This window comes from Cuculus canorus, chromosome 3 (assembly GCF_017976375.1).
Source record: "Cuculus canorus isolate bCucCan1 chromosome 3, bCucCan1.pri, whole genome shotgun sequence".
In the NCBI taxonomy this organism is placed as follows: Eukaryota; Metazoa; Chordata; class Aves; order Cuculiformes; family Cuculidae; genus Cuculus; species Cuculus canorus.
The window spans coordinates 40,116,992-40,238,887 of NC_071403.1; the positions used below are offsets into that span (position 1 = coordinate 40,116,992).

Here is a 121,896-nt window from a genome sequence, read left to right on the forward strand (position 1 = left end):
AAGTTTCTAATTAATGCTGTCATTTTACATACTTCACATCAGCTAATCTGGGTTCTAGCATCTAGCTACAGATTTACTGCTTTGGATGTTTGTGCCTTTCTTTTAATGAATCTTTGCTATTATGCTGATTTTTTCCTAATTAGTTATTCCCACTTATTCTCATTTTCATCTAATTAAAATGCCATGCTAAAAATATAAGTGAAGATTCAGTTAATTTGTCTCATAAATGGCTGCATAATTAATGAAAGATTGAAATAAAGCCAACTCAAAATGTGATTTTGGTACTTTTTTCTGCAGTTTGCTTTTTCCCTAATGATATACAAACAGTCAAAAGTTTTCCTTGAATTTACAAGCAGATTTAGGGTTGTATTTGTGTAACTATCTCTGAGACAAACTACATTAGACAACTGTTTACAACCCTGATGCTCTCAGGAATCTATCTATCTATTTTGCTTTCACCATATCTTAAATGCATGGAGGTTGTGTGGTCTGCCTCAAATGAATGAATTCCATCATGTTATGAAAAGAAGGCTGATGTCTTTTGTGAAAATTGTTGTTGAAGAGGTGATGATAAAGACCATATTTCTGTAGGTGCTAAGTACTAAAGACACCTAACTCCATGATCAGTTTCACCTTCTAAGCTGAAGATAACAAAAAGTCCTGAAGGCTGTGGTGCCAGCTGAGCTAAGCTATAAGGTAAATACACTTCCATAATGTCATTGTGAAAATGAAAATAGAGGTTAATTCAAATTTTCATGTTTCAAGTCTGATGGAGGGGCTTGTTTGTTTATGTAGAATCGTAGACTCACAGAATCACCAGGTTGGAAAAGACCTCTTGGATCATCGAGTCCAACCATTCCTATCTGCCGCTAAACCATGTCCCTGAGCGCCTCGTCTACCTGTCTTTTAAATACCTCCAGGGATGGTGACTCAACCACCTCCCTGGGCAGCCTGTGCCAGTGCCTGATGACCCTTTCCGTGAAAAATACACACACACACACACACACACACACACCCCTTAACACTGGTCCTGCAAGCAAGCCTGCTCAGGAAATTTGAGTATTACTTCTCATAGAGTCATAGAATAACGAATATTGGAAAAGACCTCTAAGATCATTGAGTCCAACCATCAGCTCAATACTACCATGCCTACTAAACCACATCATGAAGTGCCACATAGAATCATAGAATCGTAGAATCACCAGGTTGGAAAGGACCCACCAGGTCATCGAGTCCAATGGTTCCTAACACTCCCTAAACCATACCCCTAAGCACTTCATCCACCCGTTCCTTAAACACCTCCAGGGAAGGCGACTCGACCACCTCCCTGGGCAGCCTGTTCCAGTGCCCAATGACTCTTTCTGTGAAGAATTTTTTTCTGATATCCAGCCTGAACCTCCCCTGCCGAAGCTTCAGGCCATTCCCCCTTGTCCTGTACCCTGTCACTTGGGAGAAGAGGCCAGCTCCCTCCACTCCGCGACCTCCTTTCAGGTAGTTGTAGACAGTAATGAGGTCTCCCCTCAGCCTCCTCTTCTCCAGGCTAAACAACCGCAGCTCTCTCAACCACTCCTCATAAGACTTGTTCTCCAGTCCCCTCACCAGCTTTGTTGCTCTTCTCTGGACACGATCCAGAGCCTCAACATCGTTCTTGTGGTGAGGGGCCCAGAACTGAACACAGTATTCAAGGTGTGGTCTCACCAATGCAGAGTACAGAGGGAGAATAACCTCCCTGGACCTGCTGGTCACGCAGTTTCTGATACAAGCCAAGACACCACTGGCCTTCTTGGCCACCTGGGCACACTGCTGGCTCATGTTCAGTCAGCTGTCAACCATTACTCCCAGGTCCTTCTCCTCCATGCAGCTTTCTAGCCACTCTTCCCCCAGTCTGTATCACTGCATAGGGTTGTGCCGCGATTAAGAGACGGGACGCAGCTTGATGCAAGCAAATGTCGTCTTTATTGTGCAGCTAACTTATATTTATACCAGTTACAGCTAATTTAGGCTCATACATATTACAAAAAGCGAGCTCAGTATTGGCTAATACAAAAGGGTCTTCTGCCTCACTTAACGACAATTTCCTGCCATTCAACAACGAGTACCTGCGATCAAGCCAGCAATCTTTGTTAAAGTTCTTGTCTCACTCCCTCCCAGGGCCTGTGGCCTACAGGCTCCAGCGCATCTGTCTTTATCAACTGATCTGTGCTGGGGGTTCTCCTGAAGCAACCCCCAGCTGTTGCAACATCTCCCCCTTCCTGTTGCACAACAAGAATCTTTTTCATAGATCGTGCTACCAACCTTTGCAAACATTGTAATAAACATGGCAATAAAAGTAATAACAAGACAAAAACACCTAAAGCATATACGACCATTTTTACAAGGCTTCTCAACCACCCTGGAAGTCCCCATCCTTCAAAGAGTTTATCTAACCAGTCCCAACTATCACTCTGTTGTAATTTGGAGACTCCAGTCTTAAGTTGTTGAATGCTCGCATGAATAGATTCCGATTGGTCGGAAAGATTCATGCAACACATACCTTTAAAATCTTCACAACCATGTCCCTGTGCTAAAAGCAAAAATCTCTTGCAACTCTATTTTGTAACGTAACATGCCTAACACTATTAACATCCGCTAACAAGCCAGTCAAAGCCATTGAAGAGGCTTTAGTCTGCTTACTCAACCAACATCCCAAATTTGTCAGCTTTGTCAAGGCTGCTGCAGTTGCTACCCCAGGAGCTAATGCTGAGGCAGCTACAATTTCTCCAGGTTCCCAGAAAGGTGACTGTACTCTCACAGTCAGCCCCAAATTGATGGATAGATCGTTTATTTTGTTTACTTCATTTCTTGTTATAAATCATAGCGAGATTGGGAGTTAGTAACGTAAGCCATCCAAGGCTACATAGCCTGCAATTAAATTTTGACAATATTCCTCTGCACACTTTAACTCCATTAATCAGACAAAAATTTTCTACATGCAAAGCAACTGGAAAAGAAAAAGAACGTGATACTTTAGGAAAGATATGACTATACAAGGCTGTTTCGTTTCTATGCACAGGTAAACTAGCATTTACATTCTGACCTTTTTGAGTGATTTTATAGGTACAATTATACATTACACAAGCATCCATTATTACTGACCTATTTCGCTGGAACCTATCTTGGACCGCTGTCTGTAATGACAAACAAAACATAACCTCTTCCTGTCATTTTTAGCTCAACAGGTCCTTTCCATTCGCCTGAGTCCCAGTCTTTGTATAGTACCTTGATATCTTCCTGGTCCTGGTTATTCAGTCCTGACTCTAGCGATCAGTGATGGATTACAATAGGAAGACTAGTTCTATTTCCAGTTAAATGTAAAAAGTTCAAAAGTTCAACACATAAGTCGCCTTTGCAATTCTTTCACTAGGAGGTAACATTTCTCCCCCTTTTTTTTTTTTTTCTTTTCAGTTTGAGGAGCTTTACTTTTAAAAGGTACTAATTGTGCTGTTAGACCAAATGCCTGACCATCAAGTCGTCTATGAGCTTTTCTCTGAGTAATGGCTTTTCCAATTTTGCTCAAAGTTTGTTGTGCATCACTCCTAAAAGTAAGAGGTGCTGTTAAAGCCATGTCCTCCCTTAAGAAGATAAAATAATGGACTTAGTTCTGCATTAGTTATACCCAAAGAAGGTTTAACTCGATTGATTGTTCCTTGGAGCTTTTGTAAATTGTTTTAACTACTATTTGTAATTTGCCTTGCAGGGGTTCAATTGTGGCATTCAAAACTTTCCACCCAAAACACTTCCAGGTTTGAATTCCCCCAGGTGCGACCTGAAGGCCTATTTTCTCTACCACAATCTTAGAAATGGTATTAATTGAGTAACACAACTGCTTTGGGTGATGTACACAGGTGGGAAAGGAATATATACCATAACTTGTATTTGTCCAGTAAAAGCAGAATTAATAACACCAGGCTACACAAAAAGACCCTGCAAAGCGACACTCGAATGACCCACTAACCAAGCACTCAAACCGTTACCAATAAGACCAAAAGCTTACAGCGAAACCTTCAATCCCTTATTATTGAAGAGGCTGTGGAGAAGATCCAAGCAGGAGCATTGACTGTTGTCACACGTCTCCGCTGCATGCTGGGTTGCTGGTTTCCTTGGTTCTTTAATGTTAACAGTTTACCCTCTGGCTTCTTTTATCTGTTTTTAGCTGTATGGGAATTCTCAAGGGTGCAAATGTATTAACTTTTCTATTCCTTTGCAGTTTTTTACTCTCAGAGCATACTCCTTTTGGACTCTTAAATCATGTCTTCATTAGTATCTGGCTAAAATTCCCTTTACAGTTGTCTGCACTAGGACCCAGCAGTTGCTGATCTGATAAGGGACACTGGAATGCAGAGTGTTCTTCATAAATTGTTACTCTCCTAGAGAGAGATAAGGACTCCCAAGCTGAAACTAAACAAAAAAACCTTGACTTTCAAACAAAATCAGGAGTATGGGGGGGGAGACTCACACACAGCTATGTATTTTAAAATCTTGTCCTCTGCAGCCTTTCACTTCAAAGGTCCCAGGTAAATCTACCTGTTTGCCGGCTTAGTGGACGTTTGAGATTGAAAGGTTTCAGAGTTGCATTTTTAAGATTAATCAAAACAGAGGCTCAATATAACCAAAACCAAATTTGCAAGTCTTACAAACGTTTAAAGCGCTTTAAACACACACACGCATACACACGCACAGAACCCCTCTTTTGAGAGCTGGCTTAATATACCCATACAATATTTTTTACGACCGGTCAATAAGAATAGCATGATGGTATGAATACTCAAACTACACACGGCACCGAACACACACAACACTTAAAACATGCAGATATATCACAAAATAAGGTATGTATCAATTGTTTAACAGGTAGTAGACTTTGGTTGTTAGAGCATTTTCGTGGCAGAGGACTATCCTATGACGGCTGTGAATTATTCATGTGTACGATGCAGCCGGTGGCTGTTTCGAGCGCTGGGGCGGTGGGCAGCTTGGTGACGAAACAGTCAATACTTTCTTTTTACAGCCTTTCAAATTTCTTTTATCACTTCATAACTAACTGATTTCCAGCGAAGATCTGGTGTTTCCTCTGCCACGCCATCTTCTACCTCCTCTGATTCCTCGCTATTATTTTGTGCAGCCCTGTTCCGTCTTTATCTCTCCAAAGGCTTATGATGTCGGGCGGCAGATTCCTTTTGGACGATCCAGGCCTTCGGAAAGGTCCTGGATCAAAGGGATCCTCCTCAGGAGGACAGCCAGCGGCGCACAGTTCTGGTACCACGGAGGGTCCATCCTTTACTAGTGATAATGGAGGGATAATTGGAAAGTCCTCCTCCCCTTTCACCTTGTCTCGGGGGCTTTTTTCTTGTACTTTTAAAGTCTCAAAAATACTCCTCCACCACGGAAGCATACGCTGTGCTTCAGCATTCCCTGTGGTTGCTGCATCCCACAGTTTTAACCTTACTTCATCCCAGAGTTCCCGCGTAAATATAGTAGATGCGGTTACGGTGGGTATCTTTTCCTGTACCCATTTAAGTATTACTTTAAGATCATGCCCAGAAATATTTTTACCTTGTTTCTTAAGAAGGGCTTTCATGAGTTCATATACGTCTCTTTCGGGGGAAGACATCCGATTCCCCATCTTTCCCACGGCTCACCTCAATTCTCCAGAGGGATTGTTCCTGGCCAGGATCCTGCTTCCTTTCAGCAGCTCATTCAAAGTTCCGAGGGACTCGCGGCATGCCACACAGATAGGTGGTTATCAGCCTGCCTCACACGGGGCACCAATTTGCCGCGATTAAGAGACGGGACGCAGCTTGATGCAAGCAAATGTCGTCTTTATTGTGCAGCTAACTTATATTTATACCAGTTACAGCTAATTTAGGCTCATACATATTACAAAAAGCGAGCTCAGTATTGGCTAATACAAAAGGGTCTTCTGCCTCACTTAACGACAATTTCCTGCCATTCAACAACGAGTACCTGCGATCAAGCCAGCAATCTTTGTTAAAGTTCTTGTCTCACTCCCTCCCAGGGCCTGTGGCCTACAGGCTCCAGCGCATCTGTCTTTATCAACTGATCTGTGCTGGGGGTTCTCCTGAAGCAACCCCCAGCTGTTGCAACAGGGTTGTTGTGCCCCAAGTGCAGGACCCGGCATATGGCTTTGTTAAACCTCATGCCATTGGCCTCAGCCCAGTGGTCCAGCCTGTTCAGATCCCTTTACAGAGCCTCTCTACTCTCCAGCAGATCCATGCTTCCACCCAGCTTAGTGTCATCCGCAAACTTGCTCAGGGTGCACTCAATGCCTTCATCCAGGTCATTGATAAAGACACTGAACAGAGCTGGACCCAGTACCGAGCCCTGGGGAACCCCACTTGTGACTGGCCTCCAGCTGGAGTTAACTCCATTTACCACCACTCTCTGGGCCCGGCCATCCAACCAGTTTTCAACCCAGGAGAGTGTGCGCCTGTCCAGGCCAGAGGCTGACAGTTTCTGAAGCAAAATGCTGTGAGAAGCTATGTCAAAGGCTTTACTGAAGTCCAAGAAGACTACATCCACAGCCTTTCCCTCCGGGGAACAAGACTCCAACACTTCCCTGAGCTGCCTGTTCCAATGCGTGAGCACTCTTTCGGTAAACCTCCCCCTGGCACAACTTGAGGCCATTTCCTCTTGTCCTATCACTTGTTACCTGGGAGAAGAGACCAGCACCCAGTTCACTGAAGCCTCCTTTCACATAGTTGTAGAGAGCAATAAGGTCTCCCCTGTCCTTCTCCTCGTTAGCATTCTGATCTGAAGGAGTACATATAGGACAGCATCAAATGCCCATTACACACCCTGTGCATAGGCTTGATCCCAAATCAATATTTTAATCTTGCTGGAAGTTCATTTTCTTTTAGTATTAGTAATTGGAACTCTGGAAACATTGGATTTACATTGTTTTCATAGCCATTTATCCAGCCAGTTGCTCACCCAACTACCCTCATGGAAAAATAACTGCTTTACCTGAGAAAGAAAAATTGTGTGTGGTGAATATACCACAGCTATGAATCTGGTACTTCGAAGTATAAGTGTTTGGATTTGATTTGGAATATTATTCATTATCAGTTCGCTTTCATTTAACATCAATATTTTTTGTGCTACTGTATGTGCCCAATTCAGTAAGTAGCTTCTAAAAAAAAAAGACAAAGTTAATATTTTATTATTACGATCATCCTTCGTCAATAGGAATTATCAGCACAATTTAAAGCCTGAATTGCTGGGATCTGCAGCTCAGCTTACTCCTTCTGGTGAGGGAAGATCAGCAGGTAACATGGGAAGACTTTTGCAGAGGGTAGAACAGAACTAATAGGCAACATAAGAATGATGTTTTACAAAGGAGAAATGTTAGATCCAGGGATGAATGGAGGAGCCACAATATGAGGATGCAGTGCTTCCACCACACATACAACATAACTTCCCCTTGGATTCCTGATAGTCTTACCACAACCTGTGTTATTGCATGGTGGAGTCTATTCATGTGTCCATGGGCTTTGGCTGATGACCTTTACTCATAACCACACCTAAGAGAAGTAGCAATTTAAAATCCCTTTCATAACCCTGTTATGAGGATTTGCTAGAGGACACCAGAGCCTGAGACATCCTCCCTGACAAATATCAAAGGCAATCACTGCAAACAATAGCAACAGAGATTGGCAAGCAACTTAAATACATTCCCTACTACAAGTTTATCCAGTAAAATACGGAACGACTCATAATCACTGGCAGCCTGAAAAAAGGGTGCAAGGTGACTGGGCAGCTCATCAAGACCAGTATCACATCTAAATGAAAACTCATTCTTCTTCTCTTTAGGACATTGCCCTAAATGAAAGTGAGTGAATCCTGCTTTTCAGTGCTGTCATGCATGACTGAAGGACAGTGACATCCCCAGGTTACCTGAAGGTTTTCTCACCTGTAAAGATCCACCTCAGTTCTGAGTTTGTTCCAGTGAAGATGCTGATGCCTTTTCTTCACCAGTTTGCCAGTTCCTTCTTCAGTGCATCCCATCAGAACTTACGAACATTATTTTTTGATAGCTTTGGGACAAACATGGACCACTATTTCATCTTATAGTCACCTCAACTAATCTGATTTAGTAGTGATGCTTATCAGCATTTCTACAGTTATCTTGAAGCAAACTCTTCAGTCCAGCTGAAGAAAACTACAGCATTTTCTCTTGAAACTTGACAACAATTATATATCAGACCTGAATTTATCATCTGTCACTATCCACAAGCTTTTCCAGGACTTGCTTTTGCTACAATGACAGCCATACTGAGTAACTAGTGGAGTACTTCCTAAGACAGTGATGAATAAAATAGTGATGATGATATTATTAGTAGTCTACCTTAATCTTTCACTTATTTAAAAAGCTGACATCCCTGAAGGAATGCTATGACTCAAGACTCAACACCACTCAAGTCCAGTTGATGTCACATCAATCCTTCCCTCAACCCACTCAGGGCAGCAGACTAACAGGACTGGATTCCAAGCTGGAAATGCCAGTGGAGAGATTTCTCAAAGGAAAGCTGCTGTCCTTAAAGTCATAAAAAATCTTTAGCAACTTATTTGCCCACACAGATAAGTGGGAAAACGGTGTAAGAGCTATAAATTTAATTATAATATTTTGCAGAAAGAATATATTTACTATATTAATTAATTTTTTTTGAGTCTTTAAGGATAAACTGACTTGTTGAAGTCCTTTCATTCCCATAATTTGCAATAGGGCTCCAACTTCAAGAAGTAAATGAATTCAGTGGAGTCTGTCTAGTAGGCATATTTCTTATTTTACATTCTTTACAATTCACTGTATAGAATAAAGTTTTTCTTATCAAATAGCTCAAAACTTGATATAAACTGGGCATTATGTCATTAAATTGTCTTAATTCCTTATTGTAAGTCTTTTGAGAAAGTATGGGTTTTCTTCATCCAGACTAGTAATTCATATTTGCATGCCTGCCCAGACTGGTATTAATAAGGTCTGCCTTTCTAGATGGCAGAGCTGGAGTTTACTGCATGACAAAGTTCCACACAAACATGGAACCAGTCAATTTGCTACATGTAAATCTGCCATCAGGATGTATGTATGTGGTATCGCCGTGAAAAAGGAAGGTGTTTATTCACACCTCTTTATCTTAGGCACCTAAACTGAAATCTCTCATGTAATATGAGTGACTGGTATCTCCCACTAGGAGAATTCAAACTTTCCTCCTTGACTTTAGAAAGGCAGAGAGAGTTCAGACTCCTAAATTAAGCATTTCATTCAGTGAGTGTAAAAATAACACCGTTACTCACTCCTTCATGTTCCCAACTAAAATCTCTGCCCTACTGTGATTATCATCTTTGTGTCTTTTATTTAATCAAATCATAGGTTTCCTACATCTACCTTGTGATAATGCCTCTCAGTATCCTTGATTTTCAGGTGAGCCTCACTGTCCGTTATCTCAGTTAGAGCCGTCTATACATATATAAAAGCAATACAGTTCTTGGCATGTATCCTCGGAACTATTTTATAGAACATATTGTTTCAGAAAAAAATCAAGTACATTTGAAAACATAGAGTAAGTAAAGACAATGATAATTTTATTTAGTCTAAAAGTATTTTTCTATGTCTGAAGCTAAACTTGTAGTTTTAACTCCCTCTACAGCCAATAAAGAGCAATACATTTTTCAATGGTGTATTTTAAATAAGTTACATACTGGATATCACAGAATCACAGAATCACAGAATCACAAGGTTGGAAAGGACCCATTGGATCATCGAGTCCAACCATTCCTAACACTCCCTAAACCATGTCCCTCAGCACTTCATCCACCCGTTCCTTAAACACCTCCAGGGAAGGCGACTCGACCACCTCCCTGGGCAGCCTGTTCCAGTACCCAATGACTCTTACTGTGAAGAATTTTTTTCTGATATCCAACCTGAACCTCCCCTGACGGAGCTTCAGGCCATTCCCTCTAGTCCTGTCCCCTGTCTGATATGCCTGATTCTCTGCTCTGGGTATAGAGCGACTCTACATAGCTGAGTTAATCTTTTAATATCCGCAGAAAGGTTAGATAAGTCCCACCCACAGAAACTAATGAAAGAGCAGTTTGATTATTGAAACCTCTGCAAGGCAGCATGATTACGAAAATATTCTCAGGTCTATGCTAATCTCTATTCTATTGAACACTAATTGTTTCTCAAAAACTTTTGGGTCTCTTTCTCATGAGTGGAGCCAAAAATAAAAAGTGAACATTGAAATGTCTACTATTTACCAGAAAATCTCCTTAATAGAGAAGATGGAGAAATTTTGAATTGAACTGTTACTTTCCTTTAGTTTTACTGTCAAAAGTTTGGAGCTGATTTTGAGTTGCTTGCGTTCAGTGTGTCACTTTAAGGTACTTTACACACACAAAGCCAAAACAAACCTTACAGAAATACTTCAAAGAAAATGGGCATTTGCAATTTTTCTCATGCAAAAGAAAGACTGCAGAGATAAGAAATGATGTGTTTGTTTGCTGAGTGCTCTTTTGTAACCTTTACTTATCTGACAAAAGGCAGCTGAAGGTTATATAGAAGTAGGTGAGGTGAAGGTAGCTGGGTAGTTACATTTTTGTTGGTGTGTAACTTCATCAGACACTGATTTTATCAGTGGAGAGGTGATTTTTATATTCCTCTTGGAGTCTACGAGATCACAGGGGTTTCATAGGAGAATAGGTCTTTGTAATCATTTTCATGCAAGACAGATACTAAAAATAGAGCTAGCCAGGTGTTGCATGGCCTGCAGTCAGGCTGGTTTGGCTACTTTCAGCACTTTTAAGATCTAAAGGTTGCAGGCAGTTGCCTCAAGGCCAAACGACAAAGGTGGCAAAGGCAGCACCTGCTGTGTGTCACTGCTGCTCCTTTGTTGGTGCCTGGAGCCCTCCTCAGTCATAACTTAACCCTGCCTTTGCCTATTTTGGGGTGAGCTCTGTGGCATTGTTGTCCCCTCTTTACTGATAGGAATGAGGCAGGGAAAGAGGAGGTGACAGCTAGTAAGAAATCCAGGAATAAAAAGATTGATGGCGCAACTATACAATCAGTTCTGTAGCACCTCAGCCTTTTGGGAGAGTTGTGGGCAGCACAGGTTTAGACATTTTTTGTTCAGACTGATCCCTTTTAAACATCTGCTGCTGCTACCCAGATCCCACAGTAAGGACCAAGCATTAATCACTACTTACTAATGTGGCAGCTCCAGGTCAGGGTCATTGGAAATAGGGAAGGGAGATGGATACCTCTGTGTCTGAGTCACCCTTTTCTGCCCAGCCCTCACCTTTCATGATAAAAGCCCTGCAGCCACAAACACCTGGGTCACAAACCTTCACAATGCAGCTCTACCTCAGCATACATGCTCTTCTAATAGTGACTGCTGCCCTGAGTCCAGTGACTGCCACAGCACAGAGTGAAAAAGATGCCACTAGAGAAGATGTCTATCCTCCTCTGTGGGACCTTGCCCCTGAAAACCTGCTGGATTTTCTAGTAAAGGACAACAAAATCGTCATCAATGCTTGGAACTATCAAGAGCGACTGGGAATGTATAAGAACTTGCTAAACTCTTCAGCCAAATATTTTACTGCCTTCGGATCCCAAAATCTAGGCAATATTCTCTGGGGATTACCATTGCAGCATGGGTGGCAATTTCATACAGGTATGAGTTATGTCTGTAAGCTACTGGAACAGCTAAGTGTTTACCAGACTCACTATGGACCATCCTTTCCAAGGTTTCTGCCTCACAAGCCCAAGACAGTGTAAATTTTAACATACTGAGTTAAGTTGCCGATTTGAAAGAGAAATGCTGAAATACCCTTGCCATGCGGAACAATAACTGCTAATAGGAAAAGGTATTGTTAAACACAGGACTGGTCAGAATTCTGTGGTTTAGATAGGCAATATTTCAGTTAGCTGAAAATCTTTGAAAAGATATTGCCCGTTGTTCCATTTTACAGTAGGTAGACTTTAGGTCCTCCACTCTTGCACTGCTGTTAAATTTTTAATTAATAGTCTTTTTTGTTTGTTAATAATATGGCCTTTTATTGGTGGTTTGAGTTTAATTTTTAATAGAGAGAGATGAAAGTCCACCTCTCCCTCTGAGAATTTGTCTCCATTTGTGATTTTTGATCAGTTTAGGAGTAGCCTCATTGTTTTCTAAGAATGTTTTTTACAAAAATCAAACTTTTTTCCATTTTCTGGGGGTTTTTTTTGCCATTGTTGAGGGGGTTGTTGGTGTTTTTGTTGTTTTGTTGGTTTTTTTTATTTTAATTATGTCCAAATTCTAATGGTTCTTCCTCCAAAAGCTGGTTGTTATCTGGGGCAGTCATTGCTTGTTGGCCACACCAGGGAAGCAGACACAGAAACATGTGCGAAAGGTCTTTTGAGGCTAAGGCTGCAATGTCTTATCAAGGGCTTTATCAGGTAACGTGTTCTCCCACAAAGAGCTTGCAGTGAATCTTTCCATTCAAAGCTTGCATTGACTTGCCTTGTTTTACCAACCAAGAGAGGTGCAAGAAAGGAATAATAACTAGTCAATGATGTTTCCAGGAATTTCTGCCTGGTGGTAAGCAGGTATAAGTAAATACGTCTGTCTGCCTGTTGCTTTTTTATTGGTTGTAATTTGTAGAATCGTCAGGCTATGGTTGGCTGAAGCTGTATGTTTGGAAGAAGCAGAGGTGCTGCACCTGATGGTGAAGGAAGGTTGCCAGCATTTAGTCACACCTAATGGAAAATTAAGTCAAAATGAGGAAAAGGAGGATAAGGAGGTAGAGTAAGTAAACTCCAAGCAGGCAACTAGCTGGCAAACAGAGAATAATGACAAGAATTTGCTTTGAGTTTAGAAAGCTTTTTCCTCTTTCCCTTCTTTATGTACAGGAAAAGAAAGAAAAAATGAAGAGGTTGGCTGGTGGAGCAAGAGAGTTGACCCAAAGTATGGCAGAGGCAGAGATGACTGTTCTGTTTCTCTGAGCAAAATTCTGCATCTGTACTCCTGTATTGTTTATTCATCTCAGTGGGATTTCTTGTATGAAAAACATTAAGAAGTATTTGGTGTATTATTTAATTTGATTCAGGCAGATTAGCAGATCCTTCCAGTGTGACTTCCTGTGGCTATGAAGATGGAGACCAACTGTGCATATCTGTAAGAAGCTGGTGGTCCTGTAAGTACACACTATTACACTGTTCATGTCCAAAATATGATTAGTTTCCCACAAAACAATTTAGAATCTTTCTTCCTCTGAAACTTCTATATTACAAAGTAATTTCAATGCTGCATAATTCTCTCAAAAACTTGCAGTAAGACATCTAAGTGTGACTAAGTAAATACAAATTTGCAGCCTTTAAAATGTTTACGTTACAAAAATACATGTAAAAGTGTGTGGGAAACACCATGACAAGTATCTGTTGTAGACATTTGTAGAAAATATGGTTTTCAATTACTCCAGAGCAGATTTTTCAGTTCAGATGGCAGTACTCTAAAACTAAAATTTAGTGTGAGAATATGAAACAGGAATCTTTGTAGATCTTGCATCACCCTTGGTAATACAAACCTGAGCACTTCTCTGCCTGCAGTTGCACCTCCACAACTTCACTGTGGTCAACAGGTTACAGAGAATGAAATAAAGGGGGACTTTTTGCCCATAATATCCAAATAACATCAATATCTTTTTTACACTGACAACAGTGATCCAACAGGCTTTCAATTATTCACCTAAAACTTAGTTAATGTTTTGACCTGGTGTACATGAGCTAAGAGGCAATTTCTGCTTGCTTTAATATTGGCTTTGGAGTTCTACTAGGCTGAAATTCTGTGTTTGTTTGGTTCTTTTCATTATTCTAATAACTAGCAACAAACTGAAGAGTGACAGAGAGAGAGAGAAGTGTAAAGATCTGAATTTCCAATGTCAATGCCAATGACGTTTTCAATGTTTTCCTTAATCAATGTCTCTAAAAATACAGATCCAGATAATTCAGTCTTACAAAAAAACAAGATATCAAAAATGCCTGGATACTTTTGATTTTTCAGGCCATTCAAAGGCCCGGTTGAACTGGAGGGATCAAATTACTACACTGTTTCTTTTAGCATGAGTCTCACAAGAATTTCATTTGTAAAGTGTATATCAGTTAGAATAATGAATCTATTCGTATTCAAGCAAATATCATGCATTGTAGGAGGCAGTGTGATCTTAAGGATGATGATATCAAACTTGGAACCACCATTAGGCAGTGCAGAGAAAAGGCAAAGTGACAAACTCTCCTGGAAGACCAACTGTGAGCTAACTCAGCCATATGTGCTGTTGTCATCACTCCTAGTAGATGTGACAGTGCACCTTATCCTCCCATGGGACATAAGGATAGGTCCACCATGTCCTTTGCCAAGATCACAGGACAAATAACAGCATGTAAGACAGGATACTATAACTAGATTTTTTTCAGACATAAATTAAAAATCAGTTATATCCTCTTCTAGCAAAGAGGTCTGCAGAAGAGGAAAGTAAGCAATCTGGAATGCTACGTGCAACTCAAGGGTATCCATTTATTGCTGCACAGGGCAGCACAATCAATAACACTTTCGACAACGGTAGAAAATGCACCCATACCTCAACGGTCTCTGCCTCAAAGAGCAAGAACACATGTATTTTGTTTCCTTCTGGCATTTTTTACAGCCAGTGTCTATATGGAAACAGATCCTTCAAATAATGATGTATAGACAGATTTCAACAGAGATCGTCTTACAAAGCATTTTTTTTCAGACACCATGAAAAAAAAATAAACAACTGTTAAATTTTCTCATTTGATTAATCAAAAATATTTAATGAATTAACATATACAAACCAAGTAGCTTATCCCAAACCAGTCCAAATAAAATTCCACAAACAGAATAACAGAATGACAAGATGGTTGGAGCTGGAAGGGAGCTCTGGAAATCATCTAGTCCAATGCCCCTGCTAAAGCAGGGTCACCTAAAGCAGGTCACACAGGACTGAGTCCAGAAGGAATCTGAATATCTCCAGACGAGGAGGTTCCTCAGCCTCTCTGGGTAGCCTATTCCAGTTCTGTGTCACACTCACAGTAAAGAAGTTTTTCCTCATGTTTATGTGGAACTTCCCATGGTCCTGTGTGTGCCCATTGCCCCTTGTCCTGTCAGAGGGCACCACTGAAAAGAGTCTGGCCCCACGCTCTTGATGTCCACCCTTTAGATATTTGTAAGTATTGATAAAATGCCTCTCAGTTTTAGGCTATAGAGACTCAAGTCTCTCAATCTCTCCTCACAAGAGATGCTTCAGTTCCCTTATCGTCTTTGTGGGCCTCCAGTAGTTCCATGTCTTTCTTGAGCTGGGGAGCCCAGAACTGGACACAATACTCCAGATTAGGCCTCACCAGAGCAGAGTAGGGGGGTGGCATAACGTCCCTCAACTCGCTAGCCACCCTCTTCTTGAGGTACCCCAAGAAACCATTGGCCTTCTTGGCCAAGAGGCCACTATGCTTGCTAATGGTCAGCTTGTTGTCCTTCTCTGCGGAGCTGCTTTCTACCAGATCAACCCCTAACCTATACTGGTGCAGGAGGTTATTTTTCCTGAGCTGCAGAACCCTACACTTGCCTTTGTTGAATTTCATTAGATTCCTCTCCACCCAACTTTCCAGCCTGTCCAGGTCTCGCTGAATGGCAGCACGGTCTTCTGGTGTATAAGCTGCACCTCCCAGTTTTGTATTTGCTGAGGGTACACCCTATTCTGTCATTCAGGTCCTTGGTCAATATATTGTATCAATCTGGGCCCAGGACCAGCTCCTGGGGAACACCACTGGCCACAGGCTTCCAAATAGATTCTACACTGCTGATCACAATCCTCTGAGCTCTGCCGTTCACCCAGTTCTCAATCAACCTCCCTGTCCACTCATCTAACCCATGCTTCCGAACCTTAGTTATAACGATGTCTTTTCTAAAAAGCACGGAGCCATCCATGACAGCATTCCAGTCATGTAAGCTATTCCACCACATCTCTGTAATTGCAATGAGATCATAGCCCTGTGACTGCACACAAATCTCTAGTTCTTCCTGTTTATTCCCCATGCTGCGTTTGTTGGTGTACAGGAATTTCAGAGAATTACTTGAGCTTTCAGGTTTTCCTGGAGGAGTGCAAGAGGATCCACTATAGTCATACATGCCCTTACATATATAGCTTGTATGTATACCGATGTTTAGGTCCATTTCCCAAAAGCTAAATGAACACATTATTAAAAAAAAAATCTCTTTTAATCTGATCTGCAGATAAAGGCAATATTTTTAGACTATTTCTTTTCTCAAATTGAAACTCTGCTCTTTTAGGAAGTCTGCCTTCTCTTTTTAAAGAAATGAAACTGACATGTTGAAGGGAAGAAAGACAAGACCAACTTATGGATTACAATCACCACTTACACCTAAAGGCAATAAAACGATGGATTTTTTTTTCTTTTTAAGGAAGTAAAAGGCCTTCTGAGTCCTCCAGTTTCAATTCTCCAGACTCACATTCTTTTTCCTCTACCACATTTTCCATCCATCACTTCCATCCCTCATTCCCTCAGCTTCCCTTCTGTCCTTTCACAAGTGCCCCTTTCCAACGGATCTGCTGGCAGGTGGTGGTGAGTGGCTCTGTCCCTTTCCTGCCACACAAGTGCTTGTTGTAGTGGATCTTTGAATAAAGCTCCTGGCTGTGAGCCAGCACTTACATGTATATTTCTTCAAGTGATCAAAGACATAAGCGTAGGGGAAAATTAAAATGTAAATTTAAAGTAAACTCAAAGCTCAATGTGATTCTCAGTCTAACTACAAAGTTCAGTTTCCCATCCCTGTGGGTGGCTAGAACTAGGTGCTTCATGGGAAGGTATCCGAAGCAGTACAAGTAACATCAGTCATTGTATAGCGCTGCACAAACAAGGGACCTTCTTGGAACAGAAGTCACCACGCTTACATTCTCAGTGTTTGCACTCCTGCACTTTACTCTTAGACACTGCAGGGTTGCATGTAACCAACTTTGTTGCTTCCAGAAAATGTATAAACTCAAACTTATTGCAGCAGGAACATGCAAAAAATCTTTCAGACTGCACATCTGTTATTGTTCTGAGGATGTTAAGTGGTTTTGGCTGGCCTTCCGGGCAGCCCTCTCTGGCATGAGTAGTTATATGAAGCCAGGAATGAGCTTAAACCAGAAACTCACATTTAGTATGCTCCAAGATGTATGAGACACTCCCTGCTTAAGAATTTCTGTACATTTGTGCCTAGTATTATATACAGTATGGTCCTTTTCTGTATTGTTTTCTGCCCTGTGAGTCCCCTAAGCAGGTACAAATATGTAGCCCGCTTAAAAGAATGTCCGTACTTTCTGATGTGAAATCTAGGTTTCAACATTTCTCGTGTAAAAGAGAGACCTAGCTTAGCAATCACTCCCAATGTGACACTGTCTTCTGGTTACTTGAGGCTTTTCCTTTGCTGCTCTGACTACTGGCCATACACTTCCTCCTGAATTTCCAGCCAAGCCCTCAAACAGGAGGCGAATCAATGGTTTCCCACAAGTAGGACTGGGATACATGGTAGGTAGTCATGTTTTAATGATTTTGGTCCTCACTGCTGAGACCGTATACAAATACCTATACAGTCCATGGCCTCGAGACCAAGCAGAAGCAAATGAATTCTCAGCACAACGGCTCAGGAAAACCCACCCAAGAGCTAGTCTCCAGGCTCTTTTTTGCTGAAAGTTATTAAACTTTATTTCTACAAAGAAGACACCATTCAGAGGAGTATTTAAAATCCTGCATTCAAATTAGGAACATCAAATAACCTCACAGGCACTCTCACTAGAGATGTTGTCCAGCACAGGTGAGAACTGAACCTGAGTTTCCTACATGCTGGATCTGACTTCCCCAACTTATAGATGAGCCCAGAGGAAGACTTTATCCTAAAATAAATCTGAACAAACAAACTGAGGTAATTTCCAAGAAGTTTTCAGTGGGCAAGACCTTTTTTAAAAGCAAAATTATTATTTTCCAGTAAAATATCACTTGTATTTGCCTTTTCCTCTCTTATATGACTAGGAGTGCAAAGAGTGTGTTTCTTTTAATGACTACAATATGCATGGACTACACCTTAGACTTTCTATACTTAGTTTGCAAGTAATATCTGAGAGACTTTTGATGTCCTGTCTGTGACAACCTATAAAGACATATTTTTTTTCAGTTGTTTGTCCTTTTCTGCAAATTGTAGGACACTCTCAGCTCATGCAAGGCTATAAAAGGACAATATATAAACGAAAATTAAAAATCATATCTAAACCAATACCGATATCTTCATTAGCGCATTCAGTACATGTGTCCCACTACTGAACACAGTTGTCAGTGGCAATTTTAAATGGTTGCATTTAGTATGGGAGAGCTTTCATTTCTCAATGCAATAATTTTTCATTTGCTTGTAGTTAATACTTCTACCTTTTTAATTATTGTTACAGGTATGAATTACTACCTGTCTGTCATACCGTTTCTGGGGGCAGTGGAGGCTGGCCTCTTTGGGCAGCTGCAGCACGAGATAGAAATACTGCCACCAGAGGAACGAAGAGCTGATTTCTGTTATAGTGTTGCTGACTGCTGGTCTCGCATTCCCAAGCTCATGGATGAGTGGAAGGCCTATTTTGAAGTAAATAATGTTATATTTTTTCATATTCTGTAGGAAATGATACCAGAATATTTATTTTTAAAATCACTAGTACTTTACTCGTAAGATTCAGAGATCTTGGCTTGCTTGATATAAAATATATATTTTATATATAAATATATAAAATATATAAAATAACAGTTTGATATAAAAGTAACAATCAGAAAAAATCATGTAAAGTGAGTCATCATGTAAAGCATCATGTAAAGTGAGTCAGAGATGAGAAGGTGAAGATTTTTACGGGTTATGGATTTTTGCCTTCCTTTAAGATAATTCTGTATTTTGGAGTCTGTCCCAAAAGGCTGTTTTGTTAAAAGTTATATTTGTATTCTTCCTATAATGCTTACTGTAGCAATGCAAGATAAGCATGTGAGATAGCGCATTACCCTTGAAAAATGGCCTTGCATTGCTTTTATAGGCTTCATTTATTCCTTTACACATCTAAAAAACTCAAAACACTGAAACTTCATTCAGAAGTACAGTTATTTATGCAAGTATTCTCTTTCCTCCTTATTCAGCTGTTCCCTACTCCCAAAGATGACAATATTTCTTACTTCATAGATTCAATAATTTTAATAGATAGACTGCTATATTCAACATTTTTGTTAGTAGTCAAAAAACTTACTATTTTGTGAGGTATGTGCACAAGTCTGAAAAGCGTGTTGAGTTTAAACCGCCCACCCCCCATTTATCTTTTCTCTTCCTGCAGTACCTGCTGGCTACAGAACACGAAACTGGGAAGTCTGCAACCTTTTCCTCCTTCAAACTGGATGATGCCCTCCAACTCATGTGGAAGGCACACGTTAGCTCCATTGCTTATGCACTGCCCAAATTCCAGGACAGGTACGGAGATGAGAGAGGTGGCCAAGGGGGCTTTTCCCACCTGCATGCTTCTTTGGAACGATAGTATCCCAGCAATGTCCACATGAGCTTTCTTCCTTCAGGCCTCTACACTTTAGGCTGTACTCTTCCTTATGCCCTCTCAGAGCACGAGATGACCAATGAGACATGGCTGCCCAGACTTCAAAGGGTGGGCAGTCTTAGCTTAACATGAGATGCTGATTCCTCTCTGAGAGCCAAAACCAGAGTCAAGAGCTGTGTTTGATCTGAGCACAGTGAGTTATACCAGGAAAAACGAGGTGTAATAGGATAAAGGACGCTTTAAGTCACTGTGGCACAGAGAACACTCAGGATTTTATACTGAATGAAACACATTCAGTATAAATGGTCAACTGATGTGTTTTACATGGAATTTCAATTATCTCTTACATTTTTATTTTGATCTCTTTCAGCTTAAAATATCTCTCTGATCCAGAAGCAAATTTTGGTGAAGACTGGGCTAACGCTGTAGATTTCATTGCAGCCACACACTTCTATACAGATTTACAGAACACAAACAACTTCCAGGTTTTCCTGCCTCAGAGGATGCTTGTTGAAGCCGATGTCCTTCCATCCATTAGTGACTTCAGTCCACAGCAAAATAAAGTCCTGGTTTCACTGAGAGCTCTTCACAAAGCAAATCAACTAACAGGTAGGAGCCCAACTAACAAATGTCTGTAGTCCCTAGATATTTAATCTTGTCCTCTCTTTCTATATTTTTCTCTAAATAAACACAGTGATATTTTTTAATATATGATAGTATAAACATTTCCCAGAGACCAACAATAAAACGGTACAGCTAAAAATGCAACCTTAAGTAAACAGCACACCAGAGAGCAAATGCAGTGATAGGATAACACTGATGACATGCAGTGAGGATTTCACGTGAGGCAAATGCATTGTTTGTTGGAATGATGATGATCTTACTTCTTTTTCTCCATTTTTCACAAGAACTTTAAAAACACAATTCCTTTTTTGTGTTTCACTAGTTACTGCTGAAATCATTCAAGATTTAAGCAAAGTTATCTAATCAGTTAAGATCCATACAAAAGAAACAATAGGCAAATGATAATGAACAGTCGGTGTGTCCACAAGTGCTCTGGTTTTGGTTTTTGCCTCAGTCTTTGGTCTAACAATGAACATTCAGACTGTTGCAGTAAAACATCATCTGCCCCAGCAAAACTCTATTCTTAACAATGCTGGACTTCTACTAAGTTGTGCATCACCATCCAGCGGTGAGACACAGAATTACAACCTTCTGAGGCTTCAGTTCCTTTGTAGGTATTGCTGAGTTGGATTACAGAAAGTTACTATAAATCTTTAAATGAAAATACAATATAAAATTACACTGTAAAACTAATATACAGAGCTATGGCATTTGTTTTGTGATCTTCTTCTTCTGTATATATGTTTCAGTGAAAATTCTCACACTAGTTGTATTTATAGCTGAAAAAAGGTATGTAACTAACCTATTCAGAAAGAGTGTTTTCAATACAGAGTCTTCTCTCACCCAACCTACTTACTACCAGAGGTGCCTCATAGCCTATGACATAGATCAGAGTTTCTTGACCTACCTCCAGGAGAGAAGAGAGGCACAGCAAGGAGAAGCAACCCCCAAGGTAGCAGGGAGGGAGCAGAGCACCAGGGCAATAAAGGAGATAAGAGCAGAGCTGGAAGGAGAGAGGAAAAGAAGCTTGGGAACTGAAGAAAGTAGGAGGAAGGAAATAGAGAGACGAAGAATTTTCATGCAAGTGCAACCATAATGAAGTCCGTAGCTGAAATCCCTTGTTTTGCAAGTGGGAGATTTCCCTGACTCTGCTTTGAAGGGACAGCTTTGCTGAGAGCTAAATACCTGGTAACTCAGCTGCTTTGCAGACCATAAAAGAAGCTTTAAACTAAATTTGACTTGGTTCTGGATCCACAGATTTGACAGTGATGTAAGACACTAGATCTTATTGCTACAAAACCCAGATGACATATACTGTTTTTGTAGAGTTGTATTCCTTAAACTTTTAAATACATCCTGTGACACGTAGAGTCGTCTTCTGCTGCTGCAACTTTTATCAGCAGACAGAGGGTCTCAGTACCTCTTAGGACAGGATCCTGTTCAACTCAGAGTGAGGTCTGATTTCTGGGTTCAGAGTTTGGTTATTCTTTATTTTCCTTTAGTTTGGTTATTCTTTATTTTCCTTTAGTTGCCTCTGCCAGTCCAGAAGTGATCTGCATTGAGAAAGTTCTGAGCTACCTCTGAAGCTTCTACACTCATGAACAGTCAGAAACTTTACTTTTTATGCTCTGCCACTCAACAACGTCTGAAGGCAGAACAGCAGATGCCTTGAGAACATTTCTGCTGTCCTTACCTTTTCTGCATTCCTCCTGCTGCCCTTCTAGGCAAGAGGACCATTTGCTTCCTTCACTTCTTAGCCTCTCATTTCCCTCATACAACACTGTGCAAATTCAATTCTTCACTGTTGCCAGTTTTATCAAAAAACCACAAACAAAACAACAAGTTTTGCAGGAGAATAAGCTCCTCTTGGTTTTCTAGTACACTTTTTTTGCCTTCAAATTTCTTCAGTGGACCCTTTACCCACTATAAAGATCAGAACTGAGAAGAGTGAGGAGCAGGCAATGATTATCCTGCAAACTGGTGCTTATGTTGGACTGGTTAAGCATGCTTCTTAGAGAGCCACTATTCATTGCTTGGATGAAAGTATTAGGGTTTGCTTCTTTTACTTGAGGCCTTAGCTGGCACAAGTACAAATTCTTGGTTGCTTTAGAGTGAAACCAATCACAGTTACCACGCCACTGCTTCATAAGCCATGAAACTATGTGCAACTGCAGAAAATACCTTAACATGCTGTTCAATCATTTTGACTTGCAACATTGGTGGCAAGGGAATAAGCCCAGCTGTCTGTCAATACAAAGGACCCTGAGCTGAATGAATAGCCTGTGTCTCCTCACCATTTGTAGGCAATTATTACCCTGTCGCTTGCTCCAGCTTTGTCTACATTTCACTGTTCACAGGAGAGTGGTGGGTGCTTGTTGCCAGACACGTGCTTCGTCTCTTGTGTGCCACAAGCTGCGCGTGTTCCACGTTAATTTGACAATGTCACATTGTCTTTCTTTCCAAGGAGGATTGCTGCTGAAGATCTGGCGAAAGGCTATGTCTACTGAAGCAGGAAGACAAATGGGCCGAAAACTGATTGAAGGCTTGGCTTCAAGCCAGATGCTTGACCCAGTGGGAGTATAAGGAAGGAGTGGATTTACCAGTGTCCAGTTTCTTGAGAAAATGCAGTTCCAACAATGATTGATTTAATCTTTTAGCAGATATGTCTGGCAATCCGGCCTTGGTAATTTCTTACTACAGGATTTCCTGAATATCCGTGTGTGTATCTCTCTCATACTGAATCAATATTTTTATCTTTTATTTTTCCAATTAGCTCATTTGTTTAATTCATTTCCTCATAAATAAAATGCCTCACAGAAAATCTTACTTATTAATTTTTTTGATTTTATAAATAATGTATCATTACTGGAGACAAAATTAAATAAAAGCAAATTATATTCTGATTCAGACTGGGTTTTTCCCTGTATACAGGGATCTCAATGGATATTTAATCACTCATGTCCTTGATGGTCTAACAGATGACCATCCAAAACTTTTCTTTGAAGTTCTGATCCAAAACATATTCCCCAACTGTTTCCCACCAAAGCTGTTATTTTGCCGACAAGCTGCAATCAAATTTGAAGTTTCCGGGCTTTTCAGATTAAATACTTCAGTACAGATGGATCTCCTTGATATTCTGCTTTGCAGCACTTGCTTTGTAGCAAGTACATTCCTTCCAGCAGTGTAGTACTGTGGAGCCAGTCCTTAGAAGTCCTGAAGCAAATGAGCTTATTCTGTAGCAGCTCTTACATGTCTGACAGGGATTTCTGAATTTGATTCATTTCACCTACCTCAAAAGAACATTGATCTGTCTATCCATTTATAGATAGACAGTAGTTTCTATAGCCACAAGTTGGTTTTTTTTACCTCTGTGTGTAACCCGTCTTGTTGCAAGGTGTCATAGGTTAGATTTGATTACTGAGGAAGAGATGTGTTCATACTGTGTCCTTCCAGCACCTGGCACACTCAGACCCAGGCATTAATCCTGATCCTCTGGGTGATAATGTATATTGGGAATTAATTATAATAACTCAACATCAGAAATTGTGGGGAAGTAGGACAGGGATCCTTCAGACAGCCAGGGCTTGAAGCTTCTTGGGAAATCTGATAACTTAGATCATCCATCTGTATGAAAACTTCCCTCAGAAAGTAGGCATGGCCAGAGCCACCTTTTCATGTAAGAGAGCAGAGAATGGCAATACAGCCACTGCCTGCTGCATCCTGTCAGATTACAGGTTGTGCTACGCCATAGTTAAACATGACACAAATCTTAGACTCATAAGTCAAAAAAGGGAAAGCAGCTTTCCTTTGCCACCGTTTTAGCTCTGCCCCATACCCCTTACTTGGAAGGAGTGATGTATGTGCTGCTCCCTCTTCTGCCAGAGCACAGGGTTTCACTCTGATGCACTCACAAACCATATTTCATTTGTAGCCGTTCCAGCGATAGCCTTCCTGACAACACCTACAGCAGTCAAAGATTTTCCACCCACGGACGTTACGGGTGAGATTGGGACTCCCAACTTTTCCCACAGCACCAGATTGACTGAAAGAAGTTGTGCAAGGGCCCTTCCATCAGGGAAAATCCAGCAGGCATCACAGCCTGAAAGGCAATGCTGTGCCTGGGAGCACTTTCCATAGGGAATGGCCAGCCACTGTGTGCGTACTGGGCACAAGCCCTCAATATCCCCTTGTGCTGATAGTCCAGCTCCTAGGCAGCAGGAGAAACATCAGCTCCTTGGAAATTTCCATGCCTCCTTAATGATCAGCCACATACCAGTAAATGGATGAAAAGAACATTATTTGCATCTTTCCATGCCACTTAATCCCAGTTTGATTTGTCTTTTCTCCCTGAATTTGCACGATATTTGCAGTGTAAATCAAGAGATAATTATCAAGACACGGAGTAGTTAAACACTATTCTGTCCTTTAATGTCCCAGGACAAAGGTTTTAATTATTCATTGTCATTTTATGGATAAACTCTTAATATACCATCATTAGCTAACAATTTTCAAAGGAAATACATTAATGAGGTCTAAGAAAATGTGGGAGTTTTTACCTTAATTACCTGGTTCATAGATCAGAGTAATTAGATTCCAACAGACTTTAGGTGTGATCTGAAAGTAATTACCGCAGCTGCCAGCTGTTAAAATATTAAGTTAATTGTGCTCCAAAAAAGTTTTTTGGAGAAAAAAAAGATGACCTTTTCTGTGGTAAACTTAGATTAAAGGTGTACTTTGAGGAAACAGAAAAAGCCTTTAATAGAAAAAGGGAAAACAAACTTACAAGTTGCAAACTGCTGCAGTTGAGGGGATATTTGTAACACATTTTAAAAAAAAATCAAATATCTCCTTTTGTGAATTTATGATAACATTAGGAAATACTTCAGTATTTTGAAAAATCTTTCTTAACACAGCATCAGGCATATATATATTTCAGACACATTTACCTAATCCAGCATGCCAACCAGTCAGGCAAAGGCTTTGGCAACTGCTCCAGCAATTGCGCTTTGGAGGTTGCTGCACGTATTAAAGTGTTGACAAAACATGGGATGATGAATTCTTACAACTAGAGCAGATCTGGATATCTTGGAATATAAAAGATACATGCTAGTAAGAAAATAGACAGGTATCAGAAACTAAACTGAGAGAAAAGTATCAAGAGAAGGCAGTACAAGTATCGCAAGATGTCTCTGGAGAGGGATGGGAGAGCACTGAAGGAGTCTTCTAGCTAGTTAAAGCTAGCAAAAGCTGACAACTACCAAAGCAAGGGTTTGCCCAGCAAAGTGCAAAAGGGTTTTTTTAGTCAACACTAGTCTGGATTTTTCAGCCTTGTTCTCATGCCTTTTACAGGTGTAATCTTTTTTTGCTGACGACTGCTTGACATTAAGTAGTTTCTGTTCAACAGAGATGCTGTTAGAAGAAAGCATAAACACTACCTTCTGCAGCACCAGAAAGTCAAGTTAAACTTCTGTACACATTTGCAAATAGCAGGCCTAAGGGGATTGAAACAAACAACATTAGTGAGAGGAGGAGGGAAGGTTAGCAAAGGATACAAGATAAAAAAAGAAACTGGGAGAGCAAAAATCCACCAGAAAAGAACCTGACCTTCCTCAGATCTTGGGCAGTAGTTCTGAGCCTTGCTCCCCTCCTGCAGCTCTGCAGAGCTGATGGGGAACTGCCACCTTCCTCTCTCGAGTCTACTTTACTTACATCCAAGGACATGCAGGCTCATTTTAGGGAGGTCAGCTCCTTGTTTCTGAGAGATGTGGAGTTTTCAGCGCCGTTCCCACAGGAGCAGGTTTTCTGAGGAACTGTCAGAAATTAGGTTCTAATTTTTGCACATGAGTTTGCAACTGGGAGCACAGCTGCTATGAAATGGATCTGTGCTTTACCAAACATTCTCCTGAACTGTTGCATAAACAGGTGCGTGTAAGGGCCGACCTCTTCAGCAATGTCCCTTTTTTTGTCCAGGAAGGGGAATGGCACTCCTCTGCTCTAGGAAAAGTACCTCTCTCTTCACAGAGCTGTAAGCAGGTATCAGCAGTCAATTCTTTAGCTTTCTTAGGTATTAAGACATAAAACTTAGAGGGACACAAAGGAGTTGTTAGCAAAAATGCAGAAACTCCTCCCCTTTTTCTTCTCCAAGTGGGAACTGGATTCTTGGGTTTCTTCTTCTTTATGATCCCTAATCTCTGCAGAATTACTTGGGCTCTCTTCCTTTGCAGCCTATGCCTCTAATGCATAAGTGCTTTTTGCTGGTGGGAAAAAGTACCGTCCTGTACACCTGCAAAGAACAGAAGGAGAGTAAAGACATTCTTGCCCAGGGCAGCCTTTAACCTGTCAGCTTGGAAATTCTGCAGGGAAGTGGAAGGTGTTGATTTGGACCCTCCCAGATAGAAAACAAAACTGAACCTGGCTGAAGTACTTTAACTGTTTGTGCACAACATTAAAAAAGGCCCACATTTCCCAAAAGCAAATTTCTCAGCTTTTTTTTCAGACCAAGGCATGTTGCCAGCTCCTCCTTGGCAGCGTGTTGTGAGCTGTGGGCCTCCAGTTCTCACTACTGAAGGCGGTGAGATTCAAAATGATACACCTCTACAACATTTCCCTCACTCTAACCTCGATGGCTCCAGAGGGAGCAGGTTCTCTTTTTTTCCTGATCCCACGCTGAGTCTTCATATATAAAGCGCAAAGAGCTGGCACCTGAAAAAGTTCTGATATTTACTTCGGTTTAATTTTTGACGAAAAATTCCAGCTTGAAAACCCCTCTCCCACTGCCATTCCGTTTTTGCAGTGATGCAAGACATCAGAACACTTGCTGGACTCTAAGTGAAATGCTTACAGCCTTTATCTACAGAAGCATTTGGGTTCCTAACACCCAAAAGGATATTTTCGATACAATTTAAGAATTTGAATATGCTTGAAGATCAAACCTAAACTCATTTTGGATCTAATTTTCTGTATTACAGATGGCACAAAATGGGCCATGAGGCATTTTAAGACCATCTTGTGCCATGTGAAGTGCAGTGCTAACCCAAGCAGGGACTGGTAAGGATCTCTAGGACAGCCCAGGGGCTGCAGACCTGTCAGATTGCACTGGCTGGAAGGGGCTGCTCTGGCTGGGAAGCACAGTCATGCAAAATTGGGTTTGGAGGATAAGGAATGGAGGCAGAATCACATAAAAATTTGTTACGAAGCATTTATACCTACTTAAGATATAACTCAATTTATATAATGTGTTTATCTAGAAAAAACCATAATATTTTTTAAAAGTTTTTTAACTGATTCATGCCCAACCAAACTCTCCAGAACTGCAAATGCAATTAAATGAAATCCTTAATGTCTCACTGCATTTTGCAAATTATTTGTAGATGTGGAAAAGAGCTGGATAAACTATTTGTGCTTACATTTGTAGGGAAGGAGTGCAGCAAATATGGCGGGACGGATAACTAGCATAAACCAGACTTGTGGACTGAAGAAAAGCTTAATTTTAGAAAGAAAGTCTATTTCCACTTCTTTTGTGTGATGTTGTACACCAAAATACTAAGAGGTGTGACTGCTGAACAGAAGAAGAACAGGCAGGAAAGAAGAAAAGAGTCTTTTTTTCTGGCAATGTTAACAGCAGCACCACATGGCGCAATGCCCTGAACCCTGCTCAGACCTTTCCTCTGTGCTGTGAAGACGAAGAAGCCAGTGTGTTTGCAGGAAAGAAAGACCATAACTCCTGAGGCTGCCCTAGGAAGAGCTAAGCCAGCTCTGCCACTTTTCAAGTCTGGCCTGAGCTGCCGGCTGCCAACACTGCTGTGCTCAGAGCCACATAGAGAGCACCACAGAAAGCACAGAGATAAGGCACTTGTAAGCACAGGCATATCTCAAATCTGGTGGGACCAGGTCCTCGAGACACCATGTAGCCATTTCCACATACTCTCAAGTCTCAATGCACATAAGGAAGTTAACATCACGAGACAATGTAAAAATGGCCAGACTGAGCCATCCAGTCCGGCACCCTCTCTCTGGCAGTTGCCACCAGCAGTGGACTGTGGGAAGAGCAGCAGAAGCGAGGCAGAGGCAGGGCAATCCCTCCTCCCACTGAGCCTGCCAGTGGCTGGCAGTCTGCTCTTAGACCAGACCCCACATGGTTTATCAGTCCTAGAGAAAGAGTCATAAAAGTTTATCCTAGAAAATACAAAAACCCAAGAAAAGAAGCAGAGGAAGCTCATCAAAGAGATGTGTTATTGCCAAGCATAAGAACACTCCCAGCACACAGGTGCATTAAAAAAGAAGAGAGAGGAAAATAAAAAAAAAAAACAAACCAGCAACAACCTGCCGCCAATACACAAAGTAGAAGCAAGAAAACTCTTTTCAGAGACTATCAGTTTCAATATGGTGTAAAGGAGTCGAAAGTTAACATGGTACAGACACATCAAAATGAAAAATGTTAGGAAAACACTTGAGCAGTCTTAGGAGAGGCAGGAAAAGTATCAAACGTTAAGTGAAGAGATAGCAAGAATAAACAGCAGCTTCTTATTGGGAAGTGTGGTAGATAAGCATTTGTTTGACACATTGTATGTGTACAAAAGAGCTTTTGGCATTTAAAGAGGAATGTGGGGAGAAGATTCTTCTTATCTTCCAGGCACAAAAGCTTTAGATATAAAAAATGTGCATGTTGATCATTGAAACAGAAAATGCCATTTCACTAAGGGCTTATGCACACATGGAGTGCTGTGGAAGCAGCTGCTCCTGAGCAGGTCTTCAGTGAGAACACACTGGAAATACTTCTTAGCATTAAAAGAGATAAGCCTTTAAGCTAACAGGTCTGTGCAAAAGTTTATGCCAATCTTCTTGCAAAGCAAATATCTTATTATTTAAACACACTTGTATTCTCTTCAGGCATAGCAATCATGGTCTGTGTTCAATTGAAAATGTCCTTCCCTTCTCAAATTCAGTTTTCTTTAGCACTAATGTCTGAGAATGATAACCAGGTCCCTCAAGGATCACAGTGACATTATAGTTTTGTCAAACAAGTACTAACAAACTGTACAAAATCACTGTGGTCATCTGTATGGCATAAGGGAATCACAATACTTAATTAAGTCTTAAACGTTGAACATGAGCCTTTTACTAGGATCTTACTTCATGCCTTCTTCCTCCCCTCTGCTTTCCCCAGCAAGACTAGATATCCTTTCCTCATGGCATAGAACCATGGCTTTCTTCTGAGCCAAGAACTAAATACAAATGCCACTGTCCCTCTGAGGCCGGCTCACATGCCTGAGTCAAAAATACCAGAGACAACTCTGCTAGTAATATATTTACAAGGTTCATAAAATCTGCCACCTTTACTCAGATGAATAAAACTAATTGAACTCAATGAACTCAATGAGGTTGAATATACAAGACACAGTAGTCCAGATGTGACCTCGCCAGAGCTGAGCAGAGGGGATGAGTCATCTTCCTCAACCTCCTCGCACCACCCTGCCACTGCAGCCCAGGAAGCTGTTGGCTTTCCTCTCCTCCTTTCCAATTGCACAATTCAGGCTTCTGGCGCTTCAGCAAAGGGATATATCTTTCAAACAGCCAGCAGAGGACATCACATTCAGCAGAAAAAGAAAAAAGTCAGTAAAACACACAACAAATTCCTTTTATTCAAATACCAGACTGTGTTTGCTGGCTTAACAAACCAGGTTTCTTTGAGTTGCAACAAAAAGAAATACACATTTCTGTGAAAAATGCTTAAAATATATTTCAAATACCCACAAGTGATGTGTCAGCCAGTTACAAGTTTTGTACACACCTGCAAGCCTCCGTATTAACTAATGATATGCAAAGTGCTGCATGCTACATATGCATGGAATCAAAGCACTCTGAGTGATATTCTTAATACTTCATTTGTAACTGATTTTAATGAGGACGAACATTTATCTTGAATAAATTAATGTGAGACAATATTGAGCAATTCTAAATTAATTTGCATTAGTTAAAATTAATCATTCAGTAGAATTTTAATAGGGAAGTCTAAAGATACTATACTGTTGGCTTGAAAATACTTTTTCTTTAAAGTGTATTAAGGCATTTTTGTAAGCATTTGCTTAACTCCTCAGTAGGACTGAAAATAGCCTAGGCTTTCCAAACAGGTTCCCTTTCTCCAACCTAAAACTGTCTGGGAAGTTTGACTAGTTTGTGGAGCTGTCTGAGATTTCTGCATATGCCACTCTGATCAAGCTGCTGTGAGTCTGGAAACTCTTGGCACATCAACACACCACTTCTCAATAGTTTTCCCTGAAAGTCAAAGCACTGCCAGTAAGATATGCAATTGCCCTCGATCTAACGCTTCTATAATAGCTATACGGCACTTGCTACACATGTGCTGTCCAGCTCTTTTTCTTAAATGCCATAAATGACGGGTATCAGACTTGCTCTGCTGGAACATGAGAACTAGGTCCAGTACCACTCAAAGACGTCAAGCACACTCTTCGTGTGCAGCTCGTGTGTGACTGCACACAGCAATCCCAGGCAAGAATACTGCAGCTCTAACCTGAGCACTGATTACATGCTCACTGCCAAGCCCACTGAGATGCTCGTCTGTAAGCAGAGGCTCTCCTTGCTGCTGCTCAGCACCCACAGGGTCAGGACTGGGTACAAAGGGAGGTCCCTCCTTCTGGGCCAAGGAGGTCTTAGATTCTTTCAGATGCCATTTGGCTTTCATTTTTCCATTTCAGAAGTATAAAGTAAAACAAAACACTTTAAAGCAAATACTTGTTTTGTTTGAAAAAGGAGAAGAGATTGTGCTTCTTGTGCCCACTGTGCAGTGAGGCAGTGTTGGCCATTCACGTGTGATGCAGAGAGGCACCTGGGACTCTCCCCTACATGCTTGTGTATGAATACAAAGTACTATAAGGTGTAGGTGAAGCTCTTCAGCACTGCTTTGTCACACCTCTTAAAGAGGGGACCATGTACCTACCTTTCTCTTAGTTGAAAGGACTTGCATGAACACTACTCTTTCAGCCCAAGCTTCTACCCTTCCTTCCAGGCTGTGTTTTCAGCAAATTGCTGAAACATACTAGCAAAATATACTACTCTAATGTGATTCTGGGTAGCTGTGCAAGGGGTTATGTACATGGCAATAGTATCTAACTTATGTGTCCCCAGTCCTTCTGCTCAGCTCTTCTCTCTAGGACGAGTGGCATTACTTTCCAGGGTGAATTACTTGTGGTGCAACAGTACCACTTGTGCAATAAAACATTGCTTGTTGTCTGAAAGAGTGGCAGAATCTGGCCATTTGCAATTTTGAACCTTCTGTCCTCCAAAATCCAAATGAAACATCTGCACAGCTGTTTCAGTAAGGGATGTTCTTTTTGCACTCGCCCTACCGTGGTTCGGAAAGTCAACTGGTATTTCAGGTGCAATAAGAATGAAGGATTTGACTTGGCATAATTGACTGAATTCATGAATAAATATGTACAGAGGAACTTTGTCCGTTTAAAGGGTCATGAGACATTAGCTGGTTTGACTTCTTGTTTAGGAAGAGTAAGCAGTTTAGTTTCTCAGGGGATTATTATAGTTAAATTACAGCCTCATACGTTCTTCATGAGATAAGAAGGACACTTTCATGAACAGCTTTTTCTTACAGTTGCAATTCATCCTCATAGGTGAAGGACACAGCTTCCTCTTTGTTTCCAGTTAACTTCAGAATTATTTTGCTTCAGATGTCTCTGAAAACAAACAAAACAAAATGACAGAGTGAAACAGAAAACCGTTACATTTGGATTTAAAAATTCCACAGAGAGTGCAGGTGAACCAGCTCAAGTTAAATTAATGGCTGTAAGTTAGGACTCATCTGTGCTCTAAAATGGTTTTCAGTACAATTATACTAGCAATCCCAAGACTACAGCAAAAATAAAACTAATATATGACTCCAGCACTGCTATGCCAGCAACTTTGCCTAAGTATGTAAAACTCGAATCTGTAAATTTTTCTTTTACTAGCATAGCTTATGCCGTTTAGGGAAATGTTCGGCCTATATAGGGCAAAAAAGCTCATTTAGTCAGTGTAAGCTATGACTCCAGCAGAAAGTTTTCCCGGTGTTTCTGCACTCTGACTATGCCCATGTCATGTTACTGTTTTGGCAGACATGGGAGAAAAGATACACCACTACCACCACCACCACCCTCCAAGAGAAGCTTCCAATGGGTGTGCCTTGGAGGCTGGGATAACGGAGATGCAGACTTGGAGGGAAGTTAATTAATAACTTAATATTTATTTGCAATACGCCAGCATGCTAAAACATCACCAGTAGGTTCTGCCACACTGCAAAACCACGTTTTAACCTGCCCTCTAGGGGAATGGAAAGACCTGTGCATGTAGGATGAACATCTAGTCATGGTAGCGTGGTAGTCCTCCCTGCTCTCGGCGTCTTTGAACCTATGACTGCTTTGAGACAGGCTGCTTGAAGTCCTGCCTGTGTCAAAGCAAATAACTTAATTGCACCTCTCAGAGCAGCATACTTTTTATTTGCTCCCTCTAAACTCTTCCTTCCTTTCATAATCACCATTGATTGTAATCTGGGAAAAAAAGCTCCAGTTCGCACATTAGGGAAAAGTGAAAACAGCAGGCAGTAGGAAAATTACCTAACAATGAAAATCAGCAAAGTAGGTGTTGCCCCCAAATCTACACTGACAACTACCTAAGAGGAGGGGGACTTTCAGAAATGTTGAGAACATACAACTCCAGTTATGGATTTGGGATCCTCCAATACTCCTGAGACTGCAAAGTGTGCCTCAGCCTTTCACTCAGAGGCAAGGGGGGTTACGAAAGAAACAGCTAGCCTAGGGAGCCAATGATATGAGAGTTCCAGAGAAATGTCTTAGAAAAGCAGTACAAAAGGATTAATGAAGTTGCAGTGGGGTCAAAAAGGTTGGCTTTCATTTGCAGTGCTGTCTATAGCTTTCAGTTAGGTAGGAACCTGCATCTCAGCACAGCCAAGGTAAAAAAACCCAAAGTTTCATGTCAATCTGTTTCAAAGAATTACTTCTAAAAAAAATGAGTACAAATTGAAAAGAAAGAACCCCACTTTATTCAAACAAAACCACCTCAGCCGTTGGGTTCATGACAAGAGGAAAACACAGTTTCTCATCCCCTAATGCGCTTCTCTTTCTTTCCTACTTCTCCCTTTTTGACTCCTATATAATAAGCATCAAGGCTTAGTCAGCTGATATCATGCCTTTTCCAGCACTTGTGTGAAATCCCAAAAGTAATATCCTGAAACAGCCTGAACTCAGCCTTTGGTTTATAGCTCTCCAGGTAGGTGGTCCATGTTGTTCCAGTCCTTTTCCAGCTGTCATATTACAAGCAGCTGTTAGCACTGGAGACAGAAGCTGTCTTTTCTAGTTTTGCTGTTGGGTTTTGTTGTTGTTGCTCCTGGATGCCTCCATCTCATTTTTGTTTGCAGGGACATGGGATGAGACATTACAACAGTACCAAAGCTATTCCAGCTTACTGCAACGAACTTGCCCTCTCCTCCTTTCTCTCTCACATGAGAAAAAACGTGATTGACGTCTTTAGTGCCTTCTAAAAGACTGTCAAGCTGAATCCAAAACCCAACTCATGGCAGTAAAAGGAAATGAACTTGTGTTGTTAAAAGGAAAGCCACGCATCTTATAAACTTTCAGAGTTTTTTCCTACTTTTTCTGGAATCCTTAATGAAAGGTTAAAAATATGTTAATGGTGGTTGTTGCTATAGCAAGCTCGGGCATCTGTAGTCAAGTCCCTTCTTTAATTGCTTATTGTTCTGAAGTACCAAGGTCATGTTAACATCGTTGACCCTCTGGGAACATTTATTCTATCAAAATTAACATAGCAATGACCAAAGGCAAGTCTCTGTTCTTTCTTTCTCCCTCCCCCTGAGTGAGGACTAGCTCTTACTGGTATCATCCTGGCAGCTTTGGCCGTGGAAAGATTTTTTTGAGGCACTGACGAAACCCTGCAAATAATAAGTACTGATTTTCTCAAATTACACCTAACTGTCGAGGTTTGCTAATGTATTTCATTAAAATATTTTTCCCCCCAATGACTCTTACTTTGAAGTAATTTGGATCAATGGATTTCATTTTGATAGATATATACCAAGTAATTAAAATTGGATATTAATAAATAACATAAATGTCCCAAGGCATGAGGAGACCATGGGTGGGAAATAGCCAGCTGATGAGTTCTTGAGGTAGAACATGATCAGATATTTGGCACAGATGCAAGACACCACTCATTTTTGTGCATTTTTTGCCTGTAAGTAAGCTGAAAACAGCTAATTTGGTTATTTTTAATAGATCCTTCAACCAGATGTGTAGCATACAGTCTCAAAAGCTGATTTTTTAAGCTCCATCAATCATTTTACCTGGGTAGATAGTTTACAGGGGTTTTGCCCACATTAAAGTTTAATTTCATAGGCCCACATCAAATCCATATTTCTCAAAACACAAGTGCAAGAGCAGAAACTTGATAGAAATTTTAAGTACTAGATAAAAGCCGTAATGGAGGATTTCTGACGGTCGAGTGGAGAGTAGCATGCTGGAGGAGCTATGCGTTCCTCAGCTAGCTAATGATTTCAGAGGGCGGATACTTCGGTCACCCACCAAGGATGGCAATTTAAGGATTTCTTCATAATCCGAGACAGACAGTGATCTCCTTCTAAGCAGCAAAGGTCTTTTCTTTCATGTTTTGCTAGAGCCCTCTATGACAACTAATAAAGTGAAACCTTGGCTCTCTTGGTAGAGTTTAAAGGGCAGGTGGATAAAGACTTAAAGAAGCCAATGCCATGACAGTAGGCAATATAATTAGAAGCTGATCCTCTAGGCTGTCATTGCTTCTTGAAACTGTGTTTTTCTATTAATGTCTATAGTCAAAAGGACTATTTCAGTTAAAAGTGAGTTTCATTCTCTCTTTCCTGATTTCTTTACACTACAGAAAATGTCCCTGTCCTCAGCGGCACGTGGACTGAGGAAATAATTGAATTATGTGAAGTGCCCTATTTTGTCTCATTTTTCATTCCTTCCTGTAACTTTGGAGTTTCTGTGGCTATGAGCAGGGGAAGATGCAGATACAATACACTGCCCTGGACATCATGTTTCTGATGGGTTTGAGAATTTCAGAAAAAAAAAAATCCAAAAAACCAGCTTATTACAGATTCAGTGCAACTCTTAAGTCAAATAGAAGAGAAACGCTGCATGTCATTTTAAAATAAATACCAAGTACATTTTGAAATAAAATGACACTTCATAATAAAATAATTTTCAAAATTTCTGGAACACGACATTTCAAGTTTTTTCTGGGTTTTCAGAGTTTCCTCTTAAGAAGAGAAGCAATTCAGCCAAATCAAGTAAAGTTCACGTAAGGTTCAGCCGTGAGTGAAAAGAGCTGGCATTACGCAGTTTCACTGGGATCTAGAAAAAACCTCTAATCTGTATTTAGCTGGAAATTATGCTTGGAGCTTTTTGGAAAAAGGCCCTCTTTGCCAGCACTTTAAGTTTTCTACAGACTGCCAGAGCAGAACCTCAAGGATTTAGTGAAAACACAGGAAATGCCTGAAAGCTTTTTAAGAGACAAACCATAGTCATGCGCAGCAAGACATCCACTTCTAAGTGCAATCCTTTACTTCTTTTTAGAGTACTATAATTTGTTACAGCAAGCTGGCATGAAACCGAAAAATTAGACAGGCTTTTAGATACAAAGCCTTTATTTGGCTTTCAGAGTCTTTATTTGGATTTCTGTGTGGTTTTGTAAGGATAACCATTGGTCAAATTAACATTTTGTCTTTACCTGGTCTTGCTTGTGCACTTTTATCACCAGAAAAATAGAGGTACTGCTTTGACAAAAGTGACATGTCTGGGAGTGACAGGCAGCAACCCAGGGGTGACCTTCCTGCATTGCTCACAGAACACTTGAGGCAACAGTGGCAGCTCCCAGGAAAAACTTTCCCTTATTCTGGGGGTGAATGTTACTGGTCAGTCTGAAAAAATCACTCTGCCCACACTTGTTTGCATCCATAAGTGATCACAGGTCACACTCACCTTCTTCCTTCAGAGACTGCATGCTTATTTCTAATGGTTGTATCTTGAAATATTTTTCTTATGTTTTCAATTATATTTTCATCCACATAGTCGTAGTCATGCTCTTCTTCCTCTTCCTTTTCTGCGTCACACTTCCCAAGTGCCTTCTTTGTTAGATCTGTGTAATCTTTGTAAGCAAAAACAAGTGGAACAAAGTGAAAGACTCTGCCCTTGCCCCCAAAAATATGCAATTCATACAGACAACTACAAAAGTAAAAAACAAAGGAAGGAACGTTCTCCTCACTTTTCTGATTTTCATAGAGACCTTAAATGACTTGCTTAAGCTCCTGGACAAAATTCGTGACAGATCAAGAATGAAACCCAGCGGAGTAGTTTTTATGAGTCTTTACTCTTAAGAATTCCTCTGTCAATTTTTGCATGCTTGTACTTCAAAGTCTGCAGACAAACCGCTCTGTTGTCCTGCTGGCTGTCCAGAGAGAGCTGTAAAGTTTTTTAAATTGTTTAAGAAGCGTGAACTCGAACAGTGCAAAAGCAGGCAGACAAAATTGTCTCTAACAAAACAAGAGCAATCCACCTGCCACATGTATAACCTACAATTCCTGTTGCAAATGTCCTCCCATGCTCTTGCATTTCATTGCCTGAAGAGACAAGCCTCTACAGCCAGGAAACTGTGGCATTATTCTGGGATTTACTAGACCCACCCCTCCCAGTTTCTTCTTATCCAGAAGGTTATGTAACAGAGATACAGGCTTGCAAGTGTCTTGAGGATAAAATGAAAAGTTCTGAGGTACATTTCTTCAATGTCCAGCTAGACCAACTTGAGCCAACACTGAGGACAAACATTCCAAAAAGCAGTAGTGTTTTCTCACAAGGGCAGAGACTCTCACCAGAATCCTCTTTGGAGCTCCAGCACTGAAGGAGGCTCTGCTTTGAATCTTGGCACAGCAACAGCTTCTTGTTACAGTTCACAGTAGTGAGCTATAGGCTTCTGCCAAAAGGCCCCAGGACCTCCTTTCCTGTCCAGGTGGACCTACGCACCCCTGGAGCTACAGGTAGCTCTGCAAGATGCATGGAACCACAGATCACATGGAGCAGGACCGCACAAGGATCAGTCACCAAGTGTCCCTCATGCCCCTCTCCAGAGCCACCAAATCCCTTGTTCCCATGCTGTGGTCAGAAAGAGCAAGTGGCAGCAGATCCAGCCAGGGCTGATACAACAGCACAAAGTTTCCCTTCCAGGAACAGCTCACCCTTGGCGTTTGTGAGGAAGTCTCACATTTAATGGAGCTGAGAGGATACTGTGTTTCTAAAGTAAGACCTTTTACCTGAAGCAGCAAAACACTTAAAATGCTGCTTCTGGTTCCGCTGGTCCTATTTGTTCAATTTGCTGTGACATAATATGAAACCTGAAAATGCACACAAGACCTCACAGCCAATCTGTCCTCCCAGCAGTGCCATGCTTGTCAAATCATAGAATCATAGAAGAGTTTGGGTTGGAAGGGACCTTAAAGACCATCTAGTTGCAATGCCCCTGCTATGGGCAGGGGCCTTCTTTATGAGCCTGAGCTCCTCAAACAAGAATCCTCCCAAGCTTACTTTTGCCCCCACAGCATGCCCCTTCACCAGGAAAATAGCTGTATATTCTCCCAGCTGTCTCCAAACCTGACTTGCGTTCCTCCTGAGACTCTCTGCAGCTGAAGAGTCTCTTCCTGAAAATACCAGGCAAGACTTATTTCTTTCTGGAGTTGTGACCCTTTCCTTTACTGATTTTTTAAAGCCAGAAATAACCATTAATTTAATCAAGCTGTTATCTGGCCACACCAGCACAGAGTTTATCATAGACTAATTTACCTACAAGCCCCCCTGCTGCTTTTTGGGAATGAGTAAATTAGAAAATCATCTCCAGACGTAGCATCAAAAGAGAAAAAAAAAAAAAATCCAATCCCCAAACCTGTGATGAGAAACTTAATGAAGATCTCACCCACATATGTGGCCACTGTCTTGATAATAAGCATTTCCAGGTTTGTAGTTCATTTGCAAGTTGGCCGTGTTTGATATCAGTAAAAGTAAACTAATGAATAAAACAGGCACTGAAAGAATAAGCTAATCCCTGTGATTCAGCAAGGGAAATATTGTTTTTGCACTTAGACTTGCTAATATGGATATAAAGTACAGATTGCTTATGGATGGCATAGCTAGACTTTCTTCTTTCCTGAACACACACAAACAAAATTATATGCTTCTAAGCAAGACAGCTCAAGGAGAAAGGAAATTAATGTCATCAGGCCAGACTAAATCACAGCTGTCCCCAGTCCCAAGCCTGTGTAGGATGCTTTCTGAAATGTATATATTTACACTTCAATAAAGCATTAAGCAATGAATGGGACAAGCTGAATGATCCCAGGGGAATTCTGAACAGTAAAATCAATGCAATTTGCTTCCCTGTCTGAAAAAAAAAATCTATTACCCTCAACACCGAATTACCGAATCAGATAAGCCATCTCAGCCTGCTAAGAAAACAAGACTTATGTCATCGTGCCGTCTATCCAGCCATCTGCCAATCTCTTCAGTACTTTTAAAAATTTTTTCCAATTTCAGTAAGATTTCAAAATAAGTCTCAACGTGGTTTCAAAAGTGAGTTTAGTATTAGTAGCTCTATCAAGAGACAAGCATGCAGAACACAGCTGTTACACTCCATTTGGCACCAGACAGCAGGATAAATCAGCATGTGCATATTGGATGGACGTTCAGCACACACATAGCTGCAGATCCACTCTTTTTCATTTGATAGGAGTGCCATAAGGAGAGTTTTGGTTATTATCAGGGACGGGGGAAAGGACCAGTAGGGGACAACATATCTCAACACTTATTACACCAAATTTCATTAATGCTGCTCTTCCTGGAACAATTTGTATAATTATGTTTGCCTTCATAGTGGAAGGGCAGTCCTCTGCAGACTAAAAGTCTCCATTTATTTCACTTGTATCCTTGAGAAGCTAGGAATCGGTCTGTTTTTCTCTCAGAATATACTTGTGGCTTTTTAACAAATTTCAAAGTCACAAACAGTTGTCATAATTCTCCATTCAGCCTTCCTTTAAAAGGCAGATGACAGAAGTAACGCAGCCCATCAGGACTCTTCCTTGAATGCAAACAGTGCTAGAAACGTCAAGTCATGTACCTACAAGACTGTACACCTACATGCCCCTGGCCATGGCCATAACACAGCCTTATAGCAAAGGTAAATATCTCAGTTCAGGATTTATGCTGCATAAATTAATATTCAGTGACATTAATAACATTTAGTGTTTCTATTTATGCCTAACTTGAGAACAATAGTTGTGAATTATTGCGTGCAATAACATTATGAACCAAACATGTTAGAACTACATCCTTATTTCTGAACATCACTCATGTGAAAATGCACAGAAACTAAGGCATATGCATAAGCCAAAGTGTTTTTATGAACAGTAGCATTTTATTTGTTGTGGACCTGGTTCTGACACTCCTCAGTGCTAATGAGTGCTAATACCTTAGGGGGTCTACTGACAGCTGTTGAGTGATAGCAGAGTCAGAGCCTCTAACAATAATGGACTCTTCCTTCAGCTGGTATCCATCAACCATTCCTTGATGTCATGATACAGCATATCTTTAAAAACTATTAAGTGCCACAATGCAAATATTTCATGTACACTTTAGGGTTCTGATTTGCGTATAGTTAATGTTTATCTCCCTCTGGAGTTCCTCATGGAACTCCTAAGTTTGGAAAAGTTCAATCATAGATTTAATTTCTTTAAAAATGTGAAGTGTTCTGAGAAGTGATATCTGTTGACCTTTTTAACTGTCCTTTTATTTTTTCTTTTTTATTCTTTTTTATTCTGTCTTTCTGGATTTATTGAATTCTTACAGACACCAATTTCTACTAACTCATATTACTTACCCCTATTCATCTAATTCAGAACACTGAGATTCACATCCCTGTGACATCACTGAAGAAAGAGCTTTTTTTAAAATAATTCAGAATTCTATGTTTTGCTTTCTGTTTTTAGGGATAAGATGTTTTATTTGTCTTAATATTAGGTTTATAGTAAAGCCCCATAACCAATTGTATTGCCTTAAGTGTTGGGACAGCAAGCTACAGCACGGGGGCAGAAATGTCTTAAATCATCTTTGTTGCCAAATTTAGCAGGCGTTATATGTGCATCCTAAATTGCAATCAGAAGGCTCCTTTCTTTCTTCCATTCTCCAGCCCACTGGCTTCCTAAATCAAGTGCCTAGAGTCAGAATATATAAATATCTTCCTTAAATAGTCCTGACATGAATAAACAAAATCAACAGAAACACTTTTTAGTTGCAGGCTGTAGCAATTCCAGAAACCTAAGCCATGAGCAAAAAGATTAAGTAATATTTTAGAAACTCCACTTACAAAAAATGTCAAGGTTAAAGAAAAACTGATACAGCAGATTTCTGGTGAGAGTTATTATCTTGCAGATATTGCTACTGTTTCTAATGAATTCAAACTCAGTCAAATATAAGGAAATAAGATAATATCGTTAGTGGCCAATTCAGGTTTAATTGTAACAGAAGAAAAAGATTCCGTTTCTTAGAAACAAAGATAATGAATCCTTCCTTTATTAGCATGAACTCTACAAGGAAAGACAATAGAGGCTTTAAAAGTGAAAGAAAAATGTGTTGCTTTTCTTTCTGGAACTATCTGGCCTGTGGTAAGAAATAATAATTGTCTCTGTAACTGGTTTTTTTTGAGAACACAGATTCAACATCCTTATTAGGAATTTGAAACAGGTTGGTGCTTTGGAGGGTTCTTAACATTCACCAGTAGAAGTTTAAAGATTAGTCAGTGAATGGCGCATTTCCTCCCACTCAAAACCCACAGGACTGTGTCTGCATTATTAGTCTTGACATATTTTCTAATCCATTATCTCGTGCATTAGCCTAGCAGAGTATACTCTCTGGAACAGGCAAGCTTGCTGCACACAACAGTAGACTCCTGGGGATCCCTTGGCTGGCCAGGAAGAACTACTATGCTATCTAATCCAATCTCCTGTATAATTCTGCAGTTATCTTTGAATTAAACACAATAACTTTGAGCTATACTAACACACATCTTTCAGAAAACCCTTTAGCTTTGATTTGAGTACGTCAGTGTACAATCTGTCACTGCTCTTTGGTCTAGAATGAATCTGCGTAATTCCAACTTTCAACTCACGTTACACTCAAATTCAGTCAAAGTTTGTACAGAGACATACTCTAAGGAATCTCAAGAAGTTCAGTAAGGGAAAGCACAAGATCCTGGACCCGGGGAAGAATAACCCTATGCACAAGTACAGGCTGCAACTGACTGACTGGAAAGCAGCTTTGCATAGTAAAAACATGGGGATCCTGGTAGACAAGCTGACCATGGGCCAGCAATCTGTCCTTGTGGCAAAGAAGTCCAACAAACTCCTGGGTTACATTAGGCAAGGAAGTAGCCAGCAGAGACCCTTACCCCCCTGTCAGCATTTGTTGAGAGCACACCTGTAGTCCTGGGACCAAATCTGTGTTCCCCAGTAAGAGGGACATGAACATTCTAGAGTGAGTCCAGCAAAGGGCCGTAAAGGTAATTAAGGGACTGAAGCATGTAAAATGGGAGGGGAAGGCTGAGACCATTCAGCATCGTGAAGGGAAGGCTCAAGGAGGATCTTAGCACTTGGTATAAATATTTGACGGGAAGATGTGAAGAAGATGAAGCCACATTCTTCTCAGTGGTGCTCAGTGACAAAAGAAACAAGAGCTAACAAATAATCTCACAGTAGGAAGATGTTTCCAAATGGAAATATCTGAGTGGAAAAGACATTTCTGAGTGGAAAGACTTGGCCACCTCCCAGTCCTGTTATTGAGCTGAAGCCTTAGTACTGGTAGCTCCAAACTTCTTTTCTCAGTCAAGGGATCTCAGTTTAGAAACTACTGCACAGTTCCTGTACGATGCACAGGACGTGACTGCATGACTCCACTTCTCGCTGCATGAACTGAGCTTCTGCATTCAGAAAACTTCTTGAAAAATGTTGATTATTAAACCATTATGTGACTTTAGTCTATGTGGCTTTCCCTGTCTGTGAGGAGTCTGAACCCATCAAGTAAAGCACCTACATGAGCCGTGACTCCTGTGCTCATGAATAAGCCAGTCCTCAGCACAAACTTTAAGCCTGGTTTATTTCAGTACTGATGCACGGGGCATGTTTTCTTGAGGTGCAGTCCCCTTCAGCTTCCCGTGGCTGCTTCACCCCACAGAGACTAACCCATGAAAGGAATCCAACTCATCCCTGTAGCATGGCAACAGTTTCCAAAGCCAGGCCTTGGTGATTTGCAAGGAGTTCTCTTGGCACAAAAGTGTACAGCCCATCTTGGTGTTTCTTTTCAGGAGATTAAACAGAGGATACCACCCTTTGTAGCTGCCAATATGGAATTTTCATCTCTATGAAATCTAATCAAATGATTGAACACTGACAAAATGGAGCCTGCAGGGAGAATTTTCAAAGCCCCAAAATACCAAATTTAAGGTTATCTTTCAAAGCAGTCAGATACAAAAATACCTTTCAAAAACCAGTCCCCAAATTATCAACTTCAACAGCAATAAGCATTAGTGAATATTCAACACGCCACAGCAATTCTTCACTATGAAAGTTGTTTATGTTGCATTTAGGAGTTTCAAAATGAGTAGTTTCAAATAGGCAGTACTTTTTAGGACACACTGAGTGAGACAAGACAACAAAGAGAAACTTTATAAGTTCTTGTATGGATATCATCGGTTAACAAATGTTGCAAAGATGAATATTTGCACTTTAGTCTTCCAGATGTTCCAGTGATGTAATTAGTGTGATTTGTTCATATTTCAGATGTAACACGTGACGGACAGATTACTGAAATAAATTAAAATTTTCATACTAACTGCAAAGTCTTTTGAATCTGTCCTCTTATCATCTAGCTTTTCAATTTCAGTATATTTCGTTTCTGAAAAAGGAAAAACTTGAAAGATGAGTAAAAAAACTAACCAGCCAACCAAAAATACTTGGGAAATCCAAGCAAATGATGACTTTAAAACCAATTACTGGTCAAGTAATTTGCTCAATAATATATTTTTCCTCAAAACACAAAAATGTGAGTTGAAGATATCTTCATATCTTTGATGTAAATTGCTTGCTCATATTTAATATCTGTTGGAATGAGCAGTTTTTATAACAGACGATGAGTAAACATCATCCTAAAGCAAAAAGAAAGTGTATCTTTTCCACACGTCTGTTCCTAAAAGCTACTGAATATTCATGCTGCAGTGTCAAACAGAGTTTAACACCATGCTGCTGTTGAGAGTGTGGATGAATTTGCCTTATGGCATTTATGGGGGAAGAACAGAAGTGTTCACTTTTCATCTCTTTTCACTAAGCCACAGCTTCCAAATGAAATCACGCAGGATAATCCTGCATGTAAATCCTGTATGTAAATCACGGCTGAGGTTAAGCTTTATTATATTAATAACTCAAACTATTAAGCTTAACTGACCTTTAATCACACTGGTTTCCACTAAGGTAGCTTTCCCAGCCATGTCCTTCTTATTCTCTCGATGCATCAAACTCTTTTGACAACTAACTTGTATTTCCAAAACTTCAGCAGCTTGGTTTGAGCACAACTTCTTGGTGGTGTCTACACAGAAAATCTGAAATTACATAGAAGAGCACATCAATTTTACATGTAAAATGTTACTCCAAACTGGATATTTTCAGAGATGTGACACATAAGACAACATTTTTTGGGTTACTTCTGTGAATTTTAACCATAAATCTTCTGTTTGTCAAAGTAAATCATCGATCAAGTTTACCATAATGCTTGTCTTTGAGGCATGTTCACCACAAAATAACATGACTACAAGGCATTCTAGCACCCTCGGCAAAGAAATTATTTTTCTTTTCTTTTCTTTTTTTTTTCTTTTTTTTTTTTTGGTATCTGGAGCCATGCAGACCTAAGAAGGGAGATTTATGTATCCCTTTTGATTGACAGAGTATTCTTTCTGATTAACTTTTTTTTTGTGTGTCAATTATTCATTTAATGAGTTTCGTTACATATTACATCACAAATTCATATAAAGTCTGACATTTTGATTATATTTATCCAGAAGTTTTCATAGCATAGTGAGTATAGTTGATGATAGGAACAGGCAATTATGCAGTAATTATTTATAGTTTTAGTGCATTGCAAAAAGTAAGTTATACGGCTTGTTACTTGCACCTCTTGAAATTCAGGCTTGAATATTTGCATTTCAATAATTCTCATTTTTTAAAAATTTTATTCTGAGCTATTTATGTCATAAACTCTTTCAGGCATATATGTGGTTTTCATCTGTGTAAATAGGAGTCAATAAGAAGTGTGAAAAAGTATATCTTCAGCAGACCTATACAGTAGCTGCAGTGTAGGTACAGTGCAATTGCAATCATTATACCACAGAGTAGATTTTTTTTAATTCAAAATCAAATATAGATTTTCATCCGCAATGAAACAGGCCATCCTATTCAGAGAGAGAAGCTCATGTTGGCAAAACTGACAGCAGCTACACAGTAATCATGTCTGATCCTTTCAGAATCAACCCTATATTTTACGACAATCTGCCCCTTTTGAAAACAGATATCAGCTAGAAACAAGAAGGTCAGTAGTAACTGAAACAGAAAATTTGAGAAAGTATATTAAGAAAAACAGATGAGGAGGAAATTTGTGAAACGTTTGGACAATTTTCCTTGGTGCTTGGATTATGGCATGACATAAGTGGAAGACCTCCATTTTTTACTTAGAGTAATCCACAGTAGTTTTCTCTATTTTCTAAAATAAACACTGCAAGCTCGACCTGCAGGGGTTGACTGAGTTACAATATTAAATGCAGGTCTGTGCAGTACGGGCTGTACAGTACTGGCTGGTGCTCTCCTTGATTGCAAAAGTGTCTCTGAGGTCAAGCAAACTTTAAACAGTGATGTAATTCACAAAAACTTCAGGGATTTGTACAAAAAGAAGTAGGGCTGAAAAATATTTTGCAAAGAGGACAGAAATGTCAGAAGTTCTTCACAGCAGAGAATTAAAATAAACCAGTGCAAAAAGGCACTGTTCAAACTAGGTCAATGCTCGGCTAGTGTACTGTGGAATAGTTTCATTGAGATTGTAGTTGTAGGACCCTTTCACCAACCACGTGTGGCTTTTCTTTGGTCTCCAGATCATTCCTCTTTCCTCTTTCTGGTCATCTGCATTTAAACATGCCTATATGTACCACTTGGTTTTTTTGCCAGTCTGGTCAGGCGATATGAACATGCACTTTGCAGGTAATTATTGAGAAATGTCCATCTTCTGCTTACTTAAACAGGAATTTTTTCAAAGATGCTGCTAAGCTTGTCCTGTCCTCAGAACCAGTCATAACATTTAATGATAAATGAAAAGTCTTGGAAAAGGCAAGAAAACATCATGATTCTTAGGCAGATTCTTCCTGTATTTAAGTTATTTGGCATACTTGGAACACTGAAAGCTTTCACTTGAAAGTCAGGTTTCAGACAACTAGGGAACCTTAATTTAAATAACACACATAAAAAAAATAATATGTTTAAAAAATCATGAATTCTTTTTTTTAGTCAGCTCCTTATTTAACATATTAATCCTAGCAATCAATATAACAAATTAATATGTTTGGATTATTTATTTTGCATTGCCTTAGCTAACTAAAACCAAGTCTTGGTACCAAAACAGAAAGATCCCCTCATTAAGAAAAACATGACTGAAGTTTGTGCTAATCTTATCAGATACCGTGATACAATGGTTACCTGGGGCATCCTGCAAACAAATTAAAATATGCAGAACTCAAACATTTTAAAACAAACAGGATTACAGAAACTGGGTTGTAACGTCACTATATGCTGAAGTCTTATATTGCTTTAACATTCTTAATATCACTGTAGATAACAATTATACTAGAGACCAACAGAGATAAGATGCTTTTTTAAACTCACGTTTATCTTTCAAATACAAGGCAGGCTTAACAGCAAAGGGTTTCCACCTATGTGGAGTCATTGTTCTGCTAATTTTAAAAAGTCAGGATGTCAGCTATGGTTTTCAGTACTGTTACTGCCAGATGAAACACTAAGTCAGTCAAAAACTTATTATCTGAGCCACATCATTTATTATAACAGCCCATTTGTGAGGAAACCCCAAATCTCAGGATTTGGAAAATCCAGCCAACAGCTACAGATGTCTTTTGCCCCAATGGGGAAACATTTTCTATTACAGCTCTAGGTCCATTCACTGTCCAGAAATGACTCCGAAGACAAAGCATAAAGCCAGAAAGGTAAGGTAGCGTAAGACTGTGCAATCCCTCTCAGGAAATAGGAGGTGTTATATCAAACAGACTACAAAAAAGTGTGAGAGTTAAGGTGAGAACTAAAGGGCTGGAGATGCATCACTTCAGTAAGAACAGAACTTTCAGCATTCTGCAGAAGTTGTAAGCGAGTTCAGAGTTTATGTAAGATGCGAGAACTGAAAACACGGCAGTAGCAATCTGGGTTTCAGAGTGAACAGTTTGAATAATTTCCTTTGATTACCTGAAGAGCTTAAAGCACTGCATTGTGATGGCGTGTGTGTGCGCGCATGAGCTCACTTCAACAAGCAAGCCTTCCATTTGCTTATCCTCCCTAGAAGCTGTGAAATCTGACAGCAGTTCTTATTCTTATGAATGGCACTGCACAGATAGTAACAGTTTGCCTACTACAGCCCCAGTCGCATGAAACCTGTTCCAAAAATGCCAATTTTCCCTTCAATTTGACTGTGTACTAGCATCCCATTCTCACAGCTCCGAGGTACATTCTCCTCTGTCTTAAAAAATTCAGGCTATTAACATTTGTCTTGCTGTGAATATTTCCTCCATTGCTATGACCAATTACTTTTTTAACTCATTTACATTTCTGATACCAACATCATGTGGCAATGAGTTCCAGAGTTTACATCTGCATTGTGTAAAATTTCCTTCCTTTTTTTAAAGTCTTACCTCATAATTTCACGCTGCTGCTGTCACCACCACCCCTTTCATTTTCTCCCTGCATTCAGATTTTTGCTTTTTTTTCCCTGAGTTATCTCTTCTTCACACTGAAGAGTTTCTAGTCTATTTAATCTTTCCTCTTGCAGTAGCCAAATTGTAATCCATGATGCATCCGCTCCTGACATTCCTGCTTCTTTGCATTGTGCAACCCAAAACTACTGAAAACAGTCCATAAACTGTACATACTTCAGAGAACACAGCAGTATTTGGGCACAAGTACTCAGTAAGCCAAGAAAATAGCAGAGGAGTTCTTACAATTAAACAAACAAACAAACAAACCCAACAAAAACCCCACCCCAACTTTGAAGGTGCTCAGCAGAACTAGTGTAACCTCTGAGATACAATAGCAGAAAGAGAAACAAAACGAGTCAGGAAAAAAAAGGGCTGCTAAATCTGTTTACAAAAAAAGAAAGAAAATAATACATGTGTTCATAATACACTTTATTGTTTTGTTGGCTTTTCTTCTGCTTTGTTTTTTTTTTTTTTTTTTTTAAAGGAAAGAAAGCCTCAACAGGATCTAGAACATTCCGAGTAAAGAAGAAGAAACAACATTTGTTTAAAGTAATGAAAAACATGGGAGTAAATATGAAACCAACAGCTGCCATAGTCTCTGAAACGGCTGTGAGAGATGTAGTGGCATAAACCAATCTGACAAAACTATGCTTTTGCAGACAGAAAGTCAAGCTGTTATATGATTACAAATGACTGTAGTGAAGAGGAGTGCTCATTTGTCAGAGCAATCAGTGCTGGACATGGCACTACACCTTTGGAGTACATTTATTATGAGTCACCCATGCTAGTAGACACAGATCATAAACCTTTTACTGCAATCTTTAAAGACAGCTTGGAGTGGCACTCTTTGCTGCCTTCAGAAACTGAAACCAAAGCTCTAGATACTTACCTTTGCTTTGGCATATATTGCACAGGTACATTTATCTGTATAATGCTTAATCACTGCATGCACCTATCCACCAGAAAAAAAAAAATGCTCTATATGTAGGATGAAAATGCGATGAATGATTTTGCAGTATAAACACAGTTCACTCTTCCCAGACAAAAAAGCCAATTTATCCCCGCAAGCTACAGTGAAGATGCTCTAAGAAAGTTGCACAGCGTTGTGTTCATGGGGAAGCCCAAACCAGGCTGAATAAAGTTTTAGCTTTTAATATTTCGGAGAATATTTTATGGAAATTATGAGAGAAGGGTATAGAGAGACATATCAGTCTAAGTGAGACAGGGAATTAATATTTACTGATGTATACAAAAAGACTTTATGAGCTTCAGAGCAACCTACAGAATGACAACCTACCTACACCATTTCACTCCAGCCTTCCTTTTATCTGCATGACTTCCTGCAGGAACAATCTGGAACTGCAGTAACTCACGTTTTTATTCCCATATTGTATCAATTTGGAACTATGGTAGGTGCTATCAGAATCAGAACCTTAGACTGTCCTGAAACACAGATCTGAATTATTTTCTGCTTTGCAAGAGCATAATGTGGAGTGACTACATTCTGGAATAACTACATCGAACAGATTTACGCCAATGTTAGTCAAAATAAAACTTCACCCACTCTGTGACTAGGAGTAGAAATGAATACTTCCACCTAACAGATACAAATTCAAATAATGGGAACGCACACATGGAAACTGCTGACATCTCTCAGGAAATTTACATTATTATGGCAGACAGTTAGGACTGATTTATTCCACTTGAAAGGAAACAATTACCTTTAGATTATTACTCATTTGTGTCCCAAGGTAGCCTTCTGTGTGATCTATTGGCAAGTCAACTTATCCTGCATATCAAGGTAATTTTTGCAAGGGCACAGTGTACCCATAGTTAAGGGTACTGACAAGGGTCTATGATTTTGTAGTAAAGAATTTTAACAGTCTTCCTCATCGCACTGATTCCAGTACATGATATCAAGCCTTCATTTTCCACAGTCCATTGGAGTGTGGAAAGGGAGGAGAGCTAGTTAGAAGATGCTTCAGAAAGGCCATGGGCCATAAAGAGGATCCTCATTTAGCCTCATTAACATAAAGGACGGGAGCACTTTGGAGAATTATTATTTGCCTGCAGAACTCATAAGATAATATAAACTACAGAAGAACTATTTTTGCCAAAGAAGGGGTCAAGGTTATACCATTTCAAAGACAGGAACAAAATTACATTGGGTCGAGAGGTCTTCTCTGCTTAAAAGGGACATGAAACATCTGATCAAATAATGTTTTGGTTTTTTTTTTGTCAGGGTTCAATCTGTTGACAGGTTTCTCACTCACGTGGTACTTTCTGTACATGTCAACAATATCACAATTAATTTAACTTCCATTATCAATAGGATGGGGGTTCCCAAGCATTAAAATAGGCAAGCTAAGTAATAAAGTCATGACAGGTTGTGGTCAGACACCACTGTAGGTTCATGCTTAGGGTTTAAACCGTGTATTTAAAGAACAGTATTTTCCTAAGAGTAGAGACGGAATTAGTTTATCCTTGTTCACAGCGTGGATAAAAATATTTAGATTGAAAAGACAAAACAAACCCAAAACAAAACAGAGCAGAAAGCCCAGTTTTAGCTATATCAATGTCTATAAAAACAAAAGCAAACGAGGTATCACACTGAACAGTCTTGGAGAAATCAACGGCACGTGGACCGCTCAGCATCTTCCCCTCCACGCGGTTTATCGGTGCGCTTGACCAAACGGCATACCGACTGAAAAGGAATCGAGGGCCGAGGAAACGACGCTTCTTCCAGCACATAGGAAGCCGCTGTGGTTTGGGGGAGTCTCTGTGTTTCGGGTCAGCCGGTCCCCGCTAGATGGCGGCGTTCCCTGCCGGATCCCCGTGCGCTGCCGCCGAGCCCGAAGGGCTCGCGGGGCAAAAAAAAAAACAGTTAAAAACCTCAAATGCAAACTCTCCCTCGCAAAGATTTCTCCTTCTGGTCCACCCCTTTCCATCCATTTGAAACCCCGAAATTCACAGTTGTGTCTAGGAGTAGGCAGAAAGAAAATAGTCTTGCTCGGATTTGAAGGTTTGTTGGGGCGATACGTGGTGCAGTGTTAAAATCCGATAATTAAACAGGCTGAGGTTTAATAATTTGGGAGAGCAGCAAATGGGAGGGGGGAGGGATCCAGCCAGCAGGATAATGTTTAAAGAAGAGCTGTTGTATGTGCATGGTACACGCTTTTCAAGGAAATTTCCTGAGGGCTTTAAGGAGGGAGTTAAATACTGACACTTTTCACAGACAGTTCCCACAGTTCATGTAAATATTGTATGGGTGATTGAGACAAAATAAGTTGTGTTATATTATCAATAATAATAATAATAATAATAATAAAAGGTGCAATAATGCACTGCTATTACATTTTACTAAAATTCTTTCCTTGCTCCAGAAGTTCAGAGCCCTGAGATTTTTGTTCTTAATCCAATGATTTTCATGTACTCATTCACTGCACACAGTACTCATTTAATCATTTATTGTTGAATGAGATCTTTTTCTTTCCCAAAATCTGTCCCTGTACAGAGTGCATCTCAAGAGACTTAAACCGGAGCTTTGCTACCAAAGGGGCTTTTATGTCAATGGGTAACTAGAGCTGTCAACATCTTCACAGACATTTTTCTCCTACTCTGTGTGTACAAGCAAAAGAGAACAGAAAATGATGTTAGGCACTCTTGAGTGGCCTGGGACAAACCAATGCTGTCTTGGCACAAAATCTCCAGGCTTACACCTTCAGCTATTAGTGCTACAAACCAAAGAGCATAATTTAAAATCTTTTTTATCAATAGTTCAAACTCAAGATGCAGAACTACATCGTTCCCTCCCAGCCCCATCTCTTCCTTCTCTTCTCCTGCTAAATACATAAAGGGAGAGCACTTGTTCCCCAGAGCCTCAGAGCAGAGAATAATTTTTTTTTTCATCTTTACTGTAGCATACATGATGTTAGCATTACATTTCTTTTTGAAGATATGTCTTTTTCTCAAGGACTGTTTTTTCTGAGTACTTAGTCTTAAACAGCACTTTATTCAACACGCTGCAGTGAAAGGTAAGCACTATTTTCTGCATTTTACGTACTGGCAAATTGAAATGTGCTCTTTTCCACATAGCTTCATAAAGTGAGTAGGAACCTGGGAAGTCTCCCCACCTGTCACCTTTCCGTACACCCTGCCTTCACTGCTAGGGGCACTGCCCACCAGCCCTGCCCAGTGATTGCAGCCACAGTCCTGAGTGCTCCACTACAGTAATTAGGGCTGGGCTGTCTCAGACTGGGCAAAGAAATGCAGTTAGTAGCCACCTGTGAAAATCCTGGTTTCCATGGCACTCACGGTGTGAGAAGGCAACCGTGAACTGAAATGACAAAAGGACCCTGTTGTTTGATCTGTTAACCTCAAGCCAGGCGTTGCACTTCTTCTGGGCTGCTCGCCAACTAAGCACTGAAGTTCTTGGGAGAAAAAAGTGTCCTTAAGATGAAAATTATTAAGATCTGCTTCTGTATTACAAATACATCTCACCTTGGCAAATGGAAGTGCTTGTTTGTTCAAAGACTACGAAATGTTGTATTTTGTGAAATCACCACTTAAGCAGAAGATGCGAATTCTTCTAATTTATCTTAATGGGACATTAACTGGAAATTTAATTGCAAGGGAGAGCTAATTATCTGCAGGTTTGCCAAACTGCGGATGGAATCTACTCAGCAGAATAAAATCTGAATGCCGAAGCCGATGCGAACCTGAGTGCAGTTTAGTGAGGGGAAAATTTGAACTGAAACCAAATTAAAACCCCCAAATTTTCCTGTAAGTCCTGACACAGAATTTCAAACAAGGCACCCTTTGCTGCACTGTTTCCCCAGCTGTCTTTCCCTCAGTTCTCAGATCTTCTGTGTCTCTAAAAAATTAAATAACAGCCACACTATTTCGGGTCAAAATAAGTCTCAACTCAGTTTCTTTGCCATTGTCCTGAGCAGACACCAAGGAAGAGTAAGGGCAGAGCAAGGTGATCTGCTGGGTTCAAATACCCTCTCAGCCTCTTAGTATTTTCAGCTCAGGGAATTTCCTGACTTCGACGTGGTTTGTCTATTAGTAACCCTCAAAGGGTCTCTCTTGCAAATATTTGTCCAGTCTCCCCTTGAACTCCTGATCCACTTCCAGCCTTGTTCTGTCTCCCCTTGGTCTGAATGCATCCTGACCCATTTCCTCTAATTGTGGCCCTGCAGAGAGTGGGGAGGGGGAGGAGAGGTGGGGCAAGGTTTTTAAAATAAATTGTTTTCAAGATCTTACTGCTGTGCTGCCCTTCCTAGCATGATTCCGCAAGTCCAGCTGCAGAGCTCATGCTGTGCTTCCTCTTACTATATGACAGAAAATGCTGTGTGTGGCAGACAGCAGCCTCAGGAAAGCAGCAGGACACCGCAATGGTAGGAATTAAATACTTCAGATCAGATTCAGATCTCAGAAACTGGGTGTAAATCTGGAGTCACACGATACAATTTCGAAGTGTTATTCTGGATTTACTCATTCACGGCTGAACTCAGCATTAGGCTTCTTGTTTTTTAAAATAATCTGGTTCTGGTTTCCAGGCCACAGTGGGGAATGTAACAGCAGGAGTGAAAGGAAAAATGGGTTATTTTATTAGTAGAATGCATTGCTATTCAAACAGGTATTTCTGCAACATTTGGATCCCTTCAATAATTTTGCCTTCTCACGCGTGTATACACATATAAATGTACACAGAGGTATGAGTAGATAAAAATTTCAGCTTGCCCACTAGAAGCTAGGCTGCTTTGGTAGAAGCAAACTATTTTGCCCCATTTTTCACTCCCCTCTTTGTTCTTTATTCTCTGACATAATTTTGAAGCCCTGACACTGAATTCACTCGCAGCTGTGTTAAGCTGCATACCGGTGGTTAGCAAACCTGGCCAAGTTGTAGGGTTTTAGGTTTGTTGTCAATAATGAAAAATGTCCTGGGGAGGAGCTGGATTCCTCCTCATCAGAAAGGATGTTTGCATACTGGAACTTCTGGCAAACCAGTAAGTGCCTACCTCCCAGAAGATATTCGCTAATTACAAGTACTTATCAAAACTATTAAAAGGGAATTTTTCAGTCTGCTTCAGTCTGTTGACATTTTATATTTTTAATTTCCTCAGTTCAGAGCAAGGAACAAAAAGTAAGGGGAGGGAAAGCTGGCAAGAGTGCCTGCTTCACAGTATCAAAATGGAACTGTGTAATATTATGCAGTTTCCTCAATTTTGCGTCCCACCCCCCACCTCTGAACCACCTTCCCTCCTGGGCACTGAAGCTGGCTGGAGCTACAGGAGTCCTGAGAGCTCTCCCTGGTTATCTCCATGGCAAATGGCAGGCTCTGGTCACCAGCCCACTTCAGATCCAGACTCTAGATTCAAACTCCAAGCTGTCTCAATACCAAGCTATGAGGATGAGATTAAACGTCCTCCTCTGCTCATAACTGTTTCCCATTGCTTTTGTTGTATCCACTCCATTTCTAGGTTCTCTCCAGAAAGGTGGGTTTGTAGGATAGACAACAGTCCAGTGGCCTTGAGAGCTTCTGTGGCATTTTTAAGGCCTTTTAAGCCGATTATAAAGAGACAGTGAGAAAAGAGGATCTGTACAAATCCCAACCTGTTATTTCTTGGATCAGTATTAAAAACTTGCTTGCAGAAAAACAACTGGAAAGTCATCCTAATAAGCAGCATGGAAAACAGTGATGGCGGTCCTTTGCTCATAACCTAAGAAATGTTGAATCGCAGAAGAAGGTTCATATTCAGCCATTTTACATTGTATTGTGGAAGTCAAGACCTGTAATGCACATGTTCATATTAATGCATAATGGATTAGTTAGTAGGAAACTGATGGATGTGCCTTACAACAGACCTCTTCCAACTAAGCACCACTGTGCTTTGCCTCTTCTATCTGCTTCCCAGTGGTTATGTGGCATTTATGTGTTTTTTCTCTTGACATTAATTTCTGTTCCTCCTAAAGGAACTGTTCTGGAGACAGTAGTTATTATTTTTCAGTGTATTCTGTTTATTTAGGATACTATTAAAAAGATGAGCATAAAAACGTACCCACCTTCTTTATTGCAGAACAGTGGCTTAAGTTATAGCTGAAGTAAAACACAGGTGAGCTAAAATTCTCCCAGTACTGCCTCTTAAAATTATACTGATTTTCACTAAAATAAGCTAAATCAGATGAGAAATGATTAAGCCAATTCTAAATCTGAATCTAAAATTGTTTCACAACTACAAAACATACGAAACAATGGAAAAACTATATATGAAAGAGAAGAAAGAGGAAGTAATTTAGGAAAGAGAATTTTTTTTCTTTTACACAATTAAAAAAAAAGTAACTAACTCCTCAAAGTTAGTTCTACTGTGAAATAAACCACACAGTATTTTTGTGTATGTGAATGCTTTTGTTTAAATCAAACACCCATATTATTCCATGTTTGGAACTGAACATTTCAGAAAGGGAGCAGAAAATGGACCTTCATACTGTTCACCACCTCCTCCTCCTCTTCCCTCCATCCCTTGCAAATGCTACATATTTGTATTGCATAGTCAGTGAACAACAGAATCTTGTCAGATACACCACACTCCTTCCTACAGCTTGTGGTGAAAAGCAAAGTTTGTGTTCGCTGTGAGGGACTGCCAACATGGGATCTCAGAGCAAACAAGATCTCTTCAGCAGGTCTGTAAGGACACATGCCGGGAACCCAGGTGGACTGGCTAAAGTGGTGTGTTGTAATTTTTTACCCTGTTACTCCAAGCCATTTTATCAGAACCAGAGTGTGGATACATCCTATCATGAATGTTAGGCAATGCCACCTTGGTATTTAATAGCTACTCCTACTGCTGAACCTCAGTTCAGACTCCCTCTGCAGAAGGTTGGAGGGGGTCAGTAACAGCACAATCCTTTGCAAGCAGGCAACAGACCCTCTGAGGGTTTTTCAGCTGTAAGCGGTGTTCAGCTTGGATCACTTGATTTTTCAAGACTGCCTGGCTCAGTACAGCATGCCCTATGTGAGACATGAGGGGGTACCCCTGAATGATGGGTTGAAACAGATCAGATCCTACCACCACCAAGGAAGTTAAGACAAACTTGAAGGTATAAGCAACGTGTCTTCATTGCTCTGATCTTTTGGATGTATCACACAGGGCAGGCAAGTATTTCAGTTGAGACAAAAGGCCTGGGTGAATCAGATGGTGAATAAAAGGTCTGCATTTGATGTTCTTGTTAACGTTCTTACACGGGCCTTGTGGAATATCAGTCTTCAAGCTTACAGAAAGGATGAAAAGATCTCTTTCATTCTCAGCCCCTGGGGTAATCTCTGGCTTATGTTCTCAGTGCACGGAATTATCAGGATCCACCTTGTCTCCTCGTAAGCTGCACTGGCACTGATGAAGAAGCTGACGAAACTGTGTTCAAATCAAACAGGTTTCAGCAGACTGGTTGCTACAGCCTGTTTTACATGGGCAGTCATGTTCCCAGTCAGCTGTCTTGGGCAGTTTCTTTGTAGTCCACCTACCAGTGACAATGTTCTTACTACAGCTATGGTAGATTGAATGTGAACAGTCCATTAAGTAAATATTGGTTCTTTGCAAATATAATTAAGAGAATCATGCTTTTACAGAAGCCGATACTTGCGGTTTATTTTTGCCAGACACAGAAATGTCTGTGATGAAATCTTTTAAGGTATTTAAATATTTAGTTAATTTTTCAGCCTTTAAGGCAGATTTTATTCTCAGTCAGACAGCATGCTTGAAAAATAGGTCTCCTTCACTGCTTATCTCTTTCTGATATGGGACAACATCTTCTTTATAGAATGATACGTCAACTATAATAATGGTTGGCTTGCTTGGGTTAAAAATAGGAGAACTGGGATTTCATTTATCTCCCTGAAGGTTTTTTCTCACAACTGTTCATTGAGTGAAGTAGCTCGTAAGTAGAGCATGACGTTTCAGCCATGTTAAGTATGTATTTATCTTAAAAACTAATGATACCTCTATAAAAGCTCAGTTGTTAGTTACACCATTCTGCAAATGACGCTAACAATTGTGCAATCTTGAAAGTGAATGTCGCTTCTCCCCAGTTCACATTAATTTGTGTTCAGAATATGTTGAGCCTTATGAAATCCTGTCTGGACTTTGCATATAGTCTCAATGTACTAAACCAGGCCTTTTAAATCATTTGTTTAATATTTTTCTGAAAGACCTTATGTGCAAAAGGCATTCTAGATGACAAGTATCTGCATTTCCTAACCAAAATAATGAAGAAATAATGCTCATACTATATTTACAAAGCCCAGGAAGATGCCCACATTGGTGGGTTTTTAAGCACTATTGCAGCTGACCAATGCACTAAACAGCTCTTGGCATGGATAGTGTGGCTATGTCCTATATCTAGGCACAGACACAGCCGTTAAATTCTGAGCTGTCAGGGCAACCACATACTTCTTTAGAGGGCTTTGCCACAGTGACCGCAGATATGCATAAGATAGCAGATTCCTTAAGCGAATAAAAAATTACTTGGCAAACAATGCTTCAAACTATTAATAAGAGCAGTTTTTAGTTTGCTCTGGGGATAAAGAGCTATGTAACTCTTGTGAGTTTGACCACCTAGGAGTGCTTTGGTTTCCTTGGTCCACTGAATTGCTTTGGGAATCTAGAAAAGATTCCCAAAAAGCAGCCTAAAATTTTCTCTAATTCAGTCTTTGAATCAAGCTTAACTGTTCATTTGCTTTTCAGGTCAGCAGCCAGCCTTTAAGAATAAAACACTGTCTTCTCCTAAGGCTTCATGCTCAACAACCAGATGGCCAATAAGGGCTTTTATTCTGGTGTGAATACTTTCTTCTCAGGGTATGAAAAGTGAGATGACCCCAAAGCAAGCTCACAGAAAGCTTTTAAGAAGAGATTATTATGACATCAATCTTGTATTAGTCTTGAGAGGTAATATTTGTAGTTTGTTACCTGCACAAGAAAGACAACTTTCTCACTCTTACCAACAGCAAGCAGTTCAAACATGCTGACTAGACCTCTCCTCAATGGTACGTGTCATACATCAGATTAATTGAGAGCTTTCATGCCCCACATCACAGAGGAACTTGAAAGCACCGATGCAGGCTTATCTGCCAGTTCTTCCAACTTAGCTCTTGTGCATCAGCTCCAGGAGCAAAAAGGAGAGTGTGTCTGATCAAACTGGCAGCATTGGCAGCAGCAGGACTTTTTCTCTCAGCTGAAATGACTGCCAATCTCTAAAATCCTCTCATTTCCTTCATCTGGCTTGCAAAATGGTGGAAGGCAGGAGAGGAAGAGTCTAGGCTCTTGGCTGAAGCGGCAGGAGTTAGCCGCTGCCTCAACCTAGCACAGCTAGCCAGAAGCATGGGGCTTGGGGAAGAAAGACTCACCACAGCCAGCTGTAAGAAGACATTTCTCTCTCTAGAGATGTTCTCAGTTGTGAAAGTACGGTGCTGTAGAGGAGCACGGCATTGAGCAGATGCAAAAATGTTCCAGCACCAGAGGGACTGGGCTGTCTCCCAGCTGTGCCTTTGGCCAGCTACCATGAGCAGGTAAGGACTGCTCTACATCCTGCAGACAGGGGCATGTGGCACAAGCGAAGCTGTCTGAGGTGAAACACAGTGGCAAACGTGAAATGACCCCAGTGAAGTCACAGAAAGATGAAGTGTCTAGTGTTTGTTTCAAGCTGGTTGAACAAAGGCTTGCTGAGAGTTTAGCGAAAGCAATACAAATTCTCAAAAGCATTTGGCTGGTTTTGGCTGTTATTGTCTTCTTGACCCAGTGAGAAACAGATTAATGTAAGAAAAATATCTCATCAGCTGGAGTAAATTAATCTATTCAAATCAGTGTGCATCCTTGCTTGAGTCCAGCTATGCACATGCGTAAGTGTTTACAGGAGCAGAGCCTTAGAGGCTTTGATCCTGCCAACACATTCACACATACTTAAATTTAATATGGTGAACAATCCCATTTGACAAATGGAAAATCTCACCGTGGTGTTGTACAAGCCTAACAGTTGGTGAGATCAGGACCTTGGTCTCAATGTTTTCTACAGCAAAGCATATTTTTGGCACCAAATAGACGATAATAAATAATAGAATGTAGCCCAACTGTCAGATACGCAAATACTGTGTGTCTTAAACCAAAAAGTATTCAGGGAGGGACCTATAATTTTTACACAGGTGAAGTCCTTATTCAACATTTTGTGGGTGCTACCAAAATTCAAATAATAAATAGAGAAAATAACTTGACATGATTTATTTATTTGCTTCTTTGTGGATTTATGAGAAGGGTAAGAAGAATAAAAGAAGAATTTACAGCTTATTATCATCAATTCTGTAGTTCAATAGTCTTTTATTTACTTAGGTGTAGAAAATTTCAAAACTAACAAATCCATCTATATATCCTGTTTGCCTGGTGACATTTGAAAGCTTATGTAAGTATTGCAGATGTCAGGTTAGTCTCATGCTCCAACACTTATTTCATCATCTTGGATAACTAATAAGAACAACAGCAGGTGACACTGCATGTGACAATAGCTCTCAGGAAAAAATTCTACCTGGAGCTGGACTAAAATCTCTCATTAATTTCACATGGATCATCAGAGAGCATCTGTGAGGTAGCAAGTTTGTGGATGACACAACCACGCTTGCCAGCAGAAGCCTTCCCTTCAGCACTACTCATTTCCTGAAACATACAGTCCCAAATTCTGCGTTGTTGACTGAAATAATGGAAACAAAACGCTGGGAATTAAAAAGCTGTGTCATAGGCAACCTGAAAATACCCCTTATGCCTTATTCCGAGCCAGAATTTATCAGGTCAGAAACTTTTGACTCCTCCTAGCCCATTTGGCCACCTCTATAACCAGCATGTTAGCAACAGGGAAACATACCCCTCTGTGACAGTAACTAGCTTCCATCTTTGAGGCCCCATTTTACATTGGGATAGTGAAAAGTGACTTCAGTGCAGGTGAAAGCTAGACAGAAGGAGGCATAAGAAGCCACAACTGCAGCACAGAGATCTTTGAAGCCAGTGAGTTTCATCATGATCTGTTTTTAAGCAAACCTTTACAGGAGGTGTTCTGTGTGGTTTTGTGAGCCAAAAATTACTTTTTAAGTTTGTGGGTTAGGTGAAAGGAGACATTTGGGAAGAAATCTGATGAAGGATTTACACGTATTTTTGTAAGCTTCAGGAGGTCTTTGCTGGACTGCTTGGTTTCTAGTTCGAAGTAGATTTACTATAGAATTTTCCAGCAAAATTTCCAGGAGCTTTAATTTTGATCCATCATATAAATGTTTGAGATTTAAAAAAGCAGATAATTTAGTAAATGTTGCATAAACATTTTTCAATATTTTAGAATGCAATATTAGTAAGACTGCAGTTACGAGGTTTCTTTTTTAAAAAACCCAAAATAGTTTGCAGCATTCATGTAGTGAGAGGAAGAAAGCAGAGGCTATAAAATACTCTGCTGATAAAAGCAGTATTACTGATAGAATTTTCTAGGTTTGAATAGTCCTCATCACATTTCTCTTACAAACTTAAGAATATTCTTTATAGCGATTTCATAATGCAGCTATCTAAAACTTCTATATTAAGCCCTGGATTTCAGCAGGTATTCATTTTTTTGTGACTTTACAGGTACAATTGGTACATTGCTCCTGGCAGACTGGCGAGATAGCACACAGGAATTATCTCATTTAACTGTAGATCAATGCCATGACTGCAACTATAAAATTGTAGGCAAATTGTACAGTAACTACAAGGTTATTATCAATCACTTTTACCTCTGCAGTGGCACAGGAGAGAGGACAGATACCGTAATAGGCTCTCTGCTGAGTTCATTTCATTAATACACTATGTTTTCTTCCAAAATCTTGCACATCTCTCACTCCTGATAGCTACTTTTGTCTTGCTAGGGATAAAAGTAGGGAAATCAACACAGGTTCAAGCATGTACATGAGGATCAGTGGTGCTTTCTTCTTATAAACAAGAAGGCTTATTTACTTATTTATTGTTTGTTAGAAATTTATCACACGGGTATTTAATAGCATTAAACAGTACCTTTCTACTTTCATTTGGTAAATATTAAGTCACAGCCCTAACTGGAAGATGAAGTAAAATCAAATGCCCACTGTGAATTCCCAGCATAGGCGAGTGTTACTTTACTGAACATGGTAGTATTAACACAGGCAGAAAAATTAAGAGGCTGGTCAAGCCCAAATACTGTTGCTACTCAACAACTGATCAGATTTTAACAGACAAAGGCAGGAATAATAGATAGAGGAAGATAACACATAGAGGCACGAGTGGAGCCATGTGCTTTGTTATTGTTTCTTTTTGTCAATGACTGCAAAGCCATTTAAAGATTTCCATAAACACAGAATCAGAGAATAGTTTAGGTTGGAAAAGACCTTTAAGATCATCAAATTCAACCATAAACCTAACACTGCCGTGTTAACCTTTAAACCATGTCCCTAAGCACCACATCTAAACATCTTTTAAATATCTCCAGGGGTAGTGACTCAAACACTTCCCTGACCAGCACGTTCCTATGCTTGACAACCATTTCAGTGATGTAATATTTCCTAGTATCTAGACTAAACTTTACCTGGCACAACTTGAGGCCATTTCCTTTTTTCCTGTCCCATGTTACTTGGGAGAAGAGACCAACATCCACCTCGCTACAACCCTCTTTCAGGTAGTTATAGAGAGCAGTTAAGGTCTCCCCTCAGCCTCCTTTTCTCCAGGCTGAACAGCCCCAGTTCCCTTAGCCACCCCTCATAAGATCTGTTCTCCAGACACTTTGCCAGCTTTGTTGCCCTTCTTTGCACACACTCCAGGACCTCAATGTCTTTCTTATAGTGACGGACCCAAAACAGTATTTAAGGTGCAGCCTCACCAGCTCAGAGTACAAGGGGAAAATCACTTTGTTAGTCCTGCCAGCTACACTGTTTCTGATACAAACCAGGATGCTATTTGCTCTCTTGGCTACCAAGGCACACTGTTGGCTCATGTTCAGCCTGCTCCCCGGTGCTTTGCTGCTGGGCAGTTTTCCAGCCATTGTATGGGATTATTGTGGCCCAAGTGCCGGATCTGACACTGAACCTTCTTGAAGTCCATAAAATTTGCCTCAGCCCATTGATCTAGCCTGTCCACATCCCTCTGTATTGCTTTCTTTCCCTCAAGAAGATCAACATTCCCTCCACTTGTACTCCGCTCAGTAGTACAAGAGGGTAGACTTTACTGTTAGCTTAAACAACCTTTTTCCCATCTCAAATATTGCCTTTTGAAATTACACTTTTAAAAACATTTATTTCATTCCTGACCAAAATCCTTCATTTCAGGTATTCAGCTGACTTCTGTCTTATGGACATGTTGGCTTTTAATGCTCTCAGTCAGGGAAATAGTTGTAACAGAGACTATCACAAAAGGGTCTCTTGAGGATTTTACTCCAAAGGTGAATTAGGTATAGTAGTCACTTGTTCCAGGATTTCTTCTTACCTGACTATATTTCATCTTTCCATGTCATACAGAGGAGGAGGGGCTTCCAGGATAGCAAGGAGGCAAACTGTTTCCTGTTTACAGTATGAAAAGGGGCATAATTCAAGAAAGCACTGTCTGATGATTATCTCTAACCAGTTCAGAATAATTTTGCAAAAATAATGCCTAACAGTATTTTGCAAGGCTAGTCTTGTCTAACACAGAACTTCTCGCTAGACTTTGATGTAAATGTATAGGGATACATTACACCCTTGTGACAAATGTGTCCTTCCAAGGACAGCATTACTTCAACCTGAACACCAAATTGTTGATTTAAAAAATGCTATCATTGCTGTGAATGCAATTTGTAGGCTGATGGTTCAACAAACTTTGTGTCTGGGTCTATTTTTCTCCCCGAACACTGCAGAGAAAAATATCCTGTCCAGAGATTTAGTTCAGGATAAAATCAGGTCTGCTAGCCAAGAAACCTTGCCACTAACCTGCTGAGTGATTGCAGGCCAGTCATCTGCCGTCTGTTCCCGCTGTCTTGTATTTTCCATCTATTTAGAGCATGAGGGTGTCTGCTGGGACTGCAGCTCACTGCATGTTTCTGCAAGGCTCAAAGACTCCAAGACCCTCCCCCCACATGAGCCTGTAGATATTACAATGACTGTCAATATCCATGCAAGGGGTCTTTACCATCAACTATTTCCCGGAGGAATTTCATTTCATCCAAATATCCTACTCTTATTCTGCAGTGATTGGCCAAAACAAGTCCCCAGCAGTGAGAAGCACTCCAGCTGCCTATAAACTAAAGCACAGACAGCTGCAATAATATTAGATACCTCCCCAGGATCCTGATAGCTAGCAGAAGTCTTTTGTTCTCTTCTTCTCTCTTTTCATATTATTCTTATAAGTCTTCTTGTATAACCAATGTGGAAGAAAAAGCTCCTTGACTTAGATCATTTGTCTTGATAAAATAGACACATGCATGCTCAAATATTTATATGCTTAGAAAATATATGTATTTTGAACACAGAATGATGGAAACCTTCTAAATGAAGCAGAGGTCTGAGGTCAGAAAACTTTCACTGAGTTATAGTTAAAGGTGCAAAAATGAGCTAATGTAAATAGACTGTGCCAATAAAGAAAACCCTTTTCATCTCTGTACATACTATTGAAAGAATCCTGCCTCCAACAACCAATTTGTCCATTGTCAAAAAATGTTCTCCTTGTGGAAGGGTGTTTATCAGAACACCAATATATGAAAATCTCTGAGAAAACATAAAACTGAGTCCTCAAGACAAAGAGTTACCTTTTGTGAACGTTCACTGTATATTCTGGTCACCATGACAATAATTACCAACTGGCTCATGGTGTTATCCTCTGAGACACTACAGGGACCTGACTTAAATGAAATTGAAAGCAGAATGCAGTACGTTGTATTCTCCTGGATTGTAAGGCAGGTGAGCATGGATGAATATTGAGATTAAATGACAGGCACAGAATCGAATACTAGTAAGCAATAGGATCAGTTCATAGCTTCCCCCACTGCCCATAACGTCTTTAGAGGACACATAAGCTTTCCATTTCAGTTACATCAACTATAATACCAGCCTTAACCTTGGAACAGCTTTTTTCTGCAGGGTTTTTCTTTTCAGATGGCAAGCTCTTCCAGCAAGGATCATCTCTTCTTTGCTGTTTGTAGATGAAGCAGTCTTTTTTTCATTTTTAGCAGCGCTTAGATATGTAGCTGGTTATCCAGATAACTCCAAATTAATACTGTCAGTAGGAAAGGCTAATGTGCAAGAATGGCAGCATCAGAGCTGGGCCAGGGCTACACAGAAGCATGCCTCAGGTACCACTAAGGCAAATACTCCAGTAACCAGTACTGAGGAAAAAACTGACAATCGAAAGCAGAATATAGCCTTTACAAAATTACTAATATGAGACCTGAAAAGCAGAAGCACATCAGTTGTCTTAGTTGCATGGTTCCTCTGAAATGAAGTGCCCCATTAATGGTTACATGTCCAGTGTGCAGATGAGACTTGTCAAATCCATCACTATTCAGTCAAAAACCCTAGGGTGAAATTCTGTGCTGTACAACAGGAAATATACAGCCGAGAAAGAAGGAGCTTTGATAGCTTAAAACAGTCTTCTTATCATCCAACTCTTAGCTGCCCCAGGAGCTATAGCTGACATTGACCACTTTTATGCCCTACTACCTCGTTTTTATCCTTTCAGAACAGAGGGAGCATTGCGGTGTAGTACACGAGCTACTGTCCAAGGATGTATTTATTTCAGTCAGATGTAATGAAGAAGGCATGCTTAGCAGAGGAGAGAGGGGAGATAGAAAAGAGAACAAATTTAAGGAAGTGAAGAGGAGCTGTTCAAATTAACTCATTGCATCTGCCTTAAATCACACAAAAAGATATAATTTCACCCAAGAGCAAGACTTCCAAACAGTAATTTATTTGCTAGAAATAATTTAATGACACACCACTACTTGAGTGTCTAGTACTTTACATACAAATAAAAATGGCAAGTTCCTGCACTTCAGCGTTGTCATCCAAATTATACTTTTGAGATCAAGTCCTCTGTGGATATAAATTAGCATAGCTCCGCTAATGCTGGAGGAATAATTTAGGCACCAGAAAGGGAAATAGTATGCTCAAAAGACATTTTTTGACTGTAAAGCAACAACCCAGTTTTGGTTGTTTTTATATAAAATGTTAATCCTCTGGGCATCTCTAGTGACTCAGTGATTTTATAACATTTGTAGATCTGGAGAACTGTTATATAGATTCATAAAGCAATAGGAAGAGACTTTTCAGCTCTCAACAAGAGGAAACACAAGGATGAGCCATGCAAAAGGGAATTCTATAATCAAGACTTCTAGGCTGCTTACATAAAACCCCTGCTATTTTGACTTTAAAGGCCACAAGTGCCAGCAGGGAAAATGGTCATAAAAATAGATATTAATTATTGTCAGAGCCAGTGTATTCTCTGAGCTTTCAGGTCCCTTATTGGAGAACATAAATCTTTCTAAAGAGAAGTAAAAGCAGTTGAGTAGGCATGAGCATGCTGCTCACGCCACTGATATGTGCTATTAGTATCCACAAATGGGATGTAATCTCCTGCCTAAATGGTATCAGTCACAAAAGAGTGGTAAAAAATTAATTTTGGTGTAATGGAATTTAAAGCCTCGTGCAAAAAAATTAAAGTAGTACAAATTACAGCCAGAAGGATCTGTGCCTCTAAACTCTTAAAGAAGAGAATTTGAGATGCTATCAATCAAGATCACTGGATTCAATGGCGTGGTTGCATTCAACATTGCCTTGGAGCTGAAGCATTTTTACTTTATTGCAACCAGTTATGATCCCTTCAAACAGATGGACTACAACTAGGCTACTCATCTTTCAATGAGACATTGATGGTCCTTCAAAGGTGGTACAATGTTTTTTTCCTTCTCAGGAGATATTAGGTAATGGCACTTTTACCTGCTGATGTGCATCAAGACAGTTCATTTGTGAAATGTTCCTTGGGAGTGTTGGAAAGCTAATCATTATGCTCCTATTTTCAGACTGATAATTCCATTTATTTCAAAATACTGCTAGTGAATTTTCTCTTCTCAAAATATATATCCAAATGGGCCCACAAAAAGCAAATTGAAACAGCAAGAAGTATGTGATGTTAAAAATATACACTTAATTATTTAAAGAGAAAAATACTTGTAATAGGAGGAGACTAGGTGGTGTTCTGAAAAGAGGCACTAACAAGAGCTTTGTCCACTAGACTTCTAGGGAATACACTTTACTAGGAACATTTTATTCATTAGTCATGTTCTCCAAGTTGAGTGATGGTGATGTTTTCCCAGACTGATCAGTTTACTAAATGTGGATTCTATCTCACTCCATTTATTCTAAAGTATGAAACACAAGCTAAGTGGCTAAAAAACATTTTTTACAGGTGAATATTGTATTTATTATTAGACTAGGCAGCAGTGAATCAAATCCTAATGTGAAAAAGCAGACTTTTTATGGGTTTAGTTTCTTTCTCCACAGAAGTGTTGTTTAAAACAGTAGAGACGGCATCTTCCCTTAATTGAGCAAGCTTTTAAATGTAATGTAATAATAGGTGCACAAAAAATGCTCTCAGTGGCTGCATATCAGTAGACAATCCTCTCAGATTTGAAAATGTCTTATCCAAGATTATCTACCTGTAAACTATGACTGTTTCACATAAATTAATAGGAAACTGTAACCTAGTAGTCTTTAGGCAAGGGTTCCCAATATGATGTGGTGTTTTGCAAATCATAATTCTCTATAAATTAAATCTATTCACATACATCTTCTAGATGAAAGAGAAATGTTAGTGAAATAGACATCAGAAAGCAACATGAAAGAGAAATACATTTACTTATCGCACCTATTAATGAAAATATAGACACTGTGTGATTAGTAGCTGGGGACACATTTATTAAATACTGAAGAAAAAAAGAATTTCATAACAAAATTATTCTGTGAATGATTTCTTTTATCTACCATTGAAAATTATCTAGGGCAGAAGTTCAATACAGTGACATGCTCGTGTAACAAGCATGAATGAAATGGATCAATAGTATTAAAATGAAAAGGAAAGATTAAAAATATTGTACTTCTGTCATGCTACGTTTGGCAATACCCCATGAGGAATGAAAGGGAGAAGGAGAGGGAGTGGGGAGGACTTATTCGGTTATACAATATTATTGGAATTATTTTTTAAATTCAAGCTGGTACTTTACAACTTCACCAGAAGTGAAGATAAAGGCTTCAGAATTCCCCATTATGCATCTTGTTAGAAATGCATGGGCCATGCTATAGGGTTAGGCTGTCAAAATGAACACTTTTCATCTTTTCTGACTTATGCAGTTGTGTGCACGTTTGCAGAGGGCAAAGGACATTCTTCAAGAATTTCAAGACTTCAAACAAAGATTCAACCACTAAGCAAACACAACATGTTTTAAATAAGAGTTTTGGGGAAAAGAAAGCCACAGCTGTCAATTCTGAATGGTCAGTGTTTCTGATGCCTTTGAAACATGCTTGCTTCTCATCTGTGCCCCTACTTTCTGTTACAAAAAATGGTATAAAAGCAAAGTGGTGGATGAAAACAAGAACCTGCTAGACATCCTACAATTCAGTATGCCCTTCAATTAGTGGCATTTCTGTGGAAAACAAAAGATGGCTACCTTACATTTGATTTCTTACTTTATATCTTTGTCCAGAGAGAATTGGCATGACAATATTTAGTTTTATTTAAGAAAAGCAAAACTAGAAACACAAAATTTTTGCAGCCATACTAAGTAATTCTGTTAAATGCTTACTTATACATTTTTGCTGAACACCACCCGCCTTCAGTAGGAATGAAATGTCCACAACAGGAAAGCACAGATCATCAAACTTTTAATTTGAGAATCTACTTGTAAATTAAATTATGTTTATGCCTGTTTCTACGCAGGAATGAACTTCATCCTCGATATGCATACGGTCAGACTTCCAGACCCCGTGAGACTCCTGAACAAGGCTGAGAGACTAAGACACATGCCAAATACCTGGGAGAGCCAAAAAGGGAAGACAATAGAGCAGTTGTAGGATGGGGATGGAAATAGTACACTGAGAATGTGATTTTGCCTCTACAGGTGGATGTTTCATAGGTTCCTGGATGACACAGGGACACCTAAGCTTCAGCCTTCCCTGCTGAAGCGCTCCCCCTCAATAAGGGTTTCCCCTCATTCCTCAGACGTTGTACACAACCCGCACCTTCCAGCTCAATAACGCCGTGGCATCAGAGCTTTGCTTGAACTGTTGACAGGACTGGTGCATACCAGCAGTCATAATGTGGTGACTTCTTCCCTATGCAAATGCACTTATCACAACTCTATCTTCTAAAAGAGACTTCTACAATTCAATATGGCCTAGTGACTACACCACGGGTGGAGTTCAGCTCTGGATCAAGGCATAAAAATGTACATAACTGCATGTATCTACCTACATGCTCCACGTGTCCTTGCTCTGACTACAGTCAGGAAACCTCATCAATACAGTGATTCAGCTAACCACAAATTGTCTACTTAGCTCTCTAGGTGCTGCTGACAGTACAGGCCATAATGGGGGCGTAGAAACAGAGCATGCACATGGCCACCCAAGCAAAGGTGCCATTGTCTAGAACTGAGATGTCCCAGCCCATTGGTCACTGCAGTGTGCCACCCCAGCTCTGAAAAAAAATGCTTGCCATTTTCCTCTCCCAAATTTGGACTTCCTGGAAGAAAGTTCAAGTGCACTGAAGTGAATGGAAATACATTTCCTTAAACCAAGTCTACACATATCCCAAAAGGTCCATCTATCTGAGCACAGACAGCCTAAGACAGAACATAGGTGTCAAAATGTAGTCACAGCTGAGTAACTAGTCAAACAGTATAGCAGTCAAAAGAGTGCTTGTAGCATGGGTTTTGGAACTGAAACCATTTGAACAACATCAGTTAGAGAAACCAAATGCTCTGACAGGCATTTTCTTATTTAAGCCGAGATTTCTTTGTGGTTGCACCTGAATGGCACTACATGCTGAGAGAAACCCAAGTGCAACATTTTGGTTAGAGGTGCATGCAGGTGCTCTTAAAACATTTGTAAAGGTTTTTTTAAATCAACAAATTAGTGTTGCAAACTGTCGTATTATTACAACTGTGCTATACCTGCAATCAGGGTCAAAAGTTGCATCTGTAAATTTGAAAACTATAAACACAGATTACATCTGTAAATTTGAAAACGTATTTACATTTGAAAAAGTTATGAAAAATATGATGACAGTGCTTGGCAATGTGTCTTTTGAAGTAAACTGGACGTTCCAATGAATTTGAAATTGTTAGCATAATGTTTTATGCCATCTGGTACCAAATCTCTTTTTGTAATTACCTAAGAGATCACAACCAACAAGTAATGAAAATGTGTTGAAGTGCTCAGGAAAAACAAATTAGTTCCATCTACAGTCCACAGAAATTTTGCAGTCAGATATTATTGTTGTTGTTTATTTTTGAAAGTTGCTATGATTTATTACTGTAAACATAGAGCCACAAATTAAAACCATGGATTAAAGTGTCTCCTACTTGACATTTTCACAGATATCCTATGAATATAAAGTTTATGGATTCAACAGCCGCTGATCAAGTTATATATTGTGAAAAGTTTTGTTTGAAATATTATTCTGCCATATGAATTACATAGTTCCATGGCAAATTTCCTGAATTTTTTTTATGCTAGTAGGCACTTTACAAAACATTGCATAACCTCCACAGATTTGCACTACATGAAGTGTATGACAAGTTCTGTTCTATGACTGGATGATCTTTGCACTTCATTGACACAAGAAAATCCTTCTGATATCAACATTACCCAAAGAAAATCTTGTCTTTTATTTGGAGAAATCAATGAGCTACTCATGCACAAAATTTTTAAAATGAATGCACAACAACAATACCAAAACAAGTACTTTCCACTTTCTCTTGGAATTTTATTCCTATTCACATTTGCAGCACTTTCACTCCTGGCCTTGTCCTTATTTCTCTCAGGCACTGCAATCTTAAGGAAGACTAAGTTGTCTCTGCTTGGCACAAAGCAAAGTAAAAGACAGCGCTGAACTACTATGATTGAAGACAAATAATAGAAGAAAGCATATTGTCTCAGTACGGCTACTAAATTCTGATATGGATTGCAGCTTATTCTCCATTCTGTACGTCATCTGGTTGAACCACTGAAGGAGAAAAGATTGCTTACTCTATTCTTCCCAGTGTGTATATCTGCCACAGGATCAAGCGCACAAACAGTAAGCCCTTATGCTCATGCAACGCATTCCATTGAACTGAACTTATACAAGCCTTACAGCGTACAGTTCATGTATACTCTGAAAAATAGATATCTCATCTATCACTGCACATGAAGTTTCAAGAGTGGCATATTAATTCAGGAAATATTAGATATTCCTAAACTTTGGCTACTCTTTTGATGAAAACAGAGAAATAAGTAGTTAAAATAATTCTATGATTTCTTTTTCACACCTAAAGCCTACTAGATGTTGACAGCATTATTTTATTAAATGTTTAGTTTATTATAAAATCATTCTCATCTTGCATCAGAATACTACTACTTCTCACCATGTTGTTTCTTAGGAAGTCCTTTCTCTGCACATATATTGAGGAGGATTGACTTTGTTGCAGTTAGGACTATTTGTCTCCTAGCCCCACTGGCCTTATAGATCATAGCATAGTTTCGGTTGGAAGGGACCTTAAAGATCATCCAGTTCCAACACCCCTGCCATGGGCAGGGACATCACACTAGATCAGGCTGCCCAAGGCCCCATCTAGCCTGGCCTTGAACACCTCCAGAGATAGAGCACCCGCAACTTCCCTTGGCAACCATGTCATGAATAAAAAGCTCTTAGGACATAATAAGAAGAAGTTCTCAGTCACTACTACAAATACTCAAACGGCTTTGATATCCCAGCATGTTTATGTCCCTAAACTGTGTGTTTTGAAGAAAGATTGGGGGCTTCTTGGAGTTAATATAAACTTGCTTGCCCGTCAGTTAATCAATCAAGCATATGTATTCCCAAAATGAGACCTGTAAAAGGACTTGCCAGACTCTTTACACCAGCTGCGACTACATCCCATTGGATATTTTAACTCTATTTATATTCTGCCAGAGCAGACCAGTGATTTTTTTCCAACTTCTATTTTCCACAAAATAAGTTGCATCAAAAATTACCTCTTCAGGTCCCCCTATGATTTCTTGTAGGGACTATTCAATTCTATAAATTACCAGTTTCTTTCCTAGTTTATAACAATTTTCCGATCTGTACATTGGCCCGATTTTATCAGATTGTTTGCTGCTTGTCCTGAAAATCAATGAAAACAACTTGGTGTCTCCACATTTGCTGGCATTTTACTACTCACTAGAAAGCTATTTTAAGTTCTGATTTATCATAACCACACTGTTTTACCAGTGAACAACAACATTTTCTGGGAACGATAATTTCAGCTGCCCTATAAAAGTGCTTTCTGTACAAACTTGATTTTTTAAGTTGAGTCTAAGTTAAACTGAGTCTAAACCCTGTGTCTTCTGTATCTTTAATGAACTGTGGTCTTCATGGAAATACCCACCTTTTTCTCCTCCATCCATGTAATTGGGGTCTCTAATCTGCAATTTATAGATTTTGCCCACAGAGCATCCTGTAAATTGCGTTTATTTGAGATGCTTTTCCAAGTACTTTCAATCTCAGCCGGAATGTTCATCTGCCTTTATAACGTTCTCAGCTACTTGTCCCTTTTCTTGACTTGTTTATAAAGATAGAGTGCAGTAAGTTAGGGTATGAACTTATGGTTTCTCACCACTAACTCTGTAAAGACTCCTACAGCACACTGAATTGCCTTGGTTTGAAGCAAATCAGTCTTCTCTCAATGCCATATGAAATATCTAACGCTTCCTGCACACTGAGTGACCACAAAAGAGGCCATGTAGAAAACCAAATTAACTGTCAATTCACAGCCTAGCATACTTCTACCTATGTAGATAAGCTATCTATTTCAGTTAATTGTTTGGAGCTAGGTCATAGTGATGATATACTAGCATCCCCAAGAAAAGGTTTAATTTACTCTTCCTGCATTCACTTAATTGTCATGACTCCAGAGCTGTTGTCTAGTCAGTGAGAGAATCTTATTATAGCAACATCCAAATGTGACACGTAGTGAGGACTGAAGTGTTATCCAACTTGTACATGCATAAGCAGGCTCCTAGGAAACAGAATTCAAACTGATGTTTTCATTTTCAAACCTGTATTTTCCTCCATCTAAGTAGTCAATGGAGCATCTTTCTTTCTAAGCGAGATCCAATTATAATGAGAGCTTGGATTGACAGGAAACATTATTATAACTGAATGAGCTGTCAAATCCACGATTAATCCGGTTTTTCATTCAGATTCAACAATAGTAGCATCAGACGAACGGCATATTGTTATTCAACGCTCATAACATCCATAAAGAAGGTTTACTTTCCATTTTGGAGGGTAGAGGAAGATCTCATATTCAGGTGTTTATATGGGGCAGGAGTGGTTTCAATATTTCACGAGAGGATTTTATATATTTTTGAAGAGGCAAACTAACGAAAAGCCTTATGCAAAATCTAAGGCTGCTGTTTAAGGACTTAGTTTCTGGATTCCTCCTAGCTTCCATATTTTTACACCCACGTTCTTATTGCTTGAACCATGAGAATAGAGAAGGAATAATGGTAGTGCAGGAGTTTCTTGGAGTGCTTGGGTGTTCACATTGTAAGATGTTGCTGGTATGGATCATAAGTAGAAGGCACACTGAGACCTCTACAGTCTGTCTCTGTTCAGCAAGATGCAAAGTAGCAGATAAAAAGCAGATACTTCATGCTTCATGTTTACCACCATGTATGTACACATTTCAAAATCACCGTGTGTTGTTCAAGCAGAACAGATTTTTTTTCTGCAGCATACTTCTTTTCATTTTTAAGAGAAAGACTGTGAGGGCAGAATAGTTATGAATTAAGATATTCACAAGGAGAAAATCACATATTTAGAAAGAAAAATCCTCCCCTTTAAAAAAGCCTTTTTAAAAAAAAATTCCAATTCCCTCCATCCTACATACAATCTGCTTTCCCAACCCATTTCACAGTTTGTTAGAAGGTATCTGGATATCCCATTTTTCTGTTTCACTAGTTCTCAGTTTTACCTTCCTAGCTTAACTCCTTAATCCGCTCTTCCATCCGAATGGTGGTGCTGCTCCATCACTGCAAGTGGTACAAATGATTTGGCTGTGAAAGCTGTGTGCTAGCGTCGACTTTGAAAAATGGCCTTTTAGCCCAGAACTCATTTATACATCATCAGTTACATCCCACTACTTTTTATCCAAATACGATCTATCAATATAAAAATATATATGTCTGTAGAAGTCTCTTCCCTCATTTTCTTCCTTTGCTGATACCTGGCATGCTTACACATAGTAACCTTTAACATGCAACTTTTAATGTTATCATTTGTCAAAGTCCCACAAACTGGGGAAATTTATGAAGGCATTCTGAGAAGCATCTCTGTTCCCCCAATAACCTTTCATGTCTTGAAACTAACTACCATCTTCTGTAAGCCACCAGGTCAAGACAAGGCTTAGGATGCAGGGTATACCACAGCGGATGCAGAAGACAAGCACAAAGGACAATGTATATTCTAAGAATAAGCTATGATATGGTTAACTAAAGACCAAGCTTCCAAAGATGTTAGTGAGCCTCAGGGTTAACACCTTGCAATGTTAAATGGGACAAATCTGTACATCTCTTCTTTCTTGTTTCTTCCTCTTTCAAATATCTGCACTTTTGAATCCAGATGTCCTAGCCAAGAGTCATCTGCTTTTTGCACCTATTCTGTAAAGCAACTTTCAATTGAAAACTTTAAAGCAATGTTAAAACATACTAGTGTCCAAGAATTTCATTTATGTTATTATGTTGATGTTTTTACTGTTGTTCTTATTGTGGTAGCCAATGCACAAAAAGCTGCATCCATGCAAAAAAAGCTGCTTGTCTCTATAAATATCTAAGATGAGAAAATGAAACATTGCTTCCCCTCATAGACAGAAGAGACAGCAACATGAACAAGTTGCCACCAAATAAATGAGCATGGATTTACAGCTCATTAACCACTCCATGGCAACTGTCTGTGTGGTTATTGCTCCAGAGTAAATGTGAGGTAGCTCTGACCCTTGCTGAAAGTGAAGCAATGTATCTTGCATTTACCTGAGATTTAAACATCCATATAAAGTAACTAATGAGCTGTAAATCCACACTGTTGCTTCACACGCAGTAATTTCTTCATGTATCTTGAGGCAATGAAATTTATGTGATTTGTCTGGTGTCACCGAAGCAGCATACGACAGAAGTGGGAATTCAAATAAGACCTACCGAGCCCCTGCGAACCCTACTCTGTATGGACAGAATTTTCTTGTAGGGCTGCTGTTCAATTGCTTGGCATATCTCCCTTCAAATGAGAGCAATTCACAGGCAAATTCAGTCACTCTTTTCCTCATTAATACTGCAGAACATGCATATACTGCAAATGCAAAACAGATGGATCTGTAAAAGTAGCTTCCAGACACAGTTACTTCATTTCGTACATAAAATATTATTTACTTTTCCAAAGACTCTTAAATTTAAAATTTAAAAGAAAGTGATGCTTTGGGAATAACTTTATCATGTTTTATTAATGAGATTTCAACTCTAGCTAATCTAGAGTCCAATTTAAGGCAGAGTCTAAGTGGTCTTCAGTCACCGTTTTATCCCTCAGGATGGTGCATGCCATGCCACAAGCTGCTGAAGAGGTTTCTTTCTTTTCTTTTTTTTTTTTTCCTCCTATCAAGGAATACTCTATCAAGTGATCCTCTACTAAGACTCCATTGCACTAGTTCAAGTGGACCATTACAATCCTCTCAGTGAAGTAATACTTTTCTAATGTCTAGCCTAAACCTCCTCTGGTGCAACTTGAGAGCATTTCCTCTCGTCCTATCGCCTGTGACTTGTGGGAAAAGACCAACACTCACCTCGCTACAACCTCCTTTCAGGTAGTTGCAGACAGTGATACATTCTCCCCTCAGCCTCCTCTTCTGTAGGCTAAACAATCCCAGTTCTCTCAGCTGCCTCTCGTAAGGCTTGTTCTCCAGCCCCTTCACCGGCTTTGTTGCCCTTCTCTGTACACGCTCCAGGACCTCAATGTCTTTCTTGTAGTGAGGCATGGCCTCACCAGCTCCAAATACAGAGGGACAATCACTTTCCTAGTCCTGCTGGCCACACTATTTCCAATATAATCAGGATGCTATTGGCCTTCTTGGCTACCAGGACACACTGCTGCCTCATGTTCAGCTGGCTACCAACCAACACTCCTGGGTCCTTTTCCGGCTATTTGTCCCCAGGCTTGTAGTGCTGCATGGGGTTGTTGTGGCCCATGCGATGGACTCGACACTGAGCCTTGTCGAACTTCATACAATTGGCCTCAGCCCACTGATCCAGCCTGTCTAGATCCTCTGCAGAGCTTTCCTTCCTTCAAGCAGATCAACACTCCTGCCCAATTTGGTGTCATCTGCAAACTTACTGAAGGTGCACTTGATCCCCTCATCCACTGACAAAGATATTGAACAAAACTGGCCCCAACATTGAGCCCTGGAGAACACCACTTTTAACTGGCTGCCAACTGATAAAACTCCTTTCACCACAATTCGCTGGGCCCGGCCATCCAGCCAGTTTTTATACCCACTGAAGAGTATGCTTGTCCAAGGCATGAGAAGCCAGTATTTGCAGGAGAATGCTGTAGGAAATGATGTCAAAGTCTTTACTAAAGTCTAGATAGAAAAAACCCACAGGCACTCCCTCATCCACTGAGTGGGTCACCTTGTCATGGAAGGAGACCAGGTTAGTCAAGCAGGACTTGCCTTTCCTAAATCTATGGTGAATGGACCTGATCACCTGATTATCCTGTCCGTGCCACGTGATGCAACTGGATACTACATAACCTTCCCCGGCACCAAGGTTAGGCTGACAGGCCTGTAGTTTCCTGTATCCTCTTTCTAACCCTTCTTGTACATGGGCATCACATTCTCTGATCTTGTCAAGTGGAACCTCCCTGGTTAGCCAGGACTGCTGATAATTTATGAAAGTGGCTCAGTGAGCACTTCTTCCAGTTCCTTCAGTGCTCTCGGGTGAATCTCATCTGGCCCCATAGACTTGTGTGCATCTAAGTGGTGTAGCAGGTCACTAACCATTTCCTCTTAGAATAGACGGGCTCCACTCTACTCCCTGTCCCCTTCTTCCAGTACTCTCAGGAAGCTGAGTACCCAGAGAACAACCAATCTTACTATTAAAGACTGGTAAAGAAGGCACTAAGAACCTCAGACATTTCCTCATTCTCTGTCATTATGTTTCCCCTCACATCCTATAAAGGATGAAGATTCTCCTTAGCCCTCCTTTTGTTGCTAATATATTTATAGAAAATTTTAATTGTCTTTTATAGCAGTAGGCAGACTGAGTTCTGGTTGGGATCTTCTAATTGCCTCCCTGCATAACCTCATGACACCCTCATAGTCTTCTTGAGTTGCCTGCCTCTTCTTCCAAAGGTCATGAACTCTCCTTTTTTTTCCTGAACATCAACCAAAGCTCTCCGCTCAGACAGCCCAGACTCCTTCTGTGCCAGCTTGTCTTTTGACAATGGGGGGTGGTCTGCTCCTGACCCTTTAAGACATTTTTCTTGAAGAGGTTTCAGCTTTCCTAGGCTCCTTTGCCCTTCAGTCCTGCTTCCCAAGGGACTCTGTTGACCAGACTCCTAAACAGGCCAAAGTCTGCCTTCCAGAAGTCCAAGGGGGCAGTTTTGCTGGCTCCACTTCTCACTTGTCCAGGACTGAAAAAATATATTATTTCATGATTGCTGTGCCCAAGATGGACTCCAACCATTACATCTCCCAGAAGTCCTTCTCTGTTTGTGATCAGCAGGATAAGAGGGCTGCCTTCCCTAATTGGCTCACTCGCTAGCTGTGTCAGGAAATTATCTTCCACACACAACAGAAACCTCTTGAACTGTTTCCTCTCCGCTGTATTATATTTCCAGCAGACATATGGTAGGTTGAACTCTCCCACAAGAACAAGGCATAGTGATCATTAAGGCTTCTCCTGACTACTTACAGAATACCTCTTCTCTTCCTCCTGATTGGGTGGTCTGTAACAGACTCTCACCATGGTATCTGTCATGTTTACTTTCCCCTTGATTCTTACCCGTAAACACCGAGACCTGTCATCAGCATCATTAAGCTCTAGACAATCCAAACGCTCCCTAACACACAGGAATAGCCTACCTGCTCTCCTTCCTTACCTATCCCTTCTGAAGAGTTTACAGTGATCTGTTGCAGCACTCCTGTTGTATGAGTCATCCCACCATGTTTCTATACAAATAGCAAAACATATTTGACGAGTCTTTCCACAGCGCTCTCTGTTTCCTGATAATCACTCAGTTCCTCACAGCAAGCTTTCTCTGGAAAATGGGAGTCATGCCACCAGGTCCTTCGTAATTTGACCCTGCTGTTACACTGACAGCAACTTTCTAATTTTATTTCAAGGGGCAATAAATTTCAAAGCATAGTCCCAACCTTCTGACATGCCTTCAGTTTTGGGATGCTCGGCTTGAATTCCACGAATGAAGGCGTAATATTAACAGGATATGTCAGTGCTTTATTTGACATTGACCACATACAACACTTTACTGACTCTAAGGAGTATCCTTTTCTTTTTTGTCTTTCAGCAGAGCCTACATCAACACCAGTTCATTACACAGGGCCATCCCTGGGCTCAGTTTCAGGCTGTGCCAACTAGCACTGTCCCAAACAGGTCCCAGATGTCATCTGGGGATAAGAATACCCCAAGGCCCATTCCCAGTGTGCAGTTTGCAAGTAGCCCCCCCAAAAAGTAGGCCAAAAGACTTAGTAGCAGAGACGTCGGCCACCTCATGCCAGTTAGGCTTCAGAGCCCAGAAAAGTCTCTAAATGTGTCTAAGTAAGGATGAAGTCAGCAACCCTGGCATCTGCCTGGAGTTCCAGCAGCTGGCTCTGCAGGATCCTCCAGGTCTTCCCAGCAGGTTGCAGTTGGTGCTGCCAATGGTCATCATAGGAGTATGGGGACTGTGGAAATTGATTGTGGTGTAGATAAGCTCTGGCCTGTTTAAACTGGAAAACTCTGTAGTGATTTCTGAACAGACTGAAATATATGCTATAACAGCTAGCACTTCAATAACCAGCTATCTATGAACAGTTTTCCGAACTTCTCACTATGATCAAAAGGGCAAATGATACAGTGCAGCCTGAAGAGTGACCTTGTGAGAAGTTGGGCTGCTCTGAACCCTAGCTGAAACAAATCCTGCTTCATATCTTCCCCATATAATTATGCGATTTTGTTATGTTATGTGTTTTATGTTCTTTCTACAAGAGAGAAAAAGAAAATTTGCCAGTCAATACTCCCCTTACTGATATCAATGGCTTTTGGCTCAAGCACTCAGGCTATTCCTTCTTATCAAGGGTTCCACATTTTTATGCAGTCCAACTTAATTTCTTCTGGGCATACTTTTTATTTTGATATTTCTTTTCTCTTGCTTCTCCAAGTAATTCATTTTTAGCTCTAAATTAAGCAATTTGCTTTTAACTAGTTGGCATTTTCATCATTCAGCATATCCAAATGTTCATCTGTACCTTCCTTAATTTCATGTACTATATCGGCATTTCCTGTAGCAGTAATGGCTTTCTGCAATGAGACTTACACCTTAGATTGCCTTGCTAGTTTTTCAAGTAATTATCTATTGCCTGTCCTTCTGGCAGGCATGTTGCTATCTTCCCCACTGTATTTTGATTTTGAGAGTAATGTGAACCCACAGCGTCTATTACAGATTTGATGTTTCTCTGTGGAAATATTAAGCTTTTACTATTGCTTAAAAGAGAAAGAGGCCTTAATACCAATTTTCCATGCAGGGGTGTTGGAACTAGATGATTTTTAAGATCCCTTCCAACCCAAATCATTCTATGATTAGCTGGGGCTTTAGGGTTTCATGCTCTCCTAAGTCCTTTCTGTTGGTTCATACAGGGTCTACAGGGCATCTGACAGTCCTCGACCCCCATCACTCAGACGAGACTGTTTCTCCAGCAAACATTGCTTAGTTTCTTTTGCAGAAAACCCCACGGCATGAGGTGGGATGGCACGCATGCAGGCTTCAGCCCAGCACGGTATCAGGATGCATATAGGGTTCCCAGAAAATGGTCATGACCCCCAAGTATGGACATAACTGTAGAGTGCAACAGAGCACCAATATAAAGGCGTTCATCTCAGACTGCTCAAAGTACGAAAAATTAAATGGCTTGCCATTTGTCAGCACCTACAGCCTCCTCTAGTTTTGCTCCTGAAAACCTAGCTGAAGACCAAACCTCTTGGAACAGGTGATGCTGGGGGAGGAGAGGAAAATCCATGTGTAAGTTGGGATGCCCCTGCAGCTCCTACTCGATAATGCCTGTGGCTCACTGCATGAGAGAAGAGCAAGTGAGAGAGACATGTTGGGAAGAAACAAGGAAGAGGAAAATACAAGTTGTCTGAAAGCAGTACAGAAGACTGGGGAACCAAGGTCATATAAGTTGATAGGGGCTGAAGGGCATATGACAAGTGCAGTGCTGGGGGTGCCGAGACAGATGGGGCTGGGTGAAATGAAGCGTGTGGCACAGGATGGGTGTTAGGAGGAAGCAGACCCTGTGGCATAGTTAGGATGTAGTGCTTAGAAAAGTGAGAAGCTGCAGCACAAGGACTTGGAGGGCTTTGGGGCCTGACTCATTGGGTGGGGACAGGATTTTGAGGCTTTTCAAGAATGTAGCTGCAACAGTCCTCCCATACTATTTAACAGGGACTTACAAAGTTATTGGAAAGTGATAGGGAGCAACTGTACATGGTATGTGGGGAAGAAGGGGAGGGAGAGGGTGAAGGGTGGACACCAGGGAGAAGGAAACCTCCTCGTCAGTGGGAAAAGAGAAAAAAAGAGAGGAACAGAAAGCAAAGCTGCAGCCTCAGCAACCACAATGCAGTACCTGTCAGAGAGAAACCCTTTTTCTTACATTGGCGTATGCATATTTTTGCATCTGCTAATGAACCACACTTTTGTCCCTCATTTCCAGTGCCAAAAGATTATTAATTCCTGAAGTCTGTTCTTACCTATGTATTTTATAATACCTATTTGTTAGGAAGGTGAATTTCTTGGTACATAGCAGAAATATTTGTGTTAAATCTATTCTAAAAAGGCCCCAAAACCATGGAGAATACTCTGGAAGCAGAAAAGTAGTTGGGAGGAAGGAAAGGAGGCACTACAGAAAAACTCATTTACTGAAAAATGCGGCTTATGTCTTATCAATTTAATTCCAGATAAGTCTTCATTTTACTGTGAAGACAGATGCGATAAATATGTTAATGGCAGATTTTGATAGTTCAGTTTGTAGAACTGCGAAGCCAGATGGAAGTGATAATTTTTCTTTCATTTTAATTTTGAAATAAAAAGCAAGAACGTTCCTGATATCATAACACTGTAAAGACTTTTTGAAGGATAATGAACCTTAGCACAGAATGATGATTAACTATCATGTCCTCACACTTACTATTTTATTAAATTCGAGTTTCCTTAGTTGGAATTCTCTGGTTTCTTGCCTGAGCCAAGCAGATTACTGCCTGTGTCAAATTTTTCCAGTTCCACATTCATAAAGATATTGAGCAGCAACCCTAATTTGAAGTTGGTGAGTATTTTACACTACTGTTGCTCAGGCTAGATACACGTCTAAGGGGATCACTGAAATAGCCTTGGATGAAACCAACCTCTCTTCCTCTTTATCAGGAGCTAAACACTGCCTTTCTAAACTTCTTTAGAAGCAGTGCACTTAATGACCTTGGGATATTAGCAGCATCAGGACTAAACTGTGGCCTTCCATGCCTTGATTATGGTTGCCCCAGTATTCATAGAGTCACCAGATGGTTTGGGTTGGAAGTGACCTTAAAGATCATCTAGTTCCAACACCCCTGCCGTGGACAGGGACACCTCCCACTAGATCGAGTTGCTCAAAGCCTCATCTAACCTGGCCTTGAACACCTCCAGGGATGGAGTTTTCATGACTTTTCTGAGCAACTTGTTCCAGTGCCTTACCACCCTCACAGTAAAAAATTTCTTCCTAATGTCTCATTTCAATCTCCACTCTTTCAGTTTAAAACTCTTTCCCTTCATCCTAACACTACAGTGCCTGATAAAGAGCCCCTCCCCATCTTTTCTATAGGCCCCCTTTAAATACTGGAAGGCTGCTCTAAGGTCTCCCCAGTGCCTTCTCTTCTCTAGGCTAAACAAGCTCAACTCTCTCAGCTTGTCTTTGAACGGGAGGTGCTCCTGCCCTCTTATCATCTTTGTGGCCTTCCTCTGGACTCAATCTAACATGATCTGCATCCTTCCTGTGCTGAGGACTCCAGAACGGAATGCAGTACTCTAGGTGAGGTCTCGATAAAGCAGAGTAGAGTGGCAGAATCACCTCCCTCAACCTGCTTGTCACACAGCCCAGGATACAGTTGACTTCCTGGGCTGCAAGCACATATTGCCAGCTCATGTTGAGCTTGTAATCCACCTGCACCCCCAAGCCCTTCTCTTCAGGGCTACTCTCAGTGTATTCTCCACCCAGCTTGTATTTGTGCTTGGGATTGTCCCAGTCCAGGTGCAGGACCTTGCACTTGGCCTTGTTTTACCCCATAAGGTTTGCACTGGCCACCTCTCAAGCCTGTCTGTGTCCCTCTGGATGACATCCCTTCCCTCCAGCACGTTGACCACGCCACACAGCTTGATATCATCAGCCGACTTGCAGAGGATGCACCCAATCTCACTGCCCATATTGCCAGCAAAGATGTTAAACAACACCTGTCCCAATACCAACCCCCGAGGAATGCCACTCATCACCTGTCTCTACATGGATATTGAGCCATTGACCACAACTCTTTGAATGTGACCATCTGGATAATTCTGCATCCACTGAGTGGTCCATCCATCAGATATGCTTCTCTCCAGTTTAGAGGTAAGAATATCATGCAGGACAGTGTCAAACGCTTTGCTCAAGTCCAGGTAGATGATGTCAATTACTCTTCCCTTATCCACCAATACTGTAGACCAATTGTAGAAGGCCACCAAATCCATCAGGCACAATTCACCCTTAGTGAAGTGTCACCAGTCACCTCTTATTTTCCACGTGCCTCAGCAGAATTTCCTGTGGGATTTGCTCCATGATCTTGCCAAGCACAGAGGTGAGACTGACCAGCCTGTCATTCCCCCGGTCATCTTTTTTTTTCATCCTCTTTTTAAAAATGGGAGTTATGTTTCCCCTTTTCCAGTCAGTGGGAACTTCACCAGACTGCCACAAGTTCTCAGATATGATGGGTGGTGGCTTAGCAACTTCATCCATCAGTTCCCTCAGGACCTGTGGATGCATCTCATCAAGTCCCATGAACTTGTGCACCTTCAAGTTCCTTAGATGGCCTCAAACCTGATCTTCTGCTACAGTGGGTGGTTATTCAATCTCCCAGTCCCTGCACTTGCCTTCACCTTCTGTGACTTGGGCAGTGTGGCTTGAGCCTTTGCCAGTGAAGACTGAGGCAAAAAAGTCTTCTCCATATCACGGGTAACCAGGTCTCCCACTTCCTTCTGGAGAGGGCCCACATTCTCCCCAGTTTTCCTTTAATCACTGATGTACCTAAAGAAGATTTTCCTGTTGCAATGGACATCCTTGGTCAGATTCAATTCTGTCTAACCTGGGTGCTTGTACAATTTCTCTGTACTTGTCCCAGGCTACCTTCTTTTGCTTCCACCCTCTGTAGTCTTGTTTTTTTGTGTTTAAGTTTGCCCAGGGGTTCCTTGTTCATCCATGCAGGCCTCTTGGTGTTTTTGCCTGACTTCCTCTTCACTGGTATGTGTCACTTCTGACCTTGGAAGAGGTGATCCTTGAATACTAACCAGCTCCCTTGGGCCTCTCTCCCCCTCCCAAAACTTTACTCTGGCAGAACTAAGTGAAAACTTGGTTTGCTACAGTCACTGTGGTGTTTCCAGCTGTGAAATGAACAAGAACATCTGACTCATTCTTTTTACATGAATTTTGGTTTCAAGGAGGTTAAGGTCCTGACTGGTTCCTCCCATGGGAACTTCTCTCCAGGAACAACTTGGCAAGAGATCAAGGTGCTCCACTCTCAAATCAGTAGCATTAACTTCTTGGGTTTTATTAGGTCATTCTCATTTTCTAGCTAAGCTCACAAATCATAAACTGAATTACTTAAACTATTTAATTCAAAATGGCAGTTAGAGCTTCCTGAGGACTTTATTCCAATGAGGACAACGTGGATTTCTTGTGAATTACTGATTGTATCCTGTGTTTTACCATTAGAGAAAGGGTACAATTCTTGTTTTATCACCACTGTCCTCAGCACAAGTTGCAAAACCTATAAGCTTTGTGGGTAAAGGTGACATTGATTAGTAGGTAGATATCTGATATCAGATTAATTTCATAATTCTGTACATGTAATTTGATTAATTTATTTTGCATGCATTTTCTTGGGTTTTTTTATTTCTTTATTCAATTAAAAGCTAATACAAAAATGGTAAACATATGTGGTCTGGATGTTTCTTATCCAAACAAAATGATGAGAGGGAAAGGGAAAGGCTACACTGCACTGTGGAAGGGAGAGGAGAGATTGCCCAGGCTCTGGAAGTGAAAGCTGTGTCAGCAGGAGTCAAGCCAATTTAACTAGCCCTGTGAAGAGACTGTTCTATTAATTCAGCAGTGTGTTCTATTAATTCAGCTGTATTATGTCTGAGAATTCATTTGATGTCTCTGTACTTTGCTGAACTGTGCCAACATACACTTCTTTGCTGTGTTGCACTTGCATGAAAGTGGAGGTAGTTCTTGCACTCATCTAAGGTTCCACTCCATCCTGCCTGCTAATGTCATTCAATTCATTGATTAACTTGACCAAAAGTGCACAGCAAAGCATACGCTGCCTAGTCCATCTCCTAGCCCTAGTGTTCCCTTACCAAGGTCAAGGAACAGCAGGCAGCGACAGCTGGAGCCTCTCTGCCCTCACAGCCTTGCTGTGAGCTAAGAGGTGATCAAAGCACATCCACAGCTAGAGGTGACCCACCCTTGCAGAGTATCCTCAGGTACTGGCATGAAACAGCTGGATTTTAGTCCTCTGTGGACTCATGCAGCAGCAGCATTTAATCCTGGAATGCCAAGCCAAGCAGAACTTCCCAGTTGGTGGGCAATGAAGCCATTCACCATCCTCCAGAAAGCATCCAGAGCTCCCTGAGCACCAGGCAGGGAGCTGCCTGCAAGAGGAGCACAGGAATTCATGCAGTGATAAAACCTATTCCTGGCCTCCACCTGGTCAGACTTAAGTTTGTCTCATTAGCACATTGATCTCTTATGTATGCAAATAAGTCTATGCACAGTCACAAAATATGCAAAGAGGGCCATTTATCACTTTGGCATAATTTCCAGCTTCCCGAACCCTCAGACATCGATGATACCTGTAGAAGACAATGTAGTCTCTCCTATCACCATCACTGGCAGAGAGGCTGAGGCTGAGCCTGTCCGCTACCGTTCTCTTCCTCTCAGAGGATTTGTGATGCTCAGGATCACAGAATCACAAGGTTGGAAAGGACCCATTGGATCATCGAGTCCAACCATTCCTAACACTCCCTAAACCATGTCCCTAAGTACTTCATCCACCCGTTCCTTAAACACCTCCAGGGAAGGTGACTCGACCACCTCCCTGGGCAGCCTGTTCCAGTGCCCAATGACTCTTACTGTGAAGAATTTTTTTCTGATATCCAACCTGAACTTCCCCTGGCGGAGCCTCAGGCCATTCCCTCTTGTCCTGTCCCCTGTCCCTTGGGAGAAGAGGCCAGCTCCCTCCTCTCCACAACCTCCTTTCAGGTAGTTGTAGAGAGTAATAAGGTCTCCCCTCAGCATCCTCTTCTCCAGGCTAAACAACCCCAGCAATAGATAATAACCACAGGATAGACGAGATAATGCATTCTATGTGACTTTAAACCTATTATGTTACAGCTCAAGATGTTTAATCCTATGAATAAGGGATGTCTACTTGTTTCACCTTTCCAGGGAAGGAGATTTATGAATCTACATAACTCTAAGCATTGTGACTGCAATTTATTATTTATTTATAACAAGTATGTGACAAGAGAAATGTCCTCTTGAACAGCCTGCTTAAATGTGGTTTTTTTGTCCAGACAGCTGCCGTCTAAGGTCACTCTCACTCATGAATGTGCAAAGAAACCTCAGCTTATCCCTCTCCTGAGCTTATTGCTCTCTCCTTACTTTAGGAAAATATTGTCGTTTGCACTACTCTAGAGTCAGCATCTGCCTGTTGCTCTCCACACACAGCCATCAGTAACTGAAAGAAGTTTGAGTCCTCCTGACAAGGATATTGGTCTACCAGAAACACAGTTTTAGGCAATTCTTACCCAGTTCTGTGCCCCAGAACAGTACCAGGCTGATGGCTTGTCTATTAGCTCCAGGGACCAGTTTCTTGCATGTCTTCCCTAGCCTAACCGTATGGCTTATTTAAGCTGCTAGAAGATTCACTGTACAAACTAGCAGAAAATAAGTTTCTGTAGTAAAAGTATAGACAGAAGAAAATTACTCTGCTTTTTCCTGTACTACCTTTATCTGAGAGACCTGCCTTACCCTCTCACCTCTGCTGGAGTCTGTCGTAACCGTCTCCCAGGACCTATGTGGAGCTGTGGTCTTGGAACTGCCACTGAGGGGAGGAACACTTCCAGCTGGCAAGGAGAGGCTCGCCTTCCAGACTAGCTACAGCTCCATTATAATTTGATAGCATCACAAAAAATAACTTTCCCCTAGTGTCCGCAAATATAATTCCATGAGTTACATTGCATTTAAAGACTAGCATAATCACAATGCAGATACTTGAAAGTATTTCCAATGGCTTTCCTTCTTCCTCTGTAAGGAATTCGTATACTCACATGAGAGAAAGTGTGAAACAAGTTAAGTATCTCCTGGACAGTCTCCATCATTGAAGACCATGAAGTTGCCTTTCTTCAGTTCTTTCAATACATGCAAGAGAATTGTGGTGGGTTGACCCTAGCAAGCAGCTAAGCACTCACCCTGGTACTCGTTCTCTCCCTCCCTCCCTCCCTTCCTCCCTCTCTCCCTCCTTCCCTCACTCCTAACATCAGAATGATGGTCTCATCAGGAGACAGGATAGCAACAGTAAAAGCAAAATAACATCATGGCTTAAGATAAAGACAGTTTAATAAGCAAAGGAAAGGGAAAAAACCCCAAACCAATAGTGATGCAAAGGCAGTGACTCAGCAACTCCTGCAAACAGACTGATGTCCAGCTCGTCTCTGAGCTATGGCTGTCTTCTCAGCCTAACCACCCCTCCTCAGCTTTATTGCTGAGCGTAGCATGATATGTCATGGAATATCCCTTTGGCCAGCTGAGATCAGCTGTCCCATATGCATCCCTTTGCTACCTGTCGCCCAACTCTAGCCCACCTGTTGGGAGGTGCCAATCTGGGAAAAAGAGAAGGCCTTTACACTGTGGGTATACTGCTCTTGCAACAGCCAAAGCACTGGTGTGTCCTCAACACTGTCTTAATCACAAGTCCAAACCACAATATCTTACAGGCTACTGTGGAGAAAATCAACTCTGCCTCAGCCAGATCCAAGACAAAAATTAATGATCAAATGCAATGCCTTAGGTTAACTATGAAGAAAATTGTCCTAGAAGGAGCATTTCTTTCCTAACTTCAAATGCTAATCTGAAACAGCTGCCCTTTCAATTCCAAATCTATTTCCCAGTTGGGTAAGTGCAAAACCAAGCAGTCAGAAATAACTATACAATCTGACTTTCTGTGAATTCAATTCTTCCATTTCCAGCTGAGCAAAATTATCTTTACATCATGAAAACATATACTTCCCCTTAATAAGGATTTAAATACTGCCACTTAAAGTCTCTCCCTTCATTTTTGCATTGGTGCACTAGAGGATTATCCATGCAAAATTATACAGCCAAGATTTCTACTGTGAGCCAGCATGGTTCTCCTGTTTTTCATGGATCGATTAACAAACACTGGAGATTTTAGCCATTATTGTCAATTATAGCAAATTTGCCTATTACCAGGGAACTGAGAACCATCTGTGTGCATGCCATAAGGATACACCAGTGAACTGGAGAGTATAAACTGACAGAACATGACCTATGATTGTAAAAGATTCAAAGACAAGGTGTGATACCTTACCTTTGGAGCCTGTAGTACATCAGACACACCTTGCTTAGGTTCTGCAGAAACAGATTTTGGTACGAGTGTTCTTGGCTTTTTGGGAGGCCTGGGTGGTGGATGAAGGGTTTGATTTTCATATCTTCTCACCATATAGTACTGCTCTTCACTGATCTCTTCCACTGTTGTCTTAGTTGCAGGAGGTACAACTGTCTGGACATCTTTGCTGAGCAAATGGACCAACATGTTTAAGCGATATACAGGAATCTCCCAGCTCTCCGATGGACTGCTGGTGCTACTGATCAGTAAATAAGAGTCTGTGATTTCTTCTTCAAACTGCAGACCAGGCACGGCAGCCAGTACATCTTCCTCAGCTGAAAGGTCCCTCACGGACACTTTGACATTAAAAGGCAAACGAAATTCTTTGCAAATCTCAGAAAGCTGGTACTGTTTCTTATCGTGAACCACTTCCACAAAGCCACCTTCCATGTACATAGGGAGGAACACTTTCTTATATGTGTCACTTAGTATTTGTTCACAAGCTAAAACGTCTATGACTTTCTTTCTTCCCTCATACAGAACTTCACTGGTCTGGCATTGTTCAACTAGAAACTGGTCTCCAACTGAAACAGAAAAAAGCTCTTTATGAGGTGAATCAAAGGCCTTAGTTGCTACAACGTGAAGCTGTTCCTTTTCACTTCTTGCTATCTCTAAGTCATAGGCGGTTGGAAACTCCCGAGGTCTTCTCTTGAACTTTCCTTTGTAGCTCAAAGGGATTAAAAAATGTCTTTTGGGGGAATCACTTCTGATCTCGGATGCGAGGACTCGTGTTGCCTGGTACTTTTTGTAGATGGTGATCTCTTTCCCTGTATGCAATAACTTATAAGGTTTTTGGCTTCCTGAAGGCCCTTCCATGATCTCAGCCACCATAGGAAATTCCTTGCTTGTTCTCTCAAATACATCTTCCAAGCACAGTGGCTGAAGGAAAGAGCTAATATCATAACAGTCTGTTATATCCTTGACCTCAACATCTAGATCTGAGAGGATATGAACTATGTCTTTTCGAACTGAAAAGGAAAAGAAATACATTAATTTTTTTAAACTGATATTGGAATAAAATATACATGTCCTGTTGGCCAGGTACAAAAAGTACCTTCCCTGAGGTCTGCACCTGCGTATGTTAACTTGTACAATTAATAGGGAAAATTGAAGTCTAACTGTTTTAATTTTACACATATAGCTATCAGATATGCAGGAGAACTCATAAAGGAAGACAGAAGCAAGAAGTGATGAGAATAAGGTGTGCAAGTGAACAAAAGTTTAAGACAAAGGAAACGGAAGAAAAATCTAGTTCACTATTTGTCTCGCAGCACCTCCAAATTTATTCAGCTGTTTATGTTACCAAATTATTTTTCTTGAGTATAAGGTGTATTTCTATTCTTTTATTTCATAGTGTTTTATAGTTTGTCCAAAGAAATGAATGGGGGACATTTTAATTAAATTAAATTAACAAATTAAATTTAATTTAATTTAAATTAATAAATAGCTTATGAATGCATTAACACATGTTGTTGCTGAGAGAAATGAGATAATTTGATATTTATAAGAATGAAGCAACTATAATTATTAGAAAATAATACCACCTAAAAAAAACCCAAACAAAGCCTTTGTATTATGAAGTCTAAGCTTATTGCTGATGAAAGAATAAATTTCTACTATAATGGTCCTCTGCAGAACTTCTGCATTTTTTCTGCAGCATCTGGTTTTACTCACTATTAGAACCAAGCCATTGTGTTCAACAGTCTTACAGGAAAAAACAACACTTTTATCATCACTGAACTTGCAAAATTTTGGATGCAATACCTCCAAACACAAAGCTGACCATGCAATTAAGGTTTGTTTGAGACCAAGGCACTAAATTTTAATAAATAATGCTTAATGGCTCTCTTTGATAAGCCTTATTTTGCATAGACCTGTACACAAGAATAGTATATCTTGGATGCACATCTCCTTATAGCAGGAAATACCAGTATTTTATACCCAAAAGTTTGTATCAGATGTAGTTCACGTGACAGAGTTTTATGACAGTGATTCAAGATCTGTTTATTCCAGCTCCGCTTTTGCTACATTGACATCTTCAGGTGACAAACATCCTAAGCAACAGAAAGGAAAGCCAATGAAGAAGGAATGACTAGTGAAAATGAAAATTTTCTATGAGTATTTGAGGGACTTCCATACATGTAATTTGTTCTTTATCAAGAATAAGAAGTATAGAGAATTCCTGCCCGCAGCCTGTGAAAAGGTAATCTGCTATTCCTCTTATCAGGAATCTTTTTTATTGAATCGTGGACAGTATTTCTCACACTTTATCTTATGCCTATTTATAGTTCTTCTAAAAACAGTGAAAATCTTTTTTTCATGGTTGTCAAGAAAGCATTTAGTCATTTACCATGAAGTCTACTTTTCAAGTCTTCAAGTTATTTAGGATATATTTAATGCTGCTTAAATGTTGAGCTCACTATGAAACATAAATGAGCATAAAATAAAATAAACAAACACAACTCTCACTGGAATATCTGATCGGAAGACAAATGAATACCAAACACTTCTAAATCTTCTGAAAGCTTTTTAGAACCATTAAGTTCTCACTGATTCTGCACATATGTTTAAGTGGATATAGGATACACCTGGGTGAATCCAGCTTTAGAACATGGGCTAGATTCCTGAATCTAACAAAAGCTGTATAAAAAAATTATTCTGTCTCATGAAGATATACTTTCCAAATTCACACATTTGGAATTCATACATTCACATAGCAAGATAACTGAATATCTCATGATAAGCATTTAACAACTATAGTATGTTGTGCTAACGGTGTCTGCTCACTTCTCTTTCTTTTTTGTTCATTTACTTACATCATGAGAAATCTCATTTGTGAAAAGACTTCCTGCTCATTATCAGCATGAATAACACATTTCTGTTAGAATTTAATTTCTATAGACCTCACTGGTTTGCTTCTAGTAAACACAACAGGCAGCAAAACCTTCCTAAATGCTAAGCTCCTATCCTGCCAATTTTAACAGGATGAGTGCATGAACAAGTAGAATTACAGCAAGTTTTCATCTACTGCCTGGGCTGTCCTCAAACAAGGTCAGACAATTTATCTTAAGCTGTTTTTTTGCTTAGGTAGGTATCTCAGTTCAGGGAGGGTATACACACAAGGGTCATTACTGCAGCTCAACTATTCAAGTCACTGTAACTCAGGAGCATTTCATTGTGTGCTTACGCCCTTGCATACCTTCTAGTTTTACTCACATGACTAATCATAGAATCATAGAATTGTAGAATAGTTTGGGTTGGAAGGAACCTTAAAAATCGTCTAGTTCCAACCCCCCTGCCATGGGCAGGGACACGTCCCACTAGATCAGGCTGCCCAAGGCCCCATCCAACCTGGCCTTGAACACCTAGACATTGGTAAGAACAGAGCCTAGAAGTTTCAATGTTCTGGTGGAACAACTAGAACAGTGATAATGTGCCATGGACTAATTTTTACTTTTTTTTTATAAAAACTCATAGCACAAGTTACAGCTTTTAAAGATATTTGTCCTCTGCTATCTTCCTGTTTACTCAAACCTAGAGGTTTCAGAAATTGTCTATGAGCCTTTTCTGTTTACATTCTCTTGATACTTATTTCTGTGATAGAGTAAAATAATATGGTTTTGCTTTCTGCAGCATCTTCATTCTGAAAAATAAATGGTAGTTGAGTGTGTCGCAACATGTATGTTTATATACTTTTTCTACCTCCTAGCCATAAATAAGCAAGTGATTTCTCCACGGCCAAAGTCCCAGACACAAAGAAAGAGACTCTGAGAACTGAACAGAATTCCTAAGCTGCACTTTTTCACTATGAATTTTCTTTGCAGCGATGATTTAATTCTAGTGATCAATAAAATGGCCATAGAACGAAATGCAAGGTAACCATCTCAATTAACAGCTCATAAAGGAATAAGGCAGTATTTTTATCTTTCTTCACCTCAAAACTAGTATCAGTGGTAAATATGGTTCAGGAATTCTTGACTAAACTGAATCCTTCCTGACTATTTCAAGCAAGTTTTGTGTATTTAAGGATACATCCTTTGCTATACCAGAACAAACAGAACACTGACTTTGATTCCTACTTACATTTCATTACTGCCTGCACTTCATAGACAGGTGAGAGAATCAAGCAGCCACCAAAATTCTCAGGAAGTGGATTAGAGGAGTCCCAAGTATGTAAAGTGTTAGAAAGTTTGACAACACGGTTTCTGCACTTAGGGATTTTCCATTCTGCAATCTCTTTTAGAGTGTATATCTGGTCATCTTCACACTCGTAGAATTTTCCTTCTTGTGAAAGGGGCAAGGTAAAGGAATGAGTCTGTTTATTTCTGACCACACCACAGTTCACAGCAATAATTCCATTGACCTCTTCCACTGAGTTGAAGGTGATATGCTCACCATGTTGAACAGTGAGGTTCTCCAATTTTATATCCTCAGGGCTGTAGAAACACGGATGGCCAATTCTTGTTGGTCCAATGGGGACTTTTCTTGTAATTTCTTCAATGCTGGTGTATGGGGTTTTATCTGCCACAACCTTATAAAGACCTAAGAACAGGTAACTTGTATTATAAAAATGAAAATATATCAAGGAAGAAATGCCAAATATTAGACTGTGAATGCAATAAACATGGGGAGCAAAGTACATCAAACAATTAATAGCTGATAGTTTGGCTGCTAGAAATGTAATTTTATAAAGACAATACCAACTATGTGATACAAGTGATAGGTGGCTGGAATTAGTCCTTTCTACTTTGCAGCTAGGTTCTGACATCCAAAATTTTTACATCTATGTTGAAAAGAGAAAAAAAATTATTTTCTCTGCTACAGAAAAAAAGAAAAATTATATTAAATTATTATCTGTCTTCTCATGACACCAGTCTTTAAGAAAAAAATGCAGACAAAGTATGAGGAAAAGCAACTTTAATGTGATAAGTAGGATGCAGGATAAAAATTCTGGCTGAAAATTGTATTATATATTCTTCCACACACAGACTGGGGATTCCTAGAAAAAATATATCTGAAAACATATCACAAATGAGAAAGTAACACCTACAGGTATAAATGAACAAAGGAAATTGATTTTAACATATGTTATAGCTGAGACCACCAAACGGAGTAATTCAAATTTTGTGTGTTGTGGCAATTAAAGTGGTGAAGTTCTGCAAGGCAGAAACTGCATCTGAGCTTCCCTGTCCCCAGGGGACATTATTATTTCATGTTAATCATGCCCTTTGGAGCTGTCTTATTAAGAGTCCACATTGCAAGAAAAATATGTACTTTTCTGTATTTCCCTGAGTGTGTTCATAGAGGAAGATGAAGTGGATGGTTTAGAGGACTAAACAGTAGGGTTTAACTGAACTGTGTGATTCAGCTGTCTTCTTCCCCAGGCACAGCAGCGTGAATGCTGCTTCGTGGAATTACACTTGAGCTTCCTGGGATAGGCATTGACAAGGCTCTCTTCCAAGTGGATATTACTGAATGCAGAGGTTATACCTAGGTGAAGTTTGCAAGCAAGGGGCCCCATATAAATGAATCAGAACTCCATCTACAGTGACAAACCAGCCAAACTCCCTGGGACATGGAGTGCCTTTTCTCCTTGCTTCCCCAAAAGCCAACTAGCAGAAATCCTATAGAGTCTGCTGCTGCACACTTTTGCTTATTCTGGACCACACAAAAGGCACTATCTTTGTGGTAAGGGAATACTCCCACCTTGGCAGTTATAGTGCATGGGATGGGGATTCAAGGACTGCTGCCTGGCACCACTAGAGACTCTTTCATGGCAGTTCCACATCTCATGAGTGGTTTCTGCCATGTCTACAAAGGTTTGTGTCCCATCTACCTGCCCCCAGTTGTCTAGTGTCAGAACTGAGTCCACATTGGCTATGATTCCCTTCTTGTGGGAATCAGAGTGTGACAAAGGGGCAGGATGCCCCAGCAGATACTTAGGTCTCAGCAAGGTGGGATGCTGCCAGAACACAGTTCCTATTGGATGTTGGGAAGACACCCAGTTGCTACTCTAAACCTCTTCTTGTAGTGGCATTGTTAAATAAATTAGATTGGGGGATTGCTTCCCTTCAAAATAATCTCCAGTTTTCTGATTTTTCCCTACCTTTTCCCTTACCAAGTTTTACCCACTGACCACAATCAACGCAACGGAGGGGCTTGCATGGACGCAGGGGCTCCCTAAGGCTACGTTCTTTAAAAAAGATATATCAAATCAATCCCTTCACCACAACAGCTATGTTTTTGTTTTTTGGGTTTTTTTTTGCCAGATAATTGCTGCAATTCCCGTTTCACTGTAACAAAACCTATTACTTTCACTTCATAGCTTTAGCACTCCTCTTGATGTTATAAAGATTCTGTCTGTTGAGTAGCTTTTAACTGAATTTATCATCAGATCAGGCACATTTGGTTCTACGTAGCCCATGAGATCGCTAAGATCTGTGGCAACTAAGAGCTCTGAAGGCAGCCTAAACAGTAAAGGTCCATCTGATCTGCTGCAGAGATAGTCACTAGTTGTGCCTATGTAACTGCTTTCTGCAATTCTGTGCCTTCACAGTTGTCTGTATGACAGCTATCTTTTCCTGTGTGAGATTAGTACCCTTGTGCAAATACATCCTCTACAAGTGTCCTCACTGCAGCACTATGGGGAAGCCGTCAGGCCTTTTTCTGGGCTGCAAGGAAGCCACATCCATCAATGTAGCTATAGAAGTATAAAGCACAATTTCAACACACTTCTCTTTCTCACTGGTATTTTTAATGTTTCTCACAGCCATTTTTAACAGAATTATTAACAAGCAAGTTAGCTACCCCAGTCCTAATCACTACTGGAGTTGTCAGTACAAACCAAGACAAACTGGTTCATCAGCATATAGAAAACATTGCAGTGACAAGACACAAATGACAAACCAAAATTGAGGAAAAGACAACATCCCCCAACCAGTGTTCCAGCGTCATGCTTTGACGGTACAAAATGGGCATCATCTCCTGGCAGTACTGGGGGAAAGCAAATAGGAATATTTTTCATTAAAAAAACCATATTCAAACTATGTATGATGCATCCCAAAGGCAATGATATGTTTACCCATCTGTGATAAAGGAGCATGTATATTGCCCCTAGAAAACCCCCAGAACTGCATTAAAAAGCCTCCATAAACTACGTTGAAAAACCATTCTCAGGTAAAAAATCTTTGGTGATGTCCAGGTATGAGAAACACTCTTCTCTATGAGTCTGACATTAGACTAAGGTGCTGCTAATTTTGCTGGGTCTACAGAGCTATTCGGAAGCCAGGTATTTCAGCAACAAACCGATGAGGACCTGAGTTGGAAAGCAGGTTTCATTTGGAAGCATAATTACCAGATCTCATACAAAACTAGACAACTGACTATCCCCTCGGGCCAGGCAGACTGACTTTGTCAGGTTTGGGAGCAGAAAAATCTTCACCTTCTGTTTTGCTGGTTTTCTTAATTTTGGTAACAGAATGCTTGCATAGCCAACTAAAGAGCCATGTGGCCTTGCATACTTAGCTTCTATATTGTTGAGACCCATGAAGCAGAGGCACCTAATAGCCACCTGTTTATGTTTATGAGTATGTAAAGCTCCATATGTTTCTCTCTATATAGAAAAGAGGTGAATGTATAAAAAGCTATTTTGGTATGACGGATGAAAACCACTGTGGTTCCTATCTAAGTGCCATAATCTGACCTGATATCTTCTCATAAATTCTCTCCTCACTAAAATACATATTTTAAAACAAAACAACCCAAACCCCAAACTTTATCTGGGACAATTCAGAACTTTATTAAAACCATTATGAATCAAAATATAAAACCAAGTGTTTTCAAAACCTAAGGTAGCAAGGAAATGTCCAGAGTAGGAGACATGTGGTAAGTTTGAGATGCTAAAATTTGGACATTTTGACGTAAAAAACCCAAAACCTTTTCATAAGTCATAAAATTACTGAATCAAATTCACTTAGACTTTCCTATTAGAGCTTGGCGGAATGTTGAGGGGAAAGAGAGATGGAAATAGCAAACCTGGAAAAAATGTCCAGCTGGTTTACCAAGAGTTAGCCTTACCATTCCTATATATCTAATTTCTAAGTGTAATCTGGTCAGCAACCAAAGAGCACTGATGTCCACTGGTTTTGCACAAAACTGCAGGTAGAGGTAAGAATAACTACATATACGTAATTACTACAGGAATGTATAACTATAGTCACACTCCCTGAATCCTTTGCATCTAATGGCATTTCACTAGGTGAAGTGCCTGCCTAGCCATAATATCATAATTAGCAAGACCCAAACCCAATCAGCCCATCTTTTTCAAGAAAAGTTTTGTTTAGGCATTGAGGTACACACTGAGAGAGAGGAGGTTTGAGAATCTGAAAAAAATTATTTTCACTGGGGAAGGAAAACATAGCCCAAGGATCACTCATTTAGTTGTGTAGGAAAGTATGTTTTAATAGAATGATGGTTTTACCGTCTCTTTACAGAACAGCATACGCATCTCTCTTTTACTGCTTATAGAGTGATAAAGCGTACCTCCCTATACCTTTATAGACTTCCCACTTTCAGTCTTAATTAGAGTCCTGAAGGCAAGGTGCATCCTTCTTCTTCTTTCTTTTTCTTCTTCTTTTCCCCACAAAAAACTGAGAAAAACAGTAGTTAGGCTCATCTACTACAGCAGCAAGTAGCCTTCAAGTTAAAAAATACAACAGAAAGACTTTCTGTCCAAGAGTAGCAGCTTCTGTTCCTCAGGGTAATGCAGAAGACTGGGAAGAGCTCAGTTCCAACTTTTCTGGAGATGATTTGATCAGTATTCCTCTTTTCCCTCACCTTCACCACCCATTCTGCTACCTCCTCTGCTCTGTCTGCTTCAGCATCCTCCTCTCCCCATCCCGCCCCAAAGGCTGTCTCTCCTATTTCTCCATCCTCTCCCATCAAGATGACCTTTCTAGTGCTTAATTCCCTGTCTTTCCATGCACGCACTGCATGGCCACAGAGAAGTCTCCTGTCTTGTGGCTTGCAGAGGCTGAGAGTTCAAAGGGACAATCACACTCAACTACATGTCTGTCAGATCACATAGGAATGAGCAAAAGCAACTGCCATGGAACACCTGAGAACAAGAACATCCAGCAATATTTTTGCAGAAGAATTAACAGAACAGAACAAAATGAAATCATTTATGCTGGCACATAGTTCAGGTGTGTGCAAATTACCTGTCTAGGCTAACTTGTTAGTAGTGAAAATTGTAGTTCAAAATGCTCTTAGATGTAGTCATTGAAGTGTCTAGAGTAACAGCAGACTTTTTTACCAAGTTTACGAGCGTAGAAAGAATAGCTTGGCCCTCTGAGGCATGAAAAAGAACAAATTAGAATGAGGATAAAATGAAATAACACAGATAGTGAACTTGCATTGCTGTGGTTTCTCTAATGCAAAGGGCAGATTAGGCCTTTATCAAGGATCGGATTTGCCAGAGCAGAAAAAAGGAATTGTGTAGTCTGCAAATACATTCAGAAAGGCAAAGAGCAAGGCTCATTTAAAGCCAATGAGCCCAGTTCTTCACTCACAGAGATGCTATCCCCAGAGTAAACTAAATAGAAGCGTTGCTTATTTATGCCAGTGTGCATGTGGTGAAAGGATACACAAGCTCATCGCATGCAAATGATAACTCATGACAAAGGAAATGGAAAATAATATCAAAGCAAAAGATTTCTTCGCCTGTGCGTACAATGGAAATACAGTGCTAGGCTCCTAGGGACCTGTGGATATTTTTATTGAAGTAAGACAGCGACAGTTTGAAAAAGATCATCTACAATCTAGTTCTGGGCTTCGTTCTGGAGAGAGGGGCAAAGCAGCAATGTTGTGATACAACGTTTTCTTTAGAGCTTAGCAAGTCTACGTAAAGCAAAAAAGGCAAAAGTCAAGAAAAAGCAGAGACTGGAAGATCTTGGCTTTGTAAAGCAGAATCATTCTTCAGCTAAGAACTAAATTAGACAAATGACAAATTTACATGTTACCAAAATGCTCTTGAATGCATAAGACTACATATACAGAGAGAAACAAGAGAGCAGGGATCCCTGTTGGGCTAATAGAAGTGTCATTATACCTCTCTTCAGTGCTGCTGTTCAGTAGTAACCATCATGTGGAGGATAATAATAAATTTCAGGAAAATGAACTATGAATTTATTTTCCTAGTGAAATAACCCAGTTTTCTAGAACACTAGTTGGGAGAATTCATAAGTATGCATGCCAATTGTAGTGATTAGACCAAATTTGAAAACATGCTCAATAGGGCAACAACATCCAAATGCCAAGTTGTAAAATTGATCCCTTGATTGCAAACAAATCTGGATTCATGAGGTTCAAGCATTTGAAATCACAACTCATTCTGTTCTAAAAATCAGGAGATTTAACATTAATAAAAGCAGGATTACTTTTATAGCTCAGTTGTGTTGGATATGTTAGGATTCAACCATTCAACCCTGCCAGTCAAGACATAGAATATAACATCTTTAATGTATATATATTTTAGAGTTAGAAGGCATTTTAATAATAGCAAAGATCTTGGATGTTAAGAAAAATACCAAGTATCTTGAAAGTTCACAGTACAGGAGTACTTTAATACTGCTAGATAGCCAGAGATAACTAAATTGTCTTTGATCACTACATTTGGGCCCTACCAGGGCTTGAAAATGGCATTCCAAAAGTCTTTTTAATAAGTGGTCATACAAATGGTTCTGATTCACCAAAAGAAAAACATGAAAGTAAATTGAGGATCTCCTGGTGAAAAGAAAATTATATATAGGACTATTTCAAAGAGAATTCTGTATTTTGGAGATGGAAAATAAAGGCATGGCAGAAAATACTTTTCTGTGGAATTCAGATGAAACATTGCATTCCAATGGACTTTTACAATTTATTTGCTTCAAGAAGTGTGTCTTGTCTCTCTCTGCAGAAAACAATCAAATCAATTTGGGCATTGATTTAAGCTAAACCATATACATGTACGTATGGAGAGCTGTGACAAGTGGTGTCCCTCAGGGGTCAGTACTGGGACCGGTGCTGTTTAATATTTACATCAATGACATAGACAGCGAGACTCAGTGCACCCTCAGCAAGTTTGCAGATGACACCAAGCTGAGTGGTGAGGTTGTCACACCAGAAGGATGAAATATCATCCAGAGGGACCTGGACAAACGTGCCTGTGTGAACCTCATGAGGTTCAATAAGGCCAAGTGCAAGGTCCTATATCTGGGTGTGGGCAACCTGCAGTTTCATAACAGGATGAAGGATAACGTGATTGAGAGCAGCCCTGCAGAGATGGACTTGGGGGTGCTGATTAATGAGAAGCTCAACATGAGCTGGGAGAAGGCCAACCGTATCCTGGGCTGCATCAAAAGATGTGTAACCAGTAGGTCATGGGAGGTGATTTTCACCCTCTGTTTCACTCTCATGAGACCTCACCTGGAGTACTGTGTCCAGTTCTGGAATCCTCAACATAAGAAAGACATGGAACTGTTGGAACGGGTCCAGAGGAGGGCTACAAAGACAATCAGAGGGTTGGAGCACCTCCCATAATAGGACAGGCTGAGAGAGTTGGGCTTGTTCAGCCTGGAGAAGAGAAAGCTCTGAGGAGACCGTTTAGTGACCTTCCAGTACCTGAAGGGGCTACAAGAAAGCCAGAGAGGGACTTTTTACAAGGTCATGTAGTGACAGGAGGAGGGGGAATGACTTTGAATTGGAAGGAGGAAGATTTAGACTAGACTTCAGGAGGAAATTCTTCACAATGAGGGTGGTGAGGCACTGGAACAGGTTGTCCAGGGAAGTGTTCAAGGCCAGGTTGGATGGGACCTTGGGCAGTCTGGTCTGGTAGGAGCTGTCCCTGCCCATGGCAGGTGGATGGAACTGGATGATCTTTAAGGCCCCTTTCTGACCCAAGCCATTCTATGATTCTGTATGCATGCATTCTAACACACTCAGCAATACCTTAGAACACATCAACAAGGTTACTAAGTCAAGCAGTCAAATACTAGAAAATACCCATATTATGTTTCCCCATGCAGCATCAGTTAAACTTCCCGTGTGCTTGCAGTACAATAAAGATTGAATTAAATTTTCTTAAATTAAATTAAACTTTTGGGGGGTTTTTGCACAACTATAGTCTCATTCAGGGCATTATCTAGACTCCTGGCCAAAGTGAGTCCTGGATGTGATCTCAGGCTCTCGAGGGCTGCTGGGTGCTTGTGCCTGCTCTGTCCTGGTCTTTCCTGTGCAGAGGTGTCCTGCAGCTTCTCTCGAGACCTACACAGGCCGCCCCCCACATCCCACTGGCCTCCAACTGCTGTTTTCCAGCTTGCTCATCTCGTCTCCTCAGGGGCTTCCATTAGTTCTGCTGCCTGCAAGACTCCCAGAGTATGACATGCCCTACACATGTATTTCAGTGTGGGTGGAGTCCTCCTCTGATGCTGGTTACCACCACCACTATCTCCAACCTATGATCTTTGCAAATCAACTGTTCATCCTTCCGCCCTGCTTCAAGGTCCAATTTTTTTCTGTCAGGTTCCTAATCTAGTTTGCCCTCTCCACTTGCCACAAGTGGATACTCGCAGTTTGGCACTTCTCCATCTGCCCTTCAATCACTTTCCTATTTAACACAGCTGGACCCTAACAAAAAGGAGTTGAGATAAGAATAGAATTGAAAAATTAATACATATGACGTGATGAACTAACTATCTTTGGCAGAGAACTTGGCCAGCTTTTCCTTTCAGGACCAGACGAACAGAGAAAGATACATGTCAAATAGCAAGTCAGTACCACACGCTAAATTTCAAGCTCATTGTCCAAAATATGGATATCTTGGGACTTGTCTATGGAAAAGTTGAAGTGTTTATTAAGCAGGAAAACATATCCATTTTCCTCTAACCCTGTTTCCAGGCATGGAACGGCCACTTTGGCCACTGCTGTTAAAATAAATCATAAAAATAAAACCAAAATGTAACAAAGTATTCAAAATAATTTACATCCAAAATAATAAACCAAAACTATATTAATAGTAAATAAATCCTAGTCTGAGCACACAGCAAGGAAGATTTCAGCCTAGACAAAGTTTGGCAAAGTCATAGGTAACTGTAAAGGAGATTTTTGTAATAATTCTCACACTGAGTTGCCTCAAGTATAGAAATAATTACTACCAAACAATATAACATTAATAATTTCTATCCAGGCTTGAAAAAGAACTGCAAGAGTTGAAATTTAAAAATGAATTGATTGTATCTTGTGCCATCTGATAAAATTGTATCCTTGACAGCTGTGTTGTAACCTCGAATAAGTATCAATCAAGACAGTAAATCAGTAAAATGAACAAAGGTGATTACTCAGGGTTATAATTCCTCAAAAACATGTATTCATGAAATACTGTACCAGGAAAATTTAGTGGTAATTCCACTTTGGCTGAAAACCGGCTGACTTCATTATTCTCGCAGATACTTGCTATGAGCTTATTAATTTTGAAGCCAATAACTTTAATGACTTCTCCTGTTGACAGGCAGCATTCATTTCCAAACATTTCGTAGATGGAGCCTGAAAAAAGAATACAAAAGGGAAGAAAGCTGTTATTCAGACTTTTCTCACTTTGTCAAGTGTCTTTACCTCTTTGAATGAAGCAGAAATACTTAAAATAAGTTATATGAAATAATAGTTTTCCTGCAATAACTAACCTAATTTTCATTTTCTTCCTTATTGTCACAAGAAAATCTGTCTTGTGACTTCAATGATCTCTAGATCAGCTCTCTGTGTACACTGTTCTTACACACCTGTAAGGAGAATGAGATCTGGAAAGCCTACATTTCCAAGTTATTAGACCAAAACAGAAGGAGGCAGAGCATAGGGTCACCTGGGTGGTCAGAAGCTGCCTCATGAAATCAGCAGGCAGTGGAGCTTGAGCAGGGAAAGTGCCTCTGCACAGCACAGGATCTAGAATATCCCATAGGAAAGAATGGACTGCAGCAGAAGGAAAAAAAAATAGACCTCAGAAGGTTCACAGGGAGAGGCCACGAAATATCAAAGTGCAACACTGGAGCTTTCTGTAGTAACAGTAAACCTGATGGAAGTACAAGAAATTAGAAAGTTAGCAAATTAATAGTGATAATCCCTGCCCCATGCTGAAATGAGCCTACAGATTCAGACCTGGCTGGAAAAAAAATCCTTTTTTTGTCTGTGATGTTCAGAAGTTTGAGTGCAGGAACAAGGCAATCTGACCAAGCATTTCAGAGCTTCCTCAGAAAAACCTGGAACTGCAGCCTTGCCATTAATGCCTTGCCATAAACACCCTCCCTTCTCCATTCTTGCTGTGGTGAATCTCTGCTCTTCCAGAAGTGAGGGCAGTGGGGAAGAAGGAAGCAAAGCCAGAACAAAAGCAGAGTTATGCAGAAGAGGGAAAATTCTTCCTGGTGCCTGCAGGGGATTAGTAGAAGCTTTGAACCATGAGATTAATTAATTATATATACAGGCAATGCAGCAAATGTATGCTGATTAAATCTTTCAGTTCCATTTGTAGACAGAATTACATTGAACACAGAATGTCAGATATGTTGACTTTGATGCTAGCTTCTTTTCTTCTGATGCTATGCAGTTCCTTTCAAGCACTTACCAGGCTCTGTCCTGAAGTGATGTGGAAGTACTCTTTCTGAAATCTCATCTCAGAATTTCATTTCCCTCGTGGTGAGAAACTTTATTCGGATTTCCAGTCCCAAGGCACTGGTGAGTGTATTCATTTACTCTTCTATAAGCATTCCTCTGCTACTTAAAGTATTTTTTTTTCTCATTACCATTTCTCCTTTCCCCAAAGGGCTTGCAAGGTTAATTTTGCCCTTCTCTAGTAACATTTTTGACAAAAATCTAGAAGAAACAAATTCTCTTTATCTCTTTTCAGAAGACAGATTTTCCTTCCCAGAATCCCTCTTTTGCTTCTTGTTCAGTTTAAAGTATTTTCTATTTTTTTTTTTCTTTTTCTAACCTAGGTAACCATAATGTTTTCAGGCAATGACAAGTATTTAAAACCTGACCTCTGACTATACAGTGGTAGTCAATAATGGAGATGCCTGTACTGAAATATCGCTGTTGCCTACAGAACTTCTCACAGAAAGTAACATTCTTTACTCCATAACTGTCCTTGTTGGTGGTAGAGAGGAAAAAAAAGAAACCCAAAGTGATTTTTATTTGCCAGGTGTCATATCAGAAATACAACAATTAGCTGAGTGATTTTCCTAATGCTCACTTAAGATCAATTCCAGTCATAGCCATAGCCTGAGCTAATAAGCGTCTCTTACTGAGTCTGGAATATATTTATCAACTCCAGTGCAGCTTGTAAGTGACAAGCACTTGGTTACCACCTCAGCGTCTCTGGAAGTCACTGGGAGACCAACTCAAGAAAAAGTTACTCCGACTGTGGCCTAAACCTAAGGTCTCAGCAGCACACCACAGAAAAATGGGTTTGTGTCAGGACAGGCGTTGCATGAGAGTAACACTGAGCAACTGGTTAAGTTTATCCTGTTGTGAAAACACGTCCAGGCAAACCTGTCTGTTGCTTCTGCAATGCTCTCACAATTGAGAAGGACACCAGGAAATTCCCTGCTGCTCTCATAAAGACAAGTACTGATGAACGTTTTTAACCCTATGTAGAAGAATCAATCTACGCTTAAAAAAATTAACAAAATTTAGAAAATCATGTGACGGATGTTTTCGGCAGGCTGAATATGACAACACTGCCTGGTTTCTTTTGCTAAGAATCCTACAGAGGATCAAGGGGACTGCTGTACTGAAGTCCTCCAGCAGGCTACTGCCTGTCTACTGCACACCAGGATGATGACTAGCACAGAGATATTCTGGATCATAGTGCCAGACAAATATCAACCACAGTCAGGCGAAAGAACCTGCTGTTTATGCATCCTTTCAACCAATCTGGTACTAACCAGAAGACCAAGAAAGCTGCTGACCTTTAACTGTAAAAGAACAATCTGGTTTTTTTATTGTAAAGATAGCGCATAAGTTTTTGCTATCCCTTTAGTCCATGAGCAATTCAACACTGACTAACACGGATGTCTCCACTGGATATTGCTACAGCTCCCTTCAGTAGGCTGGCTGCTGTTCTGATAAACACATGAGGAATTATCATAGCTCTCATGGCTTTAGCTGAGCTCCATAGGGTACTTTATGACAGTCAGAAAAGTGTATGTGCAATACTTATTTCATATTAGAGTGACAGAGAGAGAAAGATTGAGCAGCCATGAAGAGGGTAATATTCCTTCTGTGCTGAACGACCTCACGCCTCACATCAGACACAGTAGAGATCACAAGCTACCAAGGTATTATTAGATACACAGAATCCCAAAGGACCCAGAGTGATGAGCTCTGCATTACAGAAACCTGGAAAGATGAGCAAAGAATTCCAATATTCTCACCTCTGAAAAAATATTTGTGAAAACCTATTAAAAATGGGAGCTTATGGTTTCTGGAGGTTTTCTTTCTTCAGTGCAGTTTTAGATCCTGCTTCTCCAGATTACCTCATTTGAAAACAGACCCCTAGAAACCATCTGGCATATGAAAGTAACTACACCGACTAATGATGGGCTTTAGGCACATTTGCTTTCACCTCTGCTAGACAGCCTTCGCAAACGCGCCCCTCGGTGCAGCCAAGCCCTGCCATGAACCCATACGCAGGCAGTGCTGCTCCATACAAGCACAGGCACTGAGCCACGCAGGTTTTGGCAGCCTCCCTGGCTGTGGTTGATTTTCAAATTACGTGGTAGCTGGAGTGCAGCAATCCAAGCAGCGTCCCTGAGGGGAAGAATGGAGCAGTTAAGAGGCAGAACCTCTTGAAAAAATGTCACGGTTGAAGAATATTTAACCACTACTTCAATGTATATCTGCAGCAGAGTGGTGCCACCAAGACATAAAGAGGAGAGTCAGAAGAGGACCCTGTTTCTGATCGTGGCTGGTTCTGAAGTACGTACTGCCTTTATCAGGTTTTCTTTTCCTCAGGCACAATAGCTTAACTACAAATTGTACTGCAGAGAGTTTGGGAAGTCCTGCCCTCCATCACAAAATTAAAAGTATAAATGACATTTGCGAAGAAATGGAAACACTAATCAGTTAGTCATAGGTCCAAGGCTGAAGATCCAATCTGGCAATATCCATGAGAAAAGACAAGCTCTGCCAAACACTCAAAAATAAGTGATTGGATGACAGAAAAATCAGCCTTTTACAAAGCAATCAAAATTTGCAAAACATGAGAAATGCAGTTAGCAGCCTACACAGGGTAAACAGTGGTCTGACACTGTAGAGATGGCAAAGAATCTAAAACACTACAAGAAAAGAGTAAAATACACAAGAAAAGAAAAACCATATTTGTAAAAGAGAGAAAGTACCTGAGGCAGACAAGCATATGGAGTTCAAGCTGGAGTCTACAAAAAGCATTACATGGAGCTGCGGGCTCTGTTTGAAACATCAAGAGCCAAGTTAATGCATTCAGAAAAGTGATGGATTATAAATGCCGAACTGTGAGCTACAAAAGTGTGTTCATAGAAAAGACACACAGGGCTGTCACAGCACCTTAACTCTCAGGGTCCTTCCTCAGAACAAAAGGTAACATTTTTGTGGAAAACAAATGGATCACTTCTCTAAAAGCATCAGTTTCAGGAAAAAGCAAGATGAAAGTTAAAAGTTAAGAAAAAAACTAATGAATTAACTAAAATAATTTTTTTAAAAAGGGAAATCAGGGGAGATGGTTGTCCTACCACCAAAGAAATAAATTATCACATGGATAATGCTTTGTAATAATACCAAGGAAAGTGAATCCTTTCTTGAGTTAAAAAAAACAGGAAGAAAAGATGTGTATTCTGGCATTGTCAAGGAAGGAAAGGGTATTAGGCAGCTAGGAAGGTTATCCTAAGTCTTCTAGACAAGTGAGGGAACCTCTTAGCAAAGGAGAAGTGGAGAGTGCTCAGGTATCCTGGGACCAGTGGCTATAGGATGGTACCTTTCATCCCAGAAGAAAAGTTGAGTGATTTGCCTGTATAATCACTGAGTAACAGAGGTATGCCACTGTATTTTCCATCCAACCAAGGAAGTCAGGGACCAACCTCCAACAGCTTATCAGTACTAAAACTTGCCTGTATGAGTGGAAAGACAGACGGACAGACAGACAGATAGACAGACAGATAGATAGATAGACAGACAGATAGATAGATGAGTATATATGTATGTAGGTAGATATCTACCTAAATGACCTCTATCACGGGGGACTTGTAAAACTTTTAATTGCCTCCACCTTTATCAGATTCATTTGACAGAGACCAAGACTTTGAAAGATTATGAAGGTGAGAGGCTAACAGACCAAGACCATGATTGCTGAAGCCTCATTTTTAATGATGTCAGGATGAAAAAAAAATCATTAAAAAATGAAACTCTGCCAACCATACAAAAACAGATTCATTTTGGGGGGTGTAATTGCACATACAGTATTGATTATAATTACATATTTGCCTGCAACTATATTGCCTTAGCCCTGATTTTAGCCCTTGCTTGGCAGTTTGCCTGGAATAGTACAATGAAGATTACATTCAGACAAGAAAAATGTTACCTCTGTGATTTGTCTTCTAGGCATTTAGAGCAAATATTTGTGGTGATAAAAGGGAGGGAAACTACATGGTTTTTAAAAGGGACAATAAAAATTCCTTTTCCTTTAAAAGCAATGATAATTATTCTTAAAACGTTGTTAAAATACCTACTGTGTGACAACTTGACCCTGAAAGATTTTACTTCAGCTGTGTAATGTGGACACACACATATAGCATATTGAAAAATAAAATTAAAATTAAAATGGATGTTTTAGTTCATTTATTTGTTGTGCACAACAGTAACTTTGTTTATTCCACTCAAGGCACAAAGAAATTGTAAAACTTTGAAAGAGTAAATCAGGTAACCTTAAAGACTTAATCTTTTTGATTTGAGAAAAATGTATGCAATATAATGCAAAAAGGATTTTAACAGAACCCAGAATAAAGCAGCTTATTTACAGTGATCAAACAATTCCCCTAAAGGCTGTAATTAAAAAGCTTGTTGCCTTTGAAACCACCTTTTCTGGATTTTTACTTTGTTCAGTAAGAAACACATTTATATCCTTTCATAAACTCATCTCTAGTTTGACAATCCATATTAGCTACTGCTGTGATCACATCAAAGCAACCATAACAATTGCTTCAGTATCTTTTTCCTTCATCTTTTCTAAATGCTAAGCAGCCACACTACCATTCTCCCTAACATGAGCCCTTTATTTCATTAATTTCTCATTATAGGTACAAGACGATTCATTCTTGTATTAAAATGTGAAATATAAATACAGTGAATGCCTGAGACAGAGAATGTCATCCTTTGTGTCAGGGCATATGACAGTACCACTGAGAGAAATACTTTATAATACAAGGTAGAAGAACAACTGTCTCAGCAATACATTCCTTTTCCCTCCTAGCAGCTTAGGGCTTCATTTGGTGACTGCTCTCTGTGTGAACGCTTCACTGGTGTTGATAGGTAGTATGGCTGAAAATCAGGCCGGTAACTAAACAGCAATAATGCATCACTTGTACGTAACTCACTTTTGCTGCATGCCTCTGGGCAGTTTAGCAAAGAAGGCAGGGGAAAGCAATGTAAACAAGACAAAGGCTTGACTAAGGTAGCACAGAGGATCATTCAGCAGAACTGGAGCTCAACCCCGGGCTGGCCGACTCCCAGTCTGTCTGCTACAGGATGCTGCTGAACACTTCCAAATATTCCCCATCTTTTTTTTTTTTTCTTTTTTTTCTTTCATTAAACAAAGACCAAGCTTTTCTCCTAACAAAAACAAATGACTTTGCAGGCCAAACACTAGGCATTGACTCCCTAACCCCATGAGTTTGAATCCTTGAAGGGAAAATTTCTCCCTTTCATCTCTCAGTAGAACCCATTGAATTCATCACGGCTGGCAGGCTGAGTGGTCTTTGAACGAAGATCCAAAGAACCAGGAACCTGTCTGCTTTCCAGGGAGATGACAGATCTCCCTGCATGTCCTGAAAGAGTAGAACTTTGTCCCAGCGTCCTTTTCCCAGTGCTCCTTTCTCCACTATTATGTTTTCATCAGTTGTCCATATGGGTGCTATCTTCCTGGATCAGAGTTCACTCTGTTTCAGGGGCTGGTGAAACAGTTCTGCTTTCACATAAAGGCATGATTCCCTGTTGCAGCCATTCAGCCAGAATTACAATAGCCTGCTTTCCCCTGTGATGCAGCTCAGCTGAAATCACAGTTGTATTAAGGCTGCTGCAGTCTCCCAAAGTAATATGAAGGGCATAATGTATCTATCATTAGTGTCAATAAAAAAGATATCATTCTTTATGGGCATTATTTGGGGGTTAGCCAGTTGTTCAGAGTTTATGCTCTTTGGCAAGAAAAGAGATCTATTTTAAAGTTGCAGGGAGGAGAGTTTTGCATAATAACCTTAATCATATTATACTCTGATTAAGCAGCAGGGAAAAGCAACTAGGTGAGAAGTTAGGTGGGTTTTTTTTCTGTTGAATGCCTCCTGAGCACCAAAGATGCTAATCAGCATGCTGGAATTTCCCCACTGAACTCAAATAAAGTAACACCTTGTGGAGGAGATAAAACAAGTCTGAAAATCATATGCACAATGGCAGGCAAAGAAGGAAGTAGCCCCAGCTTCTCTTTCCAACCTCAGACTGTGAAAGTGGCAGCAAATAGTATAAAGCACCTGTATGGCTTTTATCCACCCCTTCCTCCCTACTCACAGAAGGTTCATCCACTGCAGCAGGTGAGCCCAGCTCCCTTGTTCCCGGACAATATTCCAGGGGTCCAGGGCTAGAAGTGATCACAAAAGTGGTGTGAATTTGTGTAGAAGATCCTCTATAAAGTGACCAAGCAACTTACTCAGCTTTGTAACAACTTTTCTCTCTTTAACATGTCCTAAGCAATAAAAATCTGCCGGTTTGGTCAGTCTGGGACACAAATACTCCAAGGAGTTCCATTGCTGAATTGTCATGGAAATAAACTCCCTTCAAAAGACTCTGTGCAAAGAAGGCATCTTATCTTGATCACACCTAATTATGCTACAGGGGATCTGACTTTGCCAGCACAAAACCATCAAAAAGCAAAACCTGTAAGATTTATCTTGTGTCTTATAAAGTCGAACTTTAAATGTCAAGTGCTTTAAACCATTTCAATCATAATGGAATTTTTTTTAAAATTACTTGTGCAGTTTTTGATTTATTCCTTTCCTGATGGGTTTATGGCCTAGATTTTTTTTTTTAATACTTTCTTCTGATTCTCATCTATCCAGACGGCTCACACTCCACATGTGGCAGCAGAGTTTTGTGCGTGCAGCACTCACTATAATGGAAAGAGCAAGTGAAATCACAGTTCCAAATGCAACATCTTTGACCTTTTATTTGGGTTTCCTCACACGAGTCAGAATTACTGCAGCAATGGAGAGAATATCAAAAGCTACTTCTGAACAGCATTAGTCACTGCTTTAGCTGTTCATGATTTATTTGGTTTTATTAATTTCTTTGCAGCACTAGTTACTAGTTACTTACTAGTTGACATGGTAAGTTTATTGAAGTGCATCTTTAACAGAAAACCTGTGCTTTTTTGGAGTAAGTGTAAGAAGGCTGCTTAAATTAAATTGCCAGATCAGGCCAGAGTGTTGAGCACTTCACAGGTGAAACCCAGAACTCGAAACAGGTTTAAGCATCGTCCCCTACTGAGATGACAGCATGCTGCCCCTTTTGTCATTACTGTGTGTCCAACAGAGCTAACCAGAAACAGTGAACCTAATGCCATGTTCCCTCATGCATAGATCATCAGGTACCAGAGAAAAAAGTACCCCACAAAAGCTCAGAAACAATGTGTAGTCATGGGCTTTTGTATCATGAGATATTTATCCCAGGATCTTCCTTCCTCTGTTGTTCTATTGCTATAGTTATCCCCTTATCTTCCCAGAGCCCAAGTTGTCTGTGTGTTTTTATAGGATGGTAGGTTAATGTGCAGGGAAGCAGAGCTCCTCCTGCTGCAGACCTCATCTTCACATTCCTGGAGGCCTAAGTCCAACAACAGCCAGCGAACCCTCTCCGATAGCACATCGAGGACAGCTTCAGCAGGCCAAGACAGGGGTTGACCCCTGTGTCAAGACAAGCCAGGCAGTTTGAGTATTCCGCCCACCTCCTGTGCCATCCACGGAGAGCCTAGAAGCTGAATGTTACAGAAAGAAAATCCCCACAAGGAGATCCTCAAAACAGCTTTGCCCTCAGTGCCAGCTACACAGGGTCAGATTTTTCTCACTGTGTCTGGATGAGTCATCCCATTGAGGGCAGCAGCGTGAAAAAAAAGAGCAATATTTGACCCATAAAAGTCAGGTTTTGTTCTAACTCTGCACTCACTGAAGGGCACTTTTTTGCTTGTTCAGAATAAGATGTTTTTGAAGCAGCCTGAACAAGTACAGGAGAGTTTCAGTGGTACGTATTAATAGAGAAAATTTACCAACATGCTCTGACTGCTGACCACAAAAAAGAATTCAGGTTATCTGTTACTCTAGCTGTACGTAGAACTAACAGCTGAATTGAAAGTAAAGGAAACAACTATGTTGAAGGGCAAAACCCCCAGCCCACTTTTAAGGACAGATTTGGCTTCTATCTCTGAAAAAAATGAGACAAATTATGAAGTGCAAACACTATGCCACAAATTTCTACCATTTGATGTGCAATTCTCCCTTTGGCATGCACTCAACTGATACTTCAGTCAGTAAAGACACAGGTCATTTTTATTGATCTTCCACCTCTAGCAAACACAGCCTCAATTATCTTCATCAATGCTATTCAAAGCTGTTCATGCTTTAGCCTCTGTTTAAATTGTCTTGGTGCTTTTTATAAGAAAAAGTGCCTTTAATTAACCCTGAAGAGGCAGCTTGCTAGTTTTATTCATATGTATTATAGACTGCATATCCTAGCTTTCATCGACTCACAGGCTTTTCACATTGCTCAATTTATTCCCTCCAAGTTGTCTTAAAAATAGTAAAAAATCATTCCATCCTACATGATTGTTTCCTAACTATTAGTGTTGAGAGCAATTTCTTGTCTAAATTAGGACTAAGAGCAGCGGAGACTTGATATACAAGGATTCCTCTTCTGTTCAGTCTGCCCAGCTGCAGTTACGGGGCTAAGGATAACAGGACTTTTTGTAAATGATTTTAGTGCTCTGCTGATGGCCCGTGGGCCCCGTTGCTCACCTAAAAGGCTCACAGAAGCACATGCTGGAAAGATGCTGTTTCCCAGTAAGAGAAGCAGAAAGGGTAAAATTTAAACTGCGGAGAGAGTGAGCAATCGTGGGTATGCAACCAGCAGAGAAGAGCCAAGAGGAACCATGCTGATAAGCACGTTCATGTTCTCTATGGTTCACCAAATAGAGTTTTGAAATTGAGCTGTTCACATTCCCCAAACGAGAGGTAAATCCCAAAGGGACTTTTTTTGCCATTGCTCCTCATACAGCTGTCAGAAAGCACCACACAGGCACCCAGAGCAGGGATCCCCACCTGGCAATGCTGAGCATCTCTAACTCCTTTAGGTCTGAAGGGGCATTAACCGGCGATGTTTATGTGATCCCAATGTTGTCTCTTCCCACCATTTTCTCCTTGTGCAGAAAGGCCTGGTACTTTCCAGAGCCCTGGGAGAGGGAGCAGAGAGTGAAGCTTACTCTTAAGCCCCACTTACAGTTGGGTGCTTCACTGCACTCCCAGTCTGCAGAGATGGAGGCTACTGGCTTACAGATCCCTTCTCCTCAGACAAAAAGCACACAGCATAAACTTTCCCAATGAGTTTCATGGGTCTATCACAAAGAGGAGATGTCCTGGTACTGTGATTGACAAAATATAGGTGCTGCTTTTGAACAGAAGAACTGCAGAGAGGAGCTACCAACTCCCCATGTACTATAGTAAGTCCCAACCCTTGGGAACCTAATACCATCACTGATATGTACATTTAGCTCTATGGGAATGAAAAAAAACATCAATTTGGGATTTCTATTTAGCAGAGCAAAAATGGGAAGGGAAGGTGGCTTGTAGGCAAGAAACAGCAACAGAATAGCTGTCTTGAGCAGTTCTACATTATTCACAATTAAAGTTTGACACTTTTTACTGTCCTGACACTCGTTAAATTAAGTCTGCAGAATATTAAATTCAATTACCCATAAAATAATTACATCAGTATTAAAACAGGCATAATTTTTGCAACATAAAGATGAAAGCCAATACTTGCATGCTATCTGTAAAAGTCAATGGTCATGCAGTACTTAGCTCACTAAACATCAATATTTACTAAAATGTTCAAAGAAAAATATTTAATCAATCAAATCAGTTTCCAATGGAGTTTCAGTAGTTTAAATTTTTAATAACATATTTTAATGAACTATTAAATTATGATGTACTTCAGTCTGTACTGCAGTTCCTTTCTAATCAGTGCTGATTACTAAAGATATGTGCATCTGGCAAACCTGCTTTCATTTTCTAATCAGCCTTCCTATTCCTTTCAGAGATTCAACAGTCTAGTTTTTGTAGCAATGATATTATGACTGCAGAGTCCAAAACAACTGCCCCAAGAAGCATCCCTGGGGTTTGCAGTACCAACCTCTCCTTTCACTTATTTTTCTGCTTTCATACTAGGGCTAATGATAATTTCTCTACTTCTGTATGGTCCTTTCAGTGAGATGAATGAAAAACATTTTAGAAGGACACAGGTCTATTACAAAAACTGCCATGTTCCTGACTCTGCATGGGATCAGACGATTGTAGCCAGCAGCAGCAGGTTGGGGCTCTGACTATGCAGCAACACGCTGCTGGAAGGAAAGGTGACTGAGAACACAGAAGTGTGAACAAGGTCCTCAAATTTTGGCTGTCCTGCCTGAAGCAACCTGAGTAAGGATTCAACCACCACCACAGTCCAGATGCAGCACGAAAAACACTGATATCATCCCAGGGAAAGACTTCCCTCTGCTTCAAGCTGGGAATAGAAAGTTGAATATTAACAGAGCTTCCTCAGAAAGGTATCTACGTTGTAGTTCACTACCAACTGCAAAAGTTCAATTGTCCGTAGCTTCTCTAGCTGTAAGTGTTCTGAATGGGAACAGGGTCTATATAAGCCTGTCCATTTGCAGTTTGGGAAGCTATAGTTAAATAAATCATAATTCCATTAACGAAGGCAAGAACATAATTTTTTAGAGGCCAGCAGAGAGAATAATGGTGGAATGGGTGAACGCAACACGTGTTCATTTTACTCTCCAGTAGGAACTGCAGCAGGCAGGCTTGAGTTTGAAAACAGAGCCTTAGACTGTGTTTGGTGCTACACTGGTGTGTAGGCAGAATGGGACCTTTTAGAGCTTTTATTTTGCCCAAGGGCAAGTAAATTCCCACTTTGCAGCTTCTAATAAAAATGCCTCAGCACATGTAAAAAGATACATCCATCGTTACAAAGACTTTTACAGCATTATGCTTTCTTTACACTTCCAGAAGTACTGAAATTCTGTCAAGAAGAGTAAGGCTAATTTTAAAGTTCTATATTTGTAATATCATTTAGACCCAAGGAAAATGTTGCTTCCAGAAAGGGTAAATTAAGAGTTTCATCTCCACAGCACACAAACAGTAGACCAGCAAATGAATTACACTCCATTGTCTTCTTATCACATTGTTTGCTATAGCCTTCTTCGGTTGACTGCTACAGCTTTGATGCAGCAGCTCTAATAGACTTTAGTAGATTGTTATTTAATTCAGTAGCCATTTAGTGTACTTGGTTAAACTGATAGTAGGAAACCTTGCACTTTTTTCTGGGGTTGTGGAGAGGGCAATATACATTGCATATACATATGTACAAATTCCTGCTATTTTGAATTCTTACATCAGAAAATTAATCATCCCTTGTAACTGACAGGTTTCAAACAACGTAATGTAATGCTTTCACAAATAAATCTTCTCCCTTACTGTCTGCATGTTGTGCTGAGACTGGTTTAAGTTTCCTCTGAAATCCAACTCCATAAAACAGCTAATCCTCGTAGGAGTCAGCTGACCAGGCTGGCTTTGCAGCCATTTGGCAGCTACTATAATCAGTGCAGGAATGCTCTGATTTGGTCCCTGCAACCATAGCAATAAACCCATGTTCCCAGTCAATAGACCTGCCATTACACACAATGTGATTGCTGGTGTACTGCATATGGTAAGAGAAATCAAAAGGGTTATTGTGGGGGCAGTGGAATTTGTCCAAGAAAGGACTAAAGAATGGCTGTCCTAATGGAAATTCAAAGTGCATAAAGTGGTCCTCTCTCCTATTTAGCAATATAACAGGAGTTACTTAAGTCTCTCTGCAAAGCCCTGTTCTCATTTCAGAAAATGCAACATAAATCATAATGCACTCACAGAACAGTGAGCTTACTGCTGCTGCCAGATACAGAGGGAAGTAACGTGCTCAGGAGAGATCCAGCACGGACAGAAAGCTCAGGCAGAGAAGGTGGGAGGGAGAGAAGGGAGAGTCTGGCCTGAATAGGTCTTTTGTGGCCCTAGATTCTGCAAACCTCTCAGGCACAGAGTGTCTCAAGCGTATCACACTTCCTCTGAAGCAAGGAAGAAGAAAGAGAGGGACCAGTGTTAGCCTGATAGTGGACATCAGGGTTTCTAGGTACTTGCAAGTAGTCTGGGGATGTTCCAGCTGTGAGGGGAAGGAGCCAAGCAGCACATCTGTATCAGCCTTACTCAAGCAAGAAACACCTACACGCACGTTACTGCAGCACGTTACTAGCCTGCTGGTGGAAACGTGTGAGTAGAGTTGAAAGGAAGCCACCGGGACCAAAGGACAGGAAGAGGTGGTGATGCTGAAGACTGAAAAAGCATTAGAGCAGCATAAGGGCTCTCAATTTTACTGCAGACATTCTCAGGTCACTACAGCACATACCACTCCCTTCAAAAGCCATGCAGGCTCTCTTCATACGGACAGTCACCCGCTAACAGCCTCTTTCTCTCTCATGGGAAGCATTTCTGTACAATGGTCTGTGGGCTAAGTCTCTACCATTTTTTCTCCTTGTGTGGAAGGGTTTACACAGTAAATAGAAGCACAGGCTGAAATACTCTGGTTCCAAAGAGGTAGGGGTATGAACTTTATCATCCACTAGCAGCAGGATGCAGTCTGTTGGGACTCAGAAACCTGCTGACAGCTGGGTTGCTGTAACTTTATCATAACCCTTTTTATATACATGTATATCTCAGAGCATTTGTGTACACATGTAATACATGTATGTACCTATATGTGTGTACATATATATATATATACATATAATTTGTATTTATATTGCCTCTGCTTCCAAGGTGAGTGGAAAGAGACAAATATGGAGGCTGGTCCACATTAAGGAGGTGATCTTCCCCTTTTTAGTTTAAATTCCACTCTTTATCACTTAGGTATTAGCCTCCTCATCAAAAAATTAGTTCAAGTTCTTGGGCCATTCTAAAATTAAAAACTTGAACAGGCCACATGTCAAAGACCAGAATAAACATCTTTTCAAAAGTTTCTGGTAATTTCGGGGAAGTTTGTTTCCCAAAATGCCTTTTTGTGTATCAGTACTGTTCATGTGTCCTAGGCAGTTTCCAGAGCAGCCCGGATGGGCACTACACTACCATCACAGCTTAAGTATAACCTTTCCCATTTTCTTTCTGCCCCAAGAGGCTGTTCTGATGAGAGGAAGAATCACTGACTCTGGCCACAGCACTAAGATTGGAGCTCAGACTTGCAACAGCCACAGATAACAGCAGCCACCTCCTCCTTCCTCCTACTGTGGAACAACATGGAGGGGTTTAGGTTGAAGTAAAGATAGATATTGTAGATCCTGAAGCAGGTGTTTGGCTGAAGTTGAAGCAAGCTTCATATCATTTCATAAAGACTATTTTGTTTTATCTAGAGTGATCTCAAGTTTCCTCTTGCAGTGGCAGGGAGGTAACTTTCTTTTCCTACACTAATACATGAGTCTGACACTGTTTTTCATTGGCATTGAAGTCCATGCCCTGACAAAGCGTAGAACTTCTCCCTCCAGTGCAAGCATCTTTACTATCCTTCCATTATGTTTTGTGCATAAACAGAGCCCAGGAGTGAAAATACCATGAAAAGACCTGCTGCAGGAAAACCCAGCAAAATATCATCCCTGTGATGTTCCTATTATACTCGTCCCATTGTATTGTTGCATATCTGAAATACCCCCAAATACAGGGTAGAACTTCAGGAAAACCTTATAGTCCTTCACAGTCACTTTCCAGATGCTCTGGTTCTTTATTTCTGAGACACAAGAACAGGTTTCCGTGCCAAACAGAGAAGAGCAGAGCTAGGTTTAATCAATTAACCTCTGTGAGGTGATTTGTGATTACTGAATCAACGACTCAGTGTGAGTGCACAGCAAATTTATGACTCTTTCCAGGATACAACAGGGACTAACTACAGCTCCTTCCTCACTGCCTATGAGAAGACGAGATGCACACCATACCAAAGACACCTCCAAAGCCATTGATCATTATGCTAGTTCTTCACAGGGAAGATTACACAGCTGGTGGGAAACTGTTGGGAGACAATTCTGTCAGCATACTCCCTCTGCCTCCTCCGCATCCTGATCCCAAGAGGGACCTGATGTCAAAGGTGGACTTGGAAAGCCCTGCCAGAAAGCACCCAATACTTACCTTGGAAATAGATGCCTGACTGTATTTCGAGGACCCTGGGAAGGGCTCTGGGGTCCAGAGAATGAATGAACTTCTCCAGGGTAGATGCCATGGTTTGCAGCAAGGCAGCATGTGGGTTTGGCACGCAAAGACCAGTGAAGAGCTTTCGAGGCAGCAATACTTGCGGCTTGGTGCATGCTGCTTCCAGGAGAGCCTGGGGCTCTGTGGCAGAGGGGAGGAGCAGCATGGTGAGGTACTTTTACTTCCTCCCCTCTGTGGCCACTTCCTCCCACAGATGCAGCTGGAGTGGTGTGAAACAGGAGCCAGAGGCCCCACTTTCACGTTGAGGTGTCCATGCCAGGCTAGAAGAGGTGACAGGGGGTGCTGCGGGTACAGGGCTCTGGAAGGGGCAGGGGGACCTGCCACAAAACTCTATCCTTTGGTGATGGTTATTGACTCCATGAAAAGAGGATACTGAATATCAATCTTGCCTAAACTGAGGGAAAAAAGTCACATCTGGGTGGGGTTTGGATGGATTGGTTTGGTTTTTTTCTTGGAGTACAGCAGAATAGTTCAATGTTTGTTGTCTTCAAAGCCACAAACAGCCTTTGAAGAAAATAAATGAAATAATTTTGTTCTGATGCTTGTTTTTCTGCCCTCAATGTTATAGCTGGATTTAAGCATAAAAACAGAAAACAAATGACTTTGTCGTGTAAATGGACATTAAAACACTGTTGTTATGGAAAGTGGCCAAGATTTTTTAATGTCACCTGTGGCTTGTGGGGATTTGAATTTGAGATGCTGCAGCTGGGAATGAATTTTAAGAGACTACTGCCCAGTACAAAGCAAAAATCAGACTGTGTTGAGGGCGACCCCCCACTGTTTGTCCTAGCTCTGCTGTTCTGAGCCTGATCAAGCACTGTTACTGCAGCAACAGTTCTCTGAAGAGTGAGACCATATAGCAAATAAGTGTCAGATAGATCACCGGGAGAACTGAAGCAACTGTGATTTTATGTTCCCTTATACTGCTCTCCTGTCTCTCCCTGAGGTGTCGAAGAAAGTAGGAAGCATGGCACTCTGACAAAATGGTAAGCCAGATAATTCACCGTTTATTTTCAAAAAGCTCTGTAGCCGCATTTCATCTATGTGTAATAATTTACTGGAGACAATACAAGCTTCCTCATATATTAAACACCAAAATGCTTACAGTGAGTGCCCAGGCCTTTGAGGTGCCAGATTAACTATTGGGTTTGAAGAATCTATTAACTTGGTTTTAACAAACATTGCTCCAGACAGTGTAAAATGGGTTTTATAAGCATGAGCTTGCAGGTGTAGCGCTCACTACAGCCAGTTGCTAACACTGCAGGTGCTGTGGGCAAGACGAATAACAGGGCTTTAGGTTTAGGATTAACAGGTGTTAGTAAAAACCAAGCTAGAAAACATGCACAGCTAACCACTCACCAACTATTTTAACACAGAAAATCCCTCATTATCACCTTCCAACAACACACACTTCAAATTAAGCAAATATAATTGGTTTGGGAGAGAGCTGGTGAAATCACACACATTCAGTGCTAATCAAAAGGCTCATATTGTGAAAAGCTGGTTCTTAGAGAGTACAGGGCACTGAAATATTAAGTGGTTTCAGCTGTTTCAGTTTATATGTTTAAAAATTACGTATGCAGCTCTAGCAAATCAAAGCCAATTTTCTTGATGTCCTGCTCCCAAGGTTGTCATGTCTTGTGTCAGTGCCAGCAGCTGGGTTTTACCTGCCCACATGATTTTGGTGCATGGATAAAGAGACCCTAAGGGCTATTTCTACTGTTCCTGAATTCACTTGTATTTGGCTCTTCACTTTGATAAGATTGCCAGGAGCAACACCACAAAAAACATTTAACATGGACTGCAACCATACATAAAAGTTAATAACTGGTTTCAAAATAATTTGAATCCAAAAAAGAAAATGTGCAAACAGGCATGGATTTCAGAGAAGAAAAATTAGAACAAAACCCTGAATCCAGCAACCCAATAAAATGGAGGAGGTGGCTGCAGCTTTGTGCTCCTGGGGCTGATCAGCAACACGTGCTCCCAATAGGCTCGTATATACATACATGCGGTGCCTATACACATAAATACACTTCCTGTCACACTCTGTGCAGAAACTACAGCACTCATACAAGCAATAAGGCCTCATCCTGTCCCTCTCTCTGGCTGATGTGAATGAAAGTTCATGAAGGTGGGGAAATACACCCTCTGGTACCCTCTAGCTGTCCTCTGGTAGCTGGTCTAGGGCACAGCTCACCCAGTAACCAGCCCCGATCATGCTGGCACTGAGGCATGTGAGCTGCCCTCATGCCAGTAGCTGTTACAGACCCCCCCTAATACACATAGGCGCACACACACAGAGACACCACCCCCTCCTTGTCTGGCTCCCAAGCCGCTTGCCCTGCCAGCACCCACGTGGCCCTGTGACCCATGGTCCTGCTCCAGCTGCTGGCACTTAGACCTCATACACACACTCAGACGAAGGTAATCAGAAATTAAGCTGAATGAGGAGCCAGGACAGGCTGCCCTTGTGTGTATGGGACATCAACACACAAGAGTACTGACCAGCAACTAGCTTATGTGCAACCAGCCCTTTTTAATCACCTTAGCTCTTCATTTTCCCAGACTTGTTCCTCCTCAAATGACCATGATTCCTCCCTCTCCTTGCCTTTGGTTCCCTTCCTAAACATCCCATTGCAAGTCTTGTACTTGGCTGTTGACCCACATCTCATACCTCTAGTACAGCCCCCTCGGACTGTAAGATCCTCTGGAGAACTTCTCCCTTCAACTCATGTGGTGGGTGTCACACACAGCTTAAGGGGTGATCACCATTCTGGCACGTTTTGGGGGTCTCTCGGTAGGGCCCCATTTCCCTGAAGGGTTATTGAGGTGCCCTGCTGGTGTTCTGCCTTTGTGCTTCTTCAATGCGCCTGGAAATACCCCGGACAGGGTACCAGGGGAAGGGGGGAGGGGCAGGGTATCTCTGGGGTTCCCCCATCCATCATTGTTCCTCTGTTTGTGCAGAGAACAGATTTTTATCACATAACCTAACAGAACCAGTCATCCAAGGTGCAATGAAGGAATTACATGTACCCATCTGAAACTGTAGTCCAAATCAGGAATACTACCCACTGCTTGCATGTTATCGGAGGAGTCCCCATCTCTCTGCTAGCACCTAGACTGGTAAATGGGAATCACTCATCTGTCCTCTCAAATGATCTGCGGGAGATTTTTCCAGTTTGATGCTCAATGCCAAGGTCAGAGAAAAATAATTTATCATTTCCAAACCACTCTTGATCCTGGAGTGAAAGATTATCACACCATCATCATGGACCGCTGCTAATAAAGGACCAGTTGGGGTCTTGTCCTATTGCAGGTTAAATCCTCAGAGGGATCTTGACTTTCATTTCTTCCATGTAGCAGTATTAAAGACTATGACATATTGCTGAAAAATGCATGTATATTGTGCTGAGAGGAGGCAATATCTGAGCCCGTGCTTCCCATTTTGAAAAAACAAAGTTCACAAACCTCTCCTTACCACACCTCCATTTCCAAGTTGTTGTATTTTTCACAAAGAGTTTCTTGGGACCTCCACGTTACCCATGTCCTGCAGGAGTCTGCAGGTGGCATTTGGTTTGGCCACTCCATCTCCTACTGCCAACAACACATTGAAGGCCAAGCCAGGCACAGAAACCTGTGAGAGCCCAAGTGGCCATGAATCCTTATGCCGGCACGGTGTCCACAGGTCCAGCTGCTCGGGAATGTGCACACAAACGGAAGCCTTCATTGCCCCACCTGGAAACCCCCTGCTCATTCCTCCAGGGGGATGGTGGGGAGCCAGCTGAACGGGAATACACCTGAAAAGTAGTGGTTAGTTAATTCAGCAAAATGGACAAATGGACAAAACACTGAATTTTGAAAACTATTTTGAAGAACTTTTTTCTACTTTGCTGATGAATAACTATACGTTTTACTCATTGCTTTTTTTTTTTTTTTTCAGGAAGCCAATAAAGTGTTTCAAGTTTCAAAAAGAAAAAAAAACCCAAAAGAAACAACCCAGTTCTGAGTCTGTGAAGGTTTGTGGTACATTTTTTAAGCTCAGACCATTCTCCAGATAAATGCAGCCATTAATTGTGTTGGTTGAAGAGAGTCTTTAAAATGATCCTGCAAATATGAAACCAGGCATTACGTCTATAGGAAGATATGCCCCATTTATTGAGCTTCTAAGCACAAGGGAAAAGTATTTGATACTTGAGTCAGCAGAACTATAATGCCAAGGAGAAAGATGCTTTACAGAAAGTGGGAACGGCCAAGCCCTGGGAGGCAGGTATGAGTGAGGTTTATACGGAACGGCTATGCTATTTTTTTAATTAAAGATACTACAGGAAGTTCAATACTCTTATGTATTTTTTTCTACTATCAGGTGGAAACTCCATCTGCCATTAAAAACAAAGTCAGACTAATCTGTTGGGAATCCTCCCTGGCAGAGGTGCATTGAGCTGTGAAATGATCTCCCAAGGGAACAAGTGGACATCTGGGATGTTTAGGCCTTGAATAAATATAGGTCTCTAAGACACCATCAAGAACAATTCGGACAAGGAAAGGGAAGTGGGTCATCTATTCCTATAGGTGATAATCTGTAGTGTCTGACTTTGTTTATAGGAATCTGCTGGTTCAATAGCTAAGTCAAGTGAACAGTGTTATACTGAAACTGCTCCAGAGGTGAACCCAGCGTGAAAAGAAGCCAGGGAGACTTGAAGGTCCGCGATCTAACTCTCCCACTCAGCGCTGGCTGTGGTAGGATCACTTGGGTTTCGTACAACCTACCCAAGAAGTATCTGACACCCAGCTGACAGCCATGCTTCTTCAATGGACCTTGTGATGTAAACCAACGGTCTCAGCAGCTTGAACAAGCTGTCCTCATCATGAGCAAAAAATCCAACCGCTACAATTGCAGCCCTGGATTTGTCCCAGAGAGACCAGGACTGAATTGGCTAAAGACTTAAATGAGACAACAACAAGAGCTATTATAACATGAGTTACAACATGATGGATGGATCTTTGTTCCTTTCAAAGAAACCTGGGTTTGTCAGCCTAACATTTGCGTAACTTATCCTCCACCACCTGCAACAATTGCTCTGTAGTTTACCAGGAAATGTAGAGCACACATTGCACAGCATATTTCAGTGACCCCCAAAAGATGGGATTTCTTTAACATTCCTGCTTCCACAGGCAGCCTCTGCACATAATTCCACTAGGATGAGTCCATTTGGGTAGAGGACTTTTTAATCTTGAAGACAAAATCATAGCAAGATCCTGCTGAAATGTGAAACATGAAGCCATGTTAAAAAGCAAGGATGATTACCCAGAGGTATTTATACAATTTCACCATCAGCTGAAGCCCATAGATAAAGATAAAATCGTCTCTTCTTAAGATATTATCTTGCTTTGCTCCAAGTTTTGGACTTGATACGAAAATGATTGAGTTGAAAGTCCTAACACATTTACAAAGCAGGCAATCACCCCAATGAATTGTGATGGCTCCTCACTTCAAAACCTTGGGACATTTTAATGCCCTGTGACTGTATTGTGAACTTTCCTTTATGTTTTCAGGAACTACTTTTTGGGTTCTTTGACATTTTCTTACAGCTTAGCAGAGAGGTCTTAAACGTGCTCTTCATATGAAATTTAAATGGCTTAGCAGGTGTGAACAAAAGGCTGTTAGTAAGAGCTCCTGAGCCCAGAGGGTTATTTGCCAATGTTTGACTCCAGTGAACAGTCTATTGAAGAACCAAGATCCCCCAGTGCTTTTAAAATAACCGAAGCACAGGTACACATATTGCATTTTGAAAAATAGTAAGTTTTTGTCTGACTGTTTTTATAGTTTGAACAATAATAAGCCGTGGGTATTTTCTACATTTTATTGAGCAATTCTGTGCCTAGTGGAGTCAGAAAGGTCTTTCCATTGATTTTAATAGGGGTTGGAGTAGATTCTTAATAAGGAAGAGTTATGGCTTTCAGTTGGTTCTGGCTTCCCATAGAAACACCTTGCTGATAATGGCATTTTAAGATACAATCTTGCAAAGA

General features: G+C 40.5%; 2 protein-coding genes across 5 annotated transcripts; one reads left to right on the plus strand and one right to left on the minus strand.

Moving 5' to 3' along the window:
- The first annotated feature begins 11,401 nt into the window (after positions 1–11,401).
- Positions 11,402–23,151, plus strand: C3H6orf58 (chromosome 3 C6orf58 homolog). The gene is made up of 6 exons (XM_009562903.2): positions 11,402–11,723; positions 13,138–13,224; positions 18,544–18,728; positions 19,456–19,589; positions 20,039–20,277; positions 22,757–23,151. The coding sequence occupies exons 1-6, from the start codon at positions 11,402–11,404 to the stop codon at positions 22,873–22,875; spliced, it is 1,086 nt and encodes a 361-aa protein (XP_009561198.2). The 3' UTR covers positions 22,876–23,151.
- An 8,381-nt stretch (positions 23,152–31,532) lies between these two features.
- On the minus strand, positions 31,533–119,156 carry THEMIS (thymocyte selection associated). 4 transcript variants are annotated; one of them, XM_054063268.1, is made up of 7 exons: positions 118,544–119,156; positions 100,415–100,573; positions 91,076–91,534; positions 86,915–87,960; positions 43,902–44,055; positions 36,351–36,516; positions 31,533–32,000 (listed from the first exon to the last, which is right to left on the minus strand). In XM_054063268.1, the coding sequence occupies exons 2-7, from the start codon at positions 100,557–100,559 to the stop codon at positions 31,991–31,993; spliced, it is 1,980 nt and encodes a 659-aa protein (XP_053919243.1). In that variant the 5' UTR covers positions 100,560–100,573; positions 118,544–119,156; the 3' UTR covers positions 31,533–31,990. The 4 variants fall into 4 exon arrangements, with proteins under 4 accessions (XP_053919243.1, XP_053919244.1, XP_053919241.1 ...); XM_054063269.1 differs by lacking the exon at positions 118,544–119,156 and adding an exon at positions 115,786–115,976 and having other exon boundaries at positions 91,388–91,534; XM_054063266.1 differs by lacking the exon at positions 118,544–119,156 and adding an exon at positions 115,786–115,976.
- Between the last annotated feature and the right edge of the window lie 2,740 nt (positions 119,157–121,896).

Coding starts and splice junctions, on each gene's coding strand:
- C3H6orf58 (XM_009562903.2), top strand. CDS start 11,402: ATGCAGCTCTACCTCAGCATACATGCTCTTCTAATAGTGACTGCTGCC. Junction 13,225..18,543: donor TGTAAGAAGCTGGTGGTCCT/GTAAGTACACAC, acceptor TTATTGTTACAG/GTATGAATTACTACCTGTCT. Junction 18,729..19,455: donor AGTGGAAGGCCTATTTTGAA/GTAAATAATGTT, acceptor CTCTTCCTGCAG/TACCTGCTGGCTACAGAACA.
- THEMIS (XM_054063266.1), bottom strand. CDS start 115,876: ATGGCATCTACCCTGGAGAAGTTCATTCATTCTCTGGACCCCAGAGCC. Junction 91,535..100,414: donor ATTACCACTAAATTTTCCTG/GTACAGTATTTC, acceptor ACCTGTTCTTAG/GTCTTTATAAGGTTGTGGCA. Junction 87,961..91,075: donor AGTGCAGGCAGTAATGAAAT/GTAAGTAGGAAT, acceptor TTTCCTTTTCAG/TTCGAAAAGACATAGTTCAT.